General features: G+C 39.9%; 5 protein-coding genes across 9 annotated transcripts in view; 4 read left to right on the plus strand and 1 right to left on the minus strand.

Moving 5' to 3' along the window:
- LOC124120432 (probable methyltransferase-like protein 24) overlaps positions 1-6,670 on the plus strand; it is a 16,819-nt gene extending 10,149 nt beyond the window's left edge. For both annotated transcript variants that reach the window (XM_046483255.2, XM_046483256.2), the window contains 4 exons: positions 2,289-2,417; positions 3,364-3,438; positions 4,843-4,981; positions 5,857-6,670. In XM_046483255.2, the coding sequence (XP_046339211.2) occupies positions 2,289-2,417; positions 3,364-3,438; positions 4,843-4,981; positions 5,857-6,159 (646 nt within the window). In that variant the 3' untranslated portion in view covers positions 6,160-6,670. The remainder of the gene's footprint in view (positions 1-2,288; positions 2,418-3,363; positions 3,439-4,842; positions 4,982-5,856) is intronic.
- Positions 6,671-20,104: 13,434 nt separating this feature from the next.
- On the plus strand, positions 20,105-63,367 carry LOC124120426 (probable methyltransferase-like protein 24). 3 transcript variants are annotated; one of them, XM_046483242.2, is made up of 7 exons: positions 20,105-20,311; positions 55,206-55,265; positions 55,995-56,113; positions 58,177-58,305; positions 60,100-60,174; positions 61,695-61,833; positions 62,670-63,367. In XM_046483242.2, the coding sequence occupies exons 1-7, from the start codon at positions 20,222-20,224 to the stop codon at positions 62,967-62,969; spliced, it is 912 nt and encodes a 303-aa protein (XP_046339198.1). In that variant the 5' UTR covers positions 20,105-20,221; the 3' UTR covers positions 62,970-63,367. The 3 variants fall into 3 exon arrangements, with proteins under 3 accessions (XP_046339198.1, XP_046339197.1, XP_048256451.1); XM_046483241.2 differs by lacking the exon at positions 20,105-20,311 and adding an exon at positions 39,508-39,800; XM_048400494.1 differs by lacking the exon at positions 20,105-20,311 and adding an exon at positions 50,563-50,808.
- Positions 63,368-65,963: 2,596 nt separating this feature from the next.
- LOC124120433 lies at positions 65,964-91,795 on the minus strand. The gene is made up of 19 exons (XM_046483257.2): positions 91,693-91,795; positions 89,730-89,823; positions 88,581-88,778; positions 87,815-87,951; positions 86,944-87,052; positions 85,820-85,980; positions 85,284-85,406; positions 84,612-84,723; positions 84,197-84,363; positions 83,178-83,285; positions 82,564-82,641; positions 81,919-82,042; positions 80,105-80,278; positions 78,670-78,891; positions 75,122-75,240; positions 73,931-73,988; positions 72,345-72,521; positions 69,675-69,746; positions 65,964-66,223 (listed from the first exon to the last, which is right to left on the minus strand). The coding sequence occupies exons 1-19, from the start codon at positions 91,696-91,698 to the stop codon at positions 66,081-66,083; spliced, it is 2,382 nt and encodes a 793-aa protein (XP_046339213.2). The 5' UTR covers positions 91,699-91,795; the 3' UTR covers positions 65,964-66,080.
- A 5,190-nt stretch (positions 91,796-96,985) lies between these two features.
- On the plus strand, positions 96,986-121,230 carry LOC124120427. The gene is made up of 19 exons (XM_048400495.1): positions 96,986-97,100; positions 99,432-99,525; positions 101,801-101,998; positions 102,826-102,962; positions 103,756-103,864; positions 105,803-105,963; positions 106,216-106,338; positions 106,854-106,965; positions 107,284-107,450; positions 108,534-108,641; positions 109,168-109,245; positions 110,058-110,181; positions 112,629-112,802; positions 113,798-114,019; positions 115,453-115,571; positions 116,846-116,903; positions 119,042-119,347; positions 119,591-119,659; positions 120,858-121,230. The coding sequence occupies exons 1-19, from the start codon at positions 97,095-97,097 to the stop codon at positions 120,998-121,000; spliced, it is 2,508 nt and encodes an 835-aa protein (XP_048256452.1). The 5' UTR covers positions 96,986-97,094; the 3' UTR covers positions 121,001-121,230.
- Positions 121,231-123,058: 1,828 nt separating this feature from the next.
- LOC124133169 overlaps positions 123,059-144,179 on the plus strand; it is a 33,525-nt gene continuing 12,404 nt past the window's right edge. Inside the window, exons 1-12 of one of the 2 annotated variants that reach the window (XM_048400497.1) lie at positions 123,059-123,132; positions 125,417-125,510; positions 131,796-131,993; positions 132,821-132,957; positions 135,150-135,258; positions 137,156-137,316; positions 137,545-137,667; positions 138,223-138,334; positions 138,653-138,819; positions 139,927-140,034; positions 140,586-140,663; positions 141,523-141,646. In XM_048400497.1, coding sequence (XP_048256454.1) covers positions 123,127-123,132; positions 125,417-125,510; positions 131,796-131,993; positions 132,821-132,957; positions 135,150-135,258; positions 137,156-137,316; positions 137,545-137,667; positions 138,223-138,334; positions 138,653-138,819; positions 139,927-140,034; positions 140,586-140,663; positions 141,523-141,646 — 1,417 coding nt within the window. In that variant the 5' untranslated portion in view covers positions 123,059-123,126. The remainder of the gene's footprint in view (positions 123,133-125,416; positions 125,511-131,795; positions 131,994-132,820; positions 132,958-135,149; positions 135,259-137,155; positions 137,317-137,544; positions 137,668-138,222; positions 138,335-138,652; positions 138,820-139,926; positions 140,035-140,585; positions 140,664-141,522; positions 141,647-144,179) is intronic. The other variant, XR_007222347.1, reaches the window with a different exon arrangement.

Here is a 144,179-nt window from a genome sequence, read left to right on the forward strand (position 1 = left end):
GTTTTTGTCACATCATCACTTCGTGCTCACAGTCAATTTTTCTATTTCTCTTATACAATACAAATATAATTAGTGTACTACAATGCCAATAGAAGGACCCCAGCAACCCTTGCTGGACGTGAGAGGCGACAAAATGGATCGGGTGGTTAAACTAGGTGACACGTAGAAGGCGTGGATCGCTATTCACGATATCCATCACTGGATTGTCTGGTCCAGTCTCGATTATTTACAGGCCGCCGTATTATTACTTAGCGGCATGTTGCTGGAAACAAGCAAACAAAGCCAATAGAAGGGGAAGTATTCTCGATTAGGGGATTATTATTCCCTTAACAAATACCCTTTATCACCTATCTGTAGATACATATTCTTTTTATGTTACTTTTGCTAGGATGGTGTGCATATTCCCATGTAACAGTTCTAACGTTAGCAGGATTATCTTCGTTCACAAGACGTTGTCCTGGAGTGTGTCTCGCAGTTATCAGGATCCGCTGATTTATGTTCGAATCCCAGATTCAATCCGATTATAACCCTTAGTTTCTCTACACGAGACTTCTCGTTGGTTCCTCGAAGTAGAAAACGCGGTACGTTGGACTTTGCTCCAGCATTAAATCTGATCTCTGTGATATGACTTGTATACTTTGTCAGGGGCAGGAACTGTCTTCATGTATCAGTCCATGTTTACCTTTGCCGCAAACACAATAACCAAATACGCGAGCTCAACGTTATCTTATGTGTACAAACTAAGCCATGGTCATAAATGTTTCAACGTTATAAATGGCAGTCATTGCGATATCTCACACTATGCAGCAATGGTGATGATGATTGAACCCTGGCCCGATTGTGTAAATATTTAAGAGGTGATCGTAACTACGCTACACGATAACCCTAAGTGGAAATACAACATGTCAACAACGTTGTAAAAACGCAGACGATCCCCTTAAAACCACGTTACTGAATCTCAAATGTTATATAGCTAAATGTCATGAAAGACACATGTGATAAGAGCATTTGTAGGTTAAGGTAACTGCCAAATTTACTAAATGAGAAAACATTTGAATTTTGAAAATAAAAACATTTTGGAACAAATTCAGAATTTTGGACGCATAACTACACCTATGCAGAAGTAAATCTTAAATGTGTCTAAAACGCAGTTTTTAAACTTATTTTCGTAATATTTCAACAAAAGAACGTATTTTACTCTTTATCACTTATTACAGGTTGTTAAAGACAAACACACGATGATGCTTTTTTTAATCTTTTTGGCGTTATCGAGTCTTTTTCAATCATTTTAGTTGTACACGTCGTTATTTTATTTTGTGATAGACAACGATAAAAGCCTTTCATAACAACTAGACATATTTATTCCTTCTGCTTTAATTTTCCGTGGGAACAAATGTCCTTATCAGTCCTTATCAAATGTCCTGTTTGTTCCTTAGCCATAAATGGTGCAGAGATATAACTACTTTGAGCCATTCAGATTTGTAGACGTGCCATGACCATAGTTAATACCGGTAGGGAAATGTACCATCTCTCAGTGAGTCACAGTGTTTCGTTTCACAATGATGTTGTTTATAAAGCCGCACTCAGTAATATTCAAGCTATATGACGTCAGTCTGCAAATAATCGAGTCTGGTCAAGATAATCCAGTGATTGATATCATGAACATCATGCCTAGGAACTGTGGACATGATCAGTGTCGTATATGACCTTGACCCTGTTCTAACGTGGAAAACGCCCTTGTGGCGGGATGGAACGTATTAGAAAATATATGACCTTGACCTGGATTTTACGTGATGATTGACACCATGTATGATATAACGACTTTGTTGTAGTTACGTGAAGAACTGCAAGATTGCGTGGTGGAACGTACTGTATAATATATGACATTGACCTTATTGGGTGGAGAACATCAAGATGGTGTGATAAAACGTAATGAATTATATATGACTTTGACCTTGATGAAGCTACGTCGTCAACATCTTGGTGGCATGTTCGGACATCCTGCAATACACATGACCTTGCAGTTTCGTGGAGAACATTTGGGGACATTCGGTTTCGCACGGAGAAAATGTGGTAGAATTATTGTATTATGTATGTTCTTGACCTTGCTACGTCATGAACATCCTGATCGCGACACCCTGTACCACATATGACCTTGACCTCGCAGTTACATGGAAAGCATCCCGGTGATTTGGTGCAGCTGTTGCATTAAATATGATCTTGACCTAGCTACGTTACTAACATACTGGTCGCGATATCCTGTACTACATATGACCTTGACCTTGCAGTTACGTGGAAAACATCCAGGTGGCGTGTGGGGACATGAAGAGGATGGGACTTCAGCAAGACGGCGGCTGGGAGGTTTGTGACGACCCTCTCGTCAGACCAAAGAAACCATGCCTTGTCTATTCCTTCGGGTGAGAACACGACTAGATACCTGGCCCTCACCTTATTTTGACACAATACGTTTGAATTATCTTTAGCCACATCTCTAAAAGAATCACCTTTTGTCACGGAGTTGCTCATGTTCTGATACTAGATAACTGTCTCCAGTTTTTACAATTGTATATCGTGTTTGTCCAAACATTGTCATGGGTAGTAATGCATCTGGTTTATTGCATATACCGTATTCGACGTAATAAGCGCCCCGCTCTAATAAGCGCCCACGGTGATATTTGCTAATATATTGGCAAGTGAACAATCCCAATTAGCACCCCTTCCGATTGATCAATGTACACAAGACCTATTTATACGTGTATAATACGCAATCGTGTGTTATATGAACTCTTAATTATGGGCAATTAAATTCTGGAAAAATATATCAGTCGTATATAAACAGTCAGGCCGTCAGCATAAACCACGAAATTTATCTTTCAACATCTTTTCCACCAAAATAATATTCTGATAAGAGCCCCCTATTTCTAATTTTGAGAGTGTCCTGGGCGCTTATTACGTCGAATACGGTATATATATATATATATATATATATATATATATTGTCCGATTAATAGAAATACATGTATTTTGTCCTTTGTCCAAATTTTGTAGGTGTCTGTATAGTGTCCAATTTAAATATGTACCTATTGTTCATTCTTGTTTTATGTAGGTATATGTAGTTTGTATATTTCGTCAGGTTGGTAAATATGCCAGATGGGCTCAGGTATTTGTAGTGTCAGAGTCTGGCAGTATCTAAAGTGTCAGAATTGGTCAGGTAGCTTGTGGATGAGTTAGTCAGATAATTTGTGATTTGAGTTAGTAAGATACATTTCCTGAATTTGCTCTTAATTGACTGTTACGTATGAAGAAGAATGGAGAAGTTGTTGTTCGACTTTTTCAATGACTTTGTACCATTTGATTGTCCAGCATCAACAATGACTTCAGTTTTGATGACGAAATGGCAAGAGAATACAAATGTGAGATTCATTCCTTCGATCCCAGGCAAGTATAAAAACATTGATGATAAAGTTCATTTGTGAAGTTTCTGTAAATTACCTGTTGACATAAGGGTGGCTGTATTATTATGGATATATGGGTGGGATGTCTCTTTCTGGATGTTAGGATGCATGCATATTTCTTGATAAAAGGGTGGATACAAAATTAAATTTGGACATTTCTTACGAAAGCCTATTGGGGTCAAAATTGAAATATGGAAAAAAGATTAATAGAAATTAATAGAAAAAAAAAATTCGTTTTTACGGAAATAACTGCCTTATAACGGAAAAAAGATTCGTTATTACGAAAAAAAAAATTTATTACGAAAATAATTTCGTTATTTCCGAATAGGGAAAACATTCGTTATTACGAAATTGTTTCCGTAATAAGAAATCTTTTTCCGTTATAACGAATTTATTTTCGTAATAACGAATCTTTTTTCAGTTATACGCAATAACGAATTTTTTTCCGTTGTAACGAATTTCTTTTCGTGTCTTTTCCATATTTCACTTTTGACCCTAATAGGCTTTCGTCATTTCTAAATAGAATGATATATTTCTTTATGTAATGGTGTTTGCATATTTTCAGAAAAACGGAGTGAAATGTTTAAGTTTCTGGTTACAGGAGTTAAAGATGTATATTTCTAAAACTAAGGGTGAGGTTGTTTTCTAAGTATGCGATGTATATGTCTTGGTACGAGGGTCGGATGCATATTTCCTGATTTCAGGATTAGGATTAGGATTTCAGGATTAGGTACATTATTTGTTTATATAAGAGCCAGAATATTTCTCTGAATATAAGGGTAATATTATATATCTGGACATTAGGGTAGACTGTGTATTTCTTGATATTTGTTAATGTATTAATGTGGATATAAGAGTGGGTGTATGTACCTATATATAAAGGTTCGATTATTTTTATGGATGTTAGGGTGAATATTTCTGAATGTAAGAGAAGGGTGTATATTTCTGAATATAAGAATAGGGCGTATATTTCTAAATATAAGAGTAGGGTGTATATTTCTTAACATAAGAGTAGGGTTTGGATTTCTAAAGATAAGAGTAGGGTGTATATTTCTGAATATAAGAGTAGGGCGTGTATTTCTAAAGATAAGAGTAGGGTGTATATTTCTGATGATAAGAGAAGGGCGTGTATTTCTAAAGATAAGAGTAGGGCGTATATTTCTAGATGTAAAGCCTGAATTATATTTCTGAGTACAAGGGTGAAAAAAATACTTCGGTGCATAATGGTACATGTAGGTTTTATATTTGTGGATATCAGCAGAGGATGTGTATTTATGGATATACTATTCAGGGTGGTCTTCAGATACTTGCATATAAACCAGGATGTGGCTTCAGGTAATGGGATTTCACACGACTTCATTGTACAGTTATATGATTCTGTTTATAGCATGGGTCGGCCAGACCATAGGCACGGGGATCACGTGATGTTCCACTCCTTAGGTCTGGCTGAATATAACGGTAAATCTTCCAAGCAGTGGCCGATGAAGACTCTCGCCGATATACGCCAGTCCCTCAATCACGAACAGGTAAACACAAATATCACGTGCTCTTCCCTGGGTACCATGTGGAATGACTCCATTGTACGATAAGCGTACAACAAGTCTAGTCACCATTACCAAACACGTCATTGAAACAGATCAATGCTGGCACATATATTGGCCCAATTCCCACTTAAGAAATTGTACATGTTCATTTCCCACTTTTTATTTCGATCATATCCTGTCTATTCTTTGGTAGTCACCTTTTCGCGAACACCTGGTATCATCACTATATATTTATGATATCGATTCATTAACACATCCTCATGATGTAATCCTGAATCGTACAATCGACTCTGCTTTCTGTTGAATATGGAAAGGGTTTTGTCGCTTTGATTTAGAATATTTGTCCTTTTGACACAAAGTCATTCCATTGTATGAGAAATGAACAAAGTCAAAAGGATAAAACAACATTCACACACCTACTCGAATGCAGTGGGGGCGTGGGAGCACGGGTGGCCCAGTCGTCCAAGGCGCCGCGATTCGCTACGCAGAGTTGCGTCCCTTAGGCACACCAGAAACCTATGATTGTGGGTTCGAATCCCGGTTCGCCCCGATAATGTTTCTAGGTTTGTCAGCACCATACCCGCGTTCGCGGGTTTCACCGAAGTGGTAATTTATTTAAAACGTCTGAGACCTGCATCACTTCGGGCTTTCCTCCCACATTAAGCTGTCACGCCGCGATATAACTGGAATACTGTTAAAAGCGGCGTTAAACCCAACTCACTCACTCACTCAGTTTGGGCGAAATCTCATATTTTTGAAAAAGTAACTGCGAATAAATACTTGTATACGTTTTCTGTTTCATTATTGTGTTTCATAAATGTTACGGTTCAAACAAATGATACTTCTGTTTCTTGTAGACCACAATCGATGTTTTGAAAATTGATATTGAAGACATGGAGTGGCGAGTGTTTCCGGAAATGATAAAAAGCAACGCTTTGCACAATGTGACTCAATTTGTATTTGAGGTGCATATCACGCTTAAAAAGGTAGATGCTGCACAAGCGAAATATTTCACGGCTCTTGAAATATTCCGGGACTTATATGATCTCGGATACCGGATTTTCTTTACCCATAGAAACAAATGGTGTCATTACAAGTCTAAATTAGCTGGAAAACAGAGGACCTCCTGCCACGAAGTATTTATGATGAAAGTGTGCTGACAAGGCGCCCAATGACGAGGTAGTCATGATGGAATGTGCTGTGACGGATGTTTGACGCCCAACACAAACACCTCCCAAAATGTCACCTTTTCGAGAATGTAAATACGTTTGGCCTAATTTGGGCATAATTTAAGAAGTGTAAAATCTGTTCAAATACAAGCCATAACATAAGAGTGAATGAGTTTGATTTTACGCCGCCTTTAGCAGTATTCAAGCAATATCACGGCGAGGGACACCAGAAATGGGCTTCACACATTGTACCCATGTCGGAATCGAACCCGGGTCTTCGGCGTGACGAGCGAACGCTTTAACCACTAAGCTACCCGACCGTCCCTACAACATAAGAATTCAACCGGAAAGGTTTTATGTTTATATGACAACCCATGTATATGGTGAGGTGAGGTGAGGTGCAATTGGGTTTAACGTCGCGTCCAAGATTATTGCACTTATATAGCGACGTGCATGCACGTGTATGTGTGTGTGTGTGGCTGCTTGTACTAGTCAGGACTGATGCCGATTTATAGTGCTAGCTCACTGAGATACCATGCCGCAGTTTAACATGAATACCCCACTCAGACACAGTATACTGACTCCGAGCAGACCAGTCCTTGTTTTAGCCCCTTAATGCTGAGCGCCAGACAGGGTAACAACAAGTACAATCTTTAACGTCTTTTTGTATGACGCGGCCCGGGATCGAACCCTGGACCTTCCGCTCTCCGGGCGGACGCTCTACCACAAGACCACGGAGGCGGTCCCCCTGTATATGGCAATTCTTTTAAATGAATAGTGCCTGATATGTCTTGGGTGTTTTTCACATGTAGGTAGTTTACTCTTTTCCCTATATCTACCAAAAGAAAACCGACACTCTTTTTGCACCTTCACTGATTGCAATATATTTCTAATGTTTCTATAGAAGGTGAGGTGAAATGGGGTTTAACGTCGCGTCCAAGATTGTTGCACTTATATAGCGACGTGCATGTACGTGTGTGTGTTTGTGTGGCTGCTTGTACTAGTCCGGACTGATGCCGATTTATAGTGCTAGCTCACTGAGATACCATGAATACCCCACTCAGAAACAGTATACTGACTCCGAGCAGACCAGTCCTTGTTTTAGCCCCTTAATGCCGAGCGCCAGACAGGGTAACAACAAGTACGTCTTTTGGTATGACGCGGTCGGGGATCGAACCCCGAACCTTCCGCTCTCCGGGCGGACGCTCTACCACTAGACCACGGAGGCGGTCTCGATTCTATAGAAATTATAATCTAGTTATCATGTTATGTTTACCATCTGGGACGTTGAGGCGCGGAAGTTCTGCTGTGAAGAGTTGCTTCCCTTGGGCATGCTCGAAACAATATGCTTGAAATATGTATCTAGGTTTCTCAGGACCATACCTGAACAGAAGGATGACAAATCATTCAAAAACATTCGCGCGAACGCACCATATGTTGAGGTGCGGTGCTCTGGACAACAGCACGTGGCGTACGAGCGGCATGCGCAAATGTGTGTGGCGGGGGCACAATTGTATTAATTTATATAGTCAAATGAGGACTTTCATAAAACCAAATAAGGGTTTTAAATAGTCAAATAAGGACAAATTGTGGTAAGTAGTGATTTGGGAAATTGTTTCTGAAATCGTGGGTTAATTTAGATATGGTGTAAATTTGAATTTCAATTAATAAACAGACGTTAACTTTACGTTGTGTTGAGTTATTTTTGAGACTTCCACTGCGTATCAACACCCTTGCTGGCTGGTTTCACCGAAGTGGTGAACATCTGAGTCCTGCATCACTTCGGGCTTTCATCCCACATCATGCCGACTCTCAGTGATATGAGTGAAATACTGCAGTTCTAAAACTGCGTTAAATCGAACTCGCGCACACAATCCATTTTTTTAATTAAAATGTCGCTAAAAATATTGTTTTAAATAACTCGCACAGACGTATATTTGAACGCCGTCATAATGGCAGCCAGGTGACAGGGCCTGACCATCTGATCCCCATTTCTGACCCTACGATAGTCATGAGGTACTTGGACCTATTCGGACCCAAATTCCCAACAACGGTATTTAAGTCATCATACCTGATTTGGCGCAACGTGAAAGCTCGCCTTTCCAAAAAAATTTTTTTTTTTGTTGTTAACGCCGCACAATTCCAGCTATATGACAGCGGTCTGTAAATAATCGAGTCTGGATCAGATGATCATGTTATTGACATGTGCTTCGATCTACGCAGTTAGGATATGCTGACATGCATCAACGACGACGAGCATGGATTCCTGAAGATCCAATTCCAACCCGAATCTTCACGGGTACCTACGTATGAAGGCATATTGTCATGAAACGTTCAAAGGACGGGATTTTCATTTAGTATAATAAGAGTGTGCCTATAGTTTGATAATCAAATGAGTGAACTAGGTCTCTTTTACAAAACCAAAGGCGACCCTGATGAAACCACGTAGAGCTATAAAAAAACAAACAATCTAGACCGTTACAACATCTATTGGACACACCCGTGAAGATTCCGGGATAGAATAGGTCTTCAGCAACCCATGCTTGCCGTAAAAGGCGACTATGCTTGTCGTAAGTGGCGACTAACGGGATTGGGTGGTTAGGCTCGCTGACTTGGTTGATGCATATCATCGTATCCCAATTGCGTGGATCGATTCTCACAATATCAATCACTGGATTGTCTGGTTCAGACTCGATTATTTACAGACCGCCGTCATATAGCTGGACTATTGCAGAGTGCGGCGTTAAACAAACTGTAAATAATCGAGTCTGGAGCAGACAATCCAGTGATTGACATCATGAGCATCGATCCACGCAATTGGGATCGATGACATGTATCAACCAAATCAGCGAGCCTGACCACCCGATCCCGCTTGTCAACTTTTCCGACAAGCATAGTCGCCTTTTACGGCAAGCATGGGTTGCTGAAGACAGTCACTATGAGATTATATTTATTTACAGTGTATAACTGGGGTGATCTACTGTATCATTATCATGACTAATGTAAAATGCTAGGTTCAGAGTTTTGCTTTGCCTCAGAAATGTGAGGTTAAATTAGACTTAACGGCGCTATCAAGATTATTTCACGTAAAAAGAGACATCTCGGGCTACAGTGCACGTGCTAGCCGACGCAGTCTAACATGGATACCCCAGTCAGACACAGTATATTTACCAGTTCTTGTTTTATCCCGTTAATGCCGAACGCCAGGCAGGGCAACAACAAATCTGTTAATGTCTTTTAGTATGATGGGCCAGGGATTGAACCACCGACCTTCCTTCAGATGACGCCTCAAAATTATATAAAGTGTCCTATTTCAACTACCGTTACAATATTGCAGGAACGTTGTAATAATACCAAGTCAGGAGAATACTACCAGAATGTAGACCCGTGAAGATCCGGGGTAGAACAGGTCTTCAGCAACCCATGCTTTTCGTAAAAGGCGACTAACGGGATCGGGTGGTCATGCTCGCTGACTTGGTTGATGCAGGTCATCGTATCAATTGCGTGGAGCGATGCCCATGATATCAATCACTGGATTGTCTGGTCTAGACTCGATTATTTACAGACAGTCATCATATAGCTTGAATATTGCTGTGTGCGGCGTTAAACAACAAACAAACTACCAGAATATAAACAAATCAAACCACCTCCAGACGTACAGTAAACTACGGTGATAACGAACTCAAAGGGACCACCAATTTTAGTTCGTTAAAACCGTAGTTCGTTATAAGCATAAAATTATATTTATATAGCAAATGGACGAGAGACAAAGTTCGTTATTTCCATCAGTTTGTTGTAAGTGTGTTCGTTACAAACGTAGTTTAATGTAGTTTATTTCCCCAAACATCAACCTCTTTAGAGATACCTATTGATGAAGGACATGTATCTCGATGAAAAGAGACGAGCACACATATATCACAGCATATTGGTGGCAATATATGACACAACAATTGCTCAGTGGCGTCAGATTCCACGTCCTATCTGATTGAGACAATTGCACTAAATGTCATATCGTTGTGTTGCTTCAACGACACCTTCTCACAGACGAAACCACGACATCCAATACAACAATTGTCAAGCAGAGATGCCCCCATGACACCGTTGCGAGATAAGGGCTCATCTACACGTCTATATTGACCCATACAGCGTGATGAGATTCACAGACAATCTGTTGCGAGCATGTTGTAATGGCGGGGCCTGATTACAATCAGCTCTGATAGTACTCGTAGTGACTCGCAATGACTCGCAGGGGTGGGTCGTTATCTGACCCCCCAAGATGGGTGGCAGATAATGCATGAAGTAACCTTTGACCCCGCGTTATGACCTTGATCTGTGACGCCTATACTAGGACTCTCGCCTGCACTCATTCGTCACCACTCGCCCCTTTCCGTCACCTGCAAGAAGATCGCTATTCGGCTTGTCCCGGAATAACACGAGTTGGTCACGAATGGCCTGCACTAAGCCCACGAGGAATGACATTATATATTGAGGGTTCGAGTGGAAGTTCTTGCTCCCAGTAGTCGTCCCTCGCAGTCTTGACCCTTTCTCTGTGTATTTATATATTGGTTGATATATTTATTGTTTGTTTGTATGTTTCTATCCCAAATTCCTCAGTTTTGTTTGTTTGTTTGATGTTTAACGCCACTCTCAGCAATATTCCATCTATATGATGGTGGTCTGTATCAGACAATCCAGTGATTGACATCATGAGCATCGATCCACGCAATTGGGATACGATGACATGCATCAACCAAGTGATCGAGCCTGACCACCCGATCTCGTTAGTCGCCTCTTTTGACATATATGCATAGTCGCCTTTTACGGCAAGCATGGGTTGCTGAAGACCTATTCTAGCCCGGATCTTCACGGGTCGATTTATTGATTAAAACTCAGGCATGTAACCACTGTACTACAGGGTCCGTACCTATTGTAACGTGGGCCTTTAAGCACTGTAACCGTGTAATTAGGTACTTACTGCGTGCGTGCGTGTAGGAATTTTAACAATTTAATTTGTATTCACATAAATCTGGGATTAGGACGTTAGCAAGTCGATCAACAATTTATGGGATAGGTAACACCCGCGGACACAAGTTTTGTTACATTTTTATGAATATATGTTAAAAGAACACCCCATAATTAATTAGGGCCTTTAGCCGCTGCCACTTCTGCAGATATCTCCATGGAGTCCAGCTTCAATTCCCCTTTGGACTCTGGATGATGTAGTCTGAGACTCTGAAATCAGTTTCGTTAACTGGAGGGGGCACGGGTGGCCCAGTCGTCTAAGGCGCCGCGATTCGCTGTGCAGAGTTGCGTCCCTTGGGCACGCCAGAAACCTATGGTTGTGGGTTCGAATCCCGGTTCGCCCCGATTATGTTTCTTACTTTGTCAGCACTTTGTCATACCCGTGCTCGTGGGTTTAACCGTAGTGGTAAACGTCTGAGACCTGCATCACTTCGGGCTTTCCTCCCACATTAAGCTGACACGTCGTGATATAACTGGAATACTGTTAAAAAGCGGCGTTAAACCCAACTCATTCACTCGTTAACTGGATCGTGTGTGATGAGGTAATGGAGCTATTCCGACAGGTGAGATTCGAGCTGGTCCCGATGGAAAGTTTGAAAAAGATGACATTTTACCTGCTATTTCTGCCTTCAAACCTGTGATTATTTGCAAGTTTGAAACTTGCATTAATAATAACATATTTTAAGGGCGCTTCATTCAATTCTAAGAAAATCGGTTCGCGGGTGGAGTGCTTTCTGGGTGGGAACGTTCATGAGAGCGGGTTGCGTGGGTACGAGATGTAGAGCGGGTACATATGGTACAGGAAGGGGAGAGCGGGTACATATGGTACAGGAAGGGGAGAGCGGGTACATATGGTACAGGAAGGGGAGAGCGGGTAGATATGGTACAGGAAGGAGAGAGCGGGTAGATATGGTACAGGAAGGGTAGAGCGGGTAGATATGGTACAGGAAGGGGAGAGCGGGTACATATGGTACAGGAAGGGGAGAGCGGCTAGAAATGGTACAGGAAGGGGGGAGCGGGTACATATGGTACAGGAAGGGGAGAGCGGGTAGATATGGTACAGGAAGGGGGGAGCGGGTACATATGGTACAGGAAGGGGAGAGCGGGTACATATGGTACAGGAAGGGGAGAGCGGGTACATATGGTACAGGAAGGGGAGAGCGGGTACATATGGTACAGGAAGGAGAGAGCGGGTAAATATGGTACAGGAAGGGTAGAGCGGGTAGATATGGTACAGGAAGGGGAGAGCGGGTAGAAATGGTACAGGAAGGGGTGAGCGGGTACATATGGTACAGGAAGGGGAGAGCGGGTAGATATGGTACAGGAAGGGGGGAGCGGGTACATATGGTACAGGAAGGGGAGAGCGGGTACATATGGTAAAGGAAGGGGAGAGCGAGTAGATATGGTACAGAAAGGGGAGAGCGGGTACATATGGTACAGGAAGGGGAGAGCCGGTAGATATGGTACAGGAAGGGGAGAGTAAGGAGAACGGGTCGATACACCGAGTATTTAATATTTTGCTATCTGCATATTGCATGTTTCATAGATAATTAAATTAATAGTGACATTGAATATTTGGAAAAGAACAAAACTTTCGAATCGATACATCAATATTTATAACTATCAGCATGTACGTAGCCATGTGTAATATGGTGGTCCAGGTGAGCTACGGCCACATACCCCTGGAGCCGCCAGTATACAGTACCAGGTAGGCGGTTCAAAGGCAAGCGTTCCTGCTTGGAATATCTGTCATGTTGCAACGTGCCATGTGTAGATGGGAGACCGGCGTACCAGTCGATTGAGGCGCCGCACTTCGCTGTGCAGAGTTGCGACCCTTGGGCACGCTGGACACTTTTAATCGTGGGTTCGAATCCCGGTTCGCCCCGATTATGTTTCTAGGTATGTCACCACCGTCCCCGTGCTCGTGGGTTTCACCAAATAGGTAACTACAGTGATTCAATATACAGGGTTTATATACACATGGACGAGACACCTTCAGCTAGAATACTACTTTGAACTGACTGGTCCATATCCATAGGAGACAGTGGAATCTTTTGTCCCTGCCACTTTAAACAGAATCACGAAATAAAAATATATCGTGATTATTAATTAACGAAGCTAGCTGCATGTGTGCTAATACTTATTGAGTGAAAACAAGCCATTTCGGCGATAAGGAATATGACTTATAGTAATGACAAAAATTGCAAAGTGTGCTCTTCAGAAATATCCATTTTGATTGCGACAAACATCATCTGAGATTTCATCACGTTTTTACGATCCAAGTAAGGATCGACAGTCTTGTGGGGTTCGATCCCCGGCCGCGTCATACCAAAAGACGTTAAAAGATGCTACTTGTTGTTACGCTGTCTGGCGCTCGGCACTAAGGGGCTAAAACAAGGACTGGTCTGCTCGGAGTCAGTATACTGTGTCTAAGTGGGGTATTCATGTTAAACTGCGTCATGGTATCTCAGTGAGCTAGCACTATAAATCGGCATCAGCCCGGAGTAGTACAAGCAGCCACACAAACACACACACGTACATGCACGTCGCTATATAAGTGCAATAATCTTGGACGCGACGTTAAACCCCATTTCACCTCCCCCCCCCCTTCGACAGTCATGTGGCTGCGAGCGGTTATTTTTAGCAGTGCGTGCATATCGACCTTGGTTAATAAATAATCGTGATGTTTCGTGTTATATTTCAAGTGGCGAGGCAATTGTTGATCTCGTGGCAGCAGTCAATATACCTGTGTTGGCCTGGCATATTTATTAGGGTACACATATGGCCGAATGTCAATATTGTTAGACGATACAGTTTCAATAGAGAGCTTAATTTCTTGCTTGTAGCGTCGACGTATATATAATGTATCTACGTTCGTCTTTGCCTGCAGCTCCATTTTCTGTGACTGACGCAATGTCCAACCCGGGCATGTTGGTTTGCTTGTTGTTTAACGCCGTATTCAAATAGTCCCAACAACATGATCATGAAGGCGGTCTGTAAATAATAGAATCTGTGACAGACAATCAAGTGACTGACATCATGAGCATCGATCCACACAATTGGGATACGATGACATGTATCAAGCAAGTCAGCGAGCCTGACCACCCCACCCATTCGTCGCTTCTCACCACAAGTATAGTCGCCTTTTACGGCAAGCATTGGTTGCTGAAGACCTATTCTGACCCGGATCTTCCTAGCTGTTGTGATGAATGGCCACGTAGGCACTGTCTCCCTGTCATTATTGTGGTAAACTTTCTTACAAGTTACAAATGTCATGTATTTCAGGGTTTACTATAAAACTATAACGGAACAACTGACAACACATCAGGAATAAATTGGTTGGTTGGTTGGTTTGTTGTTTAACGCCGCACTCAGCTATATTCCAGCTATGTAAATAATCGAGTCTGAACCAGATAATCCAGTGATTAATATCATGAGCATCGCTCCACGCAATTGGGATCGATGACATGCATTAACCAACTCAGCGAGCCTGACCACCCGATCCCGTTAGTTCAGGAATAAGTTGTACCTTCTATTCAGTTCTTGAAAACAAGATTTAGGGAGAGGGAGAGGGAGGGAATTCCCTATCAGTTTATTATAAAACACTTTTGTTCCTTTAATAGAACGTGTAAGATCATAAATCCAAGGAGATACTGTGAGATTAGAAGAGGAATGTAGATTTTTATCAATATTTTGTCTCCAACTTCTTGGAATATTAAAAAACATACGGTTATAGTCGAGAAAAGTTCCTTTAAGATCATAAAGTTGTTGTAAACGTGGGAAAGGGATCCATCCGTTTTCATCATACAAGTCTTTTATCGTAACTATACCTTTTTTAAACCAGTCATTACAAATTAATACTGGTTCTCTAAAATAATGGTTTAACCATATGGGTTGGGAAGCAATTTCTGCTTTTTCTAAGTCTTCACAGTCATATGAATGCATAAAGTCACTCCAGGCTATAAGTGTATCTTTCCAGAACGGATTTACAATTTCCCAATTCTTGTGCAAACTGGCACCTAAAGTGTAGATATGAGCCAGCTGAAAACTAGCAAGGTCATAATTAATGTTTTTTTCACAATATCTTTTTAAACATGAAATTTTTAAAGATGATATAAATTTGGGTATATCAGTCATTTTCAATCCACCTTGACTATAATTCCTTTTCAAATAATCCCTCTTAATCTTATCTCTTTTGCCACTCCAAATAAAGTTAAAAAGAATTCTATTCAATTGATCAATAAAGCTTTTGATGGCTTTGGGAGAGCGGAAAAAATATGTACAAGGGTAGAGAGAATTAAGGTCTTAACAACTGTTATTTTACCCATCAAAGTCAAATTACGTTTTTCCATTTGCTTATAATACCATAGATATTATCAAGGCGTTTTTTAGTGTTGATTACCCAAAGGTCTTTTAAGTCAACATTAAAACATATGCCCAAAACTTCAAAGTTGCCATCATGCCAATCTAGCTTTAAGTTAGGACAAAATCGGACTTTACTACCAGCCATACTGCCTATCCATATTGCTTTGGTTTTTTCAAAGTTCATTTTTAATCCTGAGATTTTGTAAAAAGTTTCAAGTGTATCCATGGCTGATTTTAATGATTTTTCCGAGCCATCTAAAAAAAGTTGGGTGTCGTCAGCATATTGGCCCAATGTGTGTTCAATATCGTGTAGAAGTATACCTTTTATATCTTCATTATTACGAATCATGATACCGAGAATTTCAGCTACGAAAAGAAACAAATAGGGGGAAATTGGGTCACCCTGTCTACAACCTCTTTCATTCATGAAAAATTTAGAGAGGTAGCCATTTTGGACAATACAAGAAGAGGCATTAGATATGAGTATATGTATCCATTTGATCATATTTGGCCCAAAGCCAAATTTTTCCAGAACGAGGAAAATAAAATCTTTATTCACGGTGTCGAACGCTTTCTCAAAATCAATGAGTATCAACGTACCTTTTTTGTCATGTCTCTTAGTTTCAAATATGATATCGTAAAGTAATCTAGTATTTTCACTTAAACATCTCCCAGGGATAAATCCTGATTGATTACAATGAATTAATTTGTTTAAAGATTGCTTGATTCTATTAGTAATACAAGAGCTTAAAATCTTATATACAGCATTTAATAAAGTAATGGGACGCCAATTTTTCAATCTTTTTCTATCTTTATTTGCTTTTGGAATGCAAGTAATCACGCCCCAGTTCATAGCAGAAGTCAAAGAGTTAGAGTGGTAAGCGTGATTAAAGTATCTCCATATGCAGACTCTTAAATCTTTCCAGAAAAATTTAAAGAAGTCAATTGGGAAGCCATCAAGACCTGGGCTCTTATTATTTTTCATTGCAAGTGCAGCTTTACCAATTTTGTTTAAGGATAACGGCTGTTCAAAGGCTTGTTGCATATCAATCTCTAGTTTTGGAATTGGAATATTGTTTGACATCAAGCTTGGGTCAGTATCTACTGAACTATTTTTTTGGTACAAGTTTCTATAAAATGATTCTTGTTCTTTAATGATGAGAGTTGTATCATTCAGTTCCTCACCTTCACTATTAATCAAAGAGGAGATGATATTATTTGTTAAAATTCTATTTTCAAGACGACAAAAGTATTTAGTTGGTTTCTCTCCCTCCTCATACCATTGTAATCTCTTATTAAAAGCATTTATCTTGCTTTCTTCTTCTTTAATTTTTTCATAATCCTTTTTTGATTCAGATAATTTACTTAAAGCTTCTTCAGAAATATTTTGAAAATCCTCTAATTTTATTTTCATATTGGTTTATTTCTTTTTCTAAATCGCCCAATTTCTTTCCTCTTCTCTTTTTCAAATATGAGGAAAAAGAAATTATTTTACCTCGCAAATTCATTAAAAAGGTTTCCAAGAATGGGGAATCAGGTATATTGAGCTTTAAATCCAAATCATCAAAAGGAGCAGAATGGTCTGATCTATAAGATGGATGCACATATTGTTGTTTTGTTTCATCTAAAACAGTCGTAACCATATCCACATATTGTTTATTTCTTAAAAGGGAAGTGTTAAATTTAAAATATCCACGGACCCTATTATTTATCAGAGAATCATTTAGGCATAAAGAAATAGCCGAATGGTCAGATTTATAACCTGGGAGAATGTCAGCAGCAGAGGATAGGTTTAAATCTAAAATATCTTCACTAACCAGAAAAAAGTCTAGCCTGTACAGTTGCATTCTGTTCACGCCAAATATCATATAGGTTAAACTGAGATAAATAGTCTAGAACCGTTTTTCTAGCATTTGGGTTGTTAACATTTTTATAGTTTTCCAGATCTAGAGATTGATCAAGAATGAGGTTCCAATCCCCACAAATTATAATCGATTCATTATCAAGTCCATCAATGGCATTAAAGATATCATGATAAAATTTTGGGAGATCAGAATTAGGACCATATAAAGTAGCTAAGGTCAATCTTATTCCTTTAATGGTTATATCAGCAATTATAAAATTTCCACCATCATCTATCATAACCTTATGAATAGACATTTCGATGGAATTAAAGAGAAAAGCCACCCCGCGGGCATTAGACTTAAAGGGAGCGAAAATACACTCAAGGCCCCAGTCATTCCTAAAAATGTTCACTTGATTTTTCTCTATATGAATATCTTGAAGGCAGATGACATCAAAATTTTGTTTGCGCCAAATATTAAAAACCTCTTTTCCTTTTAGCTTATCAGCTAAGCCTCTGCAGTTTGCAGATAGCAAGGATAGTTTAGATTGTATAGACATTGCATATTGGAGTTATAGTTTTGACAACAGAATATACAAGGGATACATATCTTGTCTGTGTAATGACTGATTTCTTTGGTTTTATATGAAAATAAAAGAAAAGGAAAGAATAAAAACAAAGATAGACCGATGTTTGCTGCTCAAGGATTTTGGAAATTCCTATATTTCCCCGCATAGTTTGGTAACAAGGCCATAATATTATTGATTTATATCAGTAGGTGAACATATGAGGTCATATAAGCATTCATGTAAATAGCATCTCAATTGCCGACATACAAAGAAAACTAAAGTGACTTACACTCATATGGGTTAATCCATAAATAATCCAGCTGATAAACACAGGCGTAATAGAAGATAATACACAAAGACTAGAGGGTATTTTCACGCTAGTGTGCGCACAGCGTTTTGAACACAATAGCAAACATTTAGATGATGTCCACATAGATCCTGTGAGGAGAAAAAAAAAAGGAAGCGTCATAAAATCCTCAAGTGTTTTTCCAAATATCCAATCAGGGTATAAACCCCATATAGATCCTATGAGGAAAAAAAGGAAGCATCATAAAATCATCAACTGTCCTCTACGGAGAAAAAGGAAGCGTCATAGAATCCTCAAGAGTTTTAGGTATATCCAATCAGGATAAGGAGACCAAAATCAAAAAGTTAGTCCTAGACTATTTGGGTATTGATGAATAAACAGTTGTCTATAACTTGTATACACCGTACTTACACGTAGGAAGATACAAAGCATTCATGTATATAGCATCTCAATTTGCAGACATACAAAAAAAACTAAAGTAACTTACACTCATATGGGTTAATCCATGAATAATCCAGCTGATAAACACAGGCGTAATAGAAGATAATACACAAAGACTAGAGGGTATTTTCACACTAGTGTGCGCACAGCGTTTTGAACACAATAGCAAACATTTAGATGATGTCCACATAGATCCTATGCGGTGGGGGGGGGGGGGGGGGGGGGGGAGGAAGCGTCATAAAATCCTCAAATGTTTTCGGTATATCCAATCAGGATATGGAGACCAAAATCAGAAAGTCAGTCCTAGACTATTTGGATATTGATGAATAAACAAATGTCTATAACTTGTATACACAGTACTTACACGTAGGGAGATACAAAGCACACTTGAAACACCACGAATTTTCACATATCTTGTGGGAAAGAAAACGAAGCCTCATAAAATCTTCCTGAGAGTTGATTGAACGAGAAAGTCAGTTATTTCTTCACTTTATGTCCTCGTCCACCGTAATAGCGCGCCATGGATCATCTTTTCCCCTACGATAGTGCAGGGAGACTTGAGTACCTTTCTCCTGGATCTTAGTGTGGTAGTTGTACTTCCTGCGAATTTCATAAGCCCTGTTAGCGAGCTTTGTTCTGTACTTTTTCAGCACAACCGGAAGGTCTGTGCGAATGGAAATTTTCCTCTGTCTCAGTAGCTTTGAGTTTTTGTAGCTGGAGTCGTAAATTCGTTGTCGGTCGCTCATGCTGACGAATCTTACCATGATAGTTTGTGGTTTATCCTGAGGCGAGTATGTCGGGTTGATACGGGGGAGTCTGTGAATTGCGACGAAATTCATTACACTTGCCCCTGGGACGCCCAGATCGTGAAAAAGCTCTCTGCACGCTTTTTCCGGGTCTTCGTTGTCTGGGACGCCGTATACAAGAAGATTGCTTTTCCTGTTGTAAATTTCTTGTAAGGGTAATTTCTGTTCGATGTCCTTTCTCAAATCTTGTAATTCTTCACGCTGAGCTTGTAATTCGTCCTTATTCTTTTGAATATTAGATGAGTTGATGTCGACAGATTTAACTAATTCGTTCAGTGTTTGACAAATAGGAGCAAGTTCGTTTTTCAGCGTAGCATGGATTTGCTGAGTTTGTGATTGAAGTAAGTCCGTAAAATGGACCTTCATAGTTGTCTCAAGATTTGAAATTTGCTGCGAATAGGGAATCGAAATGGCCGCCGCCGTGTCGTCATTTCCGTTTTCATGGGTAGGATTTGTTTCGGATTTTTTTCATTATTGGTGAAAAAAAAGTCCAAATTTCCTGGCTGCAGTGAAGAAGGAGTATTCGTTTCACTTTTGTTTGTACTGGCCATTTTCAGTTCAGATTGCTTGGGTCAAGCGGAGCTCTTGAGAGAGCGTGTTACCCCATGCGCAGCGCCACCGGAAGTCTTGTCCTTAAATCTTAGTGTCACAGAACTACCCTTGGTTATAAATCAATATCCCGTATTACCTCCATGGCAGGATGCGACGCACGTCTGCTGTGGTTGTGATGGGCTTGGTCTTTCTTGTTGGAATCATTATATTTCATGCAGGAATTGGGAACTATTTTCAGGTAAGTGAACAACCTTATTTAAAACGTCACACGTGCATGTTATAATTATGATAATGGCCGCGTCCCTGTTTAATTAATGGCTTGACGTGTTGATAATAAAATCTAAACAGGAGAAACATATATCCTCAATATTTTCTGTTGTCCCCGGCAACATGTATTCAAAACTTGAAATCGATTGATAAATTACTCATTTAGGATCATGCCAAATCTTAAACAACCTTCAGCCATGCATTGTGAAGATCAGCTCACGATGTGGCTTGGCGCATGGGCATGACTTGTCGAGAGCAACGTCCATGTGCAACACCAAGACGAATGACTCAGTATAAACTCAGGAGACAGAGAGTGCTGGTGTGTGGGTCAAATATGTCAACATTTTCAGAAAACATGGTTCAAATTCCACTATGCTGTAGCTTTGTAATAAACATAAATGATAATCAGCTAATTTAATTACACTAATTCAGATATTTGTCAAAATGTAAAATTATTTATAGTATAAATGGACTACATGATCACCCCCCCCCCCCTTCACCAAACAGGCTATTTACCTCATTAAGCTGACAAGTGATATAACTGGAATACTGTTAAAAGCGGCGTTAAACCCAACTCATTCACTCGTTAACTGGATCAACAGACCGTGTGTGATGAGGTAATGGTGCTATTCTGAGAGGTGAGATTCGACCCGGCCCCGATGGAAAGTTTGAAAAACATGACATTTTACCTGCTATTTCTATGGAATACTGTAAGGGACATTCTCGCGATCTCGCATTCTCGCGATCTCGACCTTTGGAAACGAGGTAAATATGCCCAAAACACGAGAATGCGAGATCGCGAGAACGCGAGATTTGGCCAAAATCTCGCATTCTCGCGATCTCGCATTCTCGTGTTTTTGGTACATAGCACTTTTTGTCAAAAGTCGACAACGCGAGAATGCGACATTTGGACATGATCCAAAATCTCGCAATCTCGACTTGTCAAATTAGGCCACAAAAACACGAAATCGCGAGAACGCGAGAATGCGACATTTCATTTTCTCGCGATCTCGCGTTCTCGTGTTCTCGCGTTTTAGACGCTATCCGTGCGCATGCGTAATATCATAAGGTCAAGCGCATGCGCACGTTAGTAGTCTTTTGGTCATGCTTCTTTCATGCTCTTCATTCTCCAAGTAGCATTTAGCAAACTTATCACTTGAGCTTGAAAATGCTATGTAATTTACATACACAAAGTCTGAGTCATCTCCCGTTGTTACAGTTTCCTATGTACTTTATAATAAAACCCTCAACATGTTCAATATAATTTAACAAAAGAAATTGTGTACATGAATGTCCAATGATAGTGAAAACATTAATGTGTCCGAAAGCTGGAAACAAAACTATCACCGTCAGTGAGTGAGTAATATTGCTTAAAGCCGCATCATCAGTACTACAGTTACAGAAATAATCACAGGCCAGTGAGGTTCTCCATGAGGCAATTTTATACACGACTAGCATATTCATGAAAGGCAAAATTCTCATAGACCAATTTGAAATACAAAATTAATTATCATATTTTCATCCGCTCCAACCTGACTACAAAACATCCCTCTTTACATTATTTTATAGTTAAAATGGATAAAATTATCATTAAACAGCCCGCATGTTATCATAGATCAGCGGGCCACTGTTGAAGACATAAACGACGAGTGGGGGTACAATACAACACTGCAGGGAGAATAAACCATGGGGGGCGAGTGTTTTATTGTACAATAAACAACAACCACGGGTCGTTTAATGATTATATAAGATATCAACATTATGTACAGCCTCTTTAAGGATGTTGATAAAATGTACGAGGTTTAAAAATATTTACCCCTATTTAAGGTGGGTATTTCCCGCATATGCTCACACAATCCTCAGGTCGATTATACGTACCTTTTCTCCCAAAACCGATTCTCATATTGTAACCGGGAATTGTGATGGAAATTACAATTTCAAACAGGCTACGGGTGTGAGTGTTTATTGCCAGAGTAGATAATGACATCCTTTAATGTACAAAACAATAACATTATAAAAACAATAGTGCATAGGTTTCATACACATACATATTCACACCTTCATTCATTTCATATAAACATACGTCTATATTCTGTACATGAACATGAACTTAATAATCAATGATAAACAAAATCATTATCTTAACCCTAAAATAAACAAAAAATTCATCAAGGGCGATAACTCGATCCGGACATCACTCATAAGATACAATATAAACCTGGTCCATGTTGTAAAATACACTTAACATTATAAATACAATTACCACTTTCTTGAAACTGCTGTATTTATTCAGTAACTCACCATATATTTGGCACGATACACTATTTACAATTCATATTTCGAGACACGACAAACATGTAAATTACCTGTACCATGTGGGTGACACTGGGATGTTTATCGTCTTCATGCAGCCGTCTAAACGAAGGAAATGCCTCAACATCTATGGAGAGCAACCTGACGGTCACTTCCCTCTCACAATTAATGTCGTCAAACTCACTGCGTTATAATGTTACAAGATCACATTGGAATAGTCAGAAATGAGGTCATGATTAATCGTACAATACACCCCGCTTCGTTCTACAATGATCTTAGCGATTAAACGCGTAGTCATCTATAGAGTAAGTTAGAGAGTTGGGTTTAACACCGCTTTTAACAGTATTCCAGTTATATCACAGCGTGTCAGCTTAATATGAGAGGAAAGCCCGAAGTGATGCAGGTCTCAGACTTTTCCTCTTCGATGAAGCCCACGAGAACGGGTATGGTGAAACAAGAAACATAATCAGGGCGAACCGGGATTCGAACCCACAATCATAGGTTTCGGGCGTGCCCAACTGACGCAACTCTGCAGAGAATGGCGGCGCCTTAGACGACTGGCCCACCCTAACGAGGGTTGATATATTTGATGTCAGACCGCCATCATATAGCTGGAATATTGCTGAGTGAGGCGTTAACAACAAACAAACAAACAAACAAAATCTTTCTGAAAAGTACCATTAGGTATCCATGTTGGTTATTTGACTGTTAGTTGTCAGACAATATTTGTCAAATTCAGTCAGTTCGAATTTCACAGGCAAGAAACGGAGCGTGTTCTTGACTTTATTATGTTACCAGTCTACATATATATTACTGTATATTCAAAAGACTTGGAAAATTTGCATTCTGACATTGTCAAGAGTCACGTGATTTTGAGCAGCCATTTTGAAATAAACTGCATTTATTTGCAAAGCAGAAATTTCTATGAACGTTGTGGTTCATCTCGTCGTTTTGATTTCAAAAGACACGAGCGTGAGATTATATTCATCATCCAACATCATTCTTCCAACTTTTTCAGTTTGTAGACAGTAATAAGCAGTGTCTTAAAGATGTTTGATACAATGGTTCGTGCGCATCTCAGTTCACGCCGTTGCACGCGAGTTTACCGTAACGAATTACCTTTAAGTTACAAAATAGTTACATATAACTGTATAGGCAATTAGCACAAAAACACGAGAACGCGAGATCGCGACACTTGACAAATGTCGCAATCTCGCGTTCTCGCGTTCTCGTGTTTTTGTGCTAATTGCCTATACAGTCACAGCAAAAAAAATGCAGTTCCGGTATCCGGATACCTGCCGGATACCTCAGGACACTTACCCAAAACGCGTCCGGGTATCCGGTGGCAGATACCTTGCCGGATACCAGATCCGTGGTATCCGGCATGGAAACCTCACCTGAAAGTATGCAACCTGGAATCCGGGTATCCGGCACGGATACCTCACCGGATACCTCAATCTGGGTGTCCAAGGATCCGGCACAGATACCAAGAATCCGGCACCGGATACCTCATTCTGAGTTTCCAAAAACATGTTACAATTTGGGGGGTGCATTTTGTTCAATTAAGTGTGAAACACCTAAATATATATTGGAAACTAACCATGAAAATTGAACATTGCTGAAGGTATCCGGCAGGTATCCGGCAGGTATCCGGCAGGTATCCGGATGCAATTTTTCGAGATGTCTTATTTCTGGTAAATAATGTTAGCCTGGGCATATCAGATAGCTGTAGTAATATTTTGTGTCATTTTAGTTGTAAATATCCCCTTAAAGTTGAGATCTATGGGCATGTACTTATGGAGAAGACATTTTTATCAATTTCATCTATAATTCTTTTTAGATGTTAAGCTGTTTAATGAACAAACATCAGTTCTAATATATGTATGATGATATCCTTAAATTTCATGTTCAGACTTCCAGATTGGTCTGAGTGAAAGTATAAACTCATATCGACTGTGTGCTCACTTGGGCCTTTGGTGCTAGTGAGATGATAATATGATTATTTGTAAAGGTACAAGTACTTGTTATGAGCATACCAGCTTCATTTAAGTTTGAAACACAATATGCCTCACTCTGAGGGTGACATGTACCAGATTTCATCACACTACCGAGAGCTGTTCCTCAGTTACTGTGAACATTTTTACTGAAAGACATTGAAAGCTAATTTGACCTTCAATATCAGGTGCGACTATTTCAAAAACAATTGTTAAGTGCTTCATTCAGTGTAATATTGACAAACATATGACAATGATATACAACTATATGTATAAGAGTTATTTAGACTTCTGCAGGAAAAGGCACATTAGAGAACAAGAGTCATCAGAAAGATGACATATCCCCCCAGCAGCTGTCTGTAAAGTAACCACTAGTAAATGTGCAATTCTGTATGTAATGAGTCAACAGTTTAAAGTTCTTTAAGAATCATACATTGTTTACCCACAAAAGATCCACCATGGCCGCATCCATATGAATGCCAAGTTTCGATCAAATACATTGAATGTTTTTTTAATTCTGTCCCAGAAACGAACCTCATCCCCAATTGAGTCTATGTCCAACTTCATTCCATAAAAAAAATAAAAAATAAAAATTAGAAAAATCCCAAAATATCAAAAGGCACCACTTCAGTATGTGCCTGATACCTTTTCGATCAAGTTTCGATAAGTTTCGATCAAATACACTGAATAGCTTTCGAATTCTGCCCCGGAAACGAACCCCATCGTCAATTAAATCTATGTCCAACTTCATTCCATAAAAATTTTAAAAAATAAAAATTAGAAAAATCCCAAAATATCAAAAGGCACCACTTCAGTATGTGCCAGATAGATTTGCCAAGTTTCGATCAAATACACTGAATGGTTTGGGAATCCTGCCCCGGAAAAGGAAATGATTTCGGACGGACAGACAGGCTGATGATCGCTATATTCCCCCGTATTATATGCCGGGGGGGGGGGGAATAAAAAGTAAGTGTATGACCTGTTGCCAACTTCTATCCCTGCCCTAAGGAAGAGTTTGGCCATTAACAATTTGTTTGTCTGGCTATGACATTGACCTTTGACATAGCGGATCAATGTGTTATTCCAAAGATGTCCAAGCAATGCATGGTTTCATACGATAACTGTGGCTATCAAACTGAGGCAAAATATTGAAAATCCCCATTTACACAGCTGGCTAAAGAAACATAAACAACAAACAAATTATCAATTTCTTTTATTTATATGCCTATATCACACATTGAACAGTGTTCACATAATGGTTCCTCATGCTCCTATTCTTCAATACTCATAACAGAGCGGGATAACTGTTCGCTTGAAAGCATCAGCAGACCATGCTCACCAGTTCAGAGTTACTTGCCCTCAAACCTCCTTTTCCTTCTATATTGCCATGGAAAAACAGGAACCAGGATGAGGGGAGGCCAGATGGGCTCTATCCCTGTTGCATTGTGTTAGTAGAATTGTGAACATTCTATTTGGTGTTTGGGTCCACATTTATAGACAAGTAGTCGCAAACATCATTCCTTTCAAGTGATTACCACATGGCCAAAGACAATAATTTCTTCAACGTCCTTGAAGGGTCCCACTCCGACTTGGCATTGGTTGGTCTTCTCACATTAGCCAGACCAGCCTTTGTGAGTGTGTCCCAGTGTCAATTGGCATATAACTTCTCGGTAGGCTCCCATTGAAATAACAGGACTCTCCTCATCGCTGTCTGCCAATCCCTTCGGATATCTGGAAGGGTCCTTCCAGACTGTCAACCTGTCATCCGGGTATCTCAAGCTGGACTTCAGTTTCTGCAAAATTATGTATAAAGATTGTAGCAATAGAAAAGAATTGTTGCAACATGTACTTACAGATAAAAGGCAGCAAATTCACTTAATTTATCATCTTTGAGTTTTGTTATATACCAAACATTTGAGATATATATTGTTCCATGCTGATGAGTTGAAACAATCATTAACTGACATCTCTTAAAAATGTTCCTAGCAACCTATGCTTGCCATACAAGCCAAAGTAATAGATGAGGTAGCAAGTGGGCTCATTGATTGCTCATAATCGTACCCAATAACGTGGGATGTTGTCCATAACAGTCATCATCGGTGCGTCTGGATCGAGCTCATAACATTTATCACTGGTTTGTCTAGTTGAGATTTGATTATTTATAATCCTTGTCATTTAGCCGAACTATTGCTGGATGTGGTGTTAAATGAGTGAATTGGGTTAAACGCCTCTTTGAACAGTATTCCAGTTATATCACGGCATGTAAGCTTGATGTGGGAAGAAAGCCTGAAGTGATGTAGGTCTTACATGTTTACCACTTTGATGAAACCCACAAGCAAGTGTATGATGCTACCCTCGATTCAAACCCACGACCATCGGTTTCTGTCAAGCCCAAGAGATGCAACTATGCACAGCAAGTTGTGGTGCCTTTGATAATTAGGCCATCCATGCCAACAGGTGATAAAGAACAAGCAAACTGAAGAAATATTTGCAGAATAGCTACATGACCATGATGAACCAAACAGAATAATTTCAAATATTTACCACTCACTGCTACTCTTCTCTTGTTCCTCATCGCTTCCCTTTTTCCATTGATGCTGTGCAGATGACTGACTCATTCATTCATCCAGACATTCTGCAAACATAAGTAGCATTCACATTACAGAAATGTCCAAACTGTACATTGAATTCAATTGAAAAGGCCCCAGTTGAGTTTCCAACATAGAACTGTCCTTATTAAAATATTTCACCCAAGGCATTCAAAGATAAAACATAACCCCATATGTAACAACTGTCAAACAATTATTTGACAACAAAGCCAGGGTCATTCAACATACACTTTACATAGGGAATCACTTGTTGCAAAAAAGATCCTCGCCAAGGTCAGAGTCATTCCATGAAATATTGAATTATTAAGTTATGAAGCTTATACAAAACAAGGGCATAACAGAGTATATTATAAAAATATCTTAAGTGTAAAAAAAATAAAGTCTTTGGTGGCCATTATTGTAAATTAAAGCTGTATTAGCATCCCACGAAAGTTTAGAGTTAATAATCGTTCCTAGATCTTTGTACTTTTCTTCATTATCTATAAAAAGCGGATCTAATTTGGATCATCTTGTTTTGACCACAAATCCATTACGCCCCTTATGCTAACAAATAGTTGACCATAATACTAAAAAAGGACCCTTGGCGTTTACGGTAAAGTATGTAGAGCAGGAAAATATCTAAATCAATCCGTTCCATAAGGTCTCTGCACAGAAATCATAAGGTCTCGAAGCCCTGCTACGTACCTGGCAATGACAATCGCCTTTCCAAATACTGTTGACTTCCGCGTTGTGGATGGCTGAGAGGAACTTCGGCCGGCATTTCCGTGGTGGAGGTGAATGAGAACAATGTATCGATACACGAGGTAAGCTTATCGTAATCAAGCATGACAGTGTATATCGATACACGAGGTTTGTTTACATCCATGTTCTAAAATGGCGCCCTGGACCGTAGGGGAATATGGGTAAAATGGCTTGTTCCGGGTTAACACTAAGCTGGGCCCCCGTCTCTAATATCACAATATTGTTATGCGCATAGGGAGCCGGGAACCAGGTTAACACGACATAAGCTGGTTCCCGGCTCTCTATGCGCGTCGTCAACTTGCGCCAAGTTATAGTAGAGACGAGGCCCAGCTTATACACTGAACACGATCGGTCATTTCGACACAATTGGCCAAATATTGAGATTGCAGCTCAGGTCATGCTGGCAGCTGAAGTGACACATTAAGGTAAGGAATATATGAATATTACAATGATCACGTATTAAAGTAATTTACCACATGTAAGTTGTCACATGTGACACATTAACTTTTATAGCCAACATGTAAGTAAATGTATAATTATATTTTAATATGGCAAGTATAGCCTGTCTATCATATGTTAGTATTTGCTTATGTATATAATGTAGAAATATGTTTACTTTAACTGGATAATTTGTATGCTAATGTGACTCACTGTCTTATTTCATATACTCCCTTTACTCTGTGAGAATGATTAATAGCCTCAACATATTTTTCCAGATGTGAAGAATCAAGAACAGCTTTAATAACAGGGAAGTTTTGCATCAGAGATCATCTTGAAGTGGAAGATAAGACATTTTAAGGGTATGAACATTTTCACTTGAACTAGTTGAACAATAACCATGATGACAACTTTATCATGGGGGAATGTTTGGTGGTGGGGTAGCCTAGTGGTTGAAGCGTTCACTCTTCGTGCTGAAGACCCAGGTTTGATTCCTGCCACATCAAACAAAGCTAACAGCCGCATACTTACTCACGTGGGGATTCCAGGTTGAAGTTAGTCCCCATCAACATGATCAACCTATGCTAGTTGGAAGAGATAACTTAATGGATCGGGTGATCAGGCTCGCTGACTTCGTTGATCCATGTCATTGTATCCCAATTGTGTGGATCGATGCTCATGATGTCAATCACTGGATAGACTGGTCCAGACTTGATTATTTACAGACCGCCGTCATATAGCTGGAATATGGCTGAGTGCAGAGTTAAAGAACAAACACCAACATGATTCTGCAACCTGCTCTTGTGGATACCATTTTGAGGATCCTACTCATAACTTCTTTTCGGGTCTTAACTATTGCAATATGTTCTACTACATGTGTTTTAAACATATATTTTTTTCATAGTGAACTGGATTTAATGCCCTGAATGTTTTCCTACAATTAATACAGCTGACTGAACGAAGTTTTTAGTTCCATGTCAGTAGAAAAATTACATTGATATTTTTATGTACCAGTGCTTTATTAGGTGTTTTCTGTGGGTGCCATTAGTCTTATGCACCCATTTGGGTTAATGATATGCTGTTTCAACCATCAATGAAACTCGTCTGTCAAGATGTAACAAGTATTGAAACAGTTCCAAAATAATCTTTTAATCTCACCAGGAACAAAGGCCCAAGTGAGCACATAGCCAATGACTTTCATTTTTTTGTCAGAGTGAGTATGGTGTTATGCAACTTTATGAGCAAAATTCCAACAATATCATGATGGGTGACACCAAGCAATGTACCGATGTGGTGAATCGAACGCTTCAACCACTAGGCTAGAACAAACTGGAATATGAAGATGAAATGTAAGGATACCATCATACCAGGACTGAATGCTTTTTATTTAATACGCTGAACATCTAAAATGAAATATATATGAACTTGAAAAATGTTTTCACCAAAAGTACATGCCCATAGATCTCAACTTCAAGGGGATATTTACAACTAAAATAACACAGAATATTACTACAGCTATCTGCTATGCCCAGGCTAACATTATTTACTAGGAGAAAGACATCTCGACAAATTGCATCCGGATACCTGCCGGATACCTTCAGCAATGTTCAATTTTCATGGTTAGTTTCCAATATATTTTTAGGTGTTTCACACTTAATTGAACAAAATGCACCCCCCAAATTGTGACATGTTTTTGGAAACTCAGAATGAGGTATCCGGTGCCGGATCCTTGGACACCCAGATTGAGGTATCCGGTGCCGGATACCCGGATTCCAGGTGACATGCTTTCAGGTGAAGTTTCCATGCCGGATACCACGGATCTGTTATCCGGCAAGGTATCTGCCACCGGATACCCGGACGCGTTTTGGGTAAGTGTCCGGTGGTATCCGGCAGGTATCCGGATACCGGAAACTGCATTTTTTTTGCTGTGAGTTATATGTAACTATTTTCAAAAACACGAGAACGCGAGAACGCGATATTGCGACATTGGTCGAGTGTCGCGTTCTCGCGTTCTCGTGTTTTTGTGCTAATTGCCTATACAGTTATATGTAACTATTTTCAAAAACGCGAGAACGCGAGATCGCGACACTTGACCAATGTCGCAATCTCGCGTTCTCGCGTTCTCGCGTTCTCGTGTTTTTGTGCTAATTGCCTATACAGTTATATGTAACTATTTTCAAAAACACGAGAACGCGAGAACGCGAGATTGCGACATTGGTCAAGTGTCGCGTTCTCGCGTTCTCGTGTTTTTGTACTGATTGCCTATACAGTTATATGTAACTATTTTCAAAAACACGAGAACGCGAGAACGCGAGATTGCGACATTGGTCAAGTGTCGCGATCTCGCGTTCTCGTGTTTTTGTGCTGATTGCCTATACAGTCATCTTGTCTCAGTCGTCTGAGTTGTCGCAATTCGTTGTGTAGAGTTACGTCCCTTGGATGTGCCAGAAACCTACAATGGTAAGTTTCCCCCCATTTTAAAGGGGCACTGATCTTCAGCAAGATCACTGGTCCGAGACTGGTTGTTGCCTTTGTTATTGTTTTTCCCCCGTAAGTATCCGGATGATATAGCAGATATCAAGACTAGTTCGCGACCTGTGCTGCGCCATTCGTAAGCGCATGTATCGCTTTTATTGATAGTATTTCATTGTGGGTATATTGTTTAGCCAAAATGTATAAAGTTTCACGAAGGCAATTTTTGCAACGCCTAAATATTCAGTTATTTTACAAATTGACTGAAAATCGGTTATTGTTATTACGAATTCCAAACATTTTTATCTTTTAATTTCATCACCCAGTGACTGAAAATGATAGGATTAAAAGAAAATGAAACCAAAGTACGTTTCTATAGTTTTGGCTTCTAATACTAGCGGGGCGGTCGGGTAGCCTTGTGGTTATTGCTGGAATAGTGCTAAAAGCGGGGTAGAATCAAACACACTCACTCACTCTAATACTAGGATAAATAGTCTATTTTTAAGCCCTTTTGAACCTCTTAAAAATTGTTAATCAATCTGGACTTGGATTCAGTCAATTTGTATATTACTGAAATATTTAGACATTTTATAAATTGCCTGAGTGAATCACATTTTACACATTGAGTGTAACATACATGTATACACGCCTACAGGTACAAGAGGAACAAAACTGATTCTATCCAATGCAACAGCAAATGAACGAAAACAAAATGCAAATATCATAATTACGACCCACCGAAGTTTTATGTATACATTTGGGCAGCTTCCTTGTTCGAGGAATGTATCCGTGAATATTCACATACAGGAACAATATCCCATACGTCTGCAACTGTACAAATAAACTTATTCAACGTCACATGGCTCCGTTACATTCAAATATTTTAAAATATATACATATAGCCTTTCTGGATATTATAACCCGTGTTCGTTTCTCAACTGATCACTAAGTTTGTTTCTGATGTTTCACAAAGGTCAGCTAAGATAGCACGTGTGACAATTATGTTCATGATGTCCATGGTGCTTTAAAAATATCGATGGAGTTAGAAAGCAATGAACAATCAATAAACGTATTATCGGCTAATCCTTTGAACCAAGTATGTTGTTTTTACATCGGCACTTCACGCCATGATATGAGTGTATTCCGTCTGCTTAAGTAAACCTACACATGTTAACACTTACAAATCCACTGTGCAGGATAACAGTGATTAATCAATGAACGTATTTTCTGTGGAACTTTTGATGGCGAGGAATGATCCGTTTACAAAAAAGTAAATGAACTGATCACTCCTCTTGCTGGGCTGCGACGTGAATATTACATAACATACATTTCACCTCACTTCAAACCTGGATTCAGATGAAATAATTACCCCAGCCACAAGACATGCCAAATGGGAACCGTTGTCAGGTAATCTGAGTAGTGCTACCACTAACTATACCTGTAATAGGTTCATAACTGAGCTTCTAGTGAATGGCAACAAAGACACAGGTGTAGGGTCATGCCAGAAAACGTGGATGACAACAAGAGATAGCAATCGTATTATCCGCGCAATCCAAAATCCGAAAATGCTTTCACTGCTAGGATACCATTTGTTTTAACTATAAAAATAAACTGACGGCCAAAAGAAACGTTACCAACGATATTTCTAGGATAAAATATGACCAACACAAATTGAAGCAGCAATAACAATTGTATTATAGAAATTCATCATTCAGAACAGTAAAATGCGAATTTACTAATTCAACAACAAAGTCCTTGACCTCCAACAGGGACATTTCTTGACAAGGGGTCATTCGTCCAGTATTCGATCAACAACATTGGTTACAACTTTAAGGTGACGACGGCCCAGACCGTTCAGTACGGGATATGACCTCCATGAGCGGCAATGCCTCTTCGAATGCGGCGTCGAACTGAGTAGACAAACGTCCTCACATCGACTGCAGGTATCCGATTCCTTTCCTCACGGAGGGCAACGATCAACGCTTGTCTCGTGAAGGGAGGATGTTGACGTTTCCGAAGACGACAGCCCAGCTGATCCCAGAGATGTTCTGTGGGTGACAGATCTGGTGATCGAGCTGGCCAGGGCAGGACAGTCACGTTGTTGGCGTTGAGGAAGTCTCTAGTAATACGGGCTTAATGGGGTGTGGCGTTATCTTGTTGGAACACCGTCCGTTGTTGACGCTGGATGAAAGGAAGAACCACTGGCCGTAAGATATTGTCAATGTAACGTTGTGCTGTCAGATTGCCTTCGATGATGACAAGTTCCGTCTTCTCGTCCCCGCAAATGCCGCCCCAGACCATCACACTTCCGCCCCCGTAATGGTTCCACCTCCTGGACACAACAAGGAGCCGTACGTTCACCACGTCGTCGATAATCTCGCGTCCGCCCATCAGGTTTGAAGAGTTGGAACCTTCTCTCGTCACTAAACAGCACTCGCCGCCATTCCGTTTGTTGCCATCGCTGAGTTTGCCTGCACCACGCCAATCTGGCACGTCGATGTTGACGGGTCAAGGTCATGAAAGGGCGATAAGCCCGGAGACCATAATGTCGTAGTCGTCTGGTCACTGTTTGTCTGCTGACCGGATGTCCTAAAGTGTTGGCAGCTGATGACGTCACAGTGAGAAATCTGTTCCTCAGATGAAGTGCCCGTAAAAAGCGGTCATCCTGCGGGGTCGTGACCTTTGGTCTGCCACTCCGTGGTCTGTCTGCGGTTCTGCCAGTCTGTCGGAGACGTGCGACCAGTCTGGTAATGGTCATCTTGGAGCAGTTCATGTTAATGGCAACTGCTCTCTGTGTCGCTCCCATCTGCAGCATACCTATGGCTCTCTCCCTCTGGACAGCGGCCAGTCTTGGCATGTTCGTTGGTGTTAATCATCGCAACCATTGATAGGGAACAGATCCGTGCGTTATTTATACCCGGAAATTGCACGATAATTTGGGAAAGAATGTTTTAAAAAATTGCTGTAAAAACACCAATATTTCCCTAAATCCGCAAAGCACGTGCAAAGAACGACAGAGAACATGAAGGCTGTATTCGTCAAATGTGTTCTTTACTGTTTTTGAACAGGTTGGCATCTTTGTTTCAAAGTGGCAAATCAGTTAATGTTTGTAACGTTTCTTTTGGCCCTCAGCTTATAACCATCTGGGGTATTTCCAAATAACGACATCCGATGAGCTTCCATCGTTCTTTTTGTCCGTTGTTTAGGCTGAAGAAATTAATTAACATGCGCCCTTTGTCTGAGATTCAGAGATTACAGGTAACCAATCAGTGTTCTTGAACAGCGAGCAAATCGGCAGATAGTGAGCCCCAGCTGGCAGTGTTAGACAGCCGAGAAGAAGATTAGTGCCCCTTTAAACCGACAAGCCGGGATATAACTGAAATATAAATACTGTGCAAAGCAGTGTTAAGCCAAACTCACTCACTTATTCAGAGCCATGCCGGTCCCCCAGGATGGATATTGGGGGTACTTTTCCAGTATAAGCATGCCCGCATTTGGATGTTAAGGCCGCAATAAATTAATAGTTACAGTTTGATTGATTTTTTAAAATCATGGGAGACAGGAGGCATTTTATTTTTTACGTTTTATTTTGTTCTTATAGACCTCCTTTAGGCATTTGTGTACAATTGCTGTCGACGGATGCGATTCACATGCATCATGTGTGTTCAGTAGGGCTACGTGTACGGAGTATTTTATCAGATTAAGAAAGTAGGAACACTCATATTAACGATACTTCTATTTCTAGGAATTTAAGGGCATTAGAATAATGTAAGACAGGATGTTTTGTTGTCAGGCGGGAGCGGATGAAAATCTATTAATTAAAGTAGCGAATATGGTATCGTATAAAATAACCAACAACAACATCGGACAATATCATTTTATCCGAATGCTACAAATTGGTCTGTGAGAATTTTATTTTAATGAATATTCTAGCCGTGTATAAATTTGCCTCATTGAGAAACTCACTGGCTTGTGATTATATCTGTTTTCACTATCATTGGACATTCATGTACACAGTTTCTTTTGTTAAATTATATTGAGCATGTTGAGGGTTTTATTATAAAGTACATAGGAAACTGTAACAACGGGAGATGCTCCAGACTTTGTGTATGTAAATTACATAGCATTTTCAAGCTCAAGTGATAAGTTTGCTAAATGCTACTTGGAGAATGAAGAGCATGAAAGAAGCATGACCAAAGGACTACTAACGTGCGCATGCGCTTGACCTTATGATATTACGCATGCGCACGGATAGCGTCTAAAACGCGAGAACACGAGAACGCGAGATCGCGAGAAAATGAAATGTCGCATTCTCGCGTTCTCGCGATTTCGTTATTTTGTGGCCTAATTTGACAAGTCGAGATTGCGAGATTGCGAGATTTTGCATCATGTCCAAATGTCGCATTCTCGCGTTGTCGACTTTTGACAAAAAGTGCTATGTACCAAAAACTCGCGTTCTCGCGATCTCGCATTCTCGTGTTTTGGGCATATTTACCTCGTTTCCAAAGGTCGAGATCGCGAGAATGCGAGATCGCGAGAATGTCCCTTACAGTATTCCATATATTTCTGCCTTCAAACCTGCGATTATTTGCAAGTTTGAAACTTGCATTTATAATAACATATTTCCAGGGCGCTTCATTCAATTCTAAGCAAATCGGTTCGCGGTTGGAGTGTTTTCTGGGTGGGAACGTTCATGAGAGCGGGTTGCGTGGGTACGAGCGGTAGAGTGAGTAGATATGGTACAGGAAGGGGAGAGCGGGTAGATATGGTACAGGAAGGGGAGAGCGGGTAGAAATGGTACAGGAAGGGGGGAGCGGGTAGATATGGTACAGGAAGGGGAGAGCGGGTAGATATGGTACAGGAAGGGGAGAGCGGCTAGAAATGGTACAGGAAGGGGAGAGCGGGTACATATGGTACAGAAAGGGGAGAGCGGGTACATATGGTACAGGAAGGGGAGAGCGGGTAGATATGGTACAGAAAGGGGAGAGCGGGTACATATGGTACAGAAAGGGGAGAGCGGGTACATATGGTACAGGAAGGGGAGAGCGGGTACATATGGTACAGGAAGGGGAGAGCGGGTACATATGGTACAGGAAGGGGAGAGCGGGTACATATGGTACAGGAAGGGGAGAGCGGGTAGATATGGTACAGAAAGGGGAGAGCGGGTACATATGGTACAGGAAGGGGAGAGCGGGTAGATATGGTACAGGCAGGGGAGAGCGGGTACATATGGTACAGGAAGGGGAGAGCGGGTACATATGGTACAGGAACGGGAGAGCGGGTACATATGGTACAGGAAGGGGAGAGCGGGTACATATGGTACAGGAAGGGGAGAGCGGGTAGATATGGTACAGGAAGGGGACAGCGGGTAGATATGGTACAGGAAGGGGTGAGCGGGTACATATGGTACAGGAAGGGGAGAGCGGGTACATATGGTACAGGAACGGGAGAGCGGGTACATATGGTACTGGAAGGGGAGAGCGGGTACATATGGTACAGGAAGGGGAGAGCGGGTAGATATGGTACAGGAAGGGGACAGCGGGTAGATATGGTACAGGAAGGGGAGAGCGGGTACATATGGTACAGGAAGGGGAGAGCGGGTAGATATAGTACAGGAAGGGGAGAGCGGGTACATATGGTACAGGAAGGGGAGAGCGGGGACATATGGTACAGGAAGGGGAGAGCGGGTAGATATGGTACAGGAAGGGGAGAGCGGGTAGATATGGTACAGGAAGGGGAGAGCGGGTACATATGGTACAGGAAGGGGAGAGCGGGTACATATGGTACAGGAAGGGGAGAGCGGGTACATATGGTACAGGAAGGGGAGAGCGGGTAGATATGGTACTGGAAGGGGAGAGCGAGTAGAACGGGTCGATACACCGAGTATTTAATATTTTGCTATCTGCATATTGCATGTTTCATAGATTAAATTAAATTAATAGTGACATTGAATATTTGGAAAAGAACAAAACTTTCGAATCGATACATCAATATTTATAACTATCAGCATGTACGTAGCCATGTCTAATATGGTGGTCCAGGTGAGCTACGGCCACATACCCCTGGAGCCGCCAGTATACAGTACCAGGTAGGCGGTTCAAGGGCAAGCGTTCCTGCTTGGAATATCTGTCATGTTGCAACGTGCCATGTGTAGATGGGAGACCGGCGTACCAGTCGATTGAGGCGCCGCACTTCGCTGTGCAGAGTTGCGACCCTTGGGCACGCTGGACACTTTTAATCGTGGGTTCGAATCCCGGTTCGCCCCGATTATGTTTCTAGGTATGTCACCACCGTCCCCGTGCTCGTGGGTTTCACCAAATCGGTAACTACAGTGAATCAATATACAGGGTTTATATACACATGGACGAGACACCTTCAGCTAGAATACTACTTTGAACTGACTGGTCCATATCCATAGGATACAGTGGAATCTTTTGTCCCTGCCACTTTAAACAGAATCACGAAATAAAAAAATATCGTGATTATTAATTAACGAAGCTAGGTGCACTTATTGAGTGAAAACAAGCCATTTCGGCGATAAGGAATATGACTTATAGTAATGACAAAAATTGCAAAGTGTGCTCTTCAGAAATATCCATTTTGCTAGCGACAAACATCATCTGAGGTTTCATCACGTTTTTACGATCCGAGTAAGGATCGACAGTCATGTGGGGTTCGATCCCCGGCCGCGTCATACCAAAAGACGTTAAAAGATGGTACTTGTTGTTACCCTGTCTGGCGCTCGGCATTAAGGGGCTAAAACAAGGACTGGTCTGCTCGGAGTCAGTATACTGTGTCTGAGTGGGGTATTCATGTTAAACTGCGGCATGGTATCTCAGTGAGCTAGCACTATAAATCGGCATCAGTCCGGACTAGTACAAGCAGCCACACAAACACACACACGTACATGCACGTCGCTATATAAGTGCAATAATCTTGGACGCGACGTTAAACCCCATTTCACCTCACCTCACCTCGACAGTCATGTGGCTGCGAGCGGTTATTTTTAGCAGTGCGTGCATATCGACCTTGGTTAATAAATAATCGTGATGTTTCGTGATTCTATTTCAAGTGGCGAGGCAATTGTTGATCTCGTGGCAGCAGTCAATATACCTGTGTTGGCCTGGCATATTTATTAGGGTACACATATGGCCGAATGTCAATATTGTTAGACGATACAGTTTCAATAGAGAGCTTAATTTCTTGCTTGTAGCATCGACGTATATATAATGTATCTACGTTCGTCTTTGCCTGCAGCTCCATTTTCTGTGACTGACGAAATGTCCAACCCGGGCATGTTGGTTTGCTTGTTGTTTAACGCCGTATTCAAATAGTCCCAACTACATGATCATGACGGCGGTCTGTAAATAATCGAATCTGTGACAGACAATCAAGTGACTGACATCATGAGCATCGATCCACACAATTGGGATACGATGACATGTATCAAGCAAGTCAGCGAGCCTGACCACCCCACCCATTCGTCGCTTCTCACCACAAGTATAGTCGCCTTTTACGGCAAGCATTGGTTGCTGAAGACCTATTCTGACCCGGATCTTCCTAACTGTTGTGATGAATGGCCACGTAGGCACTGTCTCCCTGTCATTATTGTGGTAAACTTTCTTACAAGTTACAAATGTCATGCATTTCAGGGTTTACTATAAAACTATAACGGAACAACTGACAACACATCAGGAATAAATTGGTTGGTTGGTTAGTTTGTTGTTTAACGCCGCACTCAGCTATATTCCAGCTATGTAAATGATCGAGTCTGAACCAGATAATCCAGTGATTAATATCATGAGCATCGCTCCACGCAATTGGGATCGATGACATGCATTAACAAAGTCAGCGAGCCTGACCACCCGATCCCGTTAGTTCAGGAATAAGTTGTACTTTCTATTCAGTTCCCCAGAAGACCCATTGACAATTCAGAAAACTATTTCAAACAGACTACGGTGGTGGTTAAATGAAAATAGATGGGGGAAGTCCCGGTGGAGCATGTTTTGTTTTCTTTCTTTGTTGTTTAACGCCGCACTCAGCAATATTCCAGCTGTATGATGGCGGTCTGTAAATAATCGAGTCTGGACCAGACAATCCAGTGATGGACATCATGAGCATAGATCCAATGCAAGTCGGATACGATGACATGCATCAACCAAGTCAGAGAGCCTTGACCACCCGATCCCGTCAGTCGCCTCTTTTACGGCAAGCATAGTCACCTTTTACGGCAAGCATGGGTTGCTGGTGGAAAATCAATGGTACATACATACATACATACATACATACATACATACATGCTGGAAAATCAATGGTACATACATACATACATACATACATACATACATACATACATACATGTACATACATGTACATACATGTACATACATACATACATACATACATGTACATACATACATACATACATACATAAACACCTCGGGTGTGCTTTGTCTTTCATATAAATTCTCGCCTCACGCACCTTGATATCAATTTCAAATGTCAAGCGTCAACACTCTCTCCACAAGCAATCTCTTCCACTGTACAATTCCGACTGTTAGCACATTTGTGCAACCACCTAGACATGGACCACACAAAGCGAAACAGTCTTTTGTCCGCGATGGTAATGGATGTATGGCGCCATTTTGTCACTCGCTGGCTCATCGCGCGTTTGCTTTGTCCTCCATTCATGGAATACGAGAACATGTTACCACAGAACGGCCATAAACACTGTCCTTAAATCTTAGTGTCACAGAACTACCCTTGGTTATAAATCAATATCCCGTATTACCTCCATGGCAAGATGCGACGCACGTCTGCTGTGGTCGTGATGGGCTTGGTCTTTCTTGTTGGAATCATTATATTTCATGCAGGAATTGGGAACTATTTTCAGGTAAGTGAACAACCTTATTTAAAACGTCCATGTGCAACACCAAGACGAATGACTCAGTATAAACTCAGGAGACAGAGAGTGCTGGTGTGTGGGTCAAATATGTCAACATTTTCAGAAAACATGGTTCAAATTCCACACTCCTGTAGCTTTGTAATAAACATAAATGATAATCAGCTAATTTAATGACACTAATTCAGATATTTGTCAAAATGTAAAATTATTTATAGTATAAATGGACTACATGATCACCTGACAAAGTTAAAATGAATATCAAATAATTTCGAGCAGGCTTCGTTAGTAGTATGAATACTGCTGTCATCAAGCAACTCATTCAGACCATATGTTGCGGCAGTTTTGACGAAAATCAATGGTAAAATTAACAACAGATTGCCCACGACTCACTGATTGTGTCAGACACAATACACGGGGCACACTTTGACCGGGTTTAAAATATGTGCGATAAAATTTATTGCTTTATCTTCGACCTTATGACTCGAGTTTATTGATTTTATTAAAGTTTGTAATTTGTGACACTTACCGATCATTTTGGACTATTTTTCTCAGTATGAAATTGAAATTGAGGTGGCTGCTAAAACTTCCTTTGTTTTCAACAAGACACCACAGGCAAGCCCAGTTGTAGTTTCTGATCTCGCCCTGTACTGTACCCAATCCCCCCCCCCCAACCCCCCCCCCCCCTCACCAAACAGGCTATTTACCTCATTATCCACCGGAGCTGGTGACACAGACATTGCGAGATAGGCTCCCTGTCCAACACGGCCTTGTATAGCCTTTTGTTCACATGCACTCATTCATAACATGCCATTCAATTTAATTTCAAAGCCGTGAAGTTATGTTATAAAGGTTTTGTGTGTGACCTGTATCAGCCTTGTTCAATAAATCTAGCTGGCAGGATGCAATGTGGTGTATATATAGACACGGATAGGATAGAAGAAACATGCAACATTATGGAAAACAACTCCTTGTTTATTGCGTATTGCGACGTTTCGATGGAGATTCTTACACCGTTATCAACCGTCGGTCGGTTGGTTGATTAAATTCATAAACGGTCTAAACTCAAAATAAATTCAATAGATAGGAGACTCTGTAGCTTGTTTATTACAGTACAGTTGTGAATTTCTGCTGTACAATGAGTAGGGAGCTGATCGTTGTTGGTTATGGTTAAAGGATATTAATGAACTGTGATGTTGATAACTGGCGCACCTCTTTGTGGAATGATAGAGGAAAAATAGATGAAAACCTAGAGAAAATTTTACGTATGTGTATCGCCAAGCCTTCAATACCTCTTCCCGAGAGGCATTATACATAATACATTTTATCCAACACTATACATATTACTAATATGGTAGACGAATACCATCTGAAAATCCAATGTAACTCTTATAATGACTTGCGTTTAATTCTTTTTAATTCCACATTTGTACATAATTCTTTATTTTATAATGGTAATGAGGTAGAGAAGTTTGTATTGTCATAACGTGCGGCTAACGGGATGGGTAGTTTGATGCTTTATCGTAATCCCAACTGCGTAGGTCGATGCTGAAGTCAATAACTGGATTGTCTGGTCCAGAGACTCGATTATTTGCAGACCGCCCTCATATAGCTGGAATATTGTTAAACAACAAACCAACAACCATGAAATGTCTCTCAGAAATCAAGAATGTGTCCATTGTCACTCTACATCGTACCTTAAGAATGACTTTGTGTCAGCTACACTGACGTGGCGTGTTCTCTGTATAAACCACGGGCGGTTTCACGAATGAATGAATTAATGAAAATAACTGAATGTGATAACGGTTTACACGAAATAACCCCGCCAAAATTTGAATGAATAAATAATTGCAAAAACGAATTAATCGGGTTATTTAAAGAGTTTACGCCAAAAGAGCACATACTTTGTTACAAGATGATAATGAAGATCACAGCAGGTCAAATTTAGAAAGGCTTGGTTTGACATTGTCCCTTTATATAATTATCACCATTATTTGGCCTTATACCCCCGCCCATTGGAATCTGTTTCGGCTGATAATCGTGACTGCTTATTTTCTGACGTTGACGTTCTATATTACATGATTATAAAACTGCCAAGACAACAAATCCAATATTGCACACACACACACACACACAAACACACACACACACACACACACACACACATATATATATACTACAGTTATAACGAACTTGGAAGCGACCACTAATTTTAGTTCGTAATAACCGTAGTTCGTTATAAGCATATATACAGCATTTATACAACATATAGTTGAATGTTATAACATAATAAGTTCGTTATATCGGTCAGTTCGTTATGTGCGTGTTCGTTATGACCGTAGTTTATTGTATATGACTACGGTGGGCCTCTTTTTCACCACGCCTGATTTCGACATCGTAACAGTTTAGTTACTGATCCCATAAACTCACGACCAGGATCTACTTGAAATAACTTAGGCCATTTTAGTGGTCCGCGTTTATATATGCGACTCATTGCATTAGCTACTTCTGTTGAATCTTTCGAGGTTAATGGTTCAGCCTCCATGTAGTGACTAGCCACATCCACTACGGTTAAAGCGTATTTATATGTTTTGTGTCTTACCTTATCATGGGGACATGAGGTCAGCCTGATGAACTTCATTCGTTGTAAAAATATCAAACTTCCTCCTCGGCATATAACGCGGTGCCGGTAAGTATATTTGCCACACCGCTTGTTTCTTTAGCCAATCCTTGGCCACATCTTTAGATACCTCAGCCGCAGTGGCTAATTTTTGGATTGCTCCTTTACCTTTCCAATATCCTCGTGGTCTATAATAAATTTTATCCATAATTAATTAATATTGATGATTTTTTTAATACGACTCATGACGATCGTTGAATCACATAATCGTTCTTGTTTCAAAACTTCCCTCTGTAGTGGCAGTATAGGTATGTAAATCGGGCTCCAGTGGAAGTGGTCCAGAACCATCATTACCTATACTACTCACATGCATTGACGTCCTAACATAAATCGTAAGATATATCCCACATACTTGCACATACGGTAAAAGTGTTTGTTCTTGCTGAACCAGAGCATGTAATGTTGAGTTTGTCAATATCTATATGAAGAGTGTTGCGTCCTTCTCATGTAGGCCATTGGTCTACTGCCGTACCATCCTTTTCCTCGATTATGCCCTACGATTCGATTTGAAAAGGGGTCGTAAAAGATGTCGATTTATATCTACAATACCCATGCCTCTGTCAATGTCTGTTTCTATTTTAGATCTCCATTGAAAAACTGTTTGAAACGATTTGATACATGTTTTATTGTAATCAGTATTGGGTGATTTTATTTTTGCGAACACCTGGCGTAATCACTGATTTTCAGTGATCCATTCTTATCATTTTCACCATTTTGCCTTTTAGACTTAAAGGTGTCCTGTTAAGGCAGATTATTTCGAGGCAAATTTTTCTTTGGCGTTGACATAGTATATCTATTTAATATTTATTTATTCATTTATTTATTTATCTGTGTGTGTGTGTGTGTGTGTGCGTGTGCGTGTGTGTGTGTGCGTGTGTGTGCGTGTGCGTGCGTGCGTGTGTGTGTGTGTGTGTGTGATGGTCATGTTTCAGGTACGAATGTACGAGATAGCTATTTTTTCTTTGGCGTTGACATAGTATATCTATTTAATATTTATTTATTCATTTATTTATTTATCTGTCTGTGTGTGTGTGTGTGTGTGTGTGTGTGTGTCGCTGCATGATGGTCATGTTTCTCTTACGAATGTAAACAGATAGTGTTACACTGGATGTTTGGAGATTTAGTTATTGCGAAAAAAAGAAGCCCGAAGTTAGCTGAAAATTGTTAACTAGTTTGTGATAGGAACATGATATTTATCATGTGACGCTAATGTGGCGAGCGTCGTTGCAAGCGATTGTTCACATTGAAAGAAACTGGTCTCAACAGGTTTATTCTCCGAGCTTTTTGAGTATTTTTATAGAGTTATGTCCCTTTGCAAGAACCATTAAAATACGGACAATACCTAGACGGAATGCTCCGGACAGAGCCGATGTTACAGGTGCATATACATTTTATGTGTAAGGTTATTTGACGGATGGTACAATCGTCACAATTGCATAGTTTTGTACTTATGAAATGAAACCATATAATCCTTCACGCCTTTTTGACAAATTGTCTAGTTTAATGTGTCCTCATTGGTGAAAAAAACCATTAAGAATTCCTCCTGAGTCACTTTTGTTTTCAATAAAAAATTAAAATGAAAAATCCCTGCTCTCCTTACGTTTGAGATATATTTGACTAAGAAACATTCTGTTTCGCAGCCTAAGAAATCTCAAGTTACCTCCGATATTTATGTAAATATCCATCTAAAAATATCTTCCTAATGTTTTGTTTGTTTGTTTTTTAACGCCGCACTCAGCATTATTCCAGCTATATGACGGCGTCCTGTAAAATAATCGAGTCTGGACCAGACAATTCCAGTGATTGACACCATGAGCATCGATGCACGCAATTGGGATCGTATCTTTATAATGCAATGTACTTACAAGCGTCTTATGATAACACTAGCTTCATATATCAGAGGTCAATGTATGTATTACTTTATGACTGTACTGTTTAATCGTGTATTTTGTAAATGACTATTTTTTAAAAAGCCCCATATTATATATGTACTTCCAGCTCTTATAATGTCAGCGAACATGATATTTCTGGCAATAGCGTATTTGGGTACATTCAAGAAAGAAGTGAATATTTTTTTCACATGGATTTCACAAGAGCAGGACAAAGTATCAGATAAATTTACTTTGAAAAGATCTGCGTTTAGGGAACGACAAGAGTGTCTCAGACGTGAACGTAAAATGTCAGCTCTTCGGTTGCCAGTGAATACAACGGCAGTCGATTTAGATTTAACATAAAATGAGATTTTTTGGCCATGGTGACACAGATATATAAAGAAAAATATTTTTTGATGAAATTGTTTGTTTTTTCAAACATTCTTACGGAAATGTCGAATAGGAATTTTCACTTAAAGAGCGTTTGTTCCGACCAGAACAAATACATTGCAAGTATCTATTCCATGCATAAACTTTATGTCGTCGTGCGACACCACTTTGACCACCGGGTTCTAATACAGTGGGAACATATTTGAAGTATTACTTTTAAGTCTTATCAATCATTACCAATCTCATTAAAATTAGATCTTAGTTCTCGCTAGCCGCAGCGAGAACTGAGATCTGATTTCAATGAGATTGAATCATTACTGGCATTGCGTGAGAAAGTATGTAGGGTTTCTTTCTTCTTGAGTGTCATAAATAGCATCTGCACGACTCGAACAGATACGCATTGCCATTTTCGCTTGTGACAGCAATAACTGAGAGTGTTTTGTCACGAAAACATAGTGTTGCTCGTGCGAAATTCACACGACGCCGGTAGACTCGAAAAATGTGTACAAAGATACTCATCTTTGAACAATATTTGATAAAGAAGAAACGATTTATAATTTGGATAAAACACTTGCCCTCGTGGATTTGTATTTGAACACCTCGGGTGTGCTTTGTCTTTCATATAAATTCTCGCCCCACGCACCTTGATATCAATCACTGTACAAGTTCGACTGTTAGCAGGGGGTCTCCTCCCATTCGTAAGACAGCCCAGTTGTGAGACACCTTAAAACAACAATGTCATACCTGGTTGCACATGTTAATCAGGTAATTAACCCCTCTCATTAAAAAGGACTTGTCTTATTATAGACAAAAGAAATGACTCAAGATGCTTGATACCCTCTTTTACTTTATTTCCTTCAACATTTTAATTCATCCATCCCTTAAATCCATTGTTTTAACATATTCGCCACATAGAGTTCAGTTAAAGTTAATATCACAGTTCACATCACAGTTCACATCGAGGTTGTCACACTGACACAACCTTAATCCATCTTCAGAAGTTTGCCAACAGCATCCAAGAACTGGAGTGGTGTCTTGACACCCTGGGATAGCTCATCCTTCAGTCTGGAAAGTCGATTGTCAATCTCCTTGTACACACGCTTTCTTGCTGGTGGAGCTGCACCTAGGTCTAACTGAGATAGCTTGGTCTTCTCAGATTTCTCAATCTTCTTGATGATCTCGATGAACCTGTAGAGATTAGGATGACGATGATTCAGTGATGCATTGAGGCGACTGTGGAAACCCTCCAGGTTGTTGTTGGTCCTTGGGTCGAATGTCTGGTGATGGTTCCACAGCGAAGGAGGGAATCTGGCTTCATAATCCACCCAGTTTGTGACTATGTAGTCGTTGAATTCGTCAGCATTCGGTACATCGGGAGACTGGTTCATGGAGTCAATTCATGCATCCTGAATCTGTTGAAGAGGCAGCAGAGGCAAGGTAGCAGATCGTCGGATCCACTGTTCCACAAGGGGGTTATCTCTGTATCCAACAGCAAGACCAAGCTACTGTGTCTTCCGCCAAATCGCCTGGGTAAAGTGGAAGAAACACCCCTTGATGTCTGAACCTTGAAACTCTGTCCGGAGGGCTCTAATGGCAGCAACTTCAAAGTCCACCTGGAGTGTCTCGGTTGAATGGTTGGTTCAGTAGTTGTTGGATGTGGACCTTCAACTGAGCAAAGGGGCGTTGGTAAGTTGTAGTCCGACGATCAGGCATCAATGCGTAGACTTGGGGATAGGTAATGCTTCCTTTCCGTGCATGCAGTATGTAAAGCTGATTCCAAAGATCTGGGCAGGCGGAGAAAGTACCATCCATGTAGACAATGGAAGCTGACTGGAGGACTCTAAGCTGATCATCAGTTGCAAATACCAGCATCTTGTCTTCTTCACCGTCGGCAAAAAGGAGAAACCGCTCACCATCATGGGTCTCTCTCCAGGGTGCTGCAATGTCGACTTCAGCTCTGGTTTTAGGGATGGTGTGACCGCGGTGTCTGTACATGGCTCTGTCGACTGAGCTGAAAAAAAGAGGACCTGGAGAGTACCTCTTTGACTGGTTATGAACTCAACCTGCTGTAAACCTGCCATGATTGTGCATGAAATGTTCACAGACTAGGGGTAATTTATTTGTGTAATAAGTAAGTTTTAACAAAACATGCATCTCAACTTTTTGAGTAAGCTCCTACTAGCTCCTAACTCATTTATTTCCTGAGAATATTCAAACAGAATTACTGGCCTACTCTTATTAATTAATCCGCTAATCATGGGCTGTGACCATTGTTAAGTCGGTAGACTGTGTTTGTTTAATTAATCCCACCTACGCCACTGTCTTACAATCGGTGTCTCACTCATGGGATGTCTTACTAATGGGATGTAACCAGCAGGGGTGTTCCCACTTTGCAGGCAGGGATTGTCTAGGGTAATTAAGGTAATCTCCCGGGATAATCCACAAACAATGGAGGGATTAAACACAGATTAATTGACTGACTGCCGGCAAGGTGAGGTAGCTCTTTTTCCAAATGATTACCATATGAACCATAAAACACATTTCTTTCACATAATTCTTCAGTTGGCGATACTGTTTCTTCTTGGGGCGTTTCTTACCACCAGACTGGAGCTGACTGATGGTCACTTCTGTCATTGATTGTTCAGATTTTATAAGGGTGATGAACCTGAAGATGTTGGGATGGTTGGTGGTCATTTTGTTGATTCTTGCGTGCCACCCCTCAACATGATTCGTGGTTCGTGGACCTAGCGTGTCAAAACGGTTCCACATATTTCTGTCTTCTCCCTCAACCCACTGCTCAGTTACGTAATCAGCAAACTTCGAAATTGAAGGGTCTTCCATGTTAGCAGCTTCAAGGGCATTGAACCAGAAATCTTCGATATCTTCAGGTCTTAGTAGAGGTAGGGCAGAAGCTCTCCTCACGAAGTCACATCTGGTTTGTTTGCAAAGGCACTTTGCAGACCACACTTCTGGACATTGCACCAAACTGCCTGTCGATAGTGAAAGAGACACCCTTTCAGTTCACAGTCAAAACATGTCTTACAGCATCCTGGACAGCTCTCTCATTTCAAAGTCAGTGAAGATGGTTCTTGGTCTTAGGTGCAGGTTGAGGGTTTCAGCATTCTATTGGAGGATGGTGAAGAAGCGCTGATATGTTGATTGCTTCTTGTTGGGAAGGAGGGCATACACTAAAGGAAACATTCCTTCAACAAGAGCGTGAACAGTATAAAGCTGGTGGAACACCTCTCGGACTGCACTAAACGTTCCATCACAGAACAAGACCTCAGAGACAGACAGGTGGCGCAAGTTTTGGGGTTGTGGAGAAGATGAGCATATCGTCGTCTTGATGTAGCAGGAAGTCTTCGCCGTTGTTGGTTGTCTTATACAGAGGTTCTGACCACCACGACTATTTGGAATAAATCACACATTTACTTGTACATTCGCCATGATGCAAGGAAGTAATGATAAAATTTACTTACTTACTTACTTACTTTGGAGATTTAACGTGCGCTTTCCGACTGATGCGTATTTCGCACACGGGCCCGGCCAGGCCATTTAATGTGTTTCCGAAAGGGGCGAAAGTGGTCCGTGCAACCCAAGAGGGGGGTTTAGGTGTTGCTTATATAGAATTTGGGAATTTTGAGATTTGGAATAGATGCCGATGGGGTTGGGGAGGAGAACTAAGGGAGCTGGGTATGGTGGATGTTTGTTTGTTTATGTGATTTTGATTTGGTAGGTTATTGTGTTTTTAGATGCGTTTTATTAGTTCCGTTTTTATTAAGCATACGCCTAAGGCCTTGAAGTTTTCTAGTTTATTTTGTGGGTTTAGTATTGCGTCTAGAGTGAGAGCCTTGTTTAGATTGAGGGTGGTTTGTAATGCGGTTCGATGTGTTAGGTAGTGTGTGCAGTGGATGAGTGCGTGTTCTGGGGTTTCTGGTTGTTTGCAGTGTGGGCAGTTACCTGTAGTGTGTTTTTTAATGGTTTTTAGGTGGTTATTTAGGTTGTTGTGTCCTGTTTGGAGTGATTACTCTGTCGATTTTTTTTCATGGATGGAGAATTTTTGGTTTGGTTAGTGGTTTGCTGAGCACTTTTTTTATTTGGCTCTTTGAGTTTAGATATAGGTTATGCCATTTTTGTGATTTTTTGCTTGTTTACACTTTTAATTTCTGATTTTGAGATGGGTAAGTTTAAGCTTATTTCTGGGATTTTGAGGGATAGTTTAGCTGCTTTATCGGCGTTTTCATTACCGTATATTCCTACGTGGGCGGGTATCCACAAGAATTTTATTTGTTTGCCTGCCTTAGTTAGGTCGTTGGAGCTTTTAAGTATTTGATTTATTAATTTAGGTCGGTTTTTGGTATTTTTGTTTTGGAGGGCTTGCAGTCCACTTAGGGAGTTGGTAAGTATTAGGATTTTTTTTGTGGTTTTTGGATTCTTGATTATGGAGGGCTGAGGCCATGCCCATTAGTTCTGCCGTGAATATTGATTGGTTGTTTGGGAGTCGGAAGGATTGTGTGGTTTTAGTTGGTTGTGTGGTATGGACTCCGAAACCTGTGTGTTTGGAGGTCGGATCTGAGGATCCGTCCGTGTAAATGTGACACCAATTTGGCCAATTTTCGTGTATGTATGCTAGTGTGGTAGTTTTAGATATGTTTGGGTCGGTTTGTTTATTTATTTGGCTAGCTAGTGTTGTGTCTATTTTGGGTATTTTAAGTTTAGGGGTGAAGATATTTGATTGTTTGCAGTTTTGTTTAAGATTTATAATTTGGTGTTCATTTAGGTAGTTTGTTATTCTTTGGGATATTGGGGTAAGTAAGGGGTGTTTACGAGCTAGAGCTTGGTTTTTGGGGCTGATGTTTTGGTTTATTAAGTTTTGGATGAGAGGGTTTGATTGGGACGCGGCCCAGAAATTTAAGCTTAGCTGTTCCCTGCGTAGACTGCTAAGCTTAAATTTCTGGGCCGCTTAATGATGAAATAATATGTCCGTCGTTATATACATGCTTCACTAATAGTGTTCACTCACTTCATTCTAACTAATTTTGATAAACACTATATATTAAACATTTTGACACGTGAATTCATATCACTAACATTCACCTTAAGTTACGTGAACATGGTTCATATCAGCTAATTAGTAAACGCCTGTCTCTAGCAATGCGTGACTGCTTATCTGCCGTAATCCGACTAATGATTATTAATGATCATGTAAATTATGTTGAAGATAAATGCCACTTTTTATGATGATTTAAGATACAACTTAGCTAAAGAAGCAATTTCAGTAGATATGCATTTCATTATATGAGTAGTCACGATATGGCTGAAATATTGCCGATGTGACGTTAAATATTAACTCACTCACTCACATTATATGAGTAGTTTCGAAAAGTTTATTTTTATTATGAACGAAGAATCGCTTCAATGTATTTTAGCCAAATCAATTTACAATATGGTTAAAAGAAGGCAATTTAATTTTTAAGCCAAGTATATATGTATGACTTGTATGCATGCGTGCGTGCGTGCGTGCGTGCGTGCGTGCGTGCGTGCGTGTGTGTGCATCCAGGGTGAGTAATTGTACACTCGGGGAGCGGGGGCGGCGCAACGCGGTGGGTGGGGAGTCAAGGGCTAGCGCACTTTTTAACTTAGGACTTTCGAAAGTCAGTTGCCCTGTATTCTGGCATACTGGTGCGCTCCTCATTGAAACCGCGCACGGCCGTGCTCCGTGCCTGCATTACAAGGTATGTATTTATGTATATGTGTCTATGGGTTTATGCTTATGTGCCGTGTATGTTAAGTATGACACGCCTCCGTGTGGCTGTAAATTAGCTTCACGTACATGTAGGTATTTGTCACTCGATGGCTCTTCGCGCGTTTGCTTTGTCCTCCAGCCACATGTTGCCACAGACTCGGCCAAAAACACTGTCCTTAAATTTGGTAACAAATCAATATCCCGTATTACCTCCATGGCAAGATGCGACGCACGTCTGCTGTGGTTGCGATGGGCTTGATCCTTCTTGTTGGAATCATTGTATTTCATGCAGGAATCGGGAACTATTTTCAGGTAAGTGAACAACCTTATTTAAAACGTCAGACGTGCATGTTATTATTATGATAATGGCCTTGTCCCTGTTTAATTATTGGCTTGACGTTTTGATAATAAAATCTTAACAGGAGAAACATATATCCTCAATATTTTCTGTTGTCCCTGTTGGCTGCTAAAACTCCCTTTGTTGCCACAAGACACCACACAGGCAAACCCAGGTGTAGTTTCTGATCTCGCCCTGTACTGTACCCAATTCCTCCAAACAGGCTATTTACCATTCGTCACCACTCGCCCCTTTCCGTAACCTGCAAGAAGACTCGTCCCCCTCTCGATGAATGTTATGTGCGAAAATACGACAAACCAATCAGAATGCGCGTATGATTTCAAGTTCTTCGTCAAAGAATCCCTCAGAAATAATTTTTCAATTTACATATGTCTTGCATCTAAAAATATACCAAAGACACAGTTAAATGTGTCCGATCATACTGTATAATTCCGCACGTCCCGATGTTCTTTAAATTGCATCTGAAATATATATAATATATGGGGGAAATGTGTGAACCATTACACAACGAGTTGACAATTGTTTTAGGTATGCCCGTTTGCGCTAAGACGGAGCCCGGTCGCAAAAATGGTCACGAGAGGGGCACGAGTCGCTATTCGGCTTGTCCCGGAATAACACGAGTTGGTCACGAATGGCTATTTACCTCATTATTAAGCGGAGCTGGTGACACAGACATTGCGAGATAGGCTTCCTCTCCAATACTACGGTCTATAAGCCTTTTGTTCACATGCACACATTCATAACATCCCATTCAATTTAATTTCAAGGACGTTAAGTTATATTATAAAAGTTTTGTGTGTGACTTGTATCAGCCTTGTTCAATCAATCTAGCTGGCAGGATGCAATGTGGTGTATATATAGACACGAATAGGATAGAAGAAAACATGCAACATTATGGAAAACAACTTCTGTTTTATTGCATATAGCGACGTTTCGATTGAGATTCTTCACCGTTATCAAGCTGGAGTGAAAACAACCAAGTGATGAAAGATATATATGCATGATGTGTTGTGATGAAGCAGATAAACATTAACAACAACATGTATGAATAACAAGTAGCACACAGATAATTGGAATATTGAAAAGTAGAACAGAACAAAAGCTTTTTCTGGGTGTAAGTACAAGTGTCTAAACTCAATTCAATTCTAAATTCGATAGATAGGAGACTCTGTAGCTTGTTTATTACAGTACAGTTGTGAATTTCTGTTGTACAATGAGTAGGGAGCTAATCGTTGTTGGTTATGTTTAAAGGATATTAATGAACTGTGACGTTGATAACTGGCGCACCTCTTTGTGGAATGATAGAGGAAAAATAAATGAAAATAAGCTTAGCACATGGAGAAAATTTTACTTATGTGTTTCGCCAAGTCCTCAAAACCTCCTCCGGAGAGCCATTATACATGATACATTTTATCCAACAATATACATATTACTAATATGGTTGACGAATATCATCTGAAAACCCAATGTAACTCTTATAATGACTTGCGTTTAATTCTTTTTAATTCCGCATGTGTACATAATTCTTTATTTTATAATGGTAATGATGAAGATAAGTTTGTATTGTCATAACGTGCGGCTAACGGGATGGGTGGTTTAATGCTTTGTCATCGTAATCCCAACTGCGTAGGTCGATGCTGAAGCCAATAACTGGATTGTCTGGTCCAGACTCGATTATTTGCAGACCGCCCTCATATAGCTGGAATATTGTAGAGTACGCCGTTAAACAACAAACTAACAAACATGAAATGTCTCTCAGAAATCAAGAATGTGTCCATTGTCACTCTACATCGTACCTTGAGAATGACTTTGTGTCAGCTATACTGACGTGGTTTGTTCTCTGTTATACACCATGGGCGGTTTCACGAATGAATGAATGAACTAATGACAATAATTGACGGTTTGCACGAAATAACCCCCGCCAACATTTGAATAAATAAATAAACGGAAGAACGAATTAATCTGGTTATTCAAAGAGTTTACGCCAAAAGAGCACACACTTTGTAACACGATCCATGAAGATCACAGCAGGTCAAAGTTAGAAAGGCTTGGTTTGACATTGTCCATTTATATAATTATCACCACTATTTGGCCTTATACCCCCGTCCATTGGAATCTGTTTCGGCTGATAATCGCGACTGCCTATTTTCTGACATTGACATTCTATATTACATGATTATAAAATATATACAGTAAACTACAGTTATGACGAACTTGGAAGCGACCACTAATTTTAGTTCGTAATAACCGTGGTTCGTTATAAGCATATATACAGCATTTATACAACAAATGGTCGGGACTGAAGAATGAGTTCGTTATATCGGTCAGTTCGTTATATGCGTGTTCATTATAACCGTAGTTTACTGAGTATATATATATATATATATATATATATATATATATATATATATATATATAAATGGGTTCAGTCCGTCCGTCCGTGCGTCCTTGTGTGTGTGCGTCCCAAAGTCGTTTCCCGAACATAACTCAGAAACCGTTAAATATTTCTCTACGAAACTTTGCATGACTCATGCTGAACTGGTGCCTTTTGCTTTTTAGGAATTTTAGAATTTTTTATTTTTTTACCGTTTCCATTACAACAAGTCGGACTTAGGTTCTGTAAAGGTGGTGTTCGTTTCCGGAGCATAACTCAAAACCCATTCAATACTTTCTAACAAAACTTTGCTTGTTTACCAGACACATACTGAACTGGTGTTTTTTTTTATATCTAGCACTGTTAGAACTTTTTATTTTAGAATTTCCATTGCAGCTATTTTAAATTGGGCTAAGAGAAATGATAGGTCAGTTACCTGGTTGAGGACCATACCGTGTTATAATGGGTGGGGGATATCGTCGACTATACGCTTGTTTGAATATTAAACGAAAGCTTCGACCTATCTCTCAGCGATTTGTGACAGAGAATAATATATACTGTAAAACAGCTTCTGACAAAACAACGTTAAACCATATAAACCTTCACGCCTTTTTGACAAATTGTCTAGTTTAATGTGTCCTCATTGGTGAAATATCCCTGCTCTCCTCACGTTTGAGAAATATGTGACTGAGAAACATCCTGTTTCGAAGCCTAAGAAATCTCAAGTTACCTCCAATATTTATGTAAATATCCATCTAAAAATATCTTCCTAATGTTTTATTTCAATGTCCCGGTCACTGTTCCTCGCACATTAAAGGGTTGTCTGCAATCAAAACAAATGGATTATTGGAACTCAGATAGTATTTCTGAACCACATTGTGTGTTTTCCAGTGTGGATTCCGAGCCAGATGATGGGCGGGTGGTTGAATAATAGCATCTTTAAATTCAAGTCTAAATTTACATACCTTTACATACTTTTATGTCTACATATACATACATTTACATACCGTATCACACATTCATAATATGTTTATGTCTTCATGCATTTACGTAAATGTATGTGAAAATGTACATACTTTCACGTACATGATTGTGTAAATGTACATACACATACATTACATATGAACTACACAATACAAGTTAAAGAATACCCGATTCTTTCATACTACCTTAGTTCATCTGTCATGTGCATATTTTCATGAAAGGATGGTGTTCATAAGAATATATTGTAAGCTGTATTACATAAAGATGGTGTTCATTAGATTATATGGTAAGCTGTATTACATAAAGATGGTGTTCATTAGATTATATGGTAAGCTGTATTACATAAAGATGGTGTTCATTAGATTATATGGTAAGCTGTATTACATAAAGATGGTGTTCATTAGATTATATGGTAAGCTGTATTACATAAAGATGGTGTTCATTAGATTATATGGTAAGCTGTATTACATAAAGATGGTGTTCATGAGAATATATGGTAAGCTGTATTACATAAAGATGGTGTTCATGAGAATATATGGTAAGCTGTATTGCATAAAGATGGTGTTCATGAGAATATGTAGTAAGCTGTTTTACATATATGATGTGGATGAGAACATGTGGTGAGGTGTCTTACGTAAACATCATGTACAAAAGCACAAATTGTCAGCCGTTTTACATAAATATGGGACCCGTGAATATCCAGGGTAGAATAGGTCTTCAGCAATCCATGCTTGCCGTAAAAGGCGACTATGCTTCTCGTAAGAGGCGACTAACGGGATCGGGTGGTCAGGCTCGTTGACTTGGTTGATGCATGACATTGATTTCAATCGCGTAGATTTATAGCATATTATTTACAGACCGTCGTCATATAGCTGGAATATTGCTAAGTGCAGCGTTAAACAACAAACAAACAAACAAACATAAAGATGGGGTTTATAAGAATATATGGTAAGCTGTTTAACAAATGATAACCATTGACCTATCTTGTTCCAGTGGAATCAGCTTGTACCAATCGTCTATGAAGAAGACTGCCCAGGTTATAGCTTCGTAAAGGTACGCCGAGTTCACAGTGGATGTTGGTCTCATCTCGCAAATAACATGTTTATCTTAGGGGTAGTCTAGCAGTTAAAGCGTTCGCTCGTCATGCCGAAGGCCAGGGTTCGATTCCCCACATGGGTACAATGAGTGAAGCCCATTTACTGTTGTCCCTCACCGTGGTATTGCTGGAATATGCTAAAAGCGGCGTTAAACCATACTCGCTCACTCATTCACTCAGAAATACTATTGAGTAACAATATTCTTCAATTCTTTCTATAGAAGACAACTCCTTATAAATCTACTGAGTTTTCATTTACAAAACACTGTGAGTGAGTGAGTATGGTTTAACGCCGTTTTAGCAATATTCCAGCAATATCACGGCGGGGGACACCAGAAATGGGCTCCACACATTGTACCCATGTCGGGAATCGAACCCGGGTCTTCGGCGTGACGAGCGAACGCTTTAACCACTCGGCAACCCGACCGTCCCACAAAACACTGTGTTGTATGTAGTAATGTATTAGGTTTATTTAACAAGGATGCATCATGAATCTGAAATGTAATAAATATTATGCACAAGTATGTATTGAAAGGATATGCAGTGTGGAAACGCGCCTTGAATTTTCTTCAGAATGTCTTTTAGAGAATCGCCGATCTTTTGGCTTTGATCCAGTCCTTGGACCAAATTCGCGTCAATGATTTAGTAGGGAAGAATGATCTAATACTGACTGATTGTCTTTCCAGAACAATTATACAGACAAACCCATCATCCCTGAGGCTGAGTGTCTCCGAGGTCATGTGCCACCGACACGTTCCCAGATAGGCAACCTTGACCCAGCTCAAATGACTGAAGTATACCACAGGTAAAATATCTAAAAATTCCAAACTCAGTGAGACTATCTCCCATCAGTTATATTCCGTGTTTGTAACAAATAATGAACATACCCACTTTGTTAATTACTCACAGTGTGTCATATTCTAATATGGAGTGAGTGAGTTGGGTTTAACGTCGCTTTGAACAATTTCCAGTTATCTCACGGCGTGTCAGCTTAATGTGGGAGGAAATCCCTGAGTTGGTCTCCGACGTTTACCGCTTTGCACGTGTTTGGTCATGACATTTCTGGAAACTTCACATCTGGAACTAAAAACTCTTCGGTCACTCGCAACGCTGACTTCCCATGTTTGATTCCTCACAATTTGGGGTACAATGTGTGGAGTCTATTTCTGGTGGCCCGCCGGTATGTTGATAGAATATTGCTCAAAACGACCTAATTACCTCATACTAACTCACTCACTCCATGGAACTGAGCTCGAGTCCAATGCTTATATCTGGACATGTTTGCTTGTTTTTTATCCCCCGCCGCGCGAAAGCGCGAAGCGGGGGATATAGTATTCACGACCGTCCGTACGTCCGTCCGTCCGTACGTCCGTCCGTCCGTACGTCCCACCTGTTTGTTGCCGCGATATCTCAAGAACTAAACACTGGATTGTCTTCATATTTGGAACTATGGTGTATATACAGACTCCGCAGACACCAGTCGGTTTTGGTGACCTTGATCCCATTTTCAAGGTCACAGCAGACAAATCTGCTTTTAGAGTTGGAAAACGGTGTTGCCGCGATATCTCAAGAACTAAACACTGGATTGTCTTCATATTTGGAACTATGGTGTATATACAGACTCCGCAGACACCAGTCGGTTTTGGTGACCTTGATCCCATTTTCAAGGTCACAGCAGACAAATCTGCTTTTAGAGTTGGAAAACGGTGTTGCCGCGATATCTCAAGAACTAAACACTGGATTGTCTTCATATTTGGTACTATGGTGTATATGGCGGGGGATATTTCGTCACTCTGTGACAAATACTTGTTTTGTTTAACGCCGCACTCAGCAATATTCCCGCTATATATTCCGGCGATCTGTAAATAATCAAATCTGGACAAGACAATCCAGTGATTAAAATCATGAGACTCTATGGGACTCGATTACATGCATCAACCAAGTCAGCGAGCCTGACAACGCCTCTTTCGACAAGCATAGTCGCCTTTTACGGCAAGCATGGGTGGCTGAAGACCTATTCTACCCCTCTTGATATGTAAGGAGTGAGTGAGTTTTGTTTAACGCCGATTTGAACAGTTTTCCACCCCCTCACACCAAGGTGTGAGACATATAATTTTGGAACGGACAATGACGCATTTTTGTGATTGAAATCCAATAATTTTTCAACAAAAAAATGTTGTTTGTTTATGATGTTTATCACTCGAGCAATTGCTCAGGTAAGTTATATGTCTACACTGTGATAATACCTTACTGTTTTACTGTCCTTGTTGACAAGAATTTTATGATAATAAACTTGTTCTCATGGCTGCAATATTGCCGATGCGATGTAAAATCTTAACTCACTCGCTCACTCACTCGAGCAGTCAATGATATTTCTATGACACGGTCTCAGTGTCAAATGTTGTGTTTAATACTGGAAATGAACACCTTAATGCCTCTTTTATAGATGTTCCGAATATTGATATCGCATTGATTAGTGCCGAATGGTAATAAACCTGCATCATGCACGAGTGAGTTTGGTATTTGTCACAATTGTATGTATGACCTTGACCTTGGTACATTTACGAGAACATTGCGCAGGTGACACTTTGGGTCATCCTTACCATCAATGACTTTAGCCTTGAGATTTATGGATGGATGCTTTGGACATCCTGTGTCATATGTAACACATGTGGCGTATGACCACATCCTGCAGTACACTTGACCTTGACCTTGTTACTTGGTTTGTGGGACTCTCCGTCTCACATGGAGAACATCAAGTTGGAGCTGTGGAAGTATTGTATTATATATGATCTTGACCTTGCTGTTGTTACGTCGTGAATATCCTGGCGATGACATCCTGTACTACATATGACCTTGACCTTGCAGTTACGTGGAAAACATCCAGGTGGCGTGTGGGGACATGAAGAGGATGGGACTTCAGCAAGATGGCGGCTGGGAGGTTTGTAACGACCCCCTCGTCAGACCTAAGAAACCGTGCCTAGTTTATTCCTTTGGGTGAGAACACGATTCAATTTATTTTTGTCTGGCGCAGGGTTACCAGAAAACAAAGTCCGCGAAAGCAGAAATGTCTTATTGGATAATACACATTGCAAGTAGTTAATACAGTACTTTTCACCTCTGTTACAAGGGGATCACCGATAACACCGGTGATGCAATTCTCTGTGCAGAGTTACAATCCATACTTGCGTCAGGATCCGCTGAACGTTGGTTCGAAGCCCTGATTTAGATCTTTTGGCTTTCAGTACTATTCCCGAAACTGGGGTAAAGCATCAATGCTTGTCGTACAAGGCGACTAACGGGATCGGTTGATCAGGCTCGCTGAGTTGGTTGATGCATGTTATCGAATTCCAGTTGCGTAGATTGATACTCATGATGTCAATCACTTGATTTTCTTGTCCATACTCGATTATTCACAGACCGCCGTCATATAGCTGAAATATTGCTGAGTATGGCTTTAAACAACAAACAAACAAACATGAAATGTCTCTCTGAAATCAAGAACGTTAGACAACAAAGAGAGTGAGTTGGGTGAGTTGGGTTTACCGCCGCAGTATTCCAGTCATATCACGGCGTGGCAGCTTAATGTGGGGGTAAAGCCCGAAGTGATACAGGTCTCAGACGTTTACCACTTCGGTGAAAGTCACGAGCACGAGGGATTAATCGGGATTTGGACACAGGATTAGAGGTTTCTGGGACGCAACTCATATCTGAGCCACACTGGTTTCTCAAAACAGAGAATAACCTAGAATAGAATAAAGAATGAATTAAGATCCGTGACGATCCGGGGTAGACTAGGTCTTCAGTAACCCATGTTTGCCGTAAACGGCGACTATGCTTGTCGTAAAAGGCGACTTTGCTTGTCGTAAGAGGCGACTAACGGGATCGGATAGTCAGGCTCGCTGACTTGGTTGATACATGTCATCTTATCCTAATTGAGTGGATCGATGCTTATGATGTCAATCACTGGGTTGTCTGGTCCAGACTCAATAATTTACAGAGTGCCGTCATTTTGCTCGACAATTGCTTAGTGCGGCGTTAAACTAATAACCCCAACAAATCATACAATGCATGGAGAAGAACCAAGGCTCGAATAATACAATTTGTATTCCTAAAATGATATTGACGATGCAAAAACACACTAAGCAAAAACAGATTCACTCAATCGCCGTCCTCACTCGTCACATTCCTTAGGCTTGAAACATTCATATCAATATTCACACTCCACTCCACTCCACTCCACTCCACTCCACTCCACTCCACTCATGGGAATAATGGGAAGCTTCATGATATTCCAATATGCATATAAGTGTGGGTGAGTAGGTTGTGTTTCATACTGCTTTGAACAATCTTTCAGTTAAATCACGGCTTGTCAGGATAATGTCTGAGGATGGACAATTGGATATGTGACGTACCATTTTATTGAAGCTGCACCCGTGGTGATCCAGGCCACAACCCGCACTTGTCCTAAGAGGCGACTACCGGGATCGGGTCATCAGGTTCGTTGACTTGGTTCATGCATATCATCGTATCCCAATTCCGTAGATCGATGCTCATGATATCGATCACTCGACTATCTGGTCCAGTCTTGATTTTACAGACCGCCGTCATACAGCTGGACCATTGCTGAGTGTGGCGTTAAGCAACAAACAAATCACTAAAACTGAAAACCCCGAAACACGAGTACTGTGCCGACAATATTCATATTGCAAGACCCATTTTGCATAAGCTTAAGGTAATGGTAATATATTTCTATCGCAATGTGAGTAGTATCTATGTTTTATTTTTCAGTATCAACAATGACTTCAGTTTCGACGACGCAATCGAGCAAGAATACGGATGTGAGATCCATGCTTTTGACCCCAGGTAAGAGCTGCAGATATATACCTATATACTCATAAACAGCTGACAATGTACTCCCACGTTAAATAATATTTCAGAAAATCTCATGCTCTATATTTTTCTGAAGAAATATGCTAAAAGAGGAAATGAAAACATACCGAGGTTTTTTGTGTAATTGAAAAATTGTTAAATTTGATTATGTCTATTTAAACATCATTCATTCCCGCAACAGTTTGTAAATATTAATCTGTGACTGGATAATTTGAAGGGAATGAATGTGCAACGTGACCCCTACCATGTTTGAAATGTAAATATATGCCGAAAAGAGATTTATTTGTTTCAAATATAACATGTCTGAGATACCCAACAGCAGTTGTGTATTATGCGAATTTGTTTTAAATTTTAAACAGTTATAAATCAAATTATATTTTTCAAAGTAAAACCATATGGTGGTATTACTTGAGTGCTGACTGAGCGCCTGTACAGCTCATTTTTTGGAGGTAATATCGTTAACTTAGGATATTTACAATTTGAAAATAATAATAATAAAATCAACTGAGTTTCTTTTACTCCTCCTTACTATTTATTAATAAAGAGACATACTTATTGAAATACACAAACCGAAATTGATTGCTACGACATGTTTTGTAATAATTCGATGGCAATAGTTAATTGCTTCCTGTGTTTAAAATAAACGACGAGTGGGAGTTGTTTATCGTACAATAAAACACTCCAGGGAGATTGAACCATAAGGGGCGCAGCTGATTGTCTCCCACTTACTTTTTTATTATCACTATTTTTAACTGGATGTGTCGAAATAACGGTTGGCTCGAACTGACTTTATTGTCCTGGGAAACACTTACTATATATTACCATTATTTTTAACTGGATGTGTCAAATAACGGTTGTCTCGAACTGACTTTTTTGTCCTGGGAAACACTTACTATATATTACCATTATTTTTAACTGGATGTGTCGAATAACGGTTGGCTCGAACTGACTTTATTGTCTTGGGAAACACTTACTATATATTACAAATTTTTTTTAACTGGATGTGTCGAATAACGGTTGGCTCGATTTGACTTTAGGGTCCCGGGAAACACTTACTGTATTTTACCACTATTTTTAACTGGATGTGTCAAATAACGGTTGTCTCGAACTGACGTTACGGTCCCGGGAAACACTTACTGTATTTTACCACTATTTTTAATTGTATGTGTCAAATAACGGTTGTCTCGAACTGACGTTACGGTCCCGAGAAACACCTCCTATATGTTACCACTATTTTTAACTGGATGTGTCGAATAACGGTTGGCTCGAACTAAATTAGGACCTAAGGGTTAACAATAACTATAAACTTACCCTTATAAGTCGAATTCAGGCTTGTGTGAGAAAACCAACTCCGCACAAGTTAGAATTAGAACAAAGTATAATGGCATGAGCAGGATACGACGTGAAACATCAAGGACAGAGAATCGTTGATTGGCTATGTAAGGATCTGACTCAATTAAAGTGATTGAGATAATATGGAATTTTATTCTCAGTATGGGCAAACCAGACCATCGGCGCAGCGACTACGTGATGTTTCATTCTCTGGGACTTTCTGATTACAATGGAAGGTCAGAAAGAAAATGGCCAATGAAAACTCTCAACTGTATACGCGAGTCTCTTCAACACACTCAGGTACTAAACATTGTTGTATGACTCTTGTTCTACTACGTTTGCATGGTACGGTTTGTTTGTTTGTTTGTTTGTTTGTTTGTTTGTTTGTTTGTTTAACATTGCAACAATGTAATTTTGTGACCCACAATTTCTTAATATTGCAACAGTCTGAAGCATAATTGCAGAATTATTTTATGCAAGGGATCAAATGGTCGGTCCAAATGACTCGTACAACTTCCAGCTTTCCTCCCTGATTATGTTTGTTTGTTGTTTAACGCCGCAGTCAGCAATATTCCAGCTATATGACGGCGGTCTGTAAATAATCGAGTCTGGACCAGACACTCCAGTGTTTGATATCATGAGCATCGATCCACACAATTGGGATACGATGATATCAACCAAGTCAGCGAGCCTGACCACCCGATCCCGTCAGTCGCCACTTATGACAAGCATGGGTTGCTGAAGACCTATTCTATCCCAGATTGTCATGGGTTTCCTCCAGGTTAAGTGAGTGAGTGAGTATGGTTTTACGCCGCTTTTAGCAATATTCCAGCAATATCACGGCGGGGGACACCAGAAATGGGCTTCACATATTGTACCCATGTCGGGAATCGAACCCGGGTCTTCGGCGTGACGAGCGAACGCTTTAACCACTAGGCTACCCGACCGCCCCCCTCCAGGTTTAAGCTGAAACGCAGTGTTATAACTGGAGTGTTGTTCAAAGCGGCGTTAAACCGAATTCACTCACTTTGTCGTGACTAGAAACCACTTTAACCACTAGTCTCTGCCAAAACACCATCAAGCTTAACAAACACCAAACAAAACACCAATTAAAATATATTTTTTGTATCTTTCAGACAACGATCGATGTTTTAAAAATTGATATTGAAGACATGGAGTGGAAGGTGGTTCCGGAAGTCATTAACAACAATGCCTTGCACAACGTGTCTCAGTTTGTGTTTGAGGTTCACATTTCGCTGCAGCATAAGGATGCTCCTTCAGAAAAATATATAACAGCTCTGGGAATATTCCGGGATTTGTATGATCTCGGTTATCGGATTTTCCTCACACACAGAAACCAGTTTTGTCATTACAAGTCCTCGACAGGAAAACAGAGGACTTCGTGTCATGAAATATATATGATGAAAGTTTGCTGAGTGAGATTAGCATCAATTGAAGTGGTTTTGTTTCCGGTGCCATCCGACGTGATGTTGCGGCTCAAAACCGTACTCACTCATGGGGTATTGCTTTAATAACGGCGCAAATTTCTTGAAGGCCTAGATATGACACCAACGGGTATAATGTTGTCAATCGAGGATCATTTGGTTTGAACCTAGGTCTTGGTACGGCTAGGGGACGCTACTCTGTACATCGATTTTATCATTACCAAAAACAGTTTTAAGGAAAGACTCAGGGATTTTGCGGTTATGGTGTTGATGTGTTGTGTAACTGGTAAACAGCAACCCATGCTTGTCGTAAGAGGCGACTAACGGGATCGGGAGGTCAGGCTCACTGACTTGGTTGATGCATGTCAACGATCCCAATTGCGTGGATCGATGCTCATGATATCAATCACTGGATTGTCTGGTCCAGACTGGATTATTTACAAACCGCCGCATATAGCTGGAATATTGCTTGTGCGGCTTTTAACAACAAACAAACTAAAAATATTTCAAATATTCATACAAGATGCGAATATTTCGCGCATCCCTTGACTTTATATCAGTATTGTAATAAATACCTTTTTGGACAATTCAGTTCTAAGTGTGTTTTGGTGTTGCAAACGCAGTGTAATGTCCGCTTTGATGGTCTTCCTGAGAAGTAAATGAGTGTTTTACGCCGCTTTCCAGTTATATCACATATCCTCGCCGAAATAGAATCAAGAAATATCGCGGTGATAGATTAACGAAAATAGCAGCGTATGTGCTTAAGTATAAATTATAAAGTGAAAACATGCCATTCCACCTATTCGTAATATTACCAAAATGACAAAATATGCAAAGTGCGCTTTTCAGGAAATGTGCATTTCTATGCGATAAACATCATCATTGAGTATTAATGGATACAAGACGAGTAAGAATGGGCAGTCACGTGACTGCGAGCGGTTTTATATATATGTCTCAATAAAGATGTTTATCGCAAACAAACTGAATATTTCTTGAAAGGCGAACTAAGCAACTATATTGATTACTGTAAGTAATATTCATCATCACGGAATGGCTTGTTTTCACTTTATTAATATTAGTACACATGCAGCTATCTTCGTTTATTAATCATCGCGATATTTCGGGATTCTATTTCAAGTGGCGAAGGGGGCGGCCCAGTAGCCTGGTGGTTAAAGCGTTCGCTCGTCACGCCGAAGACCCGGGTTCGATTCCCGACATGGGTACAATGTGTGAAGCCCATTTCTGGTATCCCCCGCCGTGATATTGCTGGAATATAGCTAAAAGCGGCGAAAAGCGTTTGTTTGTTTTTTAACGCCGCACACAGCATTTTCAAACTATGTGACGGCGGTGTGTAAATAATCGAGTCTGGACCAGACAATCCAGTGATTGATATACGATGACATGTGTCAACCAAATCAGCGCGCCGGACCACCCGATCCAATTTGTCGCTTCTAACGAAAAGCAAAGTTGCCTTTCATGGCAAGCACGGGTTAACCTGCGACAAACGGGATCGGATGGTCAGGCGCGCTGACTTGGCTGATGCATGTCATCGTATCTCACAGTGTTGATCAATGCTAATGATATCAATCACTGGATTGTCTTGTACATATTCGATTATGTACAGGCCGCCGTCATATAGCTGGAATATTGCTGAGCTGGCGTTAAACAACAAACAAGCAAAACAAACCAAGCTGAGCATTGATCTGCTTATTACATAAGTGATATTACATCAGTTTTATTAAATTAAGAGGATAAAGCGTCACCCCAGAGAGCGGAAGGACGGTTTGTTTGTTTGTTTGTTGTTCAACGCCGAACAATTGGGATGCGATGACATGCATCAAGCAAGTCAGCCAGCCTGACCACCCGATCCCGTTAGTCGCCTCTTACGACAAGCATAGTCGCCTTTTATGGCAAGCAGGGGTTGTTGAAGACCTATTCTACCCCGGATCTTCACGGGTCGATATCATGAGAGGATCGTGCTGGGCATTTAAAGAGCGCTTCAGGTGGGTGCGAGGGCTTAGCCTCTTGATCTACAAGATTTGTTTGTTTGTTGTTTAACGCCGCACTCCGAAATACTCCAGCTATATGACGGCGATCTGTAAATAATAGAGTCTGGACCAGACAATTCCAGTGATTGACACCATGAGCACCGATGCACGCAATTGGGATCGTATCTTCGTAATGCAATGTACTTACAAGCGTCTTATGATAACACTAGCTTCATATATCAGAGGTCAATGTATGTATTACTTTATGACTGTACTGTTTAATCGTGTATTTTGTAAATGACTATTTTTTAAAAAGCCCCATATTATACATGTGATTGACAGCATGAGCATTGATCCACGCAATTGAGATTCGATGACATCAACCGTAGACCCATTGTACCTAGGATCTTCACCGGTTAGATCTACTATACATGTATAAGTGGTGATACGCACTACGCTCACCATCCCCTCACACCATTAAAAGGTTTTAGGAAATATGATTCGGAGATGGGGGTATGGATCGGATTGAGGTAAAAAGGAGTGAGTGAGTGCATATATCGGGTGGTTAGTATTTGGGAGTATCTTGGTCAGATTTTAGCTGTGGGCAAGTATGTGGGCGGCATGTGCTACAGACCCGTGAAGATCCGGGTTGGAATAGGTCCAGCAACCCTCGAGATAACGATACGTTCGACACAACAGTGTTGGACTGTATACACATTTTTTTCTCTCTCTTATTTGACTTTTTTCACGGTAATTAGAACATCTAAGTACAGTAAACTACGGTTATAACGAACTCAAAGGGACCACTGATATTAGTTCGATATAACCGTAGTTCGTTATAAGCATATATACAGCAAATGGCCGGGACAAAAAAAATGTTTTTTTCCGTCAGTTCGTTATAAGCTTGTTCGTTATATACGTAGTTTACTGTACTTGCAAATTGTTATACGAAACATGAACACAAGCATGTGTAAATAATAACAAAACAATAAAGAACTCACATTTCACCACCAGTGTTTAGATATAATTCATTTGGATAAAGACAATGAAATGTTAACACTACACGAATTCAGAGTTCACGGTAAACTATTTCCAAATCATTTGTTAAAGACTTTCAGTTGTCGTCGAAGTTTTTGTTGACAAAGGCAACTTGAAGGTTGGTAGCTTTCTGCTGCCGTCGCTGGAGAAACATCATGACTGCGACACCGATGATGACGCCGACAGCCAACATGGCAAAAGCAACACCAGCTATAGTCCCTGGAAGAAAAAAGAAGACGTCTTTTCGATGATTTTGAAAGAAAATACCACAGACTAGAATCCATACCGTTAAAATATGTGGTGGTTCTGTGTGATGTTGTTCCTTGTGGTGTGGACCTGTGTCACGAGAACATGTGTCACGAAGACATGTGTCATGTGGACCCGTTTGATGTGATCATGTTGCTCTGAGTGATCTGGCCCTGTGTCATATGATTATGTGTCATGTGATCCTGTGTTGTATGACCCTGTCTCATGTGGACACGTTTAATGTGATCATGTCTGAGTGATGTGGACATGTGTCATATGTCATATGATCGTGTGATATGTGATCCCCTGTCACGTGACCCTGTGTAACATGGGCCCATGTCATGTGTCATGTGTGATGTAAGCATGCGTAATGTGATGTGTCAAGCTTCATAGGGTCATATCTGATGTGTCACGTGTCATGTGCTGCATTGTGATGTGTCATGTGGTCCGATGTGATGTGTGATGTTATCCTATGTGATGTGTGATGTGATCCTATGTGATGTGTCGTGTATGATATAATCCTATGTGATGTGTGGTGTGTGGTGTGATTCTATGTGATGTGTCATCTGTGATATAATCCTATGTGATGTGTCGTGTGATGTGATCCTATGTGATGTGTCGTGTGTGATATAATCCTATTTGATGTGTCGTGTGATGTGATCCTATGTGATGTGTCGTGTGTGATATAATCCTATGTGATGTGTCATGTGTGATATAATCCTAGTTGATGTGTCGTGTGATGTGATCCTATGTGATGTGTCGTGTGTGATATAATCCTATGTGATGTGTCATGTGTGATATAATCCTATTTGATGTGTCGTGTGATGTGATCCTATGTGATGTGTCGTGTGTGATATAATCCTATGTGATGTGTCATGTGTGATATAATCCTATTTGATGTGTCGTGTGATGTGATCCTATGTGATGTGTCGTGTGTGATATAATCCTATGTGATGTGTCATGTGTGATATAATCCTATTTGATGTGTCGTGTGATGTGATCCTATGTGATGTGTTGTGTGTGATACAATCCTATGTGATGTATCATGTGTGATGTGATCCTATGTGATGTGTCGTGTGTGATATAATCCTATTTGATGTGTCGTGTGATGTGATCCTATGTGATGTGTTGTGTGTGATACAATCCTATGTGATGTATCATGTGTGATGTGATCCTATGTGATGTGTCGTGTGTGATATAATCCTATTTGATGTGTCGTGTGATGTGATCCTATGTGATGTGTCGTGTATGATATAATCCTATGTGATGTGTCGTGTGATGTGATCCTATGTGATGTGTCATGTGTGATATAATCCTATGTGATGTGTCGTGTGTGATAAATCCTATGTGATGTGTCATGTGTGATATAACCCTATGTGATGTGTCATATAATCTTATGTGATGTGTCGTGTGTGATGTGATCCTATGTGATGTGTAATGTGATCTAATGTGATGTGTGATGTGATATTATGTGATGTGTAATGTGATCTAATGTGATGTGTGGTGTGGTCCTATGTGATGTGATCTTATGTGATGTGTAATGTGATCTAATGTAATGTGTGATTCCGATGTGATGTGTGATGTGAACCTATATGATGTGTGATGTGATACTATGTGATATGTGATGTGATTCTATGTGATGTGGGATGTGAACCTATGTGATGTGTGATGTGATTCTATGTAATATGTGATGTGAACCTATGTGATGTGTGATGTGAACCTATGTGATGTGTGTTGTGATCCTATATGATGTGTGATGTGATCCTATGTGATGTGTGATGTGAACCTATGTGATGTGTGTTGTGATCCTATATGATGTGTGATGTGAACCTATGTGATGAGTGATGTGATCCTATGTGATGTGTAATGTGATCTAATGTAATGTGTGATTCCGATGTGATGTGTGATGTGAACCTATATGACGTGTGATGTGATACTATGTGATATGTGATGTGAACCTATGTGATGTTATGTGAACCTATGTGATGTGTGATGTGATCCTATGTGATGTGTGATGTGAACCTATGTGATGTGCGATGTGATTCTATGTGATGTGTGATGTGAACCTATGTGATGAGTGTTGTGATCCTATGTGATGTGTGTTGTGATCCTATGTGATGTGTGATGTGATCCTATGTGATGTGTGATGTGATCCTATGTGATGTGTGATGTGATCCTATGTGATGTGTGATGTGAACCTATGTGATGTGTGATGTGATCCTATGTGATGTGTGATGTGATCCTATGTGATGTGTGATTTGATCCTATATGATGTGTGATGTGTGATGTGATCCTATGTGTATTGATGTGATTCTATGTGATGTGTGATGTGAACCTATGTGATGTGTGATGTGAACCTATGTGATGTGTGATGTGATCCTATGTGATGTGTGTTGTGATCCTATATGATGTGTGATGTGATCCTATGTGATGTGTGATGTGAACCTATGTGATGTGTGTTGTGATCCTATATGATGTGTGATGTGAACCTATGTGATGTGTGATGTGAACCTATGTGATGAGTGATGTGATCCTATGTGATTGGTAATGTGATCTAATGTAATGTGTGATTCCGATGTGATGTGTGATGTGAACCTAAATGATGTGATGTGATACTATGTGATATGTGATGTGAACCTATGTGATGTTATGTGAACCTATGTGATGTGTGATGTGATCCTATGTGATGTGTGATGTGATCCTATGTGATGTGTGATGTGAACCTATGTGATGTGTGATGTGATTCTATGTGATGTGTGATGTGAACCTATGTGATGTGTGATGTGATCCTATGTGATGTGTGATGTGATCCTATGTGATGTGTGATGTTTACCTATGTGATGTGTGATGTGATCCTATGTGATGTGTGATGTGAACCTATGTGATGTGTGATGTGATCCTATATGATGTGTGATGTGATCCTATGTCATGTGTGATGTGATCCTATGTCATGTGTGATGTGATCCTATGTCATGTGTGATGTGATCCTATGTGTATTGATGTGATCCTATGTCATGTGTGATGTAATCCCATGTCATGTGTGATGTGATCCTGTGTGATGTGTGATGTGTGATGTGATCCTATGTGATGTGTGTTGTGATCCTATGTGATGTATGATGTGATCCTATGTCATGTGTGATGTGATCCTGTGTGATGTGTGATGTGTGTTGTGATCCTATGTGATGTGTGATGTGATCCTATGTGATGTGTGATGTGATCCTATGTGATGTGTGATGTGATCCTATGTAATGTGTGATGTGTGATGTGATCCTATGTGATGTGTGTTGTGATCCTATTCAATGTCCAATGTGGTCGCGATCAGTCAGCCTGCCTGTCCCACCACACATTTCTTGCATGTTGTTTTCTTACTTTTTAAACATTGCATTTTGTTTTTACTTTTTAAACGTAGTTGTAGAAGTCGTACCTGCGTTGTTCGACGACTTCTGTGGGGATGCGACGTTGCCACAACTGAATGGTGGCGTCGTCGAACTCTTTCCTGTTGTTTAAAAAAAGAAAGGAACTAGTTACAATCAGAACCACAGTTGACTCTCGTAAACATTGGTTATCTCGACATACAGCTGTTTCTCGACACATACTGACATACGACGTACATCACCTCTATGTTCTGATTATCGCGGGGCACAGGTGTCAAGTCGTCCCAGGCACCGCAATTCTCATAGTTGCGTCCATTGGGCACGCAAGAAACCTATCACCGTGATACCGATTCGCCCCGATTATGTTTCTAGGTTTGTTGGCACCATAGCTGTATTCGTAGGTTTCAGCAAAGTTGAATACTGGAATACTGTTTAGAGCGACCTTAAACCCAATTCACTCATTCTCTTAGACTAACATCTAATCTCTGAAATTAACATATTTTACAGAAAAAACAGTTGTTAAATTATAGTTACAGTTATAAAATAAACTGACGTCCAAAAGAAACTTTACCAACTGAAAATATAAATTTCAGACAAAGTATAATTTTTTTTCGATGAAGTCTATCTAAAACACATAACCTAAATACAACAAAAGTGTATGCAGAAAATGTTAATCGTCTGTTACATGTTTGCGAGATAACACGCGAAAACTGCAAATGCACGTGCGGGTAAGGGAATAAAACGAATGCAACGGCAAGTCATGATCAAACATCCACAGTGTTAAAAAAAACACACAAAAGAAATGCCACGACTCACAGTCGAACAACGTGAACGAGCCTTGGGTATGGTACAGATGGGAGCCACCCACGACCATATTGCACGAACCTTCGGTTGCTCGCGTGTTGCCGTTACCAACTTGATGCAACGTTACGGACAGACAGGGCGGACCGCTGACAGGCCAAGAACAGGCAGACCCAGGTTGACCACGCCCCATGACGACCGATACTTGCATACCTTGTACCTCCGAAATCGCTTCCTGACAGTGATGTCATCGGCGACAAATGCCTTGGGTCACAGGGTTAGTCGACAGACAGGGGCCAGGAGACTCAGGGCTCATGAAATCAGGGCTTTTAGACCATACAGAGGACAGCTATTGACAGTGCAACATCGTCGTCTGCGATTGAGATGGGCCCGGACTGTACGACGTTTGCAACGACGTGACTGGCAGAGGGTTGTCTTCACTGACGAAAGTCGATTCTGTATGTTTAGGGCTGATGGAAGACAACGTGTTTACCGCCGAAGGGGTGAACGAACGGCGGCGTGTTGCGTGCAGGAGGTCGTACCATATGGTGGAGGGAGTGTGATGGTGTGGGGAGGGATCTGTGGGCAGGAGAGGACACCGCTGGTCATCGTTGACGGACACTTGACAGCTCAGCGTTACATGGATAACATTCTTCGTCCAGTTGTCCTACCATTTCTCCAACAGCAGCCACGTGGTGTCATTTATCAGAATGACAACGCTAGAGCCCATACAGCCAGAATTGTCACTAACTTCCTCGCAGCCAACAACGTAAACGTCCTGCCGTGGCCTGCACGCTCACCCGACATGTCCCCCATAGAACACCTCTGGGACTTGATGGATCATCGTGTTCGACAACGACCACACTCTCCAGCCAACCGGCAAGAACTGATCTTGGCCCTCCAAGAAGAATGGCGTCAAATCCAACGTGACCTCATCAGACGACTGACTTTTTCTGTGCGTCGAAGAGTTTTTTGCGTGTATTGAGACATTTGGTGGTCACACACGCTACTAATGACTTGTTATTGAACGTGAGCGATTGTTTATGTACTCTGCTTATTGTCCATGATTCAGAATGCTAGAGTTTTGTACCACACCCAACTTTGGGGGGCTCTGACGTCATTCTCTGTCGCGGTATGATTGTCATTTTCCTTGTGGATTATGTTGATATATTGATCTTCTCAATACACTTTACTTCATGCATGTATGTTTTGTTGTTTTTGAGCAAGAGTGATTTCAAACTCTGGTAAAGTTTCCCTTTGTACGTCAGTTTATATTTTTATTTTTGGTTACAATAAAAGGGGCCCAGGGACTTTCTTCATTTTCAGATACTGCAGTAATCTTGACTTGCCAAACATCGACTTGCATGGGCTATGAACACACAAATACCATTTAGGAAGTTGTCAAATGAACCAAATGTTATATTGTGGGAAAACACTTTCTTAGTAAAGTACAGATTCTTGTATTTTGGGGGATTGAGTCCCATCCGGGATGTGAACAGGATGTTTGATTTGCTAGTTAATCGATATATCTATTATCGCTACATGGCTGAAATAATGCCGATGCGACGTTAAGTTTTAACTCACTCACCATTATCGTGACACGCTAATTAATTGGAATAAACACGCTGATAAAGCTATATTGCGGCGTAAAACAACCAAATATTATCCCGGCACACTGAATATCTCGACATACTGAAAATATATCTCGATCAAAGATTTTTTGGTCGCTCTGGAATCGGAGATTGGATGGCGATCAGCTGTCGCGCTTCGGCTGCGATCATGTGAACGTTACTTCTGTAAACTTGACATATATATGTAGAGACCAACATAATGATTATTGTGGAACAAAGTGTACGTATAAGACATATGTGAAGTGCAAATTTACACATAATAATTATACACTATGAAAACGGGTTTACCTCTAGGTGTCTGGTGTCCAGGGTTTGGCTTTGGTGTCTGGTGTCCAGGGTTTGGCTGTGGTGTCTGGTGTCCAGGGTTTGGCTGTGGTGTCTGGTGTCCAGGGTTTGGCTTTGGTGTCTGGTGTCCAGGGTTTGGCTGTGGTGTCTGGTGTCCAGGGTTTGGGTTTTGTGTGACGGCTTATAGAACACCAGAAGGAAGACAGTATGAGTACTACAAGGTTGTTCAGTCAAAGTAGCATTTAAAGAAGCGTTTCAAACTCACCGTGACACATGTTTGCCAAACCATCGAGAGCCTAATGTTGACCCCTTACAATGATACAATGATACTACCAATACAATAATGTGAATACTACATGATGATTTATACTTTACATACTATGAATAACATACTATGATACTACATAGTGCTATATACTTGACATACTATGAATAACATACTATGATGATACATAATGCTATATACTTGACATACTATGAATAACATACTGTGAATACTACAAAGTGATATATACATGGCATACTATGAATAACATACTATGAATACTACATAATGCTATATACTTGACATACTATGAATAACATACTGTGAATACTACAAAGTGATATATACATGGCATACTATGAATGACATACTATGAATACTACATAGTGATATATACTTGATATTCTATGAATAACATACTGTGAATACTACATAATGCTATATACTTGACAAACTATGAATAACATGCTGTGAATACTACATAATGCTATATACATGGCATAGTATGAATAACATACTGTGAATACTACATAGTGATATATACTTGACATTCTATGAATAACATACTGTGAATACTACATAATGCTTTATACTTGACATACTATCAATAACATGCTGTGAATACTACATAGTGCTATATACTTGCCATAATATCAATAACAATGTGAATACTACATAATGCTATATGCATGACATACCATCAATATCATACTGTGAATACTTCATAATGCCATATATATAACATACTATCAATAACATGCTATGAATACTCCTTAATGCTATATGCATGACATACTATCAATAACAATGTGAATACTACATAATGCTATATACTTGACATACCATCAATAACATGCTGTGAATACTACATAGTGCTATATACTTGACATACCATCAATAACATGCTGTGAATACTACATAATGCCATATATATGACATACTATCAATAACATGCTATGAATACTACTTAATGCTATATGCATGACATACTATCAATAACAAACTGTGAATACTATTTAATGCTATATGCATGACATACCATCAATAACATACTGTGAATACTATTTAATGCTATATGCATGACATACCATCAATAACATACTGTGAATACTATTTAATGCTATATGCATGACATACCATCAATAACATACTGTGAATACTACTTAAGGCTATATGCATGAGATACCATCAATAACATACTGTGAATACTACTTAATGATATATGCATGACATATTATCAATAACATAATGGTTATATTGTACAATAATTTCGTGTAACGTGCTATCTTGCCGCTGATAGATATATGATATAGATATATCTTACCCGGTGTTGTTGCACTGTAACTTCGCTTTGTTATGCTTTTAGCTGTAAATGTCTGACTCTAGAAGTAATTTAAAAACAAAAGAGTCATATTCAGTATATTGTTCATAGGGAGTATATAGAGAAGATTTAAAAAAAGTTATAATAAGAAACAAAAGAAATCGCAAGCCCATAGGTTTGTGACAATGGCATTGTGCAGAGAGTGTGTGTAAATGAATTAGGTTTTACGCCGCTTTTAGCAATATTCTAGCAATATGGAGGATAACACCAGACATGGGCTCACACATTGGATGTATGAATTTATCTTACAGAGGTTATAAAGCGAGATCTGGCTAATTGTGTGTAGTTTTACACCGTCGGCGTTGATTGTTCCATCTCATCAGATCTGTCACTCCGATTCGAGTACGATACCTCTCTGCGGACAGATCTGAGGATAGACACCTCCATAGATCACGTCAGATGAACCCTGTACGAACTCTCTGATAGCACAGTCGAAACGAAGGATGCGTGGCACAATCTAAATGAAGGATGCGTGGGTTCTTGAGCCAATCAGATGTTACAATCTTAAGCGATTCGGCTCTATTTCTCAACTAACGTAAAACGGAAAATTTCGACTTTACCAAAAGACAACTCACACAGAACAGACCTATCCATTCGATGGTACTCACTTTTGGGTGTGGATGACTTATAAATTATACACAAAATAATTGCACAGCCTTTATCATTTACATTCGGAACAGACCGATATATATTCGGTTTTGAGATACAGAAATGCTTCGTTCAGTGTTGAAGCCTGGCACTGATGAGCTGGTCAGAACGTTCACCTGACGTGGCCGTCTGTGGAGGTGTCTCGGCTCTGCATGTAGACAGGTATTGTACAGGGGTAAAAGACCTGATTCTTAATGTGTCGTTGATCATGTTATCAACAACTGGCATGGCTTTCCTTACAACAGGCTTGTTGATTCACAGACCTCCCTGAAGTAGCTGGAATATTGCTGTCTAAGGGGAATATACAACGTCACCGTCAGCGAATATCCAGTCCAAAATATCCGCCGAAACGGATTCCATTGGAGGTAAAAAGGTAACGCAGCTGTGCAAATTATATGAATTACTGAAGACAATCAAGTGGTCGATGGACCAGAAAGTCAAGTGACACGAGAACGCATTTAAGATCAATTTAAGTACTGTACTCACGATGCCAACAGTGGGAAGCTGCACTGGGATAACAAACTTCCCTGAAGTGACTGCGGTACTTATAAGATTGTACGCCATTACTAACGGTGTCTCATGGTCAACTGGTCCCGTCAACACACCTGTAACACATATTTGCTTATTACGATCATATCATATCATATCATATCATATCATATCATATCATATCAAAGGGGGCACGGGTGGCCCCGTCGTCTAAGGCGCCGCGATTCACTATGCAGCTGAGTTGCGTCCCTTGGGCACGCCAGAAACCTGTGATTTTGGGTTCGAATCCCGGTTCGCCCCTATTATGTTTCTAAGTTTGTCAGCACCGTACCCGTGCTCGTGGGTTTCACCGAAGTGGTAAACGCCTGAGACCTGCATCACTTCGGGGTTTCCTCCCACATTAAGCTGACACGCTGTGATATAACAGGAATACTGTTCAAAGCAGCGTTAAACCCTACCCACTCACTCACTCACTAATATCATATCATATCATAACAGACCCGTGAAGGTCCGAGGTAGAATAGGTCTTCAGCTACCCATGTTTGCCGTAAAAGACGACTATGCTTGTCGTAAGAGGCGACTAACGGGATCGGGTGGTCAAATGTGAAACAGAAACTATATGTGTGTTAAGGATACAAGCTCACGTGGATAATATATTGATCGACTTGTGTGTACTGAACAAAGAAAGTTAGGGATCATGAATCTTTTGTTGGATATTTTGGGTAATGAAGACTGAGCATATAATTTCATAAAAATATCCCCCAAATTATTCATGACCCCTAATTTTTTGGTTCAGAATTTAAACAATGTACGAACATAATGGTAGATTTATAAAATATACAAATGTTTGGGATCTTATGTATAGCGGAGTCAGCGGAGATGTCCCTGTAGAAAACTATAACCTGTTGTCAACTGTGTCAGCTTTCAAATGGACAATTTTGCTTCATATATGATATATGTGCCATGGTTTGGGATATAAAGTTTTACTTTAAGAGAGACATTTCATTAAGCCAGAATTCTATTTCCACAAACTTATACAACTCAACTTAGACAATGTTTATTCAGTGCAAGAAAATCATGCAAAAAGGTCATCAGGAAATATTGAACAATATACAGACATAAATTCAGAAACAATTCTTTAAATATTGAAAATGTTTTGAAGGTTTCTTGAACAATTCTGAAACAAACATCTTTTGTGCAGGAAATTTACTACAAAAATATCGATTGTGGCTGTCATGGAAACCTGATGTATTTATATTATAATTAATATTAATGTGGCCACTTGAGAGCGTTGTGAGTGCACTCCTCGCAGGAATATTCTAAAGGCATAAAAGCACATAGTCAAAAAATGGTTGAAATTGATGGGTCTTTAGTCGGGATTTAAGGGTGGTTAACGAATGGCGCATCTCAGGTGGTGGTGGTGGGGGGGGGGGGGGGGGGGGGGGGGGGGGGGGGGAGTTCAATAAAACTACAGCTGAATGCTGAAACGAGGTCTTTTACTTGGAGGGTGAGGTGAGGTGGAATGGAGCTTAACGTCGTCGAACTAGCGATGTGCATGCACGTGTGTGGCTGTTGGTACTAGTCCAAACAAATGCCGATTTCATAATGCTAGCACACTGAGATACCATCCCGCAGTTTAACATGAATACCCTACTCAGACAGTATACCGACTCCGACCCGACCAGTCCTTGTTTGGCCCCTTAATGCCGAGCTCTGTTTTCCTTATTTATGATCAATCTGGGGAAGCATTTAAATATGTAAATTGGTGAAGATATACAACTCATCCAAATATTTTTATTTTATGGCGTTAAACCCAGTTTCTCCGTATTTCTATGTGCAGATAATACTGTTCCCCTTGAGACAAATACATGATATTAAACCAATATCTTGTCCTTTGGGGGCAACAATAAAGATTATATAAGCTTGTTCAAGGTCGGATTCACTCTGGATCTAAAAAAATCAAGATACATCTCATATATGTTGTTATTTTGTAAAGGTATAACAAAAAGTTCAAATAACACCGTATTTCTACGTGCAGATGATACTGTTCCTCTTGAGACAATTACCATTGAACTACAAATGATGCTGAATCTGGTAGTTGTTACTGTAAAAAGTCAATTTAAACCAATATCTTGTATCTATAACGATTATATAAGTATGTTCAATGTCGGATTCTCCCTAGATCTAACACAATCAAGATACATCTTGTAAAAGTATAACAAGTTCACGACTCCTAAACATAACTCACGTGGACAAGACACAATCATAAGCCATGTCTACCGGAACAGTAGGACATGCTTACACCTGGTGTCACCGGTAATTTACAGCGGTTCGTTCGTATAAATATCATCACTGCCTTGGCTTTTACGCCTAAGGGAATCTGTTTTTGCAGATAATCGAGACTCATCGTTCCGTGGCTTTGACGTTTTATTTTTACGTTAACACAAGGTAGACAATAAATAATTTACCTTGACGTCTTTTGAATTTGTTTGATTGCATGGTTCCCCCATTTCTCGTGCAACTGGTGGATTTGCATTCCTCCAAAACCACAAACTCATTAAAATCATATCTTAGTTCTCGCTACCGCTGAACAATGTTCCGAGGAAATCCCATTACGGGTCGCGTCAGAACGACCTTTCACCCGACCAATCCTAGAGTCGCTTAATAGATCGGGAAAGTGACAATCGGAATGTGTTTTATATACATGAAATCTCGAAATTGATAACACGGGTTATTCCGAACGACAGTTGCAGTCTGTTCGACTGAGTCCGTCACAATCACCGTCTATCACTCGCTTCAATGGGATAAACATTTGAAACGGGAGAGGCTTACCGTAGTCCGTAAGGAGTTGTAAACCGGACTACATTTGTATTGGTCACATGACCAAACGAGCAGACGACAGTAATAAATGTCTAATCAGAGGTATGTGGCAAAAGCGGCCTTTTGCATAGTTAAGTTATGTGACGCATCTTACGTTGAGGATAGTGTTTTTCAGGTATTTACGCTAATCGGCATAGCCCGTCAGGCCCGGCCTGGACTCTGAGTAATTTATAATTATATTTGTTTACATCAACGTGTTGGAACTATATTTTCAAACGTTGTCTTTATTTGAAATATATTTGGTATCAATTCTTCCAAATAAGTAGCTAAGTATATATAAGACTCACGAAAATTTAACACTGATGAAACGTTAACGCGCAAAAAGTGTGCCTCCGAAATCGTGTTTAGCCTTTTTACGTTGGGGCATAAATTACCCACTCACAGCCGAGTCTTTTTTGCGATTACGGAAAATGACGGAATGGGGCGAGGTTGGCCGAAAGGTTTAATGGGATGTACTGATATCTTTGTTTATGCTGTAGCGAGCACTGACATCTGATTTTCTCAGCGGTTCATGGATTTTCGAGCAGCTGTAGAGAAATTTAATGAATTTTTGTCTGGATCCCCTTTAAACATACCTGAAAAAACTGATGGTATCAGTGTGGGCCTTAAGAATTTCATTTCAAATAATGCTTCTTTGTTTACGTCTCAAGTCTAAACTGACTTACGCGAAAAGTGATCACAGGTGTCACTTTTTTGGAGAACCTTTCCATCCGATGTGTAATTCAAACTCAGGTCGCATGTATTTGCCCCTGGGCAGACGTCGAAGCTGTTACAAACTGCCAGCTGGTTGTTGCACACCTTCGCACAACCGAGGGCGTCGCCGACGTTAGCTATAACAGCGTCGTCAGCGAAGTGTGCCACCATATTCGGCCAACGCCGGTACCTGGCTGAACCCAAAAACAACACCCTGTATGAGTAATTGTTACCGAAATGTATGGAAGAGGAAGTGTTTTTGAGTATATTTGTCTGTCAAGAAAAAACTTAATACATAATGTCTTGCACTGTTTTCTCGATTGAAAAAAAGGATGACACATTATTCATGACGTGAAAGTTTGATGTGCACATTTGTGTCCCCTATGCGTGTAAGGATCCGCTGTTTCACCATGCTGTTAGACGTCAACGACCCTTGGAACTTCGGGCTGTCTTTCAAATAATAATGACGCACTGTGACACTGAAATACCATTCAAAGCGGCGTTAGGTCAGCACAGTTTATAAACTGTTCTCTGTCAGTACCAAAAATGCCCCAAATCTACTTCCTGCGTTCCCTCATGAACCTGACGCTGTGTCATAACCGAAGTACTGTTCAAGGCGGCATTAAATGTGCAGTATTGTTTATACTGAGATGAGCTCACAACTACATCTGAGCTGCTTCCCGGGAAGATCCGGGTCAGAATTGATCTTCAGCAACCCATGCTTGCCGTAAGAGGCGACGGGATCTAGTGGTCAAGGTCGCTGACATTTTTGATGCATGTCATCGTATCGCAGTTACGGAGATGCTCATGATGTCAGTCACTCAAGTGTCTGTCTTGATTATTTGCAGATCACCGTCATTATGCTGTAATATTGCTGAATGCGGCATTAAACAACAAACAAACAAGCATCTGAGTTTTGCGCTCTACGAAACTACTGCATACGTGAACTGAACATCAACGATGAAACATGAAAAAGAAAGTAGGCATTTGGGGCCCAGTTCACAAAGAGATAATTGTGCTACGACTATCGTATCTCCCATACTTTAACAAAGACTTAAGACAGCCGTTGCGCTACGATCGCTTTGTGAAACGGGGCCCAGCTCCACAAAGTGACCTTAGCTACGACTGTTGCATGTCAATGTTAAAGTTTAAACATCAACGATGAAACATGAAAAAGAAAGTAGGCATTTGGGGCCCAGTTCACAAAGAGATAATTGTGCTACGACTATCGTATCTCCCATACTTTAACAAAGACTTAAGACAGCCGTTGCGCTACGATCGCTTTGTGAAACGGTGCCCAGCTCCACAAAGTGACCTTAGCTACGACTGTTGCATGTCAATGTTAAAGTTTCACAAAGATTGCCTCAGCATTAAGATCGTTTTGTAATACGGGCCCCATGGCGTTACCCAGATCGGGGGCCACGTCAAGGATTGTTCCGACGAGGTAGGCATTCTGTTTGTCCCAGTGCATGTCAAGACGTTGTATTCGGACAGGTGACAGACCCGCCGCCTTGGCGATGACCACAGTCGCAAGTTCTTCCAGGATAGTCTTGTAGTTGAGTAGGAAGTCACCATAGTTCCCTGGGGATGAAAGTAATGGTGGACAGCTACACACATTCATACTCATTCAGCAGCATCTGCTATGTTAATGCTGTCAACAAAAGCGACTAAAACATTTTCCATTTTCATCAGAAGCAAAGTCCATTGTGCGTTTCTTACTATATCATAAGCACGTGTTTTTGAATCACTACCAATTAATCATGACATCAGGTGTTTGCGACAAGGTGAGCGTATCCTGCCTAACCGGTGGCATCGGTCACAAACACATGTAAAGGCAATTCAAGTCTTCACCTGAACAAACATGGGAACATATGGTCGACGTCTAGGTCAAAATAGAGAAAACTATCGGACATAACTTTGGTCACTGAAAAAAATCAACCCCTGGCAAATATGGTGCTTTTTCGCCACAGAATTTTGTTGAACGCGGCTTTCAGCGTAATATCATGTGAATAAGTTGTCCAAAGTATGTGCTGCCATAGCAACAGACAAGATGGGGATGTTATATCAATAACAGACGTTTGCTGGTGGTATTATTAACTAAGTTGACGGCAAAAAATACAATACACTTGAAAACTGATAAGACCAAGTAATTGGAAACGTTTTCAAAACGTTACTGATCTGACCTGTTGTGATATACTCATTGACATGCATGTAATACGCCTTGATACCGATATTAAATACATAAGCATTGAACAACCATTTCTTGTTAGTTTCATTTTCAGTCCCTGCCAAATAAGGGTGAATTTACACAGGTAGTACAATGTCGTTATAATTCCGTATTTAACCATGCCATATCCCGAAACACGTAGGACTAACTACAGTTGATGAAAAGTTGCAATCTTGGTTAGAAAAAAAAAATTAATGAGGGAACGTTACTTCATGCATACAGAGGGAACGTTACTTAATACATACAGAGGGAAGGTTACTTAATACATACAGAGGGGAAGTTACTTAATACATACAGAGGGAAGGTTACTTAATACATACAGAGGGGAAGTTACTTGATACATACAGAGGGGAAGGTTACTTTATACATACAGACGGGAAGACTTGTTTATACATACAGAGGGGAAGTTACTTAATACATCCAGAGGGAAGGTCACTTTATATATACAGAGGGGAAGTTACTTTGTACAAACAGAGGGAAAGTTACTTTGTACATTCAGAGGGAAAGTTACTTTGTACATACGGAGGGAGAGTTACTTTGTACATGCAGAGGGATAGTTACTTTGTACATACAGAGGGAAAGTTACGTTGTATTTACAGAGGGATAGTTTTTTTGTATATACAGAGGGAACGTTACTTTGTACATACAGAGCGAAAGTAACTTTGTGCATACAGAGGGAAAGTTACTTTGTACATGCAGAGGGATAGTTACATTGTACATACAGAGGGAAAATTACTTTGTTCATGCAGAGGGAAAGTTACTTTGTACATGCAGAGGGAAAGTTACTTTGTAGATGCAGAGGGAAAGTTACTTTGTACATGCAGAGGGAAAGTTACTTTTATACCTACGGGTAAAACAGTTACGGGAGAAGGTTACTTTATGCAAACACATCGGACTGTTGTGACTGTAATACATTACTAACACGCCCGACATGTACTATGAAACATAGCTTTGTACGTGAAGCAATACTAGGACCTCCAACTTTGGTACTTACCAGGGAATGTTATCTCGAAGTTAATCTCATTTTGGTCGGTGTAGCATGGTGAAATATCAAAGCGAGTCAACACTGGGTTTTCTTGATCAAAATTGTAGAAATCATACGACAGAAAATATTCATCCTGCAAAAAAGATAAAAAGAAGAGTTGACTTTCACAAATATATGTTTTCCTCAGATATGTTTTTTGTCATAAATATCCATATCATTTCCCATACGTTGTTTTATTCGTATACCGTATATAACATGAACTTGCTTCATTTAACTCCAATGTCATAGAAAGTGAGTGAGTGAATTCAGTTTAACGCCGCTTTAAACAGTACTTCCGTTATATCACGGCGTGTCAGCTTAATAACTGAGGAAAGCCAAAATGGTTAGGTGTGGTGATGAAAAATGTCTTTAACGTCGCGTTGAAGATTAATGCACTTACATAGTATTGTGAATATACGTTTGCGTGTCAGCTTGAATTTGTAGAGATGCATGCCGGTGGCCTACTGAGATACCCCACTCAAAAACATACTCAGCTGACCAAGCCTTGCTTTATCCTTTCAATCATTCCTGATGTGTATCACTAAATGCCTTTCAAAAACAAGTACCATGTTTTAGGTATGACGCAGAAAGGAGAGAAGGCCATGTTTTACTTACTGCCGAGATTTCAAGTCGAACTGGAGTGTCCACGCTGTCCTGGTTGTTGCCGACGTCGTTGTCGCTAATCCAGTCATTCTGGGGAAATTTAAATAACATAAGTACAGCTTGTTATCAAACAGCTTTTTAATTGTGACATTATTGGTAGATTGTGTTCGTCATGAATGTACTTCCACAATGTATACCGTCACCCCAGCTAGATAATGGTGTCAGAATCTACATCGACGCTAAATGCAATAAACCAGAAGCTGTTATCCATAAAGTTTTACGTTTTCTTATTTGTATACCATCAAGTTCTTTGTATTCCAATAAATGAACACAAAATGTAAATATCAGTTACATCAGTATTATAATGATTCGACCCTAGATTGTTTTCCCGTCCCCATAACCCCGAGAATTGATGCCATGCTTGTCTCTGTGAGTAACGGGGTCAGGTGATCAGGCTCGCTGACTTGGTTGATGTCTGTCATCATCTCCAAGTTGCGTAGATCGATGCTGATGATGTCAATCACTTGATTGTCTGATCCAGATTCGATTGTTTACACATCGTCATCATACTGGTCCTCATATTGCAAACAAACAAACAAAAGGTCCCTCAGAATACATCAACTCACCGACATGAAATATACATCGAAGGATACAGCTTGGCCTAGAAGTCCAGCGTCAGCGAAGTCCGTACGGACATTAGTAAAGACGTCACACAAGATCCCCCGAACTGTCCGCTAGAAAATACCACACAAGGTGGTGAATATGACAAGTACATTCAACATATTTATATATTATCAATATGAACACACAGATGATGGATGTGTTCTAGTTTATTTCTTTAATGAATAGCGCCACTTTGGTTTGGTTTTACATATCAGGTAAACACTCTACCGTTATATTTCAGAATCCGACATTCTGATTGGTCCACCAGCGTCATCAAATCTGCGTTAGACAATGAATTTGCTATGACCGTTCCCCCGTTAAATTAATGACTATTTGAAACCTTGTCTTTCTCAGACCCCAACAGTAAGCCATTCCACATTCCGAATTGTAATAAACGCCACGTTAGCACGTTATGGGACATAATCCTTCAGACAGAAAGCAGTAACACTACGACGTCAGTGATAGAATGTTGAATTGTTTTGTGTAAAATTTAATTTGCTCCAATTTGCTGGAAAAGAAGTAATTGTGACGAGGGAGGAATTCGCTGGACAGGCAGGATGGCCAAACAATATGCAATTATTTTAACCCCTCCCCCTCCCAACTTTCCTCAACAAGCTCCATACAGGGGTGCTCCCAATCAAGAGCATGACCATTGTGTGAGGGATGCAATGCAGTTCTTCTTCTTGAGGGATGCAATGCAGTATGGTTCATGGATGTCTTTGTTTTGCCCTTCATTTATGATGTATCTTAACACGGATTCTTATGGCATTTCCAACAAATCTATTTTAGTTGACAGGAATACTTTGGGATTAACTTTTGCTTTTCCTAACTCGATGTCAGTGAGCAGAACTCAATATATTGGTATTTCTGCTACCAAACCATACTCAAGAAAAGTCAAAAGAACATGTGATTAATATTTGAAGAATCTGATTTTTCACCTTAAATAACGCTAACAAGCTACTGACAGGGTTTGGTGTACTACCTGTCCAGAGTAGGCAAATGTAGGATCTAAGTCAAAGAGCTGTTCTGGAGACTTCATCCCGATGGCTTGATGTACGCGGGAGACGTTGGCAGTTGCGTCCCACGTTCCGTTCTCAATTGGAACAATAGAGCAGTTGAGGAAGGACTTGTCAATAACGTAGGCAACTCCTGAAAAATATTTCTCACAAATGAGCAACTAACTTAAAAACTATATTTCCGAACATCATGAATCCATGAAGTATCAAAACATTTAACACCGCAAATGCCCGTAAACGTTGTTCATTTCGACCTCGCTGTTCTAGTTTTCATGGATCATAACTTGTGTCATTTTGGGGTTTTCCTCCCAAATTGTACATATCCGTCTCTCTGATCATAATCGTCAACCTGTATCTATTGTATGTATTTATATCCAGTACCTGTGTTATAATCGTGTATTTCCGTGACGGCGTCGTAGCTGTAGTAAGGGTAGGTTGCTACGTTAGGACGGGTGTCGAAACGGAGGAGTTTGTAGTTGTAGTCGTAATACACCTGAGGAAATAACGTCGTGGCATGGAATGAAGAAACCGTGTTTCTATGGATGATGAGGGAGCACGGCTGATCCATTTGTCTAAGGCGACGTGAATCGCCTTGCAGAGGTGCGTACGTAATAATTAAACCTATGATCGTGGGCTTGAATCCCGGTTGGCCCTAGTTATCCGGTTCAGCACCATAACCTTGCTTATGGGTTTCATCAAAATGGTAAACTTTAAATAAAAGCGACAAACCCGTTCCATACTCATTAACAATCTCTGCTGAAAACAAGAGCATGTTGTACGATTTATAAGATGTCATATGTCAACCTGGTTTTCATGTATTACTGTTAAACAGTGATACCAAGTGTGTGAAAAACCCGGTGCATCACTGATGCACCGTGATATAACTGAAATATTGTTCAAGCGGCGTTAAACAACACTCACTCACAAACTCACTCACTCATATCGGGGAGATGTGTAAAAAATTACTTCAGCAGCGTATTTGTTTATGACCTTTATTTTTACCATTGTGTTATGCATGTATCGACATAGTTCTCTCTATGGACATTTACTTACATCGGCATTTACGACCATGTTCATTTCCTGGTCTATTATCTCCTCCCTGTACTGGTAGTGTGGCTTCAGCTTCGGCATCGCTCGGGTGTGTTTCCGACCGGCACATGCAACGCCTTTTGGAGTCTAGATGGAATTATTATGATGATAGATAAACCACACAAACAAACAGAAGGACACTCACTCACTCACTCACTCACTCACTCACTCACTCAAACTCGTCGTTAAACAGTCGTTTCAAGGGCAATCAAAAAGCTAAAGAAAAACGTTCGTACAACTACAGAGGCGGAAATCGTCTGCTTTTCGCAACTCACTCACAAACAGCCTCACTCACTCACTCAATCAATCAATCACAAACAGCCTCACTTACTCACTCACTCAATCACAAACAGCCACAGACACACACCCATCGTTAAACCACATTTCGACTCATTTCTTCTACTTTCGATGTCTATCATAGTTATGGAAATTAATCTTTAATTACAAAATATTATTTAAAACGCTAATTGTGTGATTTGAATGGTGTTTTTTTCTTTTACCTCTAGATTTGTCGGGTCGACAATGTAACTTTTAAAACCAATATAATCATAAATATGATGGAAGCTTGACATTGCACCCGGGCCAAGAAGGGAGTTGTAGCCTTGGACCTCAGCTCTGACAGGAATTTGCATTGTTCCGTCTGCACTTGTCCACGTGGAGACTGAAACACGAAAAAGACGGTTTGCTACAATACAGAGGAAGCAAATATATATAATGTACCTGGATGTACCTTATTATTATACCTCAAAGTGAGATTGACCAATCAGATAGCAAAACTACTCACCCCACATGAGCCCGTATACCGTCAGTAAGAATCCAAAATGATTGATACTGACCTAACATGAAACTGTATAGCGTCAGTAACAACATCCACCTCACATATTTCACATGGAAATTCTGGTACCGAAATTCGTTATTTGACACGGTTTTATGTTTTACTAGCATTAGTTGTGATGTACAAGGACATTCATCTGTTTTTCAGATCACGTTCGTGACTTTATTGATAAAGATTATGGTTTAGATTGTCAACAAGGTTTGGCCTCTTAGGTTTGAAGAGTAGTCTCCCTTTGACCCTTAACGTTATCGTACGGTTGTTAGTGTCAAGTTTTCATTTTGACATGACACGTGCGATATGGATACCAGAGAGTGTTAACTTTTCGGCATAATATATTGGGCGAGGCGTCAATATTTTTCTGCTAACTTATATGGCACCGCATACGGCAACTGAAGACAACGTAATTAATTATATGTATCTGTAATCACTTGTTTCCTGTGTTTGAGATGAAAAATGAAAACGTATGCTCGGCTGTGTGTAGACTGAGGCATAGTTCTTCATATAATGAACATTTTAAAATACGAACGGGACCGGTTTGCCCACTCGTTAAAGCCGCCGCATTTTGCTGTCAAGCGTTTCGTCCCTTAAGCATATGGTTCAAGGTATTTTTTCATGTGTATGTCATTGCACGTGTGTTTCAATGGTGTAAAATCCGGAGTTTGGTCCAGTGGTAGGGTCAGCTGGTGTATGTGTATGGATATTCGGGACAGTAATCGTCCGGGAGGACGGGCTCCGGGCTCAAGAGGCCCAGTTTATCGAGGTTTTCCTCTACCTGTTATTTTTACATACCTGAGAAGTAGTAGTCGACGGTGAAGTTGACGCCGAGAAAGCCCCAGTACATGCACGAGTGCCAATGATCACACAGGACACCTCTTACCGATGTCTGCCCCTTGTAAACCTTCAGAGAACAGGTTAAGGCCTTGTAGACATCTGCTTAGTAGTCAGTTTAATAATTGTAACCCATCAGTTGAAAAGAAACAGGTGAGCTAACAATTATTGAAAAGAACCTTATGGGTGCTAGATTACAAGTGTGCTATGACGTCATTAAAAACGTCTTATTTTTTCTCTCGTTAGTTGTAGTTAGTACTGTAATAAAAACATTATATAAAGCCTTTCAGCATACACGTCTACCTTCAATAATCAGACATTATGTCTGAAAACTGCAGTTATTACATAACAGTGGAAGTCGGAAAATGAATCCAAATGTTTGATGTCATGTATCTCTGTAATAAATATGAATTAAAGCTTTTGAGTTGTATTTTTGTGGCCCGAAGATACTGTAGATTTAAAATATAATGACAAGTCACAATGTGATTTTTTTCACCCATAAGGTACCTTTTGTCATGGCTGGTCACATTCAATTTACAAAACACTGACTATATGATGAAATGTCAGGTTAACCAATGTGGTGTTGATCTGATAAAAAATTTGCAGTCATCTTGATTTGTTAAATTAATAGAAGAATTGTCCTATGAAACACAAACCTTGTATCTGGCTGAACAATGCGTACACACAAAAATCTATAATCTGTGGACTTCAGAAGGATTTAATAAAGAAATGAAAACATTGACAAAGAACTTTCGGACAATGAACAGCATTACATCACTTAGGTAAAACAGTTGTTTCAGGTGAGCTAACAATAATTGCAAAGGATCCATACCTCCCCGTACTTCTGAGCAAACTTCAGGATATAACTTGTTGAATAGGTGTGGGTCATTTTGCTTTTACCAGGCATTTTACCACCAATGAATACATCATCCATGTCCATAGCTTGGTTCAAGACTGTGCAGTTATTGTCTAGAAAACGGAAGAGAATCATCTACAGAACAAAATCATCTTCAGAAACACCACAACCGATAAAATATTAACGCTTTTCGTTCAATTCAGCGCACACGCTATTTCAGATCACGTTATTCAATGCCATCGGAAGCAGGAAACATCTTTGGATTATAAATGCATTTGACTTGTTGAAAGTACCGGTCAAACCATACAGGGAAACTTTGTTTTACGACGCATTTAATTATAATCAAGGCAGACCAAAGGTTGAGAGAATGAGTAGCTATCCACACGGACACAATCAACGTGGTCATACATCATACGTCCTCAGTATAATAGGCTCCTTCGTCTTCCCTGGGATACTGGGATACCGCCGCCGACCCTCCACGGAAATATTTGTCTCAGAAGACAGTCAGGCCAGTTTTATCGTTCCAACTTATGAATATTGCAAACATGACTTATAAATAAAGATTCCTAACATTTAATGTTATCGGGAATAGAAGACTGTTCTTTAGTAATCGATTTATTTTCAATATAGCACCAACTTGAAATATATATCAATTGGTTCCATTTTGGTTTGTTTTTTTTCAAAAGTAAATCTGTACATTCTTATATGTATAGGGATTAATAGCTCCATACAGAATACTTACTAAGGACATGGTAGCTCTCATTCGTGTTCATGTTTATGTACAAGTATTCAATCTGTCCGTTCTGTGTGAGTTTCATGGCGGATCGCTGTGAATCTTGATCGAAATATTCCTCCGCAACCACGCTCATGTTCCTATCAATGAGAGCGCCCTCGATGGTGACTTGAAAGGACGGTGGCAGGGCTTGTGGAAGGCGAGGATCTGGAAGATGTTCGTGCAAGACATTAGGATATTTCAGTCATGGACAGAACATGAAGGGCTTCTTGTTACGGATAACCCCTGTCTTCTTGAATTATTATCATTATTGTATTTATTGTGATACAAAACCCTCGCATTACAAAAACAATGAAGTAGCAGTAGTATAATAGTGTCGTAATGTCATATATGAGTATCGTGACGTCACGTTGTAGAATGGTGCTATCATTTAGCCTTGTGATGTCATGTATCGTCGGACCGCCTTCGTGGTCTAGCGGAGGAGCGTCCGCACGGAGAGCGGAAGGTCCGGGGTTCGATCCACGTCCGCGTCATACGAAAAGATGTTAAAAGATGATACATTGATTATCATTGTAATTGGTATTACATTGTTATATTTACTTGCGGCAGGATCAGAATACACTGAGCCCTCTAACATCCCTTCCAAGCCAAATACGCCGTAAAATATATCACTTGATTTCCGTCCATGTCAGTGTGAAATGATGTAGGTCCCAGACTTTTACCATCTTCTGACGTTAGAGATTATATTTACTACATTGATAACTACATTGTATTATCTTATCAGGACAGAGTTGGGCCCAACAATTAATCAGGCAATCATAGTTAAACCGGGCACCTATATTTACTCACCGACAAAAGAAACGCGAATACGATACATGTTGGTCAATATATGAAGAATTAATCATATTCAAGAGACATTGGATTGCTTCGATGCACAAAAGAACATACTGTGTGAACCGACGTTCGTGAACGCATCACATATGACGTCATAGATCCATGACTCGAGATGCACCTTTTGTCTTGTGCAGGATTAGCGTGTAAAGTTTAAACGCTTGACTGAGAGTTAGTTTTGTTATTTAAGTGGTACACATTGTCCATACGTTTCTATCGTAAGCGTTTCTTTTGGCGGTGATTATATGACTGTCACGGGATGCTCACCGTTCGGGCCGACTGTTGCGGATGCGTCGAATGTACACACCTGGGCCGTGCTGGTGTGCGCCGACACTAGCCATAGTCCAAGAACTAACAATACCTACAATCAACAGGAGAATCTACTAACATCCAAATTGATAAAAGCGGCAAACACTTTCCATAATCTAGTCCAAACTTACTACATAATAAGGCTGTGTTCTGAAACTACTATCAAACCAATAACGATACCAGGTGTTCGCAAAAAAGTGAGCATAGTCTGCCCCACTGCTGCATCAATCAAAACACATGCAAAGGCAAGTCAACTGTTCAACTGAAAAAAATCACGAGAACACATGGTACAAGTCAAAATAGGGAACTGCATCAGAATCGTTTTTGTCATAGATTTGACGTCATGTGATGAGTTTATAGTAATGGAGAACTCATTTATACTATTTGCACAGGTTTGTTTTTTAGTGAAATGTTATTGCATTTTGTGACATGTACAAAACGCACTTCACAGTTATCATATTACCTATGTAATGATTTTAATAATTCATACATGTACAGGGTGCACGGGTGGCCCAGTCGTCCAAGGCGCCGTAATTGCCGTAGTTGCGTCCATCGGGCCCGCAAGAAATCTATGATCCTTGGTTCGTATCCCGATTAATCCCGGCTATGTTTCTAGGTTTGTCAGCACCATACCCGTGCTCGTGGGTTTTGCCAAAGTGGTAAACGTCTAAGACCTGCATAACTTCGGCCTTTTCTCCCACATTTAGATGACATCTCCTGATGTAACTGGATCACTGTTAAAAGCAGCGTTTAAAACTCACTTACTCATCCATGTACAAATACCTTAACATTTACTTTCCATGAGAGAAATAAAGATGTTGTTTTGCTGTACATACTGTAAAGTGTATGGTTGAAATATGTTTAAGCAACAATGAATTTACAAACTGAAGTCGCTTGGGGAATCGAACACGGATCTTCGGCTTGTCGAACCCAACCATTCAATCCCTTGGTCACAACCATCTCCCCATAAGTAAATAGGTATTTGTTAAATGAATGTCTTTCTGTAAAATCATAAGAAGTATGAGGACCGGAAAATGCAAGACTCTATAAACCTATAAGTGAGTTGGATTTTAGCCATATTCCAGCAACATCATGTTGAGGGATTCAAGAAATGAGCTTCACACATTGTACCCACTGACAACGAACCAGGGCCATGGGCGTGACGAGCGATCGCTATAACCTTTAGTATCCTCACTATCCAGAGGAAAGAGAGTACAATGATGAGGTTCTGGGTCAGGGCAAAGGTGCTTTATCAACAGGGATAAGGTTATATCAAAGGCTGTCTGATTTAACTGTGTCCAGTGGATGAGTCTGCATGTGACACAATCTCCATCTTAGGATTTTACTGATGTCCAAAATTAGGATTAATAAAAAGCATTGACCGTGACACAAACACACTTTCTTCTAACGAGTGCGTGGACACGAAAAAGACTTCAATGCACTCCATAAACACATATATATTAACAGCTCCCCAACATCGATAGTAATTGTGTCATTTTTCTTACAAATAATAATTCCAATCGCCAGCATGTCAAATATAGTTCCTCAGATAATGACACCATACCCTTGCCCTAATTATTGTCATCCCTCGATACATGTGTAATATGGGGTGACTATAATTATGAGCATGGTATATATTCCAATTCATACGAGATATATATTAACCAAAACAGGGCAAAGAGAAAAGCTCCTGAATAAACTAAATAATTGTGAAGAAAGAGTGTGTTATATTTACATAAAGTTTTGACAATAGTTTGGTCGCCATCATGTCAACTATAGTGCCAGATTCTAATTATAAAATTCATACGAGATATTCAAATATATATAGTGAGGCATAGGCAAAGATGAATCAACTATTAACATGTGCCTGTGTTTCGTTTTATGTTATAATTGTGAGAATACAGCACAAGATTTTGCCTACCTTCATTCTGATGCTGTTAGAAGTCCCTCGTTATCAGCTGAGTTATCGTGAATGGCGGACCACTGATAAAATGGGTGTATATTAGCGTATCACGTTGTCCTCACTGCCGACGACGTGTACACACAATGACACACTTCATCAGATCACATTCATGAGTTGTTTGGTCCTTAGGGAAATCAGCACTGTAATTGCTGATTTAATGCAAGTAGTGTACATCTCTGACATAAACACGAATAAACTTTTTCCATAATTATATGAGTGTATTGTACGATTCCGACTATATCATAAGCATGTGTAATGAATAATTATCAACTAATGATGATAACAGGTGTTTGCGGAAAGGTGAGCGTCTCCTGTCCCACCTGTGGCGCCCGTCACAACACATGCAGAGGCAAGTCAATTGTTCACTTTAACATAAACAAGGGAATATATGGTACAAGTCGAATTTGGCAATTGTTATTTAGGTCTTCCAGTCTTTTGGTATGGATCGATGGCTTCCTTTCAGCAACGTCAGCGACGGAGTGTTGTTGGATGGATGACCATGCTCGATAAACCGCCTTTCTATTTATAAAGTGAGTGAGTGAGTATGGTTTTACGCCGCTTTTAGCAATATTCCAGCAATATCACGGCGGGGGACACCAGAAATGGGCTTCACACATTGTACCCATGTCGGGAATCGAACCCGGGTTTTCGGCGTGACGAGCGAACGCTTTAACCACTAGGCTACCCGACCGCCCCCTATTTATAAAGGATCCGTCATTTGACAATGGTTCGGGAATACAAATTCACATCTCTCAACAGGTCTTAAACATTCTGCTATTAACCAAGGATATATCTTTCTGGTAGAGGAATGGGATCTCTCTGGGATCTCACAGCTGGAGCTGAACGTTTTTCCTCATAAGAAGTGGAACAGAAGTTTTTAAAGTGTCCTTGACCTCTTCATCCGACCTTGACCTAAATGAGATGAGAGGATAACCTGGGAGCCCATTGAGTGAGTGAGTGAGTATGGTTTTACGCCGCTTTTAGCAATATTCCAGCAATATCACGGCGGGGGGACACCAGAAATGGGCTTCACACATTGTACCCATGTCGGGAATCGAACCCGGGTCTTCAGCGTGACGAGCGAACGCTTTAACCACTAGGCTACCCGACCGCCCCGGGAGCCCATTGAATAAAACATCCTTCCAAATCTTTAAAAACGGATCAGTATTTGAGGTAGGCGATACTACACTCCTTAGTCGGGTTAACATATGCCACGTCATGCTACTATTTCTGGAAGGCGCGTTAACGGACTCAGTGACACGATATAAACATTGCCGCTTTTAACGGTTTGTATTTCAACGAGTATTATGTTTCCTTATGTTTTGTTTGTGTGGGATAACATTTAATACATCCTTCAGGAAATGGTCAATTTGCATCTTATTTAATAAGCAAGAAGGTTATTACCGACAGTAAGTAAGCTTAGAGTACGTGCTGGCTGTTACATGCCTCACACTATCTGAACGGCCCTGTCACTATAACATTAAAGTTGTAGTAAAATCACTCACTTACTATATTCCAGCTATAGGATTGCAATCTGTAAATAATCGAGTCTGGACCAGACAATCCAGTGATTGACATCATGAGCATCGATCTAGGATACGATGATATGCATCAACCAATTCAGCGTGTCTGACCTCCTGATCCCGTTAGTCGCCTCTTACGAAAAACATGGGTTGCTGAAGACCAATTCTAACCCGGATCTTCATGGGTCAGAATCAATTATAAGACGATAGGCAATACTAGAATGGAAACAACTCATATCTGGGGTTTTTAATGGTCATTATTATTCATACAGTTTCGGTGAAGCTGCTTTTGATTGATTACAGTCAATAAACTATGATTAAAATGATTTTTCTTTTGCATGGTATGCCCGACCCAAGGGGTGGTTGATATCGAGTAGATAAGAGTAGGAATAAACATGTCCGAGGATTTTGTGACATTTAAAACTATCATCCAAAGTTTTTTACCCTGCTATTTACCCAAAAATAATTTCAAACAACATTAAGCAGCAATTATATGTTTCAAACAGACTTTCCATGAATCTTAGGCAACGGGCGTAAAATATCTCCACGTGGCGTACATGCACTTGAAAAGAACTTCATTAAAGCATTGTGATTTATCATCGTCTCTGTAATGAACACAGTTGTCGTTTGATGTTACATCATTCCGTTCATTTCTTTAGGAAGACTGTGTTCAAATGCGAAAATTATATCTAGCGAGTGACAGTACATTATGTTACAGTATCACGGCAACTTGAAAATACAATGTATTAACTGTGACATCCTCGTATTTAAGAAATTAACGATGGTGGGGCGTTAACGCAAAGGCCGAACATCCAAAAGTGGAAGAGATATGACAATCTTTAATAGGATAAAAATGGCGGTGAGAATTGAAAGAATATTTCAGGAAATAGCAAACTTAAACCCGTTTTCATACAATGGACATTCCCGAGATCGGATTGTATTCAGGGAGTCAACATTAATTAAAAACGGGTAAATATTTTCATGTCTTGTAAATTGTATTGTCATCCTTAAAGAGGCTAACCCGCCCCCAACCCTTAACCCCCCCCCCCCCCCCCCCCCCCCTTACCCACCTTACTTGTCCTGTTGAAACAGCTCCATCTGGTGGTCAATGATTGGAAGAAGGTGGGGTTGAAGAATTTGATTCATGCAGCGATTCGCTGTTAAATTCCCCTGAACCACAACCAAGTCAGATCTCTCTGTGTAGGACATGGCCACCCACACCATGACACTACCGCCACCGAAATTGTCGAATTCACGTACACAATGTGGGGCAAAACGCTCATTTCGACGACGATAAAAACGTTGTCTTCCATCTCGCCGGTGAAGAGGAAATCGTGATTCATCGCTAAACCACACTCGTCCCAAGTTTCTCAAATTCGAAGGCTGTAAGGTATGGCACCAGCGCAAGCGTCGCTGTCGATGGATCTGTTGCAAAACAGGGACGATAACTGGTCTTCTGGGTCGGATTCCAGCCTCGCGAAGATGGCCCTGTGTAGGGGTCGTAACTCTTGGTCGGCCGGTTCTTGGACGGTCTGAAGTGGAATTGAACTGTGTGTATCGGTCCCAAACGCGGCAAATGGTGCTGTTGTGGACGTTGAAATGGCGTGCAACAGAAGACTACGATTCCCCTCTTTGGATACGTCCTATGGCGATGTTCCGATCGGCAGCGCTGAGTCTCGGCATTTTCGAACTTGAAAAATGTTGACAATTAAATGAAAAATTATTGGCTCATGCTTGCCTTTTTATAGCCACTACCACGAGTTACGACAGCCATAACTTGCACGTGCATTTTGCTTTTCTCTTTACCTCCATGACATTTTTGAAAAAGTGTAAAGAAAATGCCGTTTAAGACATTGCAAATCGACAATGGATGCGTTTTGACGCACTGTTTGTCGAATATCAGGCCACCAACATTTTCCAATAACACATATCCAAATTATATACCGGATGTTTTGTGTAGTCAGTTTCAATGAACTACATACTACCTGTGCGTTTACTTTTTTGAAACGTGTATTTCACATTTGGAGACAATCCTCATGAAGAAATGAACGGAATGACGTAACATCAAACGACAACTGTGTTCATTATAGTTCAGTGGCTTGAACTTGACACCTTCGTATCTGTAACCTAGTGATCAAACCAGGCTACCGAGACGCTGATAAATCACAATGCTTTAATGAAGTTCTTTTCAAGTGCATGTACGGCGCGAGGAGATATTTTGCCTGCCTACGATTCATGGAAAGTCTGTTTGAAGCATAAAATTGCTGCTAAATGTTGCTATTTCTTTCAGGTAATAGTAGGATAAAATTCATAGAATGAGTTTTAAATGTCACAAAATCCCCGGACATATATTATCCTACACTTATACACTTATGAATAATGACGACTATTAAAAACGTTTTGACGTCCTTAATGGCCGTTACTTCACAATGTGTTATTTCGATTCTAGTATTGCCTGTAGTCTTATAATTGATTTTAACCCATGAGTGAGTGAGTAAGTGAGTATGGTTTTACGCCGCTTTTAGCAATTGTCCAGCAATATCACGGCGAGGGACACCAGAAATGGGCTTTACACATTCTACCTATGTCGGGAATCGAAACCGGGTCTTCGACGTGACGAGCGAACGCTTTAACCACTAAGCTACCCGACCGCCCCTTTTGACCCATGAAGATCCCGGTTAGAATTGGTCTTCAGCAACCAAGCAACCCAAATGGCGACTAACGGGATCGGTATGTTAGGCTCGCTGACTTGGTTGATGCTTGTCATCGTATCCTAATTGTGTAGATCGATGCTCATGATGTCAATCACTGGAATGTCTGGTCCAAACTCGAATAATTACAGACCGCCGTCATAAAGCTATAAACATATGTCGGAGGGGAAACGTCCAGCTCCAGCATATACAGTACTCATTCCCAGAGAGATTACATTCCTCTACAACAGTCTACCAGATAGACATCTTCTTGCCAATGGGTATTAGCAGAATGTTTAAGACCTGTTGAGAAATGTGAGATTTGTTTCCAGAACCATTGTCAAATGATCGATCCTTTATAAATAGAAAGGCTTCACACAAAGGGTCACATGACTGCGGTATATCGAGCGTGGTCATCCATCCAACAACACTCCGCCGCTGACGTTGCTTAAAGGAAGTCATCGAGCCATACCCAAAGACTGGAAGACCTAAATGACAATTGCCAATTTCGACTTGCACCACATGTTCCCTTGGGGATTTGTTTAGGTGAACAATTGCCTTGCCTCTGTATGTGTTTGTGTCGGGCGCCACAGGTGGGACAGGAGACATTCATTCACCTTTTTGCAAACACCTGTTATCATCACTATGTGATAGTGATCCATAACAAATGCTTATGATATAGTCGTAATCGTACAATTCACTTATATAATTATGGAAAAAGCTCATTCGTGTTTATTTCAGAGATGGGGGGCGGTCGGGTAGCTTACTGGTTAAAGCGTTCGCTCGTCACGCCGAAGACCCGGGTTCGATTCCCGACATGGGTACAATGCGTGAAGACCATTCCTGGTGTCCTCCTCCGTGATATTGCTGGAATATTGCTAAAGGTGGCGTAAAACCAAACCCACTCACTCACTCACTCACTCACATTTTCAGAGATGAACATTGCTTGCATTTAATCAGCAATTACAGTGCTGATTAACCCTAATTTCCCAATAACTCAAGAATGTCATGTGATGAAGAGTGTCATTGTGTGTACACGTCGTCGGCAGTGAGGACAACGTGATACACTAAAATACACCCACTTAAATTTTTATCAGTGGTCTGTCATTCACTCAACTGATAACAACGGACTTTTTGCAGCATCAACATGAAGGTAAGCAAACACTTGCACTGTATTCTCACAATTATAATATAAAACAAAAAACAGATACGTGTTAAAAGTTGATTCATCCTTTCTTATGTCTTACTATGTTATATTTGAATATCTCGTATGAATTTGATAATTAGAACCTGGCACTATGTTTGACATAATGGCGACTAAAATATTATCATAACTTTATGTAAATATAACACAATCTTCACAGTTATTTAGTTTATTCAGGAGCATATGTCTTTGCCCTGTTTTGGCTGGTATATATGTCGTATAAATTGGTATATATACCCATACTCATAATTATAGTCACCCCATATCACACATATATCGAGGGGTGACAATAATTAGGGTATGGGTATGGTGTCATTATTATCTGAAGAACTATATTTGACATGCTGGCGATTGAAATTATTATTTGTAAGAAAACATGAATGACACAATTACCATCGATGTTAGCTGTTAGTATATATTTGTTTATGTTGTGCGAAATTTTCTTCGTATCCACGCGTTCGTTAGAGATAGAATGTGTTTTTGTGTCACGGTCAAAGCTTTTTAATAATCGTAATTAAAATCCTAAGATGGAAATTGTGTCCCATGCAGACTCATCCACTGGACAACAGTTAAATCAGACAGCCTTTGATATAACCTTATCATATACAGTCCTTACAGATAAAGTACCTTTGCCCTGCACGTCCTCATTGTACTAACTATCTTCTTTTAGTGGATAGTGGGGTAGCCTAATGGTTATAACGATCGTTCGTCGCGCCGATGGCCCGGGTTCGATGCCTGTGGGTACAATATGTGAAGCCATTTTCTGGTATCCCCCGACATAATATTGCCAAAACGGCATAAAACCAAACTCACTCACACTTAGCCTTGGACATTCCGGTCCTCTAATATATTAGTTCTTCTGATATTACAGTTAAACAGTTATTAAGCAAATACCTATTTACTTAAATCGTTGGCTCTACACGACGACGATCCGGTTCGATTCAGTGACTTCAGTTTGTAAATCCATTGTTGCTGAAACATATTTTAAACATACGCTTAACATTATGTACAGCAAAACTAGCATCCTTATTTCCCTCATGAAAAGTAAATGTTTTTGCATTTGTATATGGGTGAGTGAGTGAGTTTTAAACACTCACGCCACTTTTAACAATAGTTCACGGTGTCAGATTAATGTGGGAGGAAAGCCCAAGTGATCCAGGTCTCAGATTTGACCACTTTTGGGAAACTCACGAGCAAAGGTATGGTGTTGACATACCTAGAATACCTAGAACGTAATCGGGACGAATCGGTATGCGAACCCACGATCATAGGTTTCTATAGGTTTCATAGGTTACTCTGTACAGCGAATGTTAGGCGCCTTAGACGACTGGGCCACCCGTTCCCCCTGTACATGTACGAATGATTAACATCATTACATTGGTAAATTACATTATATACTATAAACTCATCATATGATGTCAAAGTTGATACATGCACTGACGTATTCATTTTGTGATCTGACCACCCACGTGAAGTGGTACGTGTTTACCAAAAATATCCATGAATCATTTGGTTATGTGTTGAAATGCATTATCATTTCAAGTAAAAACGTTGTTAATTGCTTAAAACACATTTCACAAATCTGTGCAATATCTTCGTCAACATGTTTAGACAGTGTTTATTTCTTTTCTTAAAATATCCGGATGTACAATGATAATAAACATACGTTGATTAGATTTCTATTAATAATTTAGAAAAGCGCTGGGAACAATGAAAATGACACGTTTATCAAAATGCTGATTATCCTGTGTCTACATCAACAAGAAATAAGAAAGTTTCTCTAAAGATGTCTTCTTCACCAACTGTACATATTACCCTTATTTTACCAATAAAATACACAATAGCTACCTCGAATGTGCTCGTTCATAAACATAGCACTTCAATTAAATAACAATTCCGTTCATTGGTGCCGATGTACTCAATTATGTTAACAATATTCAAGGCAACCAACGCGCTATACAAGTGTTATATGGTAAACATGTGGGGGACATTTCCAAATTGGACACTCCTATGACAAAAATGATGTAGTTCCCTATTTTGACTTGTACCATGTTTTCCAGTTTTATTAAGGTGAACAATTGACTTGCTTTTGCATGTGTTTGTGATGGTTGCTGCAGTGGGGCAGGCTATGCTCACCTTTTTGCGAACACCTGGTATCATTATTATTTGATAGTAGTTTGAGAACACACTCTTATTTTGTAGTAAGTTTGGACTAGATTATGGAAAGTGTTTGCCGCTTTTATCAATTTGGATGTCAGTTGATTCTCCTGTTGATTGTAGGTATTGTTAGTTCTTGGACTATGGCTAGTGTCGGCGCACACCAGCACGGCCCAGGTGTGTACATTCGACGCATCCGCAACAGTCGCCCCGAACGGTGAGGATCCCGCGACAATCACATATAGGTGCCCGGTTTAGCTATGATAGCCTGATTACTGTTGGGTCCACCTCTGTCCTGATAAGATAATACAGTGTACATACTATCTCGGATATGTGATTGGTGTACAAAGAAAAAGCTCCAGTAACGCTGTTAAAAAGAGTAAAGAAATACGTTGATGTTATTTATTATGAAACTTATTTACAAATTATCTTATACTTGTAAGGGGACGCCAGAAACAACATGACATCACAAATCTACATGAGTCAGCAAGTCTACAACATGACATCACAAGGCTACATGAGTCAGCAAGTCAACAACATGACATCACAAGGCTACATGTTGCCGCAATTCTACAACATGACATCACAAAGCTACATGATTCAGCAAGTCTACAACATGACATCACAAATCTACATGAGTCAGCAAGTCTACGACATGACATCACAAAGCTACATGATTCAGCAAGTCTACAACATGACATCACAAAGCTACATGATTCAGCAAGTCTACAACATGACATCACAAAGCTACATGTTGCCGCAATTCTACAACATGACATCACAAAGCTACATGATTCAGCAAGTCTACAACATGACATCACAAGGCTACATGTTGCCGCAATTCTACAACATGACATCACAAAGCTACATGATTCAGCAAGTCTACAACATGACATCACAAGGCTACATGTTGCCGCAATTCTACAACATGACATCACAAAGCTACATGATTCAGCAAGTCTACAACATGACATCACAAGGCTACATGATTCAGCACTTCTACAACATGACATCACAAAGCTACATGATTCAGCAAGTCTACAACATGACATCACAAGGCTACATGGTGCCGCAATTCTACAACATGTCATCACAAAGCTACATGATTCAGCAAGTCTATAACATGACATCACAAAGCTATATGATTCAGCAAGTCTACAACATGACATCACAAAGCTACATGATTCAGCAAGTCTACAACATGACATCACAAAGCTACATGATTCAGTAAGTCTACAACATGACATCACAAAGCTACATGATTCAGCAAGTCTACAACATGACATCATAAAGCTACATGATTCAGCACTTCTACAACATGGCATCACAAAGCTACATGATTCAGCAAGTCTACAACATGACATTACAAAGCTTCATGATTCAGCAATTCTACAACATGACATCACAAAGCTACATGATTCAGGAAGTCTACAAGATGACATCACAAAGCTACATGATTCAGCAAGTCTACAACATGACATCACAAAGCTACATGATTCAGCAAGTCTACAACATGACATCACAAGGATACATGTTGCCGCAATTCTACAACATGACATCACAAAACTACATGATTCAGCAAGTCTACAAGATGACATCACAAAGCTACATGATTCAGCAAGTCTACAACATGACATCACAGGGCTACATATTGCCGCAATTCTACAACATGTCATCACAAAGCTACATGATTCAGCAAGTCTACAACATGACATCACAAAGCTACATGATTCAGCAAGTCTACAACATGATATCACAAGGCTACATGTTGCCGCAATTCTACAACATGACATCACAAAGCTACATGATTCAGCAAGTCTACAACATGACATCACAAAGCTACATGATTCAGCAAGTCTACAACATGACATCACAAATCTACATGATTCAGCAAGTCTACAACATGACATCACAAAGCTACATGATTCAGCAAGTCTACAACAATACATCACAAAGCTACATGTTGCCGCAATTCTACAACATGACATCACAAAGCTACATGATTCAGCAAGTCTACAACATGACATCACAAGGCTACATGATTCAGCAAGTCTACAACATGACATCACAAAGCTACATGATTCAGCAATTCTACAACATGACATCACAAAGCCACATGCTGTCGCAGCGCTCCAACATGCTATAGCGATATCATATGACATCATTCCAATTTCATGCCGCGATACTTTAACATGACACAACGATAACAACATCATGGCATTACGAAACCACAACACCATAACAGGTCACCTCACTGCTATGGCTTTGCACCACTATCTGCGAACTTTACGTCACGATATTTATATATGACATTATGATACTATCATACAACTCCTTCCTTTTTATTGAGTAATGCCGGGGCTTTGTACCATAATGCACAGTACAATAATAATAATAATGATTCAAGAAGACAGGGGTTATTCGTAACAAGAAGCCCTTCATGTTCTGTCCATGACTGAAATATCCTTACTTCTTGCACGAAAATCTTCCAGATCCTCGCCTTCCACAAGCCCTGCCACCGTCCTTTCAAGTCACCATCGAGGGCGCTCTCATTGATAGGAACATGAGCGTGGTTGCGGAGGAATATTTCGATCAAGATTCACAGCGATCCGCCATGAAACTCACACAGAACGGACAGATTGAGTACGTGTACATAAACATGAACACGAATGAGAGCTACCATGTCCTTAGTAAGTATTCTGTATGGAACTATTTATCCCTATGCATATAAGAATGTACAGATTTACTTTTGAAGAAAGAAAAACCAAAATGGAACCAATTGATATTTATTTCAAGTTGGTGCTATATTGAAAATAAATCGATTACTAAAGGATATTCTTCTATTCCCGATAACATAAAATGTTAGGAATCTTTATTTATAAGTCATGTTTGCAATATTCATAAGTTGGAACGATAAAACTGGCCTGACTGTCTTCTGAGACAAATATTTCCGTGGAGGGTCGGCGGCGGTATCCCAGTATCCCAGGGAAGACGAAGGAGCCTATTATACTGAGGACGTATGATGTATGACCGCGTTGACTGTGTCCGTGTGGATAGCTACTCATTCTCTCAACCTTTGGTTTGCCTTGTACGGGTTCGAATATTTTCAGGACACAGCTTGATTATTAGTAAATGCGCCGTTAAAACAATTTCAGTGGCTAATTAGGTTAACAAGATCATAAATGGTTAATTAAGATGTGGTACGTCTCGATCGCAGGTGTGCATTTCATCACTAGAAGAAACGCGTTGTTTTCTTGGAAAGAACATGAAATGACGGCGCTTTCCAAATTTTCCCTGTATGGTGTGACCGTTACGTTCAACAAGTCAAATGCATTTCTAATCCAAAGGTGTTTCCTGCTTCCGATGGCATTGAATAACGTGATCTGAAATAGCGTGTGCGCTGAATTGAAAGGATCATAATAGCGTTATTTTTGTATCGGTTGTGGTGTTTCTGAATGAAACTTGATTTGTCCAGTGTTTTGTTTTGTTCTGTGGACGATTCTCTTCCGTTTTCTAGACAATAACTGCACCGTCATGAACCAAGCTACGGACATGGATGATGTATTTATCGGTGGTAAAATGCCTGGCAACAGCAACATGACCCACACCTATTCAACAAGTTATATCCTGAAGTTTGCTCAAAAGTACGGGGAGGTATGATCCTTTACATGTATTGTTAGCTCACCTGAAACAACTGTTTTGCTTAAGTGATGAAATGCTGTTCATTGTACGACCGATCTTTGTAAACGTTTTCATGTATTTTTTAAATCCTTCCAAAGTCCATAGATTATAGATTTGTGCTGTGTATGTGCTGTTTTAGATAGATACAAGTTCTGTGCTTCATAGGACAATTGTTCCATTAATTTAACAAATCAGGATAACTGCAAAACCCAGACTTTTGTCAGATCAACACCGCATTGGTTTACCTGACATTTCATCATATAGTCAGTGTTTTGTAAATTAAGTGTGACCAACCATGAGAAAAGGTACCTTATGTGTGAAAAATCACATTTTGACTTGTCATTATATTTTAAAGCTACAGTATCTTCGGACTACAAAAATTCAACTCACAAGCTTCAATTCATATTCATTACAGAGATACTTGAGATCAAACATTTGGACATATTTTCCGACTTATAACTGTTGATGTAATACTTGCCCGTTTTTAGACATAATATCTGATGAATTGAGAAGTAGACAAGTATGCTGAAAGGTTTTGAAATAATGTTTTAATACATTACGAACTAACGAGAGAAAAATAAGATATCTGTGTACAGTCCGCACACATGGCGATCTTCACTGAAGTAAGTGGACGTCAAACGTCTTTATGACGTCATAGTACAATTGTATTCTAGCATAAGGTTCTTTTCTCCTTGTGGGTCACAAATATTAAACTGACCACTAAGAATGTGATCATGTGTACAAGGCCTTAACCTGTTCTCTGAAGGTTTACAAGGGGCAGACATCGGTTAGAGGTGTCCTGTGTGATCATTGGCAGTCGTGCATGTACTGGGGCTTTCTCGGCGTCAACTTCACCGTCGACTACTACTTCTCAGGTATTTAAAAAAAACAGGTAGAGGAAAACCTCGATAGACTGGGCCTCTTTAGTCCGAAGCTCGTCCTCCCGGACGATTACTGTCCCGAATATCCATATACATACACATGTATAATTACCAGCTGACACTACCACAGGACCAAACTCCGGATTTTACACCATTGAAACACGCGTGCAATGACATACGCATGTAAAATACCTGTTGACAATACCACAGGACCAGTTTCAGATTTTACACATTTTGAAAAAATTCGCAAATGCAAAAGGAAATGCATATGACATATACACGCACATACAACATTCTGTAATCTTTCATTGTTCATATAATTATTTCAAAACGCTTACCGAAAATGACTGAAAAAGGGGGACTATATATGAGCTTTGTCAAATCGGCTATTTGAATCAGATGATTTTATTGTGATAAGATACCTGATTGACCAATCAGAATCCATGAATTTTCAAATTCATGGTAATATGTGTTTCCCTTTCTACCGTCTCAGGTTTATTGTTACTTGGATTAAATCACTACTGAGATTAGGTTGAGATACCTTTGATGTGTTTGAATAACGATCATGAATATTAATCTTGTTCATGAAGTTTGTGATATGATCTTGATTTCATATATTGTTTTCTTTTTGCATTGTGAGTGTAAAAAGGGAGAATTGTTAACTAGAATGAACTTTGTACATCCTACTAATGGAACAGGTCACGTAATATTTTCATCATTCATTTGTACAATATCTAAACATGGAAACCAGAAAAGGTGCGTGCGTTCCACATGTTTCAAGACATGTTTTTTTAAATTAATTGATATCGAAATATGTGCATCCAGTGCACATCAATCTATGGTTAACGGGTGATAAATTCCAAATTATTCCTCACGTCTGTTTCAGACAAAAACCCATGAGCAAATTATGAAAATGCGACAAAAAGCTCGTGGGCATAATTCTTTGTACTTTTAAATAATGACGTGATGTCTCTTTTACTATTATTTGATATAAATGTACTTCATATTCTTATCACTTTTGTTAATGTCTCGGTCGTTTTTCTGAGGTTCTTTCATCTCCGGGTGGTTACCGAAAAACGGAAATCGTTTTTTTGTGCTGTGTTCATTGCACTTTGGTATCCTTTACAGCATAACTTTACTTTACCTCACATATATGTAGTCGTGTCGACGTCGTAGGATGTTACCATGGTCACACTAAACCATTCGGGAATGTCTATGTTTGATTAAACGGACAAAAATCAACAGTAGCTGTTATCACTTGAAATTTGGTATTTTGACTTAGTGAGAGAGTGAGTTGGGTTTAACGCAGCTTTGCACAGTATTCCAGTTACATCACGGCGTGTGGGGTTGGGGATGGGGTGGGGTTGTGGTGGTGGTGCACGTATATGGTGCTGACAAACCGTGAACCATAGGTTGCAACTTTTGACAGCGAATTGCGGCGGCTTTGACGACTGAGCCAACCGTGTATATTGAAATGTTTTTTACACGGCTTTGACGACTGAGCCAACCATGCATATTGAAATGTTTTTACACGGCTTTGACGACTGAGCCAACCATGCATATTGAAATGTTTTTTACACGGCTTTGACGACTGAGCCAACCATGCATATTGAAATGTTTTTTACACGGCTTTGACGACTGAGCCAACCATGCATATTGAAATGTTTTTAACACGGCTTTGACGACTGAGCCAACCATGCATATTGAAATGTTTTTACACGGCTTTGACGACTGAGCCAACCATGCATATTGAAATGTTTTTAACACGATGAACTATGCCTCAGTACACACACAACCGTGCATACGGTTTCATTTTTTTCATTTTCCACACAGGAAACAAGGGAAAACAGATAATATTAAGGTACAACCAGGTATATTAGATATATCTGGCTCCTCCGTATTGTAGCTAACTATTTCTGTTTTGTGTTTCAGTCTCCACGTGGACAAGTGCAGACGGAACAATGCAGATTCCTGTGAGAGCTGAGGTCCAAGGCTACAACTCCATTGTTGGCCCGGGTGCAATGTCAAGCTTCCATCATATTTATGATTATATTGGTTTTAAAAGCTACATTGTGGACCCGAAAAATCTAGAGGTAAAAGCAAAAAACCCATTCAAATTTGTAATAAGTGATTAATTTCCATAACTCTAGTAAGCCTCAATAGTAGTAGATGTGAGTCGAAATGTGGTTGAGCGACGATTTGAAGATTATTGCACATGCACGAGGGAGTGAGTGAGTGAGTGAGTGAGTGAGTGAGTGAGTGAGTGAGTGAGTGAGTGAGTGAGTGAGTGAGTGAGTGTCCTTCTGTTTGTGTGGTTCATCTATCATCATAATAATTCCATCTAGACTCCAAAAGGCGTTGCATGTGCCGGTCGGAAACACACCCGAGCGATGCCGAAGCTGAAGACACACTACCAGTACAGGGAGGAGATAATAGACCAGGATATGAACATGGTCGTAAATGCCGATGTAAGTAAATAAAAGTCCATAGAGAGAACAACGTCCATACATGCATAACACAATGGTAACCGACCTGATGTATAAAAAATATTCATAAACCAATACGCTGAAGCTAATTATATATACATCTCACCCATATTATATGAGTGAGTGAGTGTTGTTTAACGTCGCTTAAACAATATTTCAGTTGTATCATGGCGTATCAGCGGTGAAGTGATGCACCTGTTTTCTCACACATTTGGTATCATATAGGTTGACATATATTAGGAATCGTACAATTGTTTTCAGCAGAGAATTTAGATAGAACGGGTTTCTCGCTTTTAATTAAAATTTACCACTTTTGTGAAACCCATGAGCAAGGATATGGTGCTGACAAACCTAAAAACATGACTGGGACCAACCGGATTACGAACGCACCTCTGCAAGGCGATTCACGTCGCCTTCGATAAATGGATCAGCCGTGCTCCCTCATCATCCATAGAAACACGGTTTCTTCATTCCATGCCACGACGTTATTTCCTCAGGTGTATTACGACTACAACTACAAACTCCTCCGTTTCGACAACCGCCCTAACGTAATCAGCTACCCTTACTACAGCTACGACGCCGTCACGGAAATACACGATTATAACACAGGTACTGGATATAAATACATACAATAGATACAGGTTGACGATTATGATCAGAGAGACGGATATGTACAATTTGGGAGGAAAACCCCAAAATGACACAAGTTATGATCCATGAAAACTAGAACAGCGAGGTCGAAATGAAATATATATTGATAAATAGTATTGCATTCTCATTGTAAACCATTTCGGGGACTTACGATTTACGTAAGATGATCAACGTTTTCGGACATGAGTTTTAAATGTTTTTGATACTTCAACGATTAATGATATCCGGAAATGTAATTTTTAAGTAAGTTGCTAAATTGTGTGAAATATTTTTCAGGAGTTGCCTACGTTATTGACAAGTCCTTCCTCAACTGCTCTGTTGTTCCAATTGAGAACGGAACGTGGGACGCAACAGTCAATGTCTCCCGCTTGCATCAAGCCATCGGGATGAAGTCTCCAGAACAGCTCTTTGACTTAGATCCTACATTTGCCTACTCTGGACAGGTAGTACAATACACCCTGTCAGGAGCTTGTTAGCGTTATTTAAGGTGCAAAATCATTTGCTTCTAACATTAATCACACGTTCTCTTGACTTCTCTTGACCTTGGGTTGTTCCGAGTTTTAAGCAAAATGTAAATCTCAAAGTATCCCTGTCAACTTAAATAGATTTGTTGAGAAAGCAAGAAGAACCAATGTGACATACATCATAAGTGAAGCGCAAACCAAAGACATCCATGCAGAATTCCATCGTACAATCCATGTATCCATCATCCCTCACACAATGGATATGCTCTCGATTGGGAGCACCGATGGAGCTTGTTGGCATACGTGTAAAAGGATGACAGTTACTTGAGACGAAACACTTAAGGAAATTAATCCACCTTTAAATTGAAAATATTTGAATTGATAAGCATTTTCGGCTCAACATATTCAATGATACAATCAGTTCAAGCTGCCAGGCCTTTTTTCAGGCCATCTAGCATCCCCAACGAATTCTTTCCTGGTGACAATTACTTTTTTCCAGGCTCTTCTGGAACAAATTATATGTTTCACCAAAGAATATCAACATTCTATTACTGACGTCGTAAAATTACTGTTTCCTGTCTGAAATATTTGGGGGTTAAAATAATTGCATACTGTTTGGCCATCCTGCCTATCTAGCAAATTCTTTCCTCATGACAATTACTTCTTTTCCAGACATTCTGGAGCAAATTATATTTCTCACAAACAAATCATCATTCTATCACTGACTTCGTAGTATTACTGCTTTCTGTCTGAAAGATTATGTCCCATAACGCGCTATTACGTAACGTATATTACAATTCAGAATGTGAAAAGGTTTCCTGTTTGAGTTTGAGAAAGACAAGGTTTCCAACAGGTATTAGCAAATTCATTGTCTAACGTAGATTTGACCAATCAAAATGTCGGATTCTAAAATATTCCGGTAGACAGGTAACACAAAACCAAAGGGCACTGCTCATTAAAGAAAAAAACAGGAAAAATGCATCAGCTGTGTGTGCATATTGATAATACATAAATATATTGTATGTACTTGTCATATTCTAAACCTTGTGTGGAATTTACAAGCGGACAGCTCGTGGGATCTTGTGTGACGTCTTTACTAATGTCCGTACGGACTTCGCTGACGCTGGACTTCTAGGCATGCCTGTAACCTTCGAAGTGTATTTCATGTCGGTGAGTTGATGTATTGTGAGGGACGGTTTGTTTGTTTGCTTTGTCATTGTTTAACGTCGCGGTATATGGGGACCAGTATGATGACAATGCGTAAACAATCGAGTCTGGATCAGACAATCAAGTGATGACATCATCAGCATCGATCTACGCAACTTGGAGACAAGCCTGATCACCTGACCCCGTTACTCACAGAGACAAGCATGGCATCAATTCTCGGGGTTATGGGGACGGGAAAACAATCTAGGGTCGAATCATTATAATACTGATGTAACTGATATTTACATTTTGTGTTCATTTATTGGCATGCCAAGAATTTGATGATATACAAAATAAGAAAACGTAAAACCTTATGGATAACAGCTTCTGGTTTATTGCCTTTAGCGTCGATGTAGATTCTGACACCATTATCAAGCTGGGGTGACGGTATACATTGTGGCAGTACATTCAAGACGAACACAATCTACCAATAATGTCACAATTAGCTGTGTGATAACAAGCGGTACTTATGTCATTTAAATTTCCCTAGAATGACTGGATTAGCGACAACGACGTCGGCAACAACCAGGACAGCGTGGACACTCCAGTACGGCTTGAAATTTCGGCAGTGAGTAAAAAATAGCCTTTACGCTTATCAAGTGAGACCTTTGCCAGCATTGTATATAATTCAAACGTGTTGAGATAGTTCCAAACACAATAGTCATACCAGTTGCACTGCGGCGCTAATATTGTGACAACTTCCCTATGCAGAGTTGCGTCCCACATGTGTGCATGGCCGCAACCAATAATTTTAAGGTTTTTCGACACCACACCCGCACTCGTGGGTTTCACAAAAGTGGTAACGTTTAAGACTTACTTCCCTTCGGCTTTTTTCTCCTGGACTCGTCATACCCAAAACCTTAAAAAGATCGTACTTGTTGTTACCCTGCCTGACGATCGGCAATGAGGGGATAACACAAGGACTGGTCGGCTCAGAGTCAGTATAATGTGTCTGAGTAGGGTATTCTAGATCTTGTTACACGGCGGCATCGTATCTCTGTAGGCTAGCTCTATAAACCTGAATAAATCTCTACACGTTCAAGCAAACACAAAAACGTACGTGCGCATTATGTAAGTGCATTAATCTTCAACACGATGTTAAACCAAATTTTTCATCACCTCACCTCACCATTTGGGCTTTCCTCAATTATTAAGCTGACACGCCGTGATATAACGGAAATACTGTATAAAGGGGTGTTAATCTAAACTTACTCACTCGCTCTCTATGACATTGAAGTCAAATGAACCTACTTTATGTTGTATAGGTTTTACGAATGAAACAAACTTAGGGAAATTATATGGAAATATATGAAAATTAGTATATATGAGAAAAAACATGTATTTGTGACAGTCAGCTATTGCATTTCATCTTTTTTGTAGGATGACTATTTTCTGTCGTATGATTTCTACAATTTTGATCAAGAAAACCCAGTGTTGAGTCGCTTTGACATTTCGCCATGCTACACCGACCAAGATGAGATTAACTTCGAGATAACATTCCCAGGTAAGTACTCTATGTATTGTACAAAGACGCATTCTCAAGGACGATTTTATCCATGTTTGAGCACTGCGTGATAAAGGTGTTGTGTTATGCGGATAGATGTTCTTTATGTGTGTGTGTGCATTCCCCCCCTTGTACATTTACATACCCTTGTGTGTCCAGCTAAGCTTTGCAATACCACATGTAAATGATCACGACGCTATACAAGTGCAATAATCGTGGACGCGACGTGGAACCCAATTTCACCTATGTGTTTGTACAAAGTAACCTTTGCCCCGAAACTTTCCCTCTGTATGTATACAGTTACTTTCTCTCTGTATGTATAAAGTAACATACCCTCTGTATGTATAAAGAATATTCCCCCCTGCATCTTTAAAACAACTTCCCCTCTGTATGTATAAAGTAACTTTCCCTATTTATGTATCAAGGAACTTTCTCCCTGTATGTGTAAAGTACCTCTCCATTTGCATGTACAAAGTAATGTCCCCTCTGTATGTGTAAAGTAACCTTCCCTCTGTATGCATAAATAAACTTTCCCACTGTAAGTTACTTCTCCTCAGTATGTGTAAAGCAACTTTCCCGCTGGATTTAAGTAACTTTCCGTCTGTGTGTAAAAGTAAAAAAGTAGCATTCAGTAGTGTTTAAATTAACTTGTATAAAATGTATGTATAAAGTAACTTTCCCTCTGCATATATATGGTAACTTTCCCTATTTCCTTCTGTTTGTATAAAGTAACATTCACTCTGTATGCTTAAAGTAACTTTCCCTCAGTATGTATAAAGTAACTTTCCCTCTGTATGTATGATGTAACTTTCCCTCTGTGTGTTTAAAATAACTTTCCCTCTTTGTGTATAAAGTAACTTTACCTCTGTATGTATAAAGCAACTTTCCCTCTGTATGTATAAAGAAACTTTTCCGCTGTATGTATAAAGTAACTTTCCCTCTGTATGTAGAAAGTAATTTTCCCCTTGTATGTATAAAGTAACCTTCCCCCTGTGTGTATAAAGTTACTTTCCCTCTGAATATATAAAATAACTTTCCCTCTGTATGTTTAAGTAACGTTCCCTCTGAATATATAAGTAACTTTCCCTCTGTATGTTTAAGTAATTTTCCCTCTGTATATTTAAAGTAACGTTCTTTCTGAATATACAAAGTAACTTTCCCTCTGTATGTTAAAGTAACATTCCCTCTGAATATGTAAAGTAACATTCCCTCTGAATATATAAAGTAACATTCCTTCTGAATATATAAAGTAACGTTCCCTCTGAATGTATAAAGTAACGTTCCCTCTGTTTGTATAATGAAACTTTCCCTGTTTGTATAAAGTAGCTTTCCCTCTGTTTGTTTGAAGTAAGTTTTCCCTTGTATGTATAAAGTAACGTTCCCTCTGAATATACAAAGCAACTTTCCCCCTGTATGTATATTGTAATGTTCCCTGTGTATATAACAAGTAACGTTCTTTCTGAATATATAAAGTAACTTTCTCTCTGTATGTATAGGATAAAACACGTCCGAGGGTTGTTATGATATTTAAAACCCGCATCCCAAGGGATTTTCCTAGGGAAAGGGTTATAAATATCATAACAACCCGAGGGGAAGTGTTATATCTTCCTTATTTTTATATACCGATTTTGAACCTTAAAACTACGTTTATCAACATTTTTATGTTTCGAACATACTTTCCATGAACCTTAGGAAACGGGCGTAAAATATCTGTTGCTGGCGTACGGATCTTGAAAAGGACATTCTAAAAAGCAGAGCAGCTTATCAACACCTCTCTAGCCTAGTGGTACACTTACTGGGCTACAGATATGAAGGATGCGAGTTCGATCCTCGGGAATATAAAGAAAACATTTGTCATTTGATTTTAAATTCCATTACATGTTACAATCTGAACGGAAGTTTTATAAATAAAATCCCTGGGATATTATAGCAAATATAACTTGAATATCCTATAAAATCCCAGGGACATTACAACGTCCCTGTTTATGAGATTTAACCCCACTGGAGAACAACAGGATGACGTCACCGGAGGTTTATAAGTTAAAGTAACATTCCTTCTGAATAAATAAAGTAAAGTTCCCTCTGTATGTATAATGAAACTTTCCCTGTTTGTATAAAGTAACTTTCTCTCTGTTTTTATAAATTAGGTTTTCTTGTGTATGTATAAAGTAACTTTCCCTCCTAATGTGTTTGTTCAGGTGAAGGCTTGACTTGACTTTGCATGTGTTTGTGACCGATGCCACTTGTTGGGCCGGATACGCCCACCTTTTCGGGAAAAACCTAATGTCATCACTAATTGATAGTGATTCATAACCACATACTTATGAAAAGGTGGGAATCGTATAATGGACACTGCTTCAGATGAAAGTGGAAAGGGTTTAGTCTCTTTTATTGACATTAACATAACAGATGCTAAATGATTTCGAGTGTGTTACTTTCATCCCCAGGGAACTATGTTGACTTCTTACTCAACTACAAGACTATTCTGGAAGATCTTGTGATTGTGAGCATCGCCAAGACGGGAGGTCTATCACCTGTCCGAATACAACGTGTGGACATGCACTGGGACAAACAGAACGCCTACCTCGTCGGAACAATCCTTGACGTGGCCCCCGTTCTGGGTAATGTCATAGGGGCCCGTTTTACAAAACGATCTTAATGCTAAGACGGTCTTTGTGAAACTTTAACATTGACATGCAACAGTCGTAGTCAGGTCGCTTTGTGGAGCTGGGCCCCGTTTCACAAAGCGATCGTAGCGCTACGGCTGTCTTAATTATATGTTAAAGTATGGGAGATACGATAGTCGTAGCACTATTATCGCTTTGTGAACAGGGCCCCAAGGGCCTACTTTCTTTTTTTATGTAACATCGTTGATGTTTGATGCTTTCATTCAGTTCAGTTCACGTATGCAGTATGTTCTTAGAGCACGAAACTCAAATGTTTGTTTAGTCGTTTGTTTGTTGTTTAAAGTCGCACTCAGCAGAATTCAAGCTAAATGACGGTGGTCTGTAAATAATCGAGTCCAGACATGTCAGTGATTGATATAATGAGCATCGATCTACACAATAGCGATACGATGAGATGCATCAACCATGTGACCGAGCTTGACCACCCGATCCCGTTCGTCGCCTCTTACGTCAAGCATAGGTTGCTGAATACCAATTCTAACCCAGTTGTCAGCTCATCAAGGATAAACAATACTGCACATTTAATGCCGCCTTGAACAGTACTTCTGTTATGACACAGCGGTTCATGAGGGAACGCAGGAAGCAGATGTTGGCACTTTGGACACAGACAGAACACGGTTAATAATCGGTGCTGATGCCGCTTTGAAACGTGTTTCAGTGCCACAGCGTCATTATCATTATTTGAAAGAAAAATCGCAGTTCAAAGGGTCGTAGACGTCATTTACATGGTGAAACAGCGGATCCTGACACGCCTAAGGGACACATATTTACACGTTATGAATAATGTGTCATCCTTTTTTTTTAATCGAGAAAACAATGCCAGACATTATGCATGAAATTTTCTTAACAGACCCATATACTCAAAAACACTTCATCTTCCATACATTTCGGTAACAATTATTCATACAGGATGTTGTTTTTTGGTTCAGCCAGGTACCGGCGTTGGCCCAACATGGTGGCACACTTCGCAGACGACGTTGTTTTACCCAACGTCGACGACCCCCTCGGTTGTGCGGAGAAGTGCAACAACCAGCAAGCAACTTGCAACAGCTTCGACCTCTGCCCAGTTGCACAAACATGCGCCCTGAGTTTGAATTACACATCGGTTGGAAAGGTTCTTCAAACCAGTGAGACCTGTGATCACTTTTCGCGTAAGTCAGTTTAGACTTGAGACGTAAACAAAGAAGCATTATTTGAAATGAAACTTTTAAGGCCCACGCTTGTTGAGACAGACAATACTGGTATTTATTCCATTAAGGATGTCTGCAGCTGTACGGACTTCCATGAACCGCTGAGAAAATCAGATCTCAGTGCTCGCTACAGCTGAACAGAAATCTGAGAACATCCCAGCCCCATGTACGCCCCATTCCGTCATTTTCCGTAATCGCAAAATGAGACTCGGCTGTGAGTGTGGATAATTTCTGCCCCAACAGTAAACAGGCTAACACGATTTCCGAGGCACGTTTTTGGCACGGTAACGTTTCATCGTTGTTTAATTTTCGCGAGTCTTACATATACTTAGCTACTTATTGAGAAAATCACTCCTCAATATATTCCATATATATTCCTATACAACAACGTTTTGGAAATATAGTTCCAACATGTTGATGTAAACAAATATGAATTGTTTATGGTCCGGGCCGCGCCTGACAGGGAATAATGATTAGCGTAAATAACTAAAAAAACTATCCTCAACGTAAGATGAGTGATGAGGGTATTCGTGTAAAACTGCAGCATGGTATCTCAGTGGGCTAGCACTATAACATCGGCATTAGTCCGGACTATCACTGAAAAAAACGAAGAAGTCCAGGGTTGTCATTCAAGACAATGTACTGGCAGTTTGTTATTTCATCGTCACAGACAAGGCACAATGTCAACACATTCGTGACCAACTCGTGTTATTCTGGGACAAGCCGAATGGCGACTCGTGCCCCTCCCGTGCCCACGTTTGCGACTGGGTTCCGCCTACGCGCAAACGAGCATTGTTCAATAATGTATGATGATCTTTGTGCATGATTTTCGTGCACTGTTTGTGGTATAATTGTGTCGAAAATGTATTCTGGCTTCATGACATGTCCCTCTTAAAGTAAACCTGTATGTCCCAAACCATCGTATATAAATGATACATGAAGCAAAATTGTCTATTTGAAAGCTGACATAGTTACAGGTTACAGTTTTCAACAGTAACATCTCCGCCGATTCCGCTATATATAAGATCCCAAACATTTTATCTTTACTAAATCCACCATTATGTTCGTACATTGTTTAAATACTGAACCAAAAAAGTTAGGGATCATGAAAACCTTTGGGGATATTTTTATGAAATTGTATGCTCAGTCTTCACTTACAAAAATATCTTACAAAATATTCCTGATCCCTGAACTTTGTGTGTTCAGTACACATATGTCGATCAATATATATCCATGTGGGCTTGTGTCCTTAAAACGCGTAGTTTCTGTTTCATATTTGAGAGGGTTTGAATCTCTTTACCTCAGATGCTACATGACAAGACAAGATAAGATATGATATACGAACCGATACGATACGATATGATAACTTCATAATAAACAAATATGTGTTACAGGTGTGCTGACCGGAGCAGTTGACCATGAGACACCGTTAGTAATGGCGTATAGACTTATAAGTACCGCAGTCACTTCAGGGAAATTTGTTATCCCAGTGCAGCTTCCCACTGTTGGCATCGTGAGTACACGTACTTAAATTAATCTTACATGCGTTCTCGTGTCGCTTGACTTTCTGGTCCATCGACCACTTGATTGTCTGGTTTGTTTGCAGGCCGCCGTCAGGGAACAAACACGTACTTTTTGTGCACATTGTGTGAGACGTGGGTTCTACCTGTCGAGCAGGCAATGCTTAACACCTTAGCGAACACTGTCATCACTGATCTTCAGTAATTCATATTATTTTTACAGCTGCGTTACCTTTTTACGTCCAATGGAATGCGTTTCGGTGGATAATCTAAACTGGTTATTCGCTGACGGTGACGTTATATATTCCCCTTAGACAGCAATATTATAGCTACTTCAGGGAGGTCTGTGAATCAACAAGCCTGTTGTAAGGAAAGTCATGCCAGTTGTTGATAACATGATCAACGACACATTAAGAATCAGGTCTTTTACCCCTGTACAATACCTGTCTACATGCAGAGCCGTGACACCTCCACAGACGGCCACGTCAGGTGAACATTCTAACCTGCTCATCAGTGTCAGGCTTCAACACTGAACGAAGCATTTCTGTATCTCGAAACCGAATATATATCGGTCAGTTCCGAATGTAAATGATAAAGGCTGTGCAATTATTTTGTGTATAATTTATAAGCCATCCACACCCAAAAGTGAGTACCATCGAATGGATAGGTCTGTTCTGTGTGAGTTGTCTTTTGGTAAAGTCGAAATTTTCCGTTTTACGTTATTTGAGAAATAGAGCCGAATCGCTTAAGAAGCTGACATCTGATTGGCTCAAGAACCCACGCATCCTTCATTTATATTGTGCCACGCATCCTCCGTTTAGACTGTGCTATCAGAGAGTTCGTACAGGGTTCATCTGACGTGATCTATGGAGGTGTCTCTCCTCAGATATGTCCGCATAATACTAGTGACCTCTGTAAGAAAAGAACATACATCCGTAAAAAAAAAAATATGCTTTCGTCGTAAGTCAAGTAACTGTTTACAGTTGTTAGTGGTTTTATCATGCTTATTTCGAAATGAATTATTTTAGGTTTCATATATATGGCGTTAATTGATCTATATTTCCACATATATACCTTTGCATAGTGGAATCAATCCCAATGGTACAATGTGTGAAGCCCATGTCTGTTCCTTGAATATTGCTAAAGGCGGCGTAAAACCCAACTCACTTCGATTTTTTTGATTTTTTTTAAATACTGTCTTTCAAAACTTTCTCTGTGTACCCGCTTTGAACAAGATTTGAGTATTTTCTTTTTTAATCACTTCCAGAATCAGACATTTACAGCTAAAAGCACAAGACAGCGGAGTTACAGTGCAACAACACCGGGTAAGAAGTCTTAGTTTTATACATACATACATACATACATACATACATACATACATACATACATACATACATACACACACATACATACATACATACATACATACATACATACATACATACATACATACATACATATGATATCGAGCACTGGCAAGATAGCATGTTACACTAAACCATTGTACAATAACACCATGTGGTATTGATGGTACGTCGTGTATATAGCATTACGTAGTATTCACATTATGTTATTGATGGTATGTCATGTATATAGCATTATGTAGTATTCACAGTATGTTATTGATGGTATGTCATGTATATAGCATTAGATAGTATTCACAGTATGTTATTGATAGTATGTCAAGTATATAGCATTATGTAGTATTCACAGTATGTTATTGATGGTATGTCATATATATAGCATTATGTAGTATTCACAGTATGTTATTGATGGTGTGTCATGTAAACAGCATTATGTAGTATTCACTGTATGTTATTGATGGTATGTCATGTATAAGCATGGTGTAGTATTCACAGTATGTTATTGATGGTATGTCATGTTTATTGCATTATGTAGTATTCACAGTATGTTATTGATGGTTTGTCATGTTTATTGCATTATGTAGTATTCACTGTATGTTATTGATGGTACGTCACGTATACAGCATTATGTAATACTGACAGTACGTTATTGATAGTGTGTCATGTATATAACATTATGTGGTATTCCAATTACGTTATTGATAATATGTCAAGTATATAGCATTATGTAGTATTCACAGTATATTATTGATGGTATGTCATGTATAAAGCATTACGTAGTATTCACAGCACATAATTGATGGTATGTCACGTATGTAGCATTATGCAATGTTATGCTATTTTATTTTATTCATAGCTTGTCAAGTATAATGCATTATGTAGTATTCATGTGCACATTGTTATTGATGTTATGTCAAATACGACTATTGATAGTTTGGCAAGCGGGTATCATTGTTTTATAACAACATTAGGCTATTGATTGTGTGGAAAACATGTGTCATTGTAAAATATCACCATTAGGCTATTGATAGTGGGACAAGTATTTAGAGTGTACACAACATGCTATTGATCGTGTGGCAAGCATGTTTCATTGTTTCGTATCAACATCATTGAATTGATAGTGTGGGAAGCATGTATCATTGTATAGTATCAACATTATGTTATTGATGGTGTGGAAAGCATGTTTCATTGTATAGTGTCAACATGAGGCAATTGCTAATTTGGCAAGCATGTATCATTGTATTGTATCAAAATAAGTCAAGGATATTGCATCGTATACAATCACTATTATGGTATTGATAGTGTGGCAAACACGAATAAGTGGAAGTGGGGGGGTATTGAAGTGGCGAAGTGGGGAGTTCGGAATGTGGAATGTGGAAGTGGGGAGTATGGAATGTGGAAGTGGGGAGTGTGGAATGTGGAAGTTGGAGAGTGTGGAATGTGGAGGTTGGGGTGGAATGTGGAAGTGGGGGAGAGTGGAATGTGGAAGTTGGGGAGTGTGGAATGTAGAGGTGGGGGAGTGTGGAAGTTGGGGAATGAAGGAGTTGGGGATTGTGGAATGTGGAAGTGGGGGAGCGTTGAATGTGGAAGTTGGGGAGTGTGGAATGTGGAAGTTGGGGAGTGTGGAAGTTGGGGGTGGAATGTGGAAGTTGGGGGTGGAATGTGGAAGTGGGGAGTGTGGAATGTGGAAGTTCGGGAGTGTGGAATGTGGAATTCGTGGAATGTGGAAGTAGGGGAGTGTGGAATGTAGAATTATAATAAATGTGCTCATTACAACTGTGTAACCACTACAACAAGTTACTACTTGTTCTAGCGACATGACATCTTATAGTAATCTAGTGCGTTGAACGTTCTTGTTGAAGGATATATCATTTGTAAACGCAGGACAACAGACCTTACGTGTATATGGTGCTCTCTCTCTCTCTCTCTCTCTCTCTCTCTCTCTCTCTCTCTCTCTCTCTCTCTTCTCTCTCTCCCTCTCTCTCTCTCTCTCTCTCCTGATGACGTTATATTGATGGGCATTGAAAACTATTTCTTTAGATGTCACTGTGACTGTTAAACCTTGTTATACTCTCACTGTCATCCTTCTGGCGTCCTAGGAGCCACGCCTCCACCAGCCGTCACACAAAACACAACCCCTGGACAGCAGACACCACAGCCAACCTCTGCACAAAAGACACCACAGCCAACCTCTGCACAAAAGACGCCACAGCCAACCTCTGCACAAAAGACACCACAGCCAACCTCTGCACAAAAGACACCACAGCCAACCTCTGCACAAAAGACACCACAGCCAAACCCTGGACACCAGACACCACTGCCAAACCCTGGACACCAGACACCACAGCCAAACCCTGGACACCAAAAACCACAGCCAAACCTTGGACACCAGACACTGAATCAAGGTGAACACGTCATTCACTGGTATAGGATAGTGTATTAGTATTATGTGTAAATTTGCACTTCATATATGCCATAATAATAATAATGTTGGTTTTTACATAATAAATGTAAAGTTTACAGAAGCAACCTCAACTTAATCGAGACCAAAACACCTTTGATCGAGATATAAATTCAGTCTGCCAAAATTTATGAGAGTCATCTGTAGTTGTGATTGTAACTAATTGTTTTCTTTCTTTAAACAACAGGAAAGAACCCGACGACACCAGTCAGTTGTACCAACGTCGCATCCCAACAAAAGTCGTCGAGCAACGCAGGTACGACTTCTACAACTACGACGGTCCCGCTTAAATTCTAAAGACATGTGATGTGGGACAGGCAGGCCGACACATCACATCGGATCACATGACACATCGCATAGGATCACATCATTCATCACATAAGATCACATCCCACATCACATAGAATCACATCACTCATGACACATCACATAATTAGTGAATGAGTGAGTTGGGTTTACCGCCGCTTTTAACAGTATTCCAGTCATATCGCGGCGTGTCAGCTTAATGTGGGAGGAAAGCCCGAAGTGATGCAGTCTTCAGATGTTTACCACTCGGTGAAACCCACGAGCACGGGTATGGTGCTAACAAACCTAGAAACATAATCGGGGGGACCCGGGATTCGAACCCACAATCATAGATTCCTGACGTGTCCAAGGGACACAACTCTGCAGAGTGAATCGCGGTGCCTTAGACGACTGGGCCACCCATGCTCCCACACATCACATATAATCACATCATCCATCACATAGGATCACATTACACATGACACATCGCATAGGACCACATGACACATCGCATAGGATCACATCACACATCACATAGGATCACATTACACATCACATAGGATCACATCACATAGGATCACATGACACATAACTTCGGACTACATGACACATCACTTTACGTATCACACATGATCCCATTACACATGACATGGGCCCACGTGACAGGGAATCAAAACGTATATGACATATCACACGACCATATGCCACATGACACATAACACAGAGCAACATGATCACATCAAAAATTGGATCACATGAAATTGGATCACATGACAACAGGATCACATGACACATGTCCACGTGACACAGAATCACATGATACATGTCAACATGACTCAGGATCACATGACACATGTCCACGTGACACAGGATCACATGACTCAGGATCACAAGATCACAGGATCACATGACACATGTCCACGTGACACAGAATCACATGATACATGTCAACATGACTCAGGATCACATGACACATGTCCACGTGACACAGGATCACATGACTCAGGATCACAAGATAACAGGATCACATGACACATGTCCACGTGACACAGGTCCACATCACATGGAACCACATCAGACATACACCAAATACTAGTAACGGCATGGATTCGGGTCTTTGGTATTTTATTTTAAAATCATCGTACAGCCGTCTTCTTTTTTTCATCCAGGGGCATTCGTGGGAGTTGCTTTAGCCATGTTGGTTGTGGGCGGCATCATCGGTGTCGCAGTCATGATGTTTCTCCAGCGACGGCAGCAGAAAATAGACACCCATGACGTTGCCTTTGTCAACAAAACCTTTGACGACAGCTAAAACTCTTCAACAAATGATTTGGCAATAGATTACTCTGAATAATTCTTATGGTGCAAATATTTCAATGTCTGTATCCAGATAATTATATTTAATCATTGGTGGTGAAATGTGACTTCTTTATTGTTTTGTTATTAATCATATATGGTTGTGTTCATGTTTCGTATAATAAATCTCAATATTCTGTTTACTTTGCAAAAAGGCAAATAAAGATAAAGGCATATACAGTCAAACACGGTTGTGTCGAACTTTGATGTGTCGAACTTATGGTTATCTCGAAGTAAAAGCTTGGTCCATGCGTACACCTTATTCATTATCATTTCCGGTTGTGTCGAATCTCGAAGTATTAACGTAGGTCCCTTCAACTTCGACACAGCGGTGTTTGACTTCATGTGTTGTTGTTTGGAATTACGCGTGTATCACGAGATATTTCAAGGGGCGGTTACGTATACTCGAAAACTTCTATTCAACAAGGATCTTGTAGCATGGACCTGCCATCGAATTTCAATTCACGTGACCACGCATGACAGTTGCGACCCGGATGTCCGTCGAATTAAAGCACGTCCGTTCCACATGGCAATCCATTTGTATGGACAGACAGGGCGGTTTTTGTCAACTCGTAACCCAACTCGAAATTCCATTAAACACTAACACCTTTTAACAGTGGTTCATTAAAACATGCTTTAATAAAGTGGGAATCGTACAATGAACTCTACTTTTATATTTCTTGTGATTATGGAAATGGTTTTGGTGCTTTTTTTGTTTGTTTTTGTTTGTTTGTTGTTTAACGTCGCACTCACCGGGGTTCTGTGGGCAGTATCAGTATTACAAACCTCTCCAGACTCATGGCGGTCAGGGTAAACACAGAACAGATGGCAGACACATTCTGAAGATAGTGGACGCTTTTGCACAGAAACTCCCCAAAGGTCCAGGTGAATGAGAAGAACGATGCTACCTGCAACAAAACAAAGACGAATGAACTACAATGCGTGCGTGCGTGCAAGCAACCCAAATGGCGACTAACGGGATCGGTATGTCAGGCTCGCTGACTTGGTTGATGCTTGTCATCGTATCCTAATTGTGTAGATCGATGCTCATGATGTCAATCACTGGAATGTTTGGTCCAAACTCGAATATTTACAGACCGCCGTCAAAAAGCTAAAACATATGTCGGAGGGGAAACGTCCAGCTCCAGCATATACAGTACTCATTCCCAGAGAGATTACATTCCTCTACAAAAGTCTACCAGATAGACATCTTCTTGCCAATGGGTATTAGCAGAATGTTTAAGACCTGTTGAGAAATGTGAGATTTGTTTCCAGAACCATTGTCAAATGATCGATCCTTTATAAATAGAAAGGCTTCACACAAAGGGTCACATGACTGCGGTATATCGAGCGTGGTCATCCATCCAACAACATTCCGCCGCTGACGTTGCTTAAAGGAAGTCACTGAGCCATACCCAAAGACTGGAAGACCTAATTGACAATTGCCAATTTCGACTTGCACCACATGTTCCCTTGGGGATTTGTTTAGGTGAACAATTGCCTTGCCTCTGTATGTGTTTGTGTCGGGCGCCACAGGTGGGACAGGAGACATTCATTCACCTTTTTGCAAACACCTGTTATCATCACTATGTGATAGTGATCCATAACAAAAGCTTATGATATAGTCGTAATCGGACAATATATAATTATGGAAAAAGCTCATTCGTGTTTATTTCAGAGATGGGGGGCGGTCGGGTAGCTTACTGGTTAAAGCGTTCGCTCGTCACGCCGAAGACCCGGGTTCGACTCCCGACATGGGTACAATGTGTGAAGCCCATTTCTGGTGTCCTCCTCCGTGATGTTGCTGGAATATTGCTAAAGGTGGCGTAAAACCAAACCCACTCACTCACTCACTCACTCACATTTTCAGAGATGAACATTGCTTGACTTAATCAGCAATTACAGTGCTTATTTCCCTAATTACCCAATAACTCAAGAATGTCATGTGATGAAGAGTGTCATTGTGTGTACACGTCGTCGGCAGTGAGGACAACGTGATACACTGAAATACACCCACTTAAATTTTTATCAGTGGTCCGTCCTTCACTCAACTGATAACGACGGACTTTTTACAGCATCAACATGAAGGTAAGCAAACACTTGCACTGTATTCTCACAATTATAATATAAAACAAAAAACAGATACATGTTAATAGTTGATTCATCCTTACTTATGTCTTACTATGTTATATTTGAATATCTCGTATGAATTTGATAAAATATTAATACTAATATATTATCAAAACTTTTTTTTAAATATAACACAATCTTCACAGTTATTTAGTTTATTGAGGAGCATATGTCTTTGCCCTGTTTTGGCTGGTATATATGTCGTATAAATTGGTATATATACCCATACTCATAATTATAGTCACCCCATATCACACTGATATCGAGGGGTGACAATAATTAGGGTATGGGTATGGTGTCATTATAATCTGAAGACCTATATTTGACATGCTGGCGATTGAAATTATTATTTGTAAGAAATCACAAAAGACACAATTACTATCGATGTTGGATAGCTGTTAGTATATATTTGTTTATGTTGTGCGAAGTAAAGTTTTCTTCGTGTCCACGCTTTCGTTATAGATAGAATATGTTTTTGTGTCACGGTCAATGCTTTTTAATAAGCCTAATTAAAATCCTAAGATGGAAATTGTGTCACATGCAGACTCATCCACTGGACAACAGTTAAATCAGACAGCCTTTGATATAACCTTATCATATACATTCCTTACAGATAAAGTACCTTTGCCCTGCACGTCCTCATTGTACTAACTATCTTCTCTTAGTGGATAGTGGGGTAGCCTAATGGTTATAACGATCGTTCGTCGCGCCGATGGCCCGGGTTCGATGCCTGTGGGTACAATATGTGAAGCCATTTTCTGGTATCTCCCGACATAATATTGCCAAAACGGCATAAAACCAAACTCACTCACTCTTATCCTTGGATATTCCGGTCCTCTAATATACAGTAAAACAGCCATTTAACAAATACCTATTTACTTAAATCGTTGGTTCTACACGACGACGATCCGGTTCGATTCAGTGACTTCAGTTTGTAAATCCATTGTTGCTGAAACATATTTTAAACATACGCTTAACATTATGTACAGCAAAACTAGCATCCTTATTTCCCTCATGAAAAGTAAATGTTTTGGCATTTGTATATGGGTGAGTGAGTGAGTTTTAAACACTCACGCCACTTTTAACAATAGTTCATGGTGTCAGATTAATGTGGGAGGAAAGCCCAAGTGATCCAGGTCTCAGATTTGACCACTTTTGTGAAACTCACGAGCAAAGGTATGGTGTTGACAAACCTAGAATACCTAGAACATAATCGGGACGTATCGGTATTCGAACCCACGATCATAGGTTTCTTGCGTGCCCAATGGACGCAACTCTGCACAGCGAATTTTAGGCGCCTTAGACGACTGGGCCACCCGTGTCCCCTGTACATGTACGAATGATTAACATCATTACATAGGTACATTACATTACATACTATAAACTCATCATATGATGTCAAAGTTGATACATGCACTGACGTATTCATTTTGTGATCTGACCACCCACATGAAGTGGTACGTGTTTACCAAAAATACCCATCAATCATTTGGTTATGTGTTTAAATGCATTATCATTTCAAATAAAAACGTTGTTATTTGATTAAAACACATTTCACATATATGTGCAATATCTTCGTGAACATGCTTAAATAGTGTTTATTTCTTTTCTTAAAATATCTGGATGTACAATGATAATAAGCATACTTTGATTAGATTTCTATTAATAATTTAGAAAAGCGCATCAAAATGCTGGTAATCCTGTGTCTACATCAACAAGAAATAAGAAGGTTTCTCTTAAGATATCTTCTTCACCAACTGTACATATTACCCTTATTTTACCAATACAATACACAATAGCTACCTCGAATGTGCTCGTTCATAAATAAAGCACTTCAATTAAATAACTATTCCGTTCATTGGTGCCGATGTACTCAATTATGTTAACAATATTCAAGGCAGGTAAAGCGCTATACAAATGTGTTGTGGTAAACATGCGGGGGACATTTCAAAATTAGACACTTCTATGACAAAAATGATGTCCGATGCAGTTCCCTATTTTGACTTGTACCATGTTTTCCCGTTTTATTAAGGTGAACAATTGACTTGTCTTTGCATGTGTTTGTGACGGATGCTGCAGTGGGGCAGGCTATGCTCACCTTTTTGCGAACACCTGGTATCATTATTATTTGATAGTGGTTTCAGAACACACTCTTATTATGTAGTAAGTTTGGACTAGATTATGGAAAGTGTTTGCCGCTTTTATCAATTTGGATGTTAGTTGATTCTCCTGTTGATTGTAGGTATTGTTAGTTTTTGGACTATGGCTAGTGTCGGCGCACACCAGCACGGCCCAGGTGTGTACATTCGACGCATCCGCAACAGTCGCCCCGAACGGTGAGCATCCCGCGACAATCATATATAGGTGCCCGGTTTAGCTATGATAGCCTGATTACTGTTGGGTCCACCTCTGTCCTGATAAGATAATACAGTGTACATACTATCTCGGATATGTGATTGGTGTACAAAGAAAAAGCTCCAGTAACGCTGTTAAAAAGAGTAAAGGAAATACGTTGATGTTATTTATTATGAAACATATTTACAAATTATCTTATAATTGTAAGGGGACGCCAGAAACAACATGACATCACAAATCTACATGAGTCAGCAAGTCTACAACATGACATCACAAGGCTACATGTTGCCGCAATTCTACAACATGACATCACAAATCTACATGATTCAGCAAGTCTACAACATGACATCACAAGGCTACATGTTGCCGCAATTCTACAACATGACATCACAAATCTACATGAGTCAGCAAGTCTACAACATGACATCACAAGGCTACATGTTGCCGCAATTCTACAACATGACATCACAAATCTACATGATTCAGCAAGTCTACAACATGACATCACAAAGCTACATGATTCAGCAATTCTACAACATGACATCACAAAGCTACATGATTCAGCAAGTCTACAACATGACATCACAAAGCTACATGATTCAGCAAGTCTACAACATGACATCACAAGGCTACATGTTGCGGCAATTCTACAACATGACATCACAAATCTACATGAGTCAGCAAGTCTACAACATGACATCACAAGGCTACATGTTGCCGCAATTCTACAACATGACATCACAAATCTACATGAGTCAGCAAGTCTACAACATGACATCACAAGGCTACATGTTGCCGCAATTCTACAACATGACATCACAAATCTACATGAGTCAGCAAGTCTACAACATGACATCACAAATCTACATGAGTCAGCAAGTCTACAACAGGACATCAAAAGGCTACATGTTGCCGCAATTCTACAACATGACATCACAAAGCTACATGATTCAGCAAGTCTACAACATGACATCACAAATCTACATGAGTCAGCAAGTCTACAACATGACATCACAAGGATACATGATGCCGCAATTCTACAACATGTCATCACAAAACTACATGATTCAGCAAGTCTACAACATGACATCACAAAGCTACATGATTCAGCAAGTCTACAACATGACATCACAAATCTACATGATTCAGCAAGTCTACAACATGACATCACAAATCTACATGATTCAGCAAGTCTACAACATGACATCACAAGGCTACATGTTGCCGCAATTCTACAACATGTCATCACAAAGCTACATGATTCAGCAAGTCTACAACATGGCATCACAAAGCTACATGATTCAGCAAGTCTACAACGTGACATCACAAAGCTACATGATTCAGCAAGTCTACAACATGACATCACAAAGCTACATGATTCAGCAATTCTACAACATGACATCACAAATCTACATGAGTCAGCAAGTCTACAACATGACATCACAAGGCTACATGTTGCCGCAATTCTACAACATGACATCACAAATCTACATGATTCAGCAAGTCTACAACATGACATCACAAGGCTACATGTTGCCGCAATTCAACAACATGACATCACAAATCTACATGGGTCAGCAAGTCTACAACATGACATCACAAGGCTACATGTTGCCGCAATTCTACAACATGACATCACAAATCTACATGATTCAGCAAGTCTACAACATGACATCACAAATCTACATGAGTCAGCAAGTCTACAACATGACATCACAAAGCTACATGATTCAGCAAGTCTACAACATGACATCACAAAGCTACATGATTCAGCAAGTATACAACATGATATCACAAATCTACATGAGTCAGCAAGTCTACAACATGACATCACAAAGCTACATGATTCAGCAAGTCTACAACATGACATCACAAGGCTACATGTTGCCGCAATTCTACAACATGACATCACAAATCTACATGAATCAGCAAGTCAACAACATGACATCACAAAGCTACATGATACAGCAAGTCTACAACATGACATCATAAGGATACATGATGCCGCAATTCTACAACATGTCATCACAAAACTACATGATTCAGCAAGTCTACAACATGACATCACAAAGCTACATGATTCAGCAAGTCTACAACATGACATCACAAATCTACATCATTCAGCAATTCTACAACATGACATCACAAATCTACATGATTCAGCAATTCTACAACATGACATCACAAGGCTACATGTTGCCGCAATTCTACAACATGTCATCACAAAGCTACATGATTCAGCAAGTCTACAACATGACATCACAAAGCTACATGATTCAGCAAGTCTACAACATGGCATCACAAACTACATGATTCAGCAAGTCTACAACGTGACATCACAAAGCTACATGATTCAGCAAGTCTACAACATGACATCACAAAGCTACATGATTCAGCAAGTCAACAACATGACATCACAAAGCTACATGATTCAGCTAGTCTACAACATGACATCACAAGGCTACATGGTGCCGCAATTCTACAACATGTCATCACAAAGCTACATGATTCAGCAAGTCTACAACATGACATCACAAAGCTACATGATTCAGCAAGTCTATAACATTACATCACAAAGCTACATGATTCAGCAAGTCTACAACATGACATCACAAGGCTACATGGTGCCGCAATTCTACAACATGACATCACAAAGCTACATGATTCAGCAAGTCAACAACATGACATCACAAAGCTACATGATTCAGCAAGTCTACAACATGACATCACAAGGCTACATGGTGCCGCAATTCTACAACATGACATCACAAAGCTACATGATTCAGCAAGTCAACAACATGACATCACAAAGCTACATGATTCAGCAAGTCTACAACATGACATCACAAAGCTACATGATTCAGCAAGTCTACAACATGACATCACAAGGCTACATGTTGCCGCAATTCTACAACATGTCATCACAAAGCTACATGATTCAGCAAGTCTACAACATGACATCACTAAGCTACATGATTCAGCAAGTCAACAACATGACATCACAAAGCTACATGATTCAGCAAGTCTACAACATGACATCACAAAGCTACATGTTGCCGCAATTCTACAACATGTCATCACAAACTACATGATTCAGCAAGTCTACAACATGACATCACAAAGCTACATGATTCAGCAAGTCAACAACATGACATCACAAAGCTACATGATTCAGCAAGTCTACAACATGACATCACAAGGCTACATGTTGCCGCAATTCTACAACATGACATCACAAAGCTACATGATTCAGCAAGTCTACAACATGACATCACAAAGCTACATGATTCAGCAAGTCTACAACATGACATCACAAGGCTACATGTTGCCGCAATTCTACAACACGTCATCACAAAGCTACATGATTCAGCAAGTCTACAACATGACATCACAAAGCTACATGATTCAGCAAGTCTACAACATGACATCACAAGGCTACATGTTGCCGCAATTCTACAACATGTCATCACAAAGCTACATGATTCAGCAAGTCTACAACATGACATCACAAAGCTACATGATTCAGCAAGTCAACAACATGACATCACAAAGCTACATGATTCAGCAAGTCTACAACATGACATCACAAGGCTACATGTTGCCGCAATTCTACAACATGACATCACAAAGCTACATGATTCAGCAAGTCTACAACATGACATCACAAAGCTACATGATTCAGCAAGTCTACAACATGACATCACAAGGCTACATGTTGCCGCAATTCTACAACATGACATCACAAAGCTACATGAGTCAGCAATTCTACTACATGACATCACAAGGCTACATGTTGCCGCAATTCTACAACATGACATCACAAAGCTACATGATTCAGCAAGTCTACAACATGACATCACAAAGCTACATGATTCAGCAAGTCAACAACATGACATCACAAAGCTACATGATTCAGCAAGTCTATAACATTACATCACAAAGCTACATGATTCAGCAAGTCTACAACATGACATCACAAGGCTACATGGTGCCGCAATTCTACAACATGACATCACAAAGCTACATGATTCAGCAAGTCAACAACATGACATCACAAAGCTACATGATTCAGCAAGTCTACAACATGACATCACAAGGCTACATGGTGCCGCAATTCTACAACATGACATCACAAAGCTACATGATTCAGCAAGTCAACAACATGACATCACAAAGCTACATGATTCAGCAAGTCTACAACATGACATCACAAAGCTACATGATTCAGCAAGTCTACAACATGACATCACAAGGCTACATGTTGCCGCAATTCTACAACATGTCATCACAAAGCTACATGATTCAGCAAGTCTACAACATGACATCACTAAGCTACATGATTCAGCAAGTCAACAACATGACATCACAAAGCTACATGATTCAGCAAGTCTACAACATGACATCACAAAGCTACATGTTGCCGCAATTCTACAACATGTCATCACAAAGCTACATGATTCAGCAAGTCTACAACATGACATCACAAAGCTACATGATTCAGCAAGTCAACAACATGACATCACAAAGCTACATGATTCAGCAAGTCTACAACATGACATCACAAGGCTACATGTTGCCGCAATTCTACAACATGACATCACAAAGCTACATGATTCAGCAAGTCTACAACATGACATCACAAAGCTACATGATTCAGCAAGTCTACAACATGACATCACAAGGCTACATGTTGCCGCAATTCTACAACACGTCATCACAAAGCTACATGATTCAGCAAGTCTACAACATGACATCACAAAGCTACATGATTCAGCAAGTCTACAACATGACATCACAAGGCTACATGTTGCCGCAATTCTACAACATGTCATCACAAAGCTACATGATTCAGCAAGTCTACAACATGACATCACAAAGCTACATGATTCAGCAAGTCAACAACATGACATCACAAAGCTACATGATTCAGCAAGTCTACAACATGACATCACAAGGCTACATGTTGCCGCAATTCTACAACATGACATCACAAAGCTACATGATTCAGCAAGTCTACAACATGACATCACAAAGCTACATGATTCAGCAAGTCTACAACATGACATCACAAGGCTACATGTTGCCGCAATTCTACAACATGACATCACAAAGCTACATGAGTCAGCAATTCTACTACATGACATCACAAGGCTACATGTTGCCGCAATTCTACAACATGACATCACAAAGCTACATGATTCAGCAAGTCTACAACATGACATCACAAAGCTACATGATTCAGCAAGTCAACAACATGACATCACAAAGCTACATGATTCAGCAAGTCTACAACATGACATCACAAGGCTACATGTTGCCGCAATTCTACAACATGTCATCACAAAGCTACATGATTCAGCAAGTCTACAACATGACATCACAAAGCTACATGATTCAGCAAGTCAACAACATGACATCACAAAGCTACATGATTCAGCAAGTCTACAACATGACATCACAAGGCTACATGTTGCCGCAATTCTACAACATGACATCACAAAGCTACATGATTCAGCAAGTCTACAACATGACATCACAAAGCTACATGATTCAGCAAGTCTACAACATGACATCACAAGGCTACATGTTGCCGCAATTCTACAACATGACATCACAAAGCTACATGATTCAGCAAGTCTACAACATGACATCACAAAGCTACATGATTCAGCAATTCTACAACATGACATCACAAGGCTACATGTTGCCGCAATTCTACAACATGACATCACAAAGCTACATGATTCAGCAAGTCTACAACATGACATCACAAAGCTACATGATTCAGCAAGTCTACAACATGACATCACAAAGCTACATGATTCAGCAAATCTAGAACATGACATCACACAGCTACATGATGCCGCAATTCTACAACATGACATCACAAAGCCACATGCTGTCGCAGCGCTCCAACATGCTATAGCGATATCATATGACATCATTCCAATTTCACGCCGCGATACTTTAACATGACACAACATCATGGCATTACGACACCACAACACCATAACAGGCCACCTCAGTGCTATGGCTTTGCACCACTATCTGCGAACTTTACGTCACGATATTCATATATGATATTATGATACTATCATACAACTCCTACCTTTTGATTTAGTAATGCCGGGGCTTTGTACCATAATGCACAGTACAATAATAATAATAATAATGATTCAAGAAGACAGGGGTTATTCGTAACAAGAAGCCCTTCATGTTCTGTCCATAACTGAAATATCCTTACTTCTTGCACGAACATCTTCCAGATCCTCGCCTTCCACAAGCCCTGCCACCGTCCTTTCAAGTCACCATCGAGGGCGCTCTCATTGATAGGAACATGAGCGTGGTTGCGGAGGAATATTTCGATCAAGATTCACAGCGATCCGCCATGAAACTCACACAGAACGGACAGATTGAGTACATGTACATAAACATGAACACGAATGAGAGCTACCATGTCCTTAGTAAGTATTCTGTATGGAACTATTTATCCCTATGCATATAAGAATGTACAGATTTACTTTTGAAAGAAAGAAAAACCAAAATGGAACCAATTGATATATATTTCAAGTTGGTGCTATATTGAAAATAAATCGATAACTAAAGGATATTCTTCTATTCCCGATAACATTAAATGTTAGGAATCTTTATTTATAAGTCATGTTTGCAATATTCATAAGTTGGAACGATAAAACTGGCCTGACTGTCTTCTGAGACAAATATTTCCGTGGAGGGTCGGCGGCGGTATCCCAGTATCCCAGGGAAGACGAAGGAGCCTATTATACTGAGGACGTATGATGTATGACCACGTTGATTATGTCCGTGTGGATAGCTACTCATTCTCTCAACCTTTGGTTCGCCTTGTACGGGTTCGAATATTTTCAGGACACAGCTTGATTATTATTAAATGCGCCGTAAAACAATTTCAGTGGCTAATTAGGTTAACAATATCATAAATGGTTAATTAAGATGTGGTACGTCTCGATCGCAGGTGTGCATTTCATCACTAGAAGAAACGCGTTGTTTTCTTGGAAAGAACATGAAATGACGGCGCTTTCCAAATTTTCCCTGTATGGTGTGACCATTACGTTCAACAAGTTAAATGCATTTCTAATCCAAAGGTGTTTCCTGCTTCCGATGGCATTGAATAACGTGATCTGAAATAGCGTGTGCGCTGAATTGAAAGGATCATAATAGCGTTATTTTTGTATCGGTTGTGGTGTTTCTGAATGAAACTTGATTTGTCCAGTGTTTTGTTTTGTTCTGTGGACGATTCTCTTCCGTTTTCTAGACAATAACTGCACCGTCATGAACCAAGCTACGGACATGGATGATGTATTTATCGGTGGTAAAATGCCTGGCAACAGCAACATGACCCACACCTATTCAACAAGTTATATCCTGAAGTTTGCTCAAAAGTACGGGGAGGTATGATCCTTTACATGTATTGTTAGCTCACCTGAAACAACTGTTTTGCTTAAGTGATGAAATGCTGTTCATTGTACGACCGATCTTTGTAAACGTTTTCATGTATTTTTTAAATCCTTCCAAAGTCCATAGATTATAGATTTTTGCTGTGTATGTGCTGTTTTAGATAGATACAAGTTCTGTGCTTCATAGGACAATTGTTCCATTAATTTAACAAATCAGGATAACTGCAAAACCCAGACTTTTGTCAGATCAACACCGCATTGGTTTACCTGACATTTCATCATATAGTCAGTGTTTTGTAAATTAAATGTGACCAACCATGAGAAAAGGTACCTTATGGGTGAAAATCACATTTTGACTTATCATTATATTTTAAAACTACAGTATCTTCGGACCACAAAAATTCAACTCACAAGCTTCAATTCATATTTATTACAGAGATACTTGAGATCAAACATTTGGACATATTTTCCGACTTATAACTGTTGATGTAATACTTGCTGTTTAATAATTGTTTGACATAATATCTGATGAATTGAAAGTAGACACGTATGCTGAAAGGTTTTGAAATAATGTTTTAATACATTACGAACTAACGAGAGAAAAATAAGATATCTGTGTACGGTGTCCTCCCATTAGTTAGACGTCCCAATAGTTAGACAGCTTATAACAACACTTTAAACGGTTGAGTGCACACTAATCCTTATGCTTGTTACCTCAGACTTTAAAATGGAATAGTCCAGATAAGATCTGACAAACAAAGCAAAGCAGCTTTAAATAGATAGTTTAATATTATACTTCACATTTAATGACACTTTACATTTAATAAATTTTATACAGTTTTTAACAACACTTTGTGACAGTTTTTGATAATGTAAACGTTACATTTAATAACTTTTACAGTTTTATCCCAAACGAGTGAGTGAGTGATATGGTTTTACGCCGCTTTTAGCAATATTCCAGCAATATCACGGCGGGGGACACCAGAAATTGGCTTCAGACAATGTACCCATGTCGGGATTCCGCCCTTATCCCAAACGAAGCAAGTGTCCACAAGCATCTAAATACTCAATAGCAGACTTGTCACCCTGCTGCAGCTGATCTTTGAGGCGTACCAGGCGGTTCTCTGTCTCTCTGTAGATTCTCTTGCGGCAGCGTGGTGCCGCACCAAAGTTCAATTGCATCACCTTAGTCCTTTCACTGAACTCGACTTTCTGGATGACTTCAATGAATCTGTAGATGTTAGGGTGAACATGTGGCAGTAGGTGGTTCAGTCGGCTGTGGAATCCTTCAAGGTTGTTGTTGGTTCTGGGTCCATCAGTTTCGAAATGGTTCCACATGCGCATTGAGAATCTGGCGTCATCATCCACCCAGGTTCTCACAATATAGTCGTTAAAGTCCACAGCTCTAGGCACATCTGGTGTCGACTCCATAGCTTGAACCCATGCATCCTGAACAAAGGGAATGGGCAGCAGAGCTAGCCCAGCTGCTCGTCGAATCCACTGGGTCACACGGGGGTCCTCCTTATACATGACGGCAAGTCCAAGATTTTGAGTCTTTCTCCAAATAGCCTGGGTGAAATGAAAGGGACAATTGTTCCATTAATTTAACAAATCAGGATAACTGCAAAACCCAGACTTTTGTCAGATCAACACCGCATTGGTTTACCTGACATTTCATCATATAGTCAGTGTTTTGTAAATTAAATGTGACCAACCATGAGAAAAGGTACCTTATGTGTGAAAAATCACATTTTGACTTGTCATTATATTTTAAAGCTACAGTATCTTCGGACTACAAAAATTCAACTCACAAGCTTCAATTCATATTCATTACAGAGATACTTGAGATCAAACATTTGGACATATTTTCCGACTTATAACTGTTTATGTAATACTTGCCCGTTTTCAGACATAATATCTGATGAATTGAGAAGTAGACAAGTATGCTGAAAGGTTTTGAAATAATGTTTTAATACATTACGAACTAACGAGAGAAAAATAAGATATCTGTGTACAGTCCGCACCCATGGCGATCTTCACTGAAGTAAGTGGACGTCAAACGTCTTTATGACGTCATAGTACAATTGTATTCTAGCATAAGGTTCTTTTCTCCTTGTGGATCACAAATATTAAACTGACCACTAAGAATGTGATCATGTGTACAAGGCCTTAACCTGTTCTCTGAAGGTTTACAAGGGGCAGACATCGGTTAGAGGTGTCCTGTGTGATCATTGGCAGTCGTGCATGTACTGGGGCTTTCTCGGCGTCAACTTCACCGTCGACTACTACTTCTCAGGTATGTAAAAATAACAGGTAGAGGAAAACCTCGAAAAACTGGGCCTCTTTAGTCCGGAGCCCGTCCTCCCGGACGATTACTGTCACGAATATCCATATACATACACATGTATAATTACCAGCTGACACTACCACAGGACCAAACTCCGGATTTTACACCATTGAAACACGCGTGCAATGACATACGCATTTAAAATACCTGTTGACAATACCACAGGACCAGTTTCAGATTTTACACATTTTGAAAAAAATCCCAAATGCAGAAGGAAATGCATATGACATATACACGCACATACAACATTCTGTAATCTTTCATTGTTCATATAATTATTTTAAAACGCTTACCGAAAATGACTGAAAAAGAGGGACTATATATGAGCTTTGTCAAATCGGCTATTTGAATCAGATGATTTTATTGTGATAAGATACCTGATTGACCAATCAGAATCCATGAATTTTCAAATTCATGGTAATATGTGTTTCCCTTTCTACCGTCTCAGGTTTATTGTTACTTGGATTAAATTACTACTGAGATTAGGTTGAGATACCTTTGATGTGTTTGAATAACGATCATGAATATTAATCTTGTTCATGAAGTTTGTGATATGATCTTGATTTCATATATTGTTTTCTTTTTGCATTGTGAGTGTAAAAAGGGAGAATTGTTAACTAGAATGAACTTTGTACACCCTACTAATGGAACAGGTCACGTAATATTTTCATCATTCATTTGTACAATATCTAAACATGGAAACCAGGAAAGGTGCGTGCGTTCCACATGTTTCAAGACATGTTTTCTTAAAATTAATTGATATCGAAATATGTGCATCCAGTGCACATCAATCTATGGTTAACGGGTGATAAATTCCAAATTATTCCTAACGTCTGTTTCAGACAAAAACCCATGAGCAAATTATGAAAATGCGACAAAAGGCTTGTGGTCATAATTCTTTGTACTTTCAAATAATTGCGTGATATCTTTTTAACTATTATTTGATATAAATGTACTTCATATTCTTATCACTTTTGTTAATGTCTCGGTCGTTTTTCTGAGGTTCTTTCATCTCCGGGTGGTTACCGAAAAACGGAAATCGTTTTTTTGTGCTGTGTTCATTGCACTTTGGTATCCTTTACAGCATAACTTTACTTTACCTCACATATATGTAGTCGTGTCGACGTCGTAGGATGTTACCATGGTCACACTAAACCATTCGGGAATGTCTATGTTTGATTAAACGGACAAAATCAACAGTAGCTGTTATCACTTGAAATTTGGTATTTTGACTTAGTGAGAGAGTGAGTTGGGTTCAATGCACCTTTGCACAGTATTCCAGTTACATCACGGCGTGTGGGGTTGGGGATGGGGTGGGGTTGTGGTGGTGGTGCACGTATATGGTGCTGACAAACCTTGAAACATAGGTTTTGAGCATGCTTAAGGGATGCAACTTTTTACAGCGAATTGCGGCGGCTTTGACGACTGAGCCAACCGTGCATCTTGAAATGTTTATTACACGATGAACTTTGCCTCAGTACACACACAACCGTGCATCTTGAAATGTTTATTACACGATGAACTATGCCTCAGTACACACACAACCGTGCATATTGAAATGTTTATTACACGATGAACTTTGCCTCAGTACACACACAACCGTGCATATTGAAATGTTTATTACACGATGAACTTTGCCTCAGTACACACACAACCGTGCATCTTGAAATGTTTATTACACGATGAACTATGCCTCAGTACATACACAACCGTGCATACGGTTTCATTTTTTTCATTTTCCACACAGGAAACAAGGGAAAACAGATAATATTAAGGTACAACCAGGTATATTAGATATATCTGGCTCCTCCGTATTGTAGCTAACTATGTCTGTTTTATGTTTCAGTCTCCACGTGGACAAGTGCAGACGGAACAATGCAGATTCCTGTGAGAGCTGAGGTCCAAGGCTACAACTCCATTGTTGGCCCGGGTGCAATGTCAAGCTTCCATCATATTTATGATTATATTGGTTTTAAAAGCTACATTGTGGACCCGACAAATCTAGAGGTAAAAGAAAAAAACCCATTCAAATTTGTAATAAGTGATTAATTTCCATAACTCTAGTAAGCCTCAATAGTAGTAGATGTGAGTCGAAATGTGGTTGAGCGACGATTTGAAGATTATTGCACATGCACGAGTGAGTGAGTGAGTGAGTGAGTGAGTGAGTGAGTGAGTGAGTGAGTGAGTGTCCTTCTGTTTGTGTGGTTCATCTATCATCATAATAATTCCATCTAGACTCCAAAAGGCGTTGCATGTGCCGGTCGGAAACACACCCGAGCGATGCCGAAGCTGAAGACACACTACCAGTACAGGGAGGAGATAATAGACCAGGATATGAACATGGTCGTAAATGCCGATGTAAGTAAATAAATGTCCATAGAGAGAACAACGTCCATACATGCATAACACAATGGTAACCGACCTGATGTATAAAAAATATTCATAAACCAATACGCTGAAGCTAATTATGTATACATCTCACCCATATTATATGAGTGAGTGAGTGTTGTTTAACGTCGCTTAAACAATATTTCAGTTGTATCATGGCGTATCAGCGGTGAAGTGATGCACCTGTTTTCTCACACATTTGGTATCATATAGGTTGACATATATTAGGAATCGTACAATTGTTTTCAGCAGAGAATTTAGATAGAACGGGTTTCTCGCTTTTAATTAAAATTTACCACTTTTGTGAAACCCATGAGCAAGGATATGGTGCTGACAAACCTAAAAACATGACTGGGACCAACCGGGATTCAAGCCAACGATCATAGGTTTCTGGTACGCCTAATTATTACGAACGCACCTCTGCAAGGCGATTCACGTCGCCTTCGATAAATGGATCAGCCGTGCTCCCTCATCATCCATAGAAACACGGTTTCTTCATTCCATGCCACGACGTTATTTCCTCAGGTGTATTACGACTACAACAACAAACTCCTCCGTTTCGACAACCGTCCTAACGTAATCAGCTACCCTTACTACAGCTACGACGCCGTCACGGAAATACACGATTATAACACAGGTACTGGATATAAATACATACAATAGATACAGGTTGACGATTATGATCAGAGAGACGGATATGTACAATTTGGGAGGAAAACCCCAAAATGACACAAGTTATGATCCATGAAAACTAGAACAGCGAGGTCGAAATGAAATATATATTGATAAATAGTATTGCATTCTCATTGTAAACCATTTCGGGGACTTACGATTTACGTAAGATGATCAACGTTTTCGGACATGAGTTTTAAATGTTTTTGATACTTCAAGGATTCGTGATACCCGGAAATGTAATTTTTAAGTAAGTTGCTTTATTGTGTGAAATATTTTTCAGGGGTTGCCTACGTTATTGACAAGTCCTTCCTCAACTGCTCTGTTGTTCCAATTGAGAACGGAACGTGGGACGCAACAGTCAATGTCTCCCGCTTGCATCAAGCCATCGGGATGAAGTCTCCAGAACAGCTCTTTGACTTAGATCCTACATTTGCCTACTCTGGACAGGTAGTACAATACAACCTGTCAGGAGCTTGTTAGCGTTATTTAAGGTGCAAAATCATTTGCTTCTAACATTAATCACACGTTCTCTTGACTTCTCTTGACCTTGGGTTGTTCCGAGTTTTAAGCAAAATGTAAATCTCAAAGTATCCCTGTCAACTTAAATAGATTTGTTGAGAAAGCAAGAAGAATCAATGTAACATACATCATAAGTGAAGCGCAAACCAAAGACATCCATGCAGAATTCCATCGTACAATCCATGTATCCATCATCCCTCACACAATGGATATGCTCTCGATTGGGAGCACCGATGGAGCTTGTTGACATACGTGTAAAAGGATGACAGTTACTTGAGACGAAACACTTAATGGAAATTAATCCACCTTTAAATTGAAAATATTTGAATTGATAAGCATTTTCGGCTCAACATATTCAATGATACAATCAGTTCAAGCTGCCAGGCCTTTTTTCAGGCCATCTAGCATCCCCAACGAATTCTTTCCTGGTGACAATTACTTTTTTCCAGGCTCTTCTGGAACAAATTATATGTTACACCAAAGAATATCAACATTCTATTACTGACGTCGTAAAATTACTGCTTCCTGTCTGAAATATTTAGGGGTTAAAATAATTGCATACTGTTTGGCCATCCTGTCTATCTAGCATATTCTTTCCTCATGACAATTACTTCTTTTCCAGACATTCTGGAGCAAATTATATTTCTCACAAACAAATCAACATTCTTTCACTGACTTCGTAGTATTACTGCTTTCTGTCTGAAAGATTATGTCCCATAACGCGCTATTACGTAACGTATATTACAATTCAGAATGTGGAATGGTTTCCTGTTTGAGTTTGAGAAAGACAAGGTTTCCAACAGGTATTAATTCCACAGGGAAATGGTCATAGTAAATTCATTGTCTAACGTAGATTTGACCAATCAGAATGTCGGATTCTAAAATATTCCGGTAGACAGGTAACACAAAACCAAAGGGCACTGCTCATTAAAGAAAAAAATAGGAAAAAATGCATAAGCTGTGTGTGCATATTGATAATACATAAATATATTGTATGTACTTGTCATATTCTAAACCTTGTGTGGAATTTACAAGCGGACAGCTCGTGGGATCTTGTGTGACGTCTTTACTAATGTCCGTACGGACTTCGCTGACGCTGGACTTCTAGGCATGCCTGTAACCTTCGAAGTGTATTTCATGTCGGTGAGTTGATGTATTGTGAGGGACGGTTTGTTTGTTTGCTTTGTCATTGTTTAACGTCGCGGTATATGGGGACCAGTATGATGACAATGCGTAAACAATCGAGTCTGGATCAGACAATCAAGTGATGACATCATCAGCATCGATCTACGCAACTTGGAGATGATGACAGACATCAACCAAGTCAGCGAGCCTGATCACCTGACCCCGTTACTCACAGAGACAAGCATGGGATCAATTCTCGGGGTTTTGGGGACGGGAAAACAATCTAGGGTCGAATCATTATAATACTGATGTAACTAATGTTTACATTTTGTGTTCATTTATTGGAATACCAAGAACTTGATGATATACAAAATAAGAAAACGTAAAACCTTATGGATAACAACTTCTGGTTTATTGCCTTTAGCGTCGATGTAGATTCTGACACTATTATCAAGCTGGGGTGACGGTATACATTGTGGCAGTACATTCAAGACGAACACAATCTACCAATAATGTCATAATTAGCTGTGTGATAACAAGCTGTACTTATGTCATTTAAATTTCCCTAGAATGACTGGATTAGCGACAACGACGTCGGCAACAACCAGGACAGCGTGGACACTCCAGTACGGCTTGAAATTTCGGCAGTGAGTAAAAAAATAGCCTTTACGCTTATCAAGTGAGACCTTTGCCAGCATTGTATATAATTCAAACGTGTTGGGATAGTTCAAAACACAATAGTCATACCAGTTGCACTGCGGCGCTAATATTGTGACAACTTGTGCCTCAACACAGTTCCCAGGGACACGGGTGGCTCAGTCGTCTAAGGCCTTGAACTTCCCTATGCAGAGTTGCGTCCCACATGTGTGCATGGCCGCAACCAATAATTTCAAGGTTTTTCGGCACCACACCCGCACTCGTGGGTTTCACAAAAGTGGTAACGTTTAAGACTTACTTCCCTTCGGCCTTTCTCTCCTGGACTCGTCATACCCAAAACCTTAAAAAGATCGTACTTGTTGTTACCCTGCCTGACGATTGGCAATGAGGGGATAACACAAGGACTGGTCGGCTCAGGGTCAGTATAATGTGTCTGAGTAGGGTATTCTAGATCTTGTTACACGGCGGCATCGTATCTCTGTAGGCTAGCACTATAAACCTGAATAAATCTCTACACGTTCAAGCAAACACAAAAACGTACGTGCGCATTATGTTAGTGCATTAATCTTCAACACGACGTTAAACCAAATTTTTCATCACCTCACCTCACCATTGGGGCTTTCCTCAATTGTTAAGCTGACACGGAAATACTGTATAAAGGGGTGTTAATCTAAACTTACTCACTCGCTCTCTATGACATTGAAGTCAAATGAACCTACTTTATGTTGTATAGGTTATACGAATGAAACAAACTAAGGGAAATTATATGGAAATATATGAAAATTAGTATATATGAGAAAAAACATGTTTTTGTGACAGTCAGCTATTGCATTTCATCTTTTTTTGTAGGATGACTATTTTCTGTCGTATGATTTCTACAATTTTGATCAAGAAAACCCAGTGTTGAGTCGCTTTGACATTTCGCCATGCTACACCGACCAAGATGAGATTAACTTCGAGATAACATTCCCAGGTAAGTACTCTATGTATTGTACAAAGACGCATTCTCAAGGACGATTTTATCCATGTTTGAGCACTGCGTGATAAAGGTGTTGTGTTATGCGGATAGATGTTCTTTATGTGTGTGTGTGCATATCCCCCCCCCCCCCCCCCCCTTGTACATTTACATACCCCTGTGTGTCCAGCTTAGCTTTGCAATACCACATGTACAGGTTCATGACGCTATACAAGTGCAATAATCGTGGACGCGACGTGAAACCCAATTTCACCTATGTGTTTGTACAAAGTAACCTTTGCCCCGAAACTTTCCCTCTGTATGTATGAAGCTACTTTCTCTCTGTATGTATAAAGTAACATACCCTCTGTATGTATAAAGAATATTCCCCTCTGCATCTTTAAAGCAACTTCCCCTCTGTATGTATAAAGTAACTTTCCCTCTGTATGTATCAAGGAACTTTCTCCCTGTATGTGTAAAGTACCTCTCCATCTGCATGTACAAAGTAATGTCCCCTCTGTATGTGTAAAGTAACCTTCCCTCTGTATGCATAAATACACTTTCCCACTGAAAGTTACTTCTCCTCTGTATGTGTAAAGCAACTTTCCCGCTGGATGTTTAAAGTAACTTTCCGTCTGTGTGTAAAAAGTAGCATTCAGTAGTGTTTAAATTAACTTGTATAAAATGTATGTATAAAGTAACTTTCCCTCTGTATATATATGGTAACTTTCCCTATTTCCTTCTGTATGTATAAAGTAACATTTACTCTGTATGCTTAAAATAACTTTCCCTCATGATCAGTATGTATAAAATAACTTTCCCTCTGTATGTATGATGTAACTTTCCTTCTGTGTGTTTAAAATAACTTTCCCTCTGAAAGTATAAAGTAACTTTCCCTCTTTGTGTATAAAGTAACTTTACCTCTGTATGTATAAAGCAACTTTCCCTCTGTATGTATATATAAAGAAACTTTTCCGCCGTATGTATAAAGTAACTTTCCCTCTGTATGTAGAAAGTAATTTCCCCCCTGTGTGTATAAAGTTAATTTCCCTCTGAATATATAAAATAACTTTCCCTCTGTATGTTTAGGGGGCACGGGTGGCCCAGTCGTCTAAGGCGCCGCGATTCGCTGTGCAGAGTTGCGTCCCTTGGGCACGCCAGAAACCTATGATTGTGGGTTCGAATCCCGGTTCGCCCCAATTATGTTTCTAGGTTTGTCAGCACCATACCCGTGCTCGTGGGTTTTACCGATGTGGTAAACGTCTGAGACCTGCATCACTTCGGGCTTTCCTCCCACATTAAGCTGACACGCCGTGATATAACTGGAATAATGTTAAAAGCGGCGTTAAACCCAACTCACTCACTCACTCACTGTATGTTTAAGTAACTTTCCCTCTGTATGTTTAAGTAATTTTCCCTCTGTACATTTAAAGTAACATTCTCTCTGAATATGTAAAGTAACATTCCCTCTGAATATAAAAAGTAACATTCCTTCTGAATATATAAAGTAACGTTCCCTCTGAATATATAAAGTAACGTTCCCTCTGTTTGTATAAAGTAACGTTCCCTCTGTATGAAAAATGAAACTTTCCCTGTTTGTATAAAGTAGCTTTCCCTCTGTTTGTTTGAAGTAAGTTTTCCCCTGTATTTATAAAGTAACGTTCCCTCTGAATATACAAAGCAACTTTCCCCCTGTAAGTATATTTTAATGTTCCCTGTGTATATAAAAGTAACGTTCTTTCTGAATATATAAAGTAACTTTCCCTCTGTATGTATAGGATAAAACACGTCCGAGGGTTGTTATGATATTTAAAACCCGCATCCCAAGGGATTTTCCTAGGGAAAGGGTTATAAATATCATAACAACCCGAGGGGTAGTGTTATATCTTCCTTATATACCGATTTTGAAACTTAAAACTACGTTTATCAACATTTTTATGTTTCGAACATACTTTCGATGAACCTTAAGAAACGGGCGTAAAATATCTGTTGCTGGCGTACGGATCTTGAAAAGGACATGATTCTAAAAAGCAGTGAAGCTTATCAACACCTCTCTAGCCTAGTGGTACACTTACTGGGCTACACATATGAAGGATGCGAGTTCGATCCTCGGGAATATAAAGAAAACATTTGTCATTTGATTTTAAATTCCATTACATGTTACAATCTGAACGGAATTTTTATAAATAAAATACACAGGATATTATGGGATATTATAACACATTATATAGTAAATATGACTTGAATATCCTATAAAATCCCAGGGACATTACAACGTCCCTGTTTATGAGACTTAACCCCACTGAAGAACAACAGGATGACGTCACCGGAGGTTTATAAGTTAAAGTAACATTCCTTCTGAATATATAAAGTAAAGTTTCCTCTGTATGTATAATGAAACTTTCCCTGTTTGTATATAGTAGCTTTTCCCCTGTATGTATAAAGTAACGTTCCATCTCTATGTATAAAATAACTTTCCCTCTGTATGTATAATGAAACTTTCCCTGTTTGTATAAAGTAGCTTTCCCTCTGTTTGAAGTAATTTCCCCAT

Source organism: Haliotis rufescens, unplaced genomic scaffold, assembly GCF_023055435.1.
Source record: "Haliotis rufescens isolate VD_foot unplaced genomic scaffold, xgHalRufe1.0.p SCAF_2, whole genome shotgun sequence".
NCBI lineage: Eukaryota > Metazoa > Mollusca > Gastropoda > Lepetellida > Haliotidae > Haliotis > Haliotis rufescens.

Coding starts and splice junctions, on each gene's coding strand:
- LOC124120427 (XM_048400495.1), top strand. Junction 102,963..103,755: donor TTGCTCAAAAGTACGGGGAG/GTATGATCCTTT, acceptor TGTTCTCTGAAG/GTTTACAAGGGGCAGACATC. Junction 103,865..105,802: donor CGTCGACTACTACTTCTCAG/GTATTTAAAAAA, acceptor TTTGTGTTTCAG/TCTCCACGTGGACAAGTGCA.
- LOC124120426 (XM_046483242.2), top strand. CDS start 20,222: ATGCGACGCACGTCTGCTGTGGTTGTGATGGGCTTGGTCTTTCTTGTT. Junction 55,266..55,994: donor CAGGTTATAGCTTCGTAAAG/GTACGCCGAGTT, acceptor TTGTCTTTCCAG/AACAATTATACAGACAAACC. Junction 56,114..58,176: donor ATGACTGAAGTATACCACAG/GTAAAATATCTA, acceptor TTGACCTTGCAG/TTACGTGGAAAACATCCAGG.
- LOC124120433 (XM_046483257.2), bottom strand. Junction 84,364..84,611: donor AATACACGATTATAACACAG/GTACTGGATATA, acceptor AATATTTTTCAG/GAGTTGCCTACGTTATTGAC. Junction 78,892..80,104: donor TGACGTGGCCCCCGATCTGG/GTAACGCCATGG, acceptor TTTTGGGTTCAG/CCAGGTACCGGCGTTGGCCG.